At 48.2% G+C, this 144,179-nt stretch overlaps 1 protein-coding gene and 1 pseudogene across 3 annotated transcripts; both read left to right on the top strand.

Annotated features, from left to right (window-relative positions):
- The first annotated feature begins 33,713 nt into the window (after window positions 1–33,713).
- LOC147082005 (xin actin-binding repeat-containing protein 2-like) lies at window positions 33,714–103,323 on the top strand. Of its 3 annotated transcripts, none has more exons than XM_085980536.1 (6): window positions 33,714–33,860; window positions 34,966–35,041; window positions 42,090–42,205; window positions 44,340–52,818; window positions 102,587–102,720; window positions 103,202–103,323. In XM_085980536.1, exons 1-5 carry the CDS (start codon window positions 33,729–33,731, stop codon window positions 102,679–102,681), a joined length of 8,898 nt encoding a protein of 2,965 aa, XP_085836662.1. In that variant the 5' UTR covers window positions 33,714–33,728; the 3' UTR covers window positions 102,682–102,720; window positions 103,202–103,323. The 3 variants fall into 3 exon arrangements, with proteins under 3 accessions (XP_085836662.1, XP_085836661.1, XP_085836660.1); XM_085980535.1 differs by having other exon boundaries at window positions 42,861–52,818; window positions 102,596–102,720; XM_085980534.1 differs by having other exon boundaries at window positions 42,861–52,818.
- An 11,597-nt stretch (window positions 103,324–114,920) lies between these two features.
- LOC147082004 (uncharacterized) lies at window positions 114,921–140,709 on the top strand (annotated as a pseudogene).
- The last annotated feature ends 3,470 nt before the right edge of the window (window positions 140,710–144,179 follow it).

The raw sequence follows: 144,179 nt of genomic DNA, 5'->3' as shown, positions 1-144,179 counted from the left end.
TCCCGTGTCTTCTATTGCTTTAGCTAAGGATAATTTCAAAGTCTGGTTCATCCTTTCCACCATTCCTGAACTCTGAGGGTGGTATGGTGTGTGGAACCTTTGTCTGATATCTAATAATGCACATGTTTCCTTTATAACCTTCCCTGTAAAGTGTGTTCCCTGGTCTGAATCAATCTGCAGCGGGGCCCCCCATCGGGGTACAACCTCCTCTGCCATTATTCGTGCTACAGTTGTTGCCGTGCAATCTCTAGTGGCGAATGCTTCAACCCATCTAGTAAATTGATCTATTATTACCAAACAGTTCATTTTCCCCTTTGATTTCGGTAGAGGTCCAGTAAAGTCTATCTGCAACTTCTCCCATGGGCCTCGCAGTCTCGGCTGATGTCCCCACTTTGTCTTGACAGGTTTCCCTATGTTATACTGTGCACATATGGGGCAGTGTCTACAGAATCTGTCCACAGCTTGTTTCATTCCGGGCCACCACCAGCATCGCTGGAGGTTGTTTAACATATTGGATATACCTGTGTGTTGCCTACCATGGTACATTTTCATTAATTCCTGTTGTATACAGCCTGGTGCACATATCTGCTGCTCTTTCCTCCATATTCCCCCCGCTCTTTCTCCTGCTCCACCTCGTTCCCATAGCTGTTTCTCCTCCTGGGATACTTCCTTATGTAATTTGGATATATCTATATCTTCTGGCAATGCAGTTATAGCAGCTATGTCTATCTGTATTTCTGGTTCTGTGTTGCTCTTGTTTGCTGCTGCAATCTGTGGCTCCACCACTTTTTTGGCTGCACGATCTGCGGCTGTTTCCCCTTCCTGTGGGGGAGTTCCCCCTCTGGTGGGCTTTTACCTTCACTACAGCTGTTTCAGTGGGTAACCCCGAGGCAGCCACCAATTCCTTTACTAATTCCTCATGCTGTATGGGTTTGCCACCTGAGGCAATATACCCCCTTCTACTCCAAGCTGCCATATAAGCATGTACTATGCCAAAGGCATAGCGACTATCGGTATAGATATTCACCCGTTTCCCTGCTGCCAACTTTACATAGAAACATAGAAACATAGAAGATAGGAGCAGGAGTAGGCCATTCGGCCCCTCGAGCCTGCTCCGCCATTCAATGAAATCATGGCTGATCATCCAAATTCAGTACCCTGTCCCTGCCTTCTCCCCATATCCCTTCATCCCTTTAGCCTCAAGAAATATATCCAACTCTTTCTTGAATATATTTAATGAACTGGCCTCCACCGCCCTCTGTGGCAGAGAATTCCACAGGTTCACCACTCTCTGGGTGAAGAAATTCCTCCTCATTTCAGTCCTAAATGGCTTACCCCTTATCCTTGGACTATGACCCCTGGTTCTGGACTCCCCGACCATCAGAAACATCCTTCCTGCATCTAGTCTGTCCGGACCTGACAGAATTTTATAGGTTTCGATGAGATCCCCTCTCAATCTTCTAAACTCCAGTGAGTATAAGCCCAATCAACACAATCTCTCCTCATACGTCATTCCTGCCATCCCAGGTATCAGCCTTGTGAATCTTCGCTGCACTTCCTCCATGGCAAGAATGTCCTTCCTCAGGTAAGGTGACCAAAACTGCACACAATACTCAAGGTGCGGTCTCACCAAGGCCCTGTACAACTGTAGCAAGACATCCTTGTTCTTGTACTCGAGCCCTCTTGCTACGAAGGCCAACATACCATTTGCCTTCTTAACCACCTGCTGCACCTGCATGCTTACCTTCAGCGACTGGTGCACAAGAACACCCAGGTCTCTTTGCACTTCCCCTTCTCCCAATCTATTGCCATTCAAATAATAATCTGCCTTCCTGTTTTTGCCACCAAAGTGGATAACCTCACATTTATCCACATTATAGTGCATTTGCCATGTTTCTGCCCAATCACCCAACCTGTCCAAATCGTACTGGAGTTTCATGACATCCTCCTCACAGCATACCCTCCCACCCAGCTTTGTGTCGTCTGCAAATTTGGAGATATTACATCCAATTCCCTCGTCCAGATCATTAATATATATTGTGAACAGCTGGGGTCCTAGGACCGATCCTTGCGGTACCCTACTAGTCACTGCCTGCCACTCGGAAAACGACCCGTTTATTCCAACTCTTTGCTTTCCGTCCGCCAACCAGTTCTCTATCCAAGTCAATACCTTGCCCCCAATCCCATGTGCCTTAATTTTGCATGCTAATCTCTGATGTGGGACATTATCGAAAGCCTTCTGAAAGTCCAAATACACCACATCCACTGGTTCTCCCTTATCTATTTTACCGGTTACATCCTCAAAAAATTCCAGTAGATTAGTCAAGCATGATTTACCTTTTGTAAATCCATGTTGACTTTGTCCGATCCTGTCACTGCTTTCCAAGTGCTCTGCTATTACATCTTTTATAATAGACTCTAGCATTTTCCCCACTACCGATGTCAGGCTTAATGGTCTATAATTCCCCGCTTCTGTCAATGCTGTTAGCTCGGCAACCTGTGCTGAACTACCCCCTGGTAATCTTCCTTCCCTCTGGGCGGTGCCATCTCCGGTCACCACGGCCCAACCTGTTCGTGGTGTTCCGTTAACATATTTACGGGACCCGTCCACATATAGCTCTAGGTCTGCCTGTGTCAAAGGCAATTCCCTGATCCTGTCTATATATTCTGATTCTTCCTCACTGGTGCAACAGTGTTCCTCTCCCTCCATTCCCATCATAGCTGCGGGGTTCTGGCTCATATCTCTAACTATCTGTACGGATTTATCTTTAGGTAACAGGACAGCCTCCCAAGCAGCCTTCCGGCCGTTTGAGACGGTTTTTAATGGTCCGTTGTTTAACAATTCCACTAGGGTGTGTTGTGTATGTAACACAATATCCTCTGCCATTACTACAGGTTCACTCACTTTGACTGCCCACCGTGACCAATCAATCGTGGCAACGCATCTTGGCATACCGGCTACTATCGGGGATCTTCATGTCGAATAGTAGGCTACAGGTCTCATGTAATCCCCATGCTTTTGTGCTACCACTGCACTGTAATGTCCCCCGAGTTTGTGGCAGAAGATATGATGTGGCCTCCCCATATCGGGTAATCCTAAGGCTGGTACGGCAGTCAGTGCCTGTTTTAATTTAGTGAAGGCTTCTGCCTGTAACTCTGTCCATTCAATGGGTTCGTCTGCAGCTTTTCCCCCTTTGGTCAGTTCATACAGAGGTGCAGCTAGTTGTGAGAATCCTTCAATAAAATTTCTGCTATAATTAAATAGTCCCATCACTTGTTGCTCTCCCCTTATATTCACAGGTTTGGGCATATCGTTTATAGCCCACTTTAGATCCTCTGGCATGGCTCTCTTGCCCATGCTGATGTTATATCCCAGATAGGTTACCTCTGATTTCCCTACTTGAGCTTTGGTGGGGTTTACTTTAAAGCCTGCATCCCGAAGAGCTTTCAGAATTTTAGACAAGGCTTTAACGTGCCCCTGAGTGCTTGTGGAAGCTATCAGTAAATCGTCGACATACTGCAACACAGTACTGCCGTCCTCCTCTAATTCTACTTCCTCCAGGGCCTTGGCCATGTGTCGGTGGAATATAGCTGGACTATTATGGAACCCTTGAGAGACCCTCGTCCAAGTATATTGTTTCCCATCTAGTGTGAAAGCAAATTTCTCTTGCGATTCCTTGTCCAATGGTATGGACCAGAATCCGTTCGCAATGTCTAATACTGTAAAAATTTTGTGTTCAGGCTTTAGTCCATTAAAAATTGTAGCAGGGCTTGCTACTATCAGGTATTCCTTTGGGGTCACCTTATTTAGTTCCGTATAATCTATTGTCAGTCGAAATGATGCATCTGGTTTCCTTACTGGCCATACCGGGGAATTAGTTTCAGATATAGTTTCTCGTAAGATTCCCTGTTTGGTTAATTCCAACACTATGTCCCGTACTGCTGCTTTGACTTCCTCCTTTAAAGGATATTGTTTATGCGGGCGATGCATTGGTCCTGGTATTTTCACAGGGGGGGGGTTTGGACTAATCCACAATCTTGTTTATGTGTTGCCCAAACCCCAATATACTCTTTGCATGGGATTGCCCACGGTCCCTTCTTATCCCATTCTGGGTCTATAACCTTAATTGCCCCTACCTGATCTGCTTTGTTTCCCGGGGCTGCCTGTTTGCTTGACTTATAATCTGGTGGCCAGTACACTTCATTCGCTTTAGGGTCGACTAAAGCTCCTACTTCTCGCAGTATGTTTATCCCTAGGATTGTTCCTTCGGTGTTCTCGCATACCCACAACTGTGTAGGTATTATTATACATCCTATTTCTAGTAAAACTGTTTCGCTCTTGTAAGCCCTGATTTTTCGTCCACTGATTCCTGCTATATTAATTGAAAGGTTCGTTCGGGGCAAAGGTAAGTCTGTCAAGGAGATTGTGGCTCCTGTGTCTATTAACATTTTGCACTGCTGGCCCCCTAACAATGCGTCAACAAACATCCTTGGATCCCCTCCCCTCTCTGGCACCGTCCCTTCCTGCTGACATCTGTAGCTGCTTGTAAGTAATCAAAGCACTCAGCCAGTCCTAATGCCCCTCCCATCTGTTTTGGGGCATTTGTCTCTTCCCTTGTGTTATTAGGTATCCTAGGTAGATTTCTTCGTCCTTCCCTACCTGTACCTTTCTAGGGTTTAACTTTAGTCCCGCATTCTGTAGGGCTCCCAGTACCGTAGTCAATTAAATATTGTAGAGGGACCTGCCACTATCGGACGTTCTTGCAGAGTGGAGTTATCTTATTCAATTCGGACTACACCAATTTACACCAACCAGAATTTCACTGTGGCCACAATGAAAGTCTGGTTTTAATAGGTTAATTTACCTCAAAACTCCAAGGTTAAATCTTAGACTGAAATTTAATCTTTTGTTAAACAAACTTTTTGTTGCTCTTCTCAGTTTTTACACTCCAGCTTAACTTAAATTGTAGTAGGTTATTTTTATTCTGGGGGCACAATCTTATTCGCACATTCTTAAAACTTCCAAAATCCAAGACAAGACAAAAGGGTTAAATGCTTTTTTTTTAACACAGAGAAGTGGGTTAGCACCTTAAGAGGGTGCGAAGTGGGGTGCAAAGCAACTAGCGCCCGGGCGCAGCGATATCTGCACCTCTCGCAAAATTAACTAGACATTTTGCGGCGGCGCTAAACACTACCGCCACGATCTCCTGCGCCGGCAGATCATGACGTCAGTGACCGGATATTGAGTGACGCCCCCTGCCTTACCGCCTGCTGCTCACAACGACAGGTTGAGGGGAGCGTTTTGCAGTCAGGAAGGGACTGGGGGAGCGCTATTTAAAGGCGACCACTTCCTGCCTTTTTTTGTTGGTGACATTTTTGCACCACGCATTCTGAGAGAGAGAGAGAGACTTCTGGAGAGATTCAATGCTGTGTGAAGGAGTTTAGGGTACTGAGCAGCACTTTGCAGGTTCATTTTGATTTGCCCTTCCTTGTATCGATTTAGAAGAGACTATGGGAGCTGCACTCTGAGCTCCTTCCCTGGGTCTCTCCATTGTTCTTTCCAGCAGATTTGATGTACAGGTCTCTCCAGGTCGAGATTCAAGGCTGCAATGAGCAGGATGTGGATGGAGAGCAAGATCAACCCTCCCCTTTAAGAACTGGCCGGTGTAGTGTCCGAGTATAAATAATACACAGACTGCAGGAGAACAATGATAACAGGTATTTACTGAACAGAGGGTACTCTTTTATTTGGACCCAAAAAAAACCAATTCAACTGTAAATAAACAAAAGTTCAACTAAAGCTTAACAAATCAAATTAAAATTTGGTTTTCCGTGTTGATGATGCAATCCAGTCCCCGCGGCGCCCACCGGTCATGGAAATACTCAAGCACACCGGCGGACACCGCGTGCTCCATCTCCAGGGCCACCCGGGCGCAAACATGGCCGCGGAAGAGAGGCAGGCAATCCGGCTGGACGACACCCTCGACCGCCCGCTGCCTGGACCAATTGATGGCTCTTTTAGCCAGGCCCAGGAGCAGGCCCACAAGGAGGTCCTCCAACCTGTCCGCTCCCCTCCGCACCGGGTGACCGTAGCTCAAGAGCGTGGGACTGAAGTGCAACCAAAAATCGAGGAGCAGCCCCTTCAAGTAGTGAAAGAGGGGCTGCAACCTCTCACAATCCATATAAACGTGAAACATGGACTCCTCCAGGCCGCAAAAAATGCAGGCGTCCTGGGAGTCCGTGAACCTACTTAAAACCTTATTGCACGGGACCGCTCCGTGCAACACCCTCCAGGCCAAGTCCCCGATGGAACAAGGGAGGACTCCCGCATAGAGAGCCCTCCATTGGGGACCTCCGCCACCGCCGGTCGGCAAGACGCCATGCCAAGGCGTGTCCGGACGGTAGACGAAGATGGCAAAGTGGAGAGTGTGCAGGAGCAGCCTGTACAGGAAACCCCTCCGCGCGGAATGAAAAGGCATGGAGGGTATTTCCTCGAGATGGCTCAAGTTGTGAGGCGCCGGTTCCCGAGGGGAGTTTCGGGGCTGGGCGCCAATGAGGAATTCCGTCCGAACGGGGGTAAGCTCGGACGGGATCGCCCCACGTGCTTGAGTCGCCTCGATACACCTAGTGGAGTCGGGGCCCAGTGCCGCTTTTGCCGATTCGATGGTTTCGACCGCGAGCCGGACGTTGGCCCAGGACAGGCGCCGCGCCAGCTCCTCCGGCGCCATCCAGCCCGTTCCTCCACCATCGAGCAGGTCCCCGACTCTGGTCACCTTGCCAGCCACAGCCCTACCCTCCGCCAGCCGCCCGAACCCGTGTTCGTGGAGGTGCGGATTCCTGAGCAGCGGCTCCCGAAGGAGAGCCGCCGCTCTTGACGGGGGAGAGCTCTGCCTGGAAGCGACGTAGTTCCAAACCCATAGCAGTTCCTGGTAGAAGACAGGCAGCTCCCGCAGGCCGGCGCGCCTGCTGCCCACTTTCGCAAACAGGAGCTGCGTGTCGTAATTGAGGCCGTGCAGCTGGCGGAAGAAAAACGTCGCCAGCGCACACCATCTCGGAGGATTCTCGACGTACAGGTATCTCTGCAGCATCTGAAGACGGAAAGTCGCAGCCTGGGTGCGAAGGCACACCAGTGCCTGACCGCCCTCCCTAAGCGGGAGACACAGAACCGCGGCAGAGACCCAGTGCTTCCTTTTGTCCCAGAAGAAGTCGATGAGCTTCTTCTGAATCTTGGCGACAAACGCAGGGGGAGGGATCAAAGTGACCAACCGGTACCACAACATGGCGGCCACCAGCTGGTTTATGACCAGCGCTCGACCCCTGTAGGACAACACTCGGAGCAGTCCTGTCCAGCGTCCTAGGCGAGCGGTGACTTTGGCCTCCAGCTCTTGCCAGTTCGCGGCCAGGCGTCCTCGGCAGGGCTAAGGTAGACTCCCAAATAGAGGAGGTGCGTGGTGCTCCAGGCAAAAGGCCTGAACTCCTCCGGCAGGGAGTCCACCCGCCACTGACCCACCAGGAGTCCGGAAAATTTCTCCCAGTTGATCTTGGCGGAGGATGCATCCGAGTAAATCTGCTGGCATTCCCGCATCCTCCGCAAGTCAGCAGGATCCATGACCGTGAGGAGCACGTCATCGGCGTAAGCCGAGAGGACCACCTCCACGCCCGGCCCTTGCAGAGCCAGTCCCGTCAACCTCTTCCGCAAGAGGCGCAGGAAAGGCTCCACGCAAATGGCATATAACTGACCGGACATGGGGCATCCCTGACGCACCCCCCTCCCGAAGCGAAGGGGCGCCGTCAAGGACCCGTTAACTTTAATCAGACACTCTGCGGCGGCGTACAGAAGTCGGATCCGGGCGACGAAATGCGTCCCGAACCCGAATGCGCGCAGAGTCCCGAAGAGATACTCGTGATCCACCCTGTCGAACACCTTCTCCTGATCCAGGGAAAGGAAGGCGACCGACAGACCAGCCCTCTGGGAGTGGTGGACCAGGTCCCGGACCAGATGGATGTTATCGTGGATGGTCCGGCCCGGGACCGTGTAGGACTGGTCGGGGTGGATCATGTGGGCCAGCACGGTGCCAAGGCGAGCAGACATGGCCCTGGCAAAGATTTTATAGTCCGTGCTGAGGAGGGAGATCGGGCGCCAGTTCTTAAGGAGGCGGAGATCACCCTTTTTAGGCAGCAGGACAATGACCGCCCTGCGCCAAGAGAGGGGCATCTCCCCGGTCGCCAAACTTTCCCCCAGGACCCGCGCGTAGTCGCCCCCCAAGACATCCCAGAACGCCCTGTGGAACTCCACGGTCAGCCCGTCCAGCCCCGGGGACTTTCCCCTAGAGAGCTGGCGGAGGGCGCCGGTCAGCTCTGCCAGGCTTAGCGGAGCGTCCAATTTTTCGGCGCCCTCCGGGTCGACCTTCGGCAGGTCCTCCCACAAAACTCTGCGCGCATCCTCGCTGGACGGATCCGGAGAGAACAGAGCCCCGTAATAGGCGCGGGTCTCCGCGCTGATTCCCTCCGGGTCCGAGACCAGAGATCCGTCGTCGGCCAGCAGCCCCAAGAGCTGCTTACAGACCCCCCGTCTTTTTTCCAGCGAGTAGAAGAAGGGGGAGCCGCGGTCCAGGTCCCACAGGAGCTGGATCCGCGACCTCACGTACGCGCCTCTGGACCCGACGAGCTGCAGGTCCTTCAGCGCGCCCTTCTTCTCTTCATACACCTTCCGCAGGGCTGGGTCCTCGACGACCTGACCGAGACGGGACTCCAGGTCGAGCACCTCCTTCTCCAACCGCCCGACCCGGGCCTCCCGCCTCTTGGTCGACCCCTTCGCGTACTCCTGACAGAAGAGACGGATGTGAGCCTTGCCCACATCCCACCATAGCCTCAAGGAGGGGAAGCCCCCCTGCTTCCTTCTCCAGTCGGCCCAGAATCGACGAAATGAATCCCGGAACCGTGCGTCCTCCAGCAGCAGGTTGTTAAAATGCCAGTACACGGACCCCCCCCGCGCGCGCAGCGGAGCGAGCTCCGCCCACACCAGGTGGTGGTCCGTGCACGGCACCGGCCGCATGGAAGCTGCTGGAACGCAGGAGACGTATGCTCGGGAAATGTAAAGGTTGTCGATTCTGGACCTTCCTCCCCCAGACCTCACGCTAGTGAAGGCGCTGGAGTCGGGGTGGAGATTTCGCCAGACGTCCACCAAGTCGAAGGACCCAACCAGGTCCCTCAACTTCTCCATCGCCGCCGGGCTTCGCGGGGGACCCGAACGGTCCCTCGCCTCGAGGGTGCAGTTAAAATCCCCCCCGAGGATGACGCACTCGCCCACGTCGATGGAGCCCAAGAGAGCGGACACTTCTTCGAAGAAGCGCACTTGCTGCGCACTGGTCTGAGGGGCGTACACGTTCACTAGATGGAGCGGCACGCCCCCCAGGCGAACAGTGACCTGGAGCAAGCGGCCCGGCACGTGCTCCTTGACCCCCAAGATCTCCGGCTGAAAATGGGGGGCCAGCAAGATAGCCACCCCGCTGGAATTGTTGGAGAGGTGACTCATGCTGACCCCTCCTTGCCACTCCAGGAGCCACGTGGCTTCGTCTCCCGGAACGGTGTGGGTTTCTTGCAGGAAGCACACCGCATACTTCCCGTCCCGAAGGACCGAGAAGTTATTGAATCTGCGGCGCGCCTCCCTGCTGCCATTGATGTTGAGGCTGGCTATGGTTATCTTCATGTCAGAAGCATAGTGCAACCTCTACCTACACCTAAAGGGGGGGAGGAAGCGCAGCCGCTGGTCAGCCGCCACTTCCTCAGCAGCCCAGTGAGAAACGTTGTGAGCCGACGCAGCTCGAGCGGGTTCACACCCTTGTCCGCGCCCATGATCTTAATGGCGGCGCGGACGGAATCGATGAGCAGCGCCAGCTCCGACCACCTGTCGAGGGCCAGCCGGACCTTATTGCGCTGACCCAGGCATGTGGCCATAAAATCCCGGAGTTCCCTTACGGGAATGAGGGGAGACTCGGCAAGGGGCACGAGGTCATCCATCGCCTCGTCGGCGCTGGAGTCCGAATCGTCCTCCGTGCCCATCACCGAGTCCCCATCCTCCTCCAGGGGGTCGTCACCAGCGGCCGACCCGTCCGCCGCGCAATGCGAAGCGAACGGCTCGGCCGCGCCAGCCAGCCCTGCCTCCGCCCGGATCCCACCCCCAGGATCGGCGGCAGAGGATTTCTCCCTGGGCTCCTCTAGGGGTGCTGGGCCAGAAGACGGCGGCGGTTCAGAGCCCCCCTCCGCCTCAGACGCCGGAACGACCGGAGAAACCGGGGAGAGAACAATTCCCAGCTCCTCCAGTACGTCCGGCACCAGAGACGCAGCCAGGGGGCCATCCTCCTCCCAGCCACCAACCTCCGACCCAGCGGATGGGGGGTTTTGAATTAAAAGCTCTACCAGGACGAGCATCCCCTGGGAGATGTCCGGGTCGCAATGGGTGAGCTCAATAACCTCGAGCTCGCCCGACCCAGACCCCAGGCCGCCCGACCCGGCGAGGGGTAATGGCACCGATAGGTCAATTTCAATTACCGCCGCGGGTGGTTCCGCGACCCCCCCCACGGGCAGGGTCTCGTCCCCATCCCCGGGAGGCACGCGCCGGACAGACACATCTGCCGCAGCCTCCCGAGGGACAGGCAACCCCTGCCGATCGCTGGTGATGACGACAGCAGGGGGGGGGGGGGGCGCAGCACCCGCGGCGGACGACGACTCCCCCTGCTCGGAGGGACCTTCCTCCTCCCGGTCCTCCTCCTCTTCCAGGGGGTCGCGCCTTCTTTTTAGCATGGAGGGAGCGAGGGAGACCTCCATGTCTGTAAAGGCCTCCTCCTCAGCTCCCTCCGGCGGAGCAGGTTTGTCGGGTTCCTCGGGCCCAAGCCCGGCCGCAGGTATCGGCGTTACCGCTGCGGCGGTTGCGGCCACAGGCTCGGGCACGAGGCCCCTCCCGCTCGCGTCTGCCCCGATTAACTCCGCGAGGAGCGCGGGTGTAAGGGGCTCAAGGGGCAAGGGCTGGCCATCCACGGGGGGACCCGCCCTAAGGTGTTTATTTTTCCGCCGCGCCTTCTTTCCGGCCGGACACGCTCCCTCCACCCCGCCGGAGGCCTTGGTGGCATCGGCCCCCGACGTCGCCCGCGCATCAGACGTTCCCGACGCGCGGGCAGATCCGGTGGGAGGAGCGTCGGCGGCGCCAGCCTCGGCCGCACGAGATGATCCGGCGGCATTGGAGGCGGGGCAGTTTTTCCGGATGTGCCCCACCTCCTTGCAGGCGTGGCACCGCACACCGTCCGACGTCCAGAAGACGCGATAGGCGGTCCCCTCGTGGTGGACGACGAATGCCCCGTCAGTGTCCTCCTCCCGCGCCAGCTGGATGAACAGCTGGCGCCGGAAGGAGAAGACGTGGTGAAGGCTGGCCTCCCGGAAGCCGAGCGGGATGGGTGTGATCCCCGACCTCACCTCCCCAAGTTGACGTAGATGGGGAAGGAGGAGCTCACCAGGAACATAGGGCGGGACGTTCGAAATAACCACCCTCTGCGCGGTGGCCTCGAGGGGGTCCACCGGCAGGAAGGTCCCGCCCACGGTGAGCCCCTTGGTGACAGCCAGGGACACTGCCCGCTCCGACCCCAGGAAGAACACAGCCTTCCCATACATTTTTGAGGCCGTTACAATGGCTGAGGGGCCGACAACCCCAGCCATGACTTTAACGCAGGCCTCAATTGTTAAGTCTGTGTGTTATAGTGAGAATTACTACACAGACCACAAGAGTAAATTCAACAGGTCTTTACTGGTTGGAGGTCGGACTATACTGAATACAATATTATTACACTGTGCTTATATACCGGTGTGGTCACCACCGGTATTACGTATACAGCAGCCGAAGAAAGTAGTACCTTTCTTAAGGTGGACCAGGCTTAAGTTCTCTTAAGGTGGAACAGGTTACATACACCACAATCCTCCCTTTTTAGCTTAACAGTCATATCCCCAAATAAACATAACATATATACATATATAACTTCAGGTATAACAGTTCAAAGGTTCAGTCTCTCAGGAGGCTTTCTGATTCGGCTTGGATAACGCCTTTCAGTGGTCTCTGATTCTTGTTGTTGAGGTGCCTCCTCTAGTTGGTTGCCAATGTATTGGGTGTCATCATCATCAAATACATTCTCGGCCGAGGTAGATGCTTTAGGTTCATGAACGTCTTCCACAGCTGTCTCTGTCACAACCATGGGTTCGACCCTTGCTCTCGACTCTACCAGTTGATCCGCATGACGCCTTATCACATTATGACCAATATCTACGATGTACATCAGAGGTCCTTGTCTGGCCCGGATTGTTCCGGACTGCCATTTGTCATTTCCATAGCCCCTTGCCATCACTGGTTGTCCTATGTCGAAAGTTCGAGTGGTCTTGCTGTTAATATGCTGAGACTGTTTGTTTTCCACTTCCCTCCGCACATTTGGTTTTAACAAGTCCAACTTGGACCGCAACCTCCTGTTATAAAACATCATAGCAGGACTTTGGTTAGTCACGGCATGATCGGCGTTTCTATATGACATCAGGAACTTATCGACCTTGTGTTGCAGCGGAATCTGATCATGATTCATGGCCTTAATAGCCTTTTTGAATGTCTGGACAAATCTTTCAGCCAACCCGTTTGTCGCCGGATGATATGGGGCAGAGGTATAATGTTTAACTCCATTCTTCTTTAAGAATTGTTGGAATTCTTCCGATACAAACTGTGGTCCGTTGTCCGAACAGATCTGTTCTGGCAATCCGTTCCTTGCGAATATTGTTCTCAACACCGCAATTGTCTTTTCTGAAGTAGTGGTATTCATCTTGATGACTTCTGGCCATTTGGAATGTGCGTCCACCGCAATTAGGAACATGGAGTCCATGAATGGACCAGCAAGGTCAATGTGTACGCGTTGCCATGGGGCTGAAGGCCATTCCCATGGGTGTAGCGGTGCTATCGGAGGTGCATTTTGCACTTTTTGACACCCAGCGCAGCTTTTCGTTAACTCCTCAATCTGTTGGTCAATACCCGGCCACCATACGTAAGCCCTAGCAAGACTTTTCATTTTAACTCCCCCCAGATGACCTTCATGTAGTTCTTTTAAAACTCTTTCCCTTAACTTGGGAGGAATAATCACTCTTGTCCCGTACATCAAAGTACCATGGCAGATGGACAGCTGGTCTCGCCTTGCCGAGAATGCCGGTAACAGAGGATCACCCCGTGTTGGCCATCCTTTCACTGTCACCTCGTAGACTCTGGACAGTGTCGGGTCGTTCCTGGTTTCTCTTTCAATACTTGCGTTGGTGACAGGTAAACACTCGATAATGGTCGAATGAAATAACTCAACAGGGTCAACTTCCGTCGTGTCTTCATCTTCAGGTAGTGGCAGGCGCGACAGGCCATCAGCATTGCCATGCTGTTTCGTACCTTTGAATTCTATCTGATATTGATGTGCCCCTAAGAAAAGAGACCATCTCTGGAGACGCTGTGCTGTCATCGCCGAAACACCCTTCTTAGGGTTAAAAATGGACACCAACGGTTGATGGTCCGTCAGAAGTGTGAATTTTTGGCCCTGTAGGTAATGATTAAACTTCTTCACTCCCCATATAAGGCTAAGGGCCTCCCTATCGATCTGCGCATAGTTGCGCTCAGCGGAGGTCAATGATCTGGATGCAAACGCGACTGGCCTTTCCGTGCCATTTGGCAATTTATGTGAGAGTACTGCCCCAATACCATATGGAGAAGCATCACAAGCCAACCGAATAGGCAGTGTCGGGTTGAAGTGAGCCAACACTTCCTCTGAGGTGATCAATTCTTTGCTTTTGCGAAATGCCTTCTTACAGTTTTCGCCCCAGTCCCATGGTACCCCTTTCTGTAAAAGAGCGTTCAACGGATGCAGCACCGTGGATAGATTTGGCAGAAATTTATGGTAATAGTTAATTAATCCTAGAAACGACCTCAACTGAGAGACATTCTCCGGAGCGGGAGCCTTTACAACTGCCGTTATCTTGTCAGGAGACTTATGAAGCCCCTCCCGGTCAATGACATGACCACAGTACGAGATCCGCTTCTGGAAGAACTCACATTTCTGCCGATTTACCCGAAGTCCATACTCTTTCAGTCTGTTGAGCACCAGTTCCAAGTTAGCGAGATGCTGTTCATCACCATCACCTGTGATCAGAATGTCGTCCAGGTAACATTGTGTGCCTGGAATTCCCTGTAATACCTGCTCCATGGCCCTCTGCCAAATTGCTGGAGCCGATGCCACACCAAAAACCAGCCTATTGTACCGGTACAACCCTCAATGCGTGTCGATCGTGAGGTATTGGCGTGACTCTTCTTCAACCTCCATCTGCAAGTACGCCTGCGCCAGGTCTATCTTGGTGAAGTGTTTCCCGCCAGACAGTGAAGCGAAAATATCCTCCATCCGTGGAAGCGGATACTGCACCATGTGAAGCACCGGATTAACGGTGATCTTGAAATCTCCACAGATGCGAACCTTCCCTGGATCTCCTGGCTTATTGTTCGCAGGACGTTTCATAATGGGAACAATGGGCGTAGCCCACTCACTCCAATCTACTTTAGACAGTACCCCTGAACGTTCTAGTGCTTCCAGCTCCGCTTCAACCGCAGGTCGTATTGCATAGGGTACCGGTCTGGCTTTAAAAAATTTTGGTTGTGCATGTTCATCAATCTTGATGTTTGCCGTAATTCCTCTCAGTGTTCCCAGTCCTGGCTGGAACACCTCTTTAGCCTCATCCAATATTCTGGACAATCGTTTAGGTTTGACAGCTGTTTCCCCGGAATCTACCGTTAGTGCTTTCAAGGAGTGCCAGTCCATATTCATTTTCCTAATCCACTCCCGTCCTAGTAGTGGTGGACCTCCTTCAGGTAGCACATATAAGTCCATTACTTGGCTTCCTTCGCCCTTGTGGACCACTTCTACCTCTATTTTTCTGATGGGGTACACTCTTTGCCCCGTGTACGTTTTCAATATAATCTCCGTATCCTGTAAGGGAATATGTTGGAATAACCTTCTGTAATCTTTCTTATTCATGACCGTCAATGCCGATCCAGTGTCCAATTCCATTTTAACTTGGACTCCTGCTATCTTAAGAGTGACCCAAATTGTCTGGAGGTCTGTATCCTTACCAACGTTGTGTATTCTTAAGCTATCCAGTTCATTACTGCTAGCGTCTGAATCTGACTTCTGTTCAGTCAAACTGTTCTTTGTCACCTTGTGTACCTTTGCATATTTTCCTTGCGGTGACTTTTTATTGCTGGTCTTCTTTCCTGACCGGCATACTTTAGCTATGTGGCCAAACCTGCCACACGTTCTGCATTCTTGGTTTTTAAACCAACACTGGTTCTGATCGTGCGTTGTCTTTCCACAACGATAACATTTGACAGAACTCAAACCCAATTTGTTTGTACTGAGTTCCGGTGGTTGTAGCTGCATTACTGCCGTGCCTCTCGCTGCGGCCTCGTGTGCTGCTGCCATAGTGACCGCCTTCTCGAGAGACAGCTCATTCTCCTCGAGCAGTCGCCTTTGTGTATCCTGTTTAAATAAACCACACACAAATCTATCTCGAAGTGCCTGTCAGTCCCGTTCCAAACTGACAATATTTTGCTAGCTTACGTAATTCCATCAAATATTCAGCATTGCTTTCATTTTGCAGCTGTCTTCTATCGTAAAATTTTAATTGTTCCGCTAGCATCAGCGACGTGGGGCTAAGATGATTTTTTAGGACAGTAACAATCTGTTCGAACGTCTTATCCGCCGGTTCATCTGGTGATAACAGGTGTTTCAATTGCTCGTATGTCTTCGCACCCATTAAGTTTAGTAATGTTAGTGCCTTATCTGTCTCAGGAATTTTATTTGCCTTACAATAGTTTTGTATGCGTTCTACATACATAGCCCAGTCTTCTATATCACTGTCGAAGGCATTAATGTTCCCATGTTTAGGCATCGTAGCAATTTATCGTATTTTTAATGTTATCTAAGATGGCAGCTTCCCGCTCTTGCCGTCGTCCTCCACCCACAAAATGGCGGTTTTCCCGCGCTTGGCGGTCTTCACCCGTCCCCCGGCACTGTCTCCGCTTCACCGCGGCTCTCGCGCCTTCAGTTTCCCCAGGCGCTGCGCCTTTAGCCCGAATGCGGCCCTTATCTCCGGTCGCGATCGATGTCCCGCGCTGTGCCTCTCGCTCGAAAGCGGCCCGGCCCTTATTTCTGGTCGCGATCGACCTCACCGCCCTTATTCCTCCATCTTCCCAGCCCTGTCTGTACAGCCAACGTGGTTGACTTTCTGTCGCGTCGCTGCCCGGCTTACCCACCACGAGGTAGTAGAAGAAGCTGACAGTCGCTGATGGAGGCTTCGAGGTCAGGATGTCTTCTGCACTCCGGTTGCTCAATGCCTGCCGCTTGACGTGTCTTCCCGTAGGTGATGAGGGTGGAAACCTCTCTTCGACGTCCTGTCTGTGGACGAAGTTGCCGTGGAAATTACTGCAGCAGGGTAAGAATCGGACTCGTCGCCACTGTTAAGTCTGTGTGTTATAGTGAGAATTACTACACAGACCACAAGAGTAAATTCAACAGGTCTTTACTGGTTGGAGGTCGGACTATACTGAATACAATATTATTACACTGTGCTTATATACCGGTGTGGTCACCACCGGTATTACGTATACAGCAGCCAAAGAAAGTAGTACCTTTAAGGTGGACCAGGCTTAAGTTCTCTTAAGGTGGAACAGGTTACATACACCACATCAATAGTCATAGTGGGGTGAGTGTAGCTCTTCACCCCAAGCTTTTTTGTCATCAGCCTAAAAGATGACGGGGCAGCAGAAGCAGCGGGAGCAGCTGTGGCTGTGGCTGCCACTCCCGCATACGTCTTGGCTGGCCCCGTCACCGGCGAAGATGCAGTCGCCATTCTGGGGCGGTATTATAAAGGGCTACACTCACCCCAAGTCACAGGCCTGAAGATGGAAATGGCCTCAGGTATTTTTTTTTTGGTTCTCTACCGAGCAGAGGGAGCTGTTTAAAATGAAGGCACACCTCTCCCCTTATTGCCTGAGATTGGGAGAGGGGCCTTCTCCCCTCTGTTCAATAGGCAATTAATTAATAAAGTAAACAGAGGTGCCTTAGAAAAAGAGGCAGAGAGAGACAAAGAGAGAGAGAGAGGGGGGGTGGGAAGGAGGGAAGCCGCAAAGGCAGGGTCGCCACTCAGGATGGCGGGTGGGTGGGTGTTGGCAGGGGTGCACTCTCCTGATGGAAATTTAAAGTCTCTGACAGTGGTGTTCTTCTGGCAGGGGGAGAAGATGTCTTCACCTGGGAAAGCTGGAGTTGCCCAGGCTCAGTCCTGCACCAGGTCTTAATGATGTAATTAATGGAATTAACCACTTAACCAAGGCAGCTCCAGCTGGCCCAGGTCAGGCACTGGAAGGGATGCTTAATTAGTGGTGTGTGTGGCCTAGTTTTTAACAAGAACCACACACACACACACACACAGCCACCCCTTGATGTTCCGGCCTTGTTCTTTTCTCCCCCCACCTAAAATACAAAGTCTTTGGGAGAGTGCCCCAAATAACACCCACCTGTAGATATTTTGAAGATGATATTCCTCCCTCCTTCCAAACAGTTGGTGTTGGTTGATGGTGGTTTCTCTCCCCTCTCTCCTTCTCCTGAAGTGGAGGCCAATTTGGGGGGGCAGTGATAGGAAAGGCCTCTCCCCTGGTTGATGTTATTGCAGGCCTCCTTTCTCCTTCTCCTCCTCTGTCCTCTCTCTCCGGGCACCCCAGCTGCTTTGATGATGGTGGAGGTGGAGGTGGTGGTGGTGGTCCAGCGTTCTCCTCCTCTGCCTGGCCAGGGGACCACCACTTTAGTCCACTCTCCAAAGTCTGGCTGCTCCCTCTGCTCGTGCTTGCAGCTGCACAGCCAGCAATGCTGTGCAAACTGAACAGAGGGTACTCTTTTATTTGGACCCAAAAAAAAAAACCAATTCGACTGTAAATAAACAAAAGTTCAACTAAAGCTTAACAAATCAAATTAAAATTTGGTTTTCCGTGTTGATGATGCACTCCAGTCCCCGCGGCGCCCACCGGTCGCGGAAATACTCAAGCGCACCGGCGGACACCGCGTGCTCCATCTCCAGGGCCACCCGGGCGCGAACATGGCCGCGGAAGAGATGCAGGCAATCCGGCTGGACGACCCCCTCGACCGCCCGCTGCCTGGACCAATTGATGGCTCTTTTAGCCAGGCCCAGGAGCAGGCCCACAAGGAGGTCCTCCAACCTGTCCGCTCCCCTCCGCACCGGGTGACCGTAGATCAAGAGCGTGGGACTGAAGTGCAACCAAAAATCGAGGAGCAGCCCCTTCAAGTAGTGAAAGAGGGGCTGCAACCTCTCACAATCCATATAAACGTGAAACACGGACTCCTCCAGGCCGCAAAAAATGCAGGCGGCCTGGGAGTCCGTGAACCTACTTAAAACCTTATTGCACGGGACCGCTCCGTGCAACACCCTCCAGGCCAAGTCCCCGATGGAACAAGGGAGGACTCCCGCATAGAGAGCCCTCCATTGGGGACCTCCGCTACCGCCGGTCGGCAAAACGCCACGCCAAGGCGTGTCCGGACGGTAGACGAAGATGGCAAAGTGGAGAGTGTGCAGGAGCAGCCCGTACAGGAAACCCCTCCGCGCGGAATGAAAAGGCACGGAGGGTATTTCCTCGAGACGGCTCAAGTTGTGAGGCGCCGGTTCCCGAGGGGAGTTTCGGGGCCGGGCGCCGATGAGGAATTCCGTCCGAACGGGGGTAAGCTCGGACGGGATCGCCCCACGTGCTTGAGCCGCCTCGATACACCTAGTGGAGTCGGGGCCCAGTGCCGCTTTTACCGATTCGATGGTTTCGACCGCGAGCTGGACGTTGGCCCAGGACAGGCGCCGCGCCAGCTCCTCTGGCGCCATCCAGCCCGCTCCTCCGCCATCGAGCAGGTCCCCGACTCTGGTCACCTTGCCAGCCACAGCCCTACCCTCCGCCAGCCGCCCGAACCCGTGTTCGTGGAGGTGCGGATTCCTGAGCAGCGGCTCCCGAAGGAGAGCCGCCGCTCCTGACGGGGGAGAGCTCCGCCTGGAAGCGACGTAGTTCCAAACCCATAGTAGTTCCTGGTAGAAGACAGGCAGCTCCCGCAGGCCGGCACGCCTGCTGCCCACTTTCGCAAACAGGAGCTGCGTGTCGTAATTGAGGCCATGCAGCTGGCGGAAGAAAAACGTCGCCAGCGCACACCATCTCGGAGGATTCTCGACGTACAGGTATCTCTGCAGCGTCTGAAGACGGAAAGTCGCAGCCTGGGTGCGAAGGCACACCAGCGCCTGACCGCCCTCCCTAAGCGGGAGACACAGAACCGCGGCAGAGACCCAGTGCTTCCTTTTGTCCCAGAAGAAGTCGATGAGCTTCTTCTGAATCTTGGCGACAAACGCAGGGGGAGGGATCAAAGTGACCAACCGGTACCACAACATGGCGGCCACCAGCTGGTTTATGACTAGCGCTCGACCCCTGTAGGACAACACTCGGAGCAGTCCTGTCCAGCGTCCTAGGCGAGCGGTGACTTTGGCCTCCAGCTCTTGCCAGTTCGCCGGCCAAGCGTCCTCGGCAGGGCTAAGGTAGACTCCCAAATAGAGGAGGTGCGTGGTGCTCCAGGCGAAAGGCCTGAACTCCTCCGGCAGGGAGTCCACCCGCCACTGACCCACCAGGAGTCCGGAACATTTCTCCCAGTTGATCTTGGCGGAGGATGCGTCCGAGTAAATCTGCTGGCATTCCCGCATCCTCCGCAAGTCAGCGGGATCCGTGACCGTGAGGAGCACGTCATCGGCGTAAGCCGAGAGGACCACCTCCACGCCCGGCCCTTGCAGAGCCAGTCCCGTCAACCTCTTCCGCAAGAGGCGCAGGAAAGGCTCCACGCAAATGGCATATAACTGACCGGACATGGGGCATCCCTGACGCACCCCCCTCCCGAAGCGAAGGGGCGCCGTCAAGGACCCGTTAACTTTAATCAGACACTCCGCGGCGGTGTACAGAAGTCGGATCCGGGCGACGAAATGCGTCCCGAACCCGAATGCGCGCAGAGTCCCGAAGAGATACTCGTGATCCACCCTGTCGAACGCCTTCTCCTGATCCAGGGAAAGGAAGGCGACCGACAGACCAGCCCTCTGGGAGTGGTGGACCAGGTCCCGGACCAGATGGATGTTATCGTGGATGGTCCGGCCCGGGACCGTGTAGGACTGGTCGGGGTGGATCATGTGGGCCAGCACGGTGCCAAGGCGAGCAGACATGGCCCTGGCAAAGATTTTATAGTCCGTGCTGAGGAGGGAGACCGGGCGCCAGTTCTTAAGGAGGCGGAGATCGCCCTTCTTAGGCAGCAGGACAATGACCGCCCTGCGCCAAGAGAGGGGCATCTCCCCGGTCGCCAAACTTTCCCCCAGGACCCGCGCGTAGTCGCCCCCCAAGACGTCCCAGAACGCCCTGTGGAACTCCACGGTCAGCCCGTCCAGCCCCGGGGACTTTCCCCTAGAGAGCTGGCGGAGGGCGCCGGTCAGCTCCGCCAGACTTAGCGGAGCGTCCAATTTTTCGGCGCCCTCCGGGCCAACCTTCGTCAGGTCCTCCCACAAAACTCTGCGCGCATCCTCGCTGGACGGATCCGGAGAGAACAGAGCCCCGTAATAGGCGCGGGTCTCCGCGTTGATTCCCTCCGGATCCGAGACCAGAGATCCGTCGTCGGCCAGCAGCCCCAAGAGCTGCTTACGGACCCCCCGTCTTTTTTCCAGCGAGTAGAAGAAGGGGGAGCCGCGGTCCAGGTCCCGCAGGAGCTGGATCCGCGACCTCACGTACGCGCCTCGGGACCCGACGAGCTGCAGGTCCTTCAGCGCGCCCTTCTTCTCTTCGTACACCTTCCGCAGGGCCGGGTCCTCGACGACCTGACCGAGACGGGACTCCAGGTCGAGCACCTCCTTCTCCAACCGCCCGACCCGGGCCTCCCGCCTCTTGGTCGACCCCTTCGCGTACTCCTGACAGAAGAGACGGATGTGAGCCTTGCCCACATCCCACCATAGCCTCAAGGAGGGGAAGCCCCCCTGCTTCCTTCTCCAGTCGGCCCAGAATCGACGAAACGAATCCCGGAACCGTGCGTCCTCCAGCAGCAGGTTGTTAAAATGCCAGTACACGGACCCCCCCCGCGTGCGCAGCGGAGCGAGCTCCGCCCACACCAGGTGGTGGTCCGTGCACGGCACCGGCCGCATGGAAGCTGCCGGAACGCAGGAGACGAACGCCCGGGAAATGTAGAGGCGGTCGATTCTGGACCTTCCTCCCCCAGACCTCACGCTAGTGAAGGCGCTGGAGTCGGGGTGGAGATTTCGCCAGACGTCCACCAAGTCGAAGGACCCAACCAGGTCCCTCAACTTCTCCATCGCCGCCGGGCTTCGCGGGGGACCCGAACGGTCCCTCGCCTCGAGGGTGCAGTTAAAATCCCCCCCGAGGATGACGCACTCGCCCACGTCGATGGAGCCCAAGAGAGCGGACACTTCTTCGAAGAAGCGCACTTGCTGCGCACTGGTCTGAGGGGCGTACACGTTCACTAGATGGAGCGGCACGCCCCCCAGGCGAACAGTGACATGGAGCAAGCGGCCCGGCACGTGCTCCTTGACCCCCAGGATCGCCGGCTGAAAATGCGGGGCCAGCAAGATAGCCACCCCGCTGGAATTGTTGGAGAGGTGACTCATGCTGACCCCTCCTTGCCACTCCAGGAGCCACGTGGCTTCGTCTCCCGGAACGGTGTGGGTTTCTTGCAGGAAGCACACCGCATACTTCCCGTCCCGAAGGACCGAGAAGTTATTGAATCTGCGGCGCGCCTCCCTGCTGCCGTTGATGTTGAGGCTGGCTATGGTTATCTTCATGTCAGAAGCATAGTGCAACCTCTACCTACACCTAACGGGGCGAGGAAGCGCAGCCGCTGGTCAGCCGCCACTTCCTCAGCAGCCCAGTGAGAAACGTTGTGAGCCGACGCAGCTCGAGCGGGTTCACACCCTCATCCGCGCCCAAGATCTTAACGGCGGCGCGGACGGAATCGATGAGCAGCGCCAGCTCCGACCACCTGTCGAGGGCCAGCCGGACCTTATTGCGCTGACCCAGGCACGTGGCCATAAAATCCCGGAGTTCCCTTACGGAAATGAGGGGAGACTCGGCAAGGGGCACGAGGTCATCCATCGCCACGTCGGCGCTGGAGTCCGAATCATCCTCCGTGCCCATCACCGAGTCCCCATCCTCCTCCAGGGGGTCGTCACCAGCGGCCGACCCGTCCGCCGCGCAGTGCGAAGCGAACGACTCGGCCGCGCCAGCCAGCCCCGCCTCCGCCCGGATCCCACCCCCAGGATCGGCGGCAGAGGATTTCTCCCTGGGCTCCTCTAGGGGTGCCGGGCCAGAAGACGGCGGCGGTTCAGAGCTCCCCTCCGCCTCAGACGCCGGAACGACCGGAGAAACCGGGGAGAGAACAATTTCCAGCTCCTCCAGTACGTCCGGCACCAGAGACGCAGCCAGGGGGCCATCCTCCTCCCCGCCACCAACCTCCGACCCAGCGGACGGGGGGTTTTGAATTAAAAGCTCCACCAGGACGAGCATCCCCTGGGAGACGTCCGGGTCGCATTGGGCGAGCTCATTATCCTCGAGCTCGCCCGACCCAGCCCCCAGGCTGCCCGACCCGGCGAGGGGTAACGACACCGATAAAAGGTCAACTTCAATTACTGCCGCGGGTTGTTCCGCAACCCCCCCCACGGGCAGGGTCTCATCCCCATCCCCGGGAGGCACGTGCTGGACAGACACATCTGCCTCAGCCTCCCGAGGGACAGGCGACCCCTGCCGATCGCTGGTGATGACGACAGCGCTGGGGGGGCGGGGGGGCGCAGTACCCGCGGCGGGCGACGACTCCCCCTGCTCGGAGGGACCTTCCTCCTCCCGGTCCTCCTCCTCATCCAGGGGGTCGCGCCTTCTTTTTAGCACGGAGGGAGCGAGGGAGACCTCCATGTCTGCAAAGGCCTCCTCCTCGACTCCCTCCGGCGGAGCAGGTTTGTCGGGTTCCTCGGGCCCGAGCCCGGCCGCAGGTATTGGCATTACCGCTGCGGCGGTTGCGGCCACAGGCTCGGGCACGGGGCCCCTCCCGCTCACATCTGCCCTGATCAACTCCGCGAGGAGCGCGGGTGTAAGGGGCTCAAGGGGCAAGGGCTCACCATCCACGGGCGGACCTGCCCTAAGGTGCTTCTTTTTTCCCCGCGCCTTCTTTCCGGCTAGACACGCTCCCTCCCCCCCGCCGGAGGCCTTGGTGGCATCGGCCCCCGACGTCAACCGCGCATCAGACGTACTTGACGCGCGGGCAGATCCGGGGGGAAGGGCGGCGGCGGCGGCGCCAGCCTCGGCCGCACGAGACGGTCCGGCGGCCTTGGAGGCAGGGCAGTTCCTCCTGATGTGCCCCACCTCCCTGCAGGCATGGCACCTCACACCGTCCGACGTCCAAAAGGCGCGGTAGGCGGTCCCCTCGTGGAGGACGACGAACGCCCCTTCAGTGTCCTCCTCCCGCGCCAGCTGGATAAACAGCTGGCGCCGGAAGGAGAAGACGTGGCGAAGGCTGGCCTCCCGGAAGCCGAGCGGGATGGGCGTGATCCCCGACCTCACCTCCCCAAGTTGTCGCAAATGGGGAAGGAGGAGCTCACCAGGAACATAGGGCGGGACGTTGGAAATAATGATCCTCTGCGCGGTGGCCTCGAGAGGATCCACCGGCAGGAAAGTCCCGCCCACGGTGAGCCCCTTGGCGACAGCCAGGGACACCGCCCGCTCCGACCCCAGGAAGAACACAGCCTTCCCATACATTTTCGAGGCCGCGACGATGGCTGAGGGGCCGACAACCCCAGCCATGGCCTTGACGCAGGCCTCGATGGTCATAGTGGGGTGAGTGTAGCTCTTCACCCCAAGCTTTTTTGTTATTAATCGAAAAGGTGACGGGGCAGCAGGAACAGCGGGAGCAGCTGTGGCTGTGGCTACCACTCTCGCATAGGTCCCGGCTGGCCCCGCCACCGGCGAAGATGCAGTCGCCATTCTGGGGTGCTTTTTTTAAGGGCTACACTCACCCCAAGTCACAGGCCTGAAGGTGTTAATGGCCTCGGTGTATATATATATTTTTTTGTCCTCTATTGAGCAGAGGGAGCTGATTAAAATGAGGACACACCTCTCTCCTTATTGATTTAAATTGGGAGAGGAGCCCTCGCCCCTCTGCTTCAATTGGCAATTAATAAAATAGATGAAACTAAGGTGCCTTAGAAAGACAGGCAGAGAGAGACAAAGAGAGAGAGAGAGAGAGGTGGGGGGGGTGGGAAGGAGGGAGGCCGCAAAGGGCAGTGTTGCCACTCAGGATGGTGGGTGGGTGTAGGCAGGGTTGCACTCTCCGATGGAAAAAGTCTTTGGTGATGGTGGTCTTCTGGCAGGGGGAGAAGACGTCTTCACCTGGAAAAGCTGGAGAAGCCCAAGCTTAGTCCTGCAACAGGTCTTAACGAGGTAATTAAATTAAATTAAGGACTTCACCTTGGGCAGCTCCAAGCTCTCCCAGGGCAGGCAATAGAAGGGATGCTAATTAGTGGTGTGTGTGGCCTAGCTTTTAACAAGAGCACACACACTACACCCCTTGATGATCCGGCCTTGCTTCTTCTTTTCTCCCCCCACCTAAAATACAAAGTCTTGGGAGAGTGCCCCAAATAACACCCACCTGTAGATGTTCCGGATGAAGTTTTCTTCCCTCCTTTCAAGCAGTTGGTTTCTCTCCCCTCTCTCCCTCTCCTGAAGTGGAGGCCAAATTGGGGAGGCAGTGATAGAAAGGCCTCTCCCCTGGTTGATGTTGATGTAGGCCTCCTTTCTCCTTCTCCTCCTCTGTCCTCTCTCTCCAGGCACCTCAGTTGATGTAATGATGGTGGAGTTGGTGGTGGTGGTCCAACGTTCTCCTCCTCTTCCTGGTCAGGGGACCACCACTTTAATCCACTCTCCAAAGTCTGGCTGCTCCCTCTACTCGTGCTTGCAGCTGAACAGAGGGTACTCTTTTATTTGGACCCAAAAAAAAACCAATTCGACTGTAAATAAACAAAAGTTCAACTAAAGCTTAACAAATCAAATTAAAATTTGGTTATCCGTGTTGATGATGCACTCCAGTCCCCGCGGCGCCCACCGGTCGCGGAAATACTCAAGCGCACCGGCGGACACCGCGTGCTCCATCTCCAGGGCCACCCGGGCGCGAACATGGCCGCGGAAGAGATGCAGGCAATCCGGCTGGACGACCCCCTCGACCGCCCGCTGCCTGGACCAATTGATGGCTCTTTTAGCCAGGCCCAGGAGCAGGCCCACAAGGAGGTCCTCCAACCTGTCCGCTCCCCTCCGCACCGGGTGACCGTAGATCAAGAGCGTGGGACTGAAGTGCAACCAAAAATCGAGGAGCAGCCCCTTCAAGTAGTGAAAGAGGGGCTGCAACCTCTCACAATCCATATAAACGTGAAACACGGACTCCTCCAGGCCGCAAAAAATGCAGGCGGCCTGGGAGTCCGTGAACCTACTTAAAACCTTATTGCACGGGACCGCTCCATGCAACACCCTCCAGGCCAAGTCCCCGATGGAACAAGGGAGGACTCCCGCATAGAGAGCCCTCCATTGGGGACCTCCGCTACCGCCGGTCGGCAAAACGCCACGCCAAGGCGTGTCCGGACGGTAGACGAAGATGGCAAAGTGGAGAGTGTGCAGGAGCAGCCCGTACAGGAAACCCCTCCGCGCGGAATGAAAAGGCACGGAGGGTATTTCCTCGAGACGGCTCAAGTTGTGAGGCGCCGGTTCCCGAGGGGAGTTTCGGGGCCGGGCGCCGATGAGGAATTCCGTCCGAACGGGGGTAAGCTCGGACGGGATCGCCCCACGTGCTTGAGCCGCCTCGATACACCTAGTGGAGTCGGGGCCCAGCGCCGCTTTTACCGATTCGATGGTTTCGACCGCGAGCTGGACGTTGGCCCAGGACAGGCGCCGCGCCAGCTCCTCCGGCGCCATCCAGCCCGCTCCTCCGCCATCGAGCAGGTCCCCGACTCTGGTCACCTTGCCAGCCACAGCCCTACCCTCCGCCAGCCGCCCGAACCCGTGTTCGTGGAGGTGCGGATTCCTGAGCAGCGGCTCCCGAAGGAGAGCCGCCGCTCCTGACGGGGGAGAGCTCCGCCTGGAAGCGACGTAGTTCCAAACCCATAGTAGTTCCTGGTAGAAGACAGGCAGCTCCCGCAGGCCGGCACGCCTGCTGCCCACTTTCGCAAACAGGAGCTGCGTGTCGTAATTGAGGCCATGCAGCTGGCGGAAGAAAAACGTCGCCAGCGCACACCATCTCGGAGGATTCTCGACGTACAGGTATCTCTGCAGCGTCTGAAGACGGAAAGTCGCAGCCTGGGTGCGAAGGCACACCAGCGCCTGACCGCCCTCCCTAAGCGGGAGACACAGAACCGCGGCAGAGACCCAGTGCTTCCTTTTGTCCCAGAAGAAGTCGATGAGCTTCTTCTGAATCTTGGCGACAAACGCAGGGGGAGGGATCAAAGTGACCAACCGGTACCACAACATGGCGGCCACCAGCTGGTTTATGACCAGCGCTCGACCCCTGTAGGACAACACTCGGAGCAGTCCTGTCCAGCGTCCTAGGCGAGCGGTGACTTTGGCCTCCAGCTCTTGCCAGTTCGCCGGCCAAGCGTCCTCGGCAGGGCTAAGGTAGACTCCCAAATAGAGGAGGTGCGTGGTGCTCCAGGCGAAAGGCCTGAACTCCTCCGGCAGGGAGTCCACCCGCCACTGACCCACCAGGAGTCCGGAACATTTCTCCCAGTTGATCTTGGCGGAGGATGCGTCCGAGTAAATCTGCTGGCATTCCCGCATCCTCCGCAAGTCAGCGGGATCCGTGACCGTGAGGAGCACGTCATCGGCGTAAGCCGAGAGGACCACCTCCACGCCCGGCCCTTGCAGAGCCAGTCCCGTCAACCTCTTCCGCAAGAGGCGCAGGAAAGGCTCCACGCAAATGGCATATAACTGACCGGACATGGGGCATCCCTGACGCACCCCCCTCCCGAAGCGAAGGGGCGCCGTCAAGGACCCGTTAACTTTAATCAGACACTCCGCGGCGGCGTACAGAAGTCGGATCCGGGCGACGAAATGCGTCCCGAACCCGAATGCGCGCAGAGTCCCGAAGAGATACTCGTGATCCACCCTGTCGAACGCCTTCTCCTGATCCAGGGAAAGGAAGGCGACCGACAGACCAGCCCTCTGGGAGTGGTGGACCAGGTCCCGGACCAGATGGATGTTATCGTGGATGGTCCGGCCCGGGACCGTGTAGGACTGGTCGGGGTGGATCATGTGGGCCAGCACGGTGCCAAGGCGAGCAGACATGGCCCTGGCAAAGATTTTATAGTCCGTGCTGAGGAGGGAGACCGGGCGCCAGTTCTTAAGGAGGCGGAGATCGCCCTTCTTAGGCAGCAGGACAATGACCGCCCTGCGCCAAGAGAGGGGCATCTCCCCGGTCGCCAAACTTTCCCCCAGGACCCGCGCGTAGTCGCCCCCCAAGACGTCCCAGAACGCCCTGTGGAACTCCACGGTCAGCCCGTCCAGCCCCGGGGACTTTCCCCTAGAGAGCTGGCGGAGGGCGCCGGTCAGCTCCGCCAGACTTAGCGGAGCGTCCAATTTTTCGGCGCCCTCCGGGCCAACCTTCGGCAGGTCCTCCCACAAAACTCTGCGCGCATCCTCGCTGGACGGATCCGGAGAGAACAGAGCCCCGTAATAGGCGCGGGTCTCCGCGCTGATTCCCTCCGGATCCGAGACCAGAGATCCGTCGTCGGCCAGCAGCCCCAAGAGCTGCTTACGGACCCCCCGTCTTTTTTCCAGCGAGTAGAAGAAGGGGGAGCCGCGGTCCAGGTCCCGCAGGAGCTGGATCCGCGACCTCACGTACGCGCCTCGGGACCCGACGAGCTGCAGGTCCTTCAGCGCGCCCTTCTTCTCTTCGTACACCTTCCGCAGGGCCGGGTCCTCGACGACCTGACCGAGACGGGACTCCAGGTCGAGCACCTCCTTCTCCAACCGCCCGACCCGGGCCTCCCGCCTCTTGGTCGACCCCTTCGCGTACTCCTGACAGAAGAGACGGATGTGAGCCTTGCCCACATCCCACCATAGCCTCAAGGAGGGGAAGCCCCCCTGCTTCCTTCTCCAGTCGGCCCAGAATCGACGAAACGAATCCCGGAACCGTGCGTCCTCCAGCAGCAGGTTGTTAAAATGCCAGTACACGGACCCCCTCCGCGCGCGCAGCGGAGCGAGCTCCGCCCACACCAGGTGGTGGTCCGTGCACGGCACCGGCCGCATGGAAGCTGCCGGAACGCAGGAGACGAACGCCCGGGAAATGTAGAGGCGGTCGATTCTGGACCTTCCTCCCCCAGACCTCACGCTAGTGAAGGCGCTGGAGTCGGGGTGGAGATTTCGCCAGACGTCCACCAAGTCGAAGGACCCAACCAGGTCCCTCAACTTCTCCATCGCCGCCGGGCTTCGCGGGGGACCCGAACGGTCCCTCGCCTCGAGGGTGCAGTTAAAATCCCCCCCGAGGATGACGCACTCGCCCACGTCGATGGAGCCCAAGAGAGCGGACACTTCTTCGAAGAAGCGCACTTGCTGCGCACTGGTCTGAGGGGCGTACACGTTCACTAGATGGAGCGGCACGCCCCCCAGGCGAACAGTGACATGGAGCAAGCGGCCCGGCACGTGCTCCTTGACCCCCAAGATCTCCGGCTGAAAATGCGGGGCCAGCAAGATAGCCACCCCGCTGGAATTGTTGGAGAGGTGACTCATGCTGACCCCTCCTTGCCACTCCAGGAGCCACGTGGCTTCGTCTCCCGGAACGGTGTGGGTTTCTTGCAGGAAGCACACCGCATACTTCCCGTCCCGAAGGACCGAGAAGTTATTGAATCTGCGGCGCGCCTCCCTGCTGCCGTTGATGTTGAGGCTGGCTATGGTTATCTTCATGTCAGAAGCATAGTGCAACCTCTACCTACACCTAACGGGGCGAGGAAGCGCAGCCGCTGGTCCGCCGCCACTTCCTCAGCAGCCCAGTGAGAAACGTTGTGAGCCGACGCAGCTCGAGCGGGTTCACACCCTCGTCCGCGCCCAAGATCTTAACAGCGGCGCGGACGGAATCGATGAGCAGCGCCAGCTCCGACCACCTGTCGAGGGCCAGCCGGACCTTATTGCGCTGACCCAGGCACGTGGCCATAAAATCCCGGAGTTCCCTTACGGAAATGAGGGGAGACTTGGCAAGGGGCACGAGGTCATCCATCGCCACGTCGGCGCTGGAGTCCGAATCGTCCTCCGTGCCCATCACCGAGTCCCCATCCTCCTCCAGGGGGTCGTCACCAGCGGCCAACCCGTCCGCCGCGCAGTGCGAAGCGAACGACTCGGCCGCGCCAGCCAGCCCCGCCTCCGCCCGGATCCCACCCCCAGGATCGGCGGCAGAGGATTTCTCCCTGGGCTCCTCTAGGGGTGCCGGGCCAGAAGACGGCGGCGGTTCAGAGCTCCCCTCCGCCTCAGACGCCGGAACGACCGGAGAAACCGGGGAGAGAACAATTTCCAGCTCCTCCAGTACGTCCGGCACCAGAGACGCAGCCAGGGGGCCATCCTCCTCCCCGCCACCAACCTCCGACCCAGCGGACGGGGGGTTTTGAATTAAAAGCTCTACCAGGACGAGCATCCCCTGGGAGACGTCCGGGTCGCATTGGGCGAGCTCATTATCCTCGAGCTCGCCCGACCCAACCCCCAGGCTGCCCGACCCGGCGAGGGGTAACGACACCGATAAAAGGTCAACTTCAATTACTGCCGCGGGTTGTTCCGCAACCCCCCCCACGGGCAGGGTCTCATCCCCATCCCCGGGAGGCACGTGCTGGACAGACACATCTGCCTCAGCCTCCCGAGGGACAGGCGACCCCTGCCGATCGCTGGTGATGACGACAGCGCTGGGGGGGCGGGGGGGCGCAGTACCCGCGGCGGGCGACGACTCCCCCTGCTCGGAGGGACCTTCCTCCTCCCGGTCCTCCTCCTCATCCAGGGGGTCGCGCCTTCTTTTTAGCACGGAGGGAGCGAGGGAGACCTCCATGTCTGCAAAGGCCTCCTCCTCGACTCCCTCCGGCGGAGCAGGTTTGTCGGGTTCCTCGGGCCCGAGCCCGGCCGCAGGTATTGGCATTACCGCTGCGGCGGTTGCGGCCACAGGCTCGGGCACGGGGCCCCTCCCACTCACATCTGCCCTGATCAACTCCGCGAGGAGCGCGGGTGTAAGGGGCTCAAGGGGCAAGGGCTCACCATCCACGGGGGGACCTGCCCTAAGGTGCTTCTTTTTTCCCCGCGCCTTCTTTCCGGCCGGACACGCTCCCTCCCCCCCGCCGGAGGCCTTGGTGGCATCGGCCCCCGACGTCAACCGCGCATCAGACGTACTTGACGCGTGGGCAGATCCGGGGGGAAGGGCGGCGGCGGCGGCGCCAGCCTCGGCCGCACGAGACGGTCCGGCGGCCTTGGAGGCAGGGCAGTTCCTCCTGATGTGCCCCACCTCCCTGCAGGCATGGCACCTCACACCGTCCGACGTCCAAAAGGCGCGGTAGGCGGTCCCCTCGTGGAGGACGACGAACGCCCCTTCAGTGTCCTCCTCCCGCGCCAGCTGGATAAACAGCTGGCGCCGGAAGGAGAAGACGTGGCGAAGGCTGGCCTCCCGGAAGCCGAGCGGGATGGGCGTGATCCCCGACCTCACCTCCCCAAGTTGTCGCAAATGGGGAAGGAGGAGCTCACCAGGAACATAGGGCGGGACGTTGGAAATAATGATCCTCTGCGCGGTGGCCTCGAGAGGATCCACCGGCAGGAAAGTCCCGCCCACGGTGAGCCCCTTGGCGACAGCCAGGGACACCGCCCGCTCCGACCCCAGGAAGAACACAGCCTTCCCATACATTTTCGAGGCCGCGACGATGGCTGAGGGGCCGACAACCCCAGCCATGGCCTTGACGCAGGCCTCGATGGTCATAGTGGGGTGAGTGTAGCTCTTCACCCCAAGCTTTTTTGTTATTAATCGAAAAGGTGACGGGGCAGCAGGAACAGCGGGAGCAGCTGTGGCTGTGGCTACCACTCTCGCATAGGTCCCGGCTGGCCCCGCCACCGGCGAAGATGCAGTCGCCATTCTGGGGTGCTTTTTTTAAGGGCTACACTCACCCCAAGTCACAGGCCTGAAGGTGTTAATGGCCTCGGTGTATATATATATTTTTTTGTCCTCTATTGAGCAGAGGGAGCTGATTAAAATGAGGACACACCTCTCTCCTTATTGATTTAAATTGGGAGAGGAGCCCTCGCCCCTCTGCTTCAATTGGCAATTAATAAAATAGATGAAACTAAGGTGCCTTAGAAAGACAGGCAGAGAGAGACAAAGAGAGAGAGAGAGAGAGGTGGGGGGGGTGGGAAGGAGGGAGGCCGCAAAGGGCAGTGTTGCCACTCAGGATGGTGGGTGGGTGTAGGCAGGGTTGCACTCTCCGATGGAAAAAGTCTTTGGTGATGGTGGTCTTCTGGCAGGGGGAGAAGACGTCTTCACCTGGAAAAGCTGGAGAAGCCCAAGCTTAGTCCTGCAACAGGTCTTAACGAGGTAATTAAATTAAATTAAGGACTTCACCTTGGGCAGCTCCAAGCTCTCCCAGGGCAGGCAATAGAAGGGATGCTAATTAGTGGTGTGTGTGGCCTAGCTTTTAACAAGAGCACACACACTACACCCCTTGATGATCCGGCCTTGCTTCTTCTTTTCTCCCCCCACCTAAAATACAAAGTCTTGGGAGAGTGCCCCAAATAACACCCACCTGTAGATGTTCCGGATGAAGTTTTCTTCCCTCCTTTCAAGCAGTTGGTTTCTCTCCCCTCTCTCCCTCTCCTGAAGTGGAGGCCAAATTGGGGAGGCAGTGATAGAAAGGCCTCTCCCCTGGTTGATGTTGATGTAGGCCTCCTTTCTCCTTCTCCTCCTCTGTCCTCTCTCTCCAGGCACCTCAGTTGATGTAATGATGGTGGAGTTGGTGGTGGTGGTCCAACGTTCTCCTCCTCTTCCTGGTCAGGGGACCACCACTTTAATCCACTCTCCAAAGTCTGGCTGCTCCCTCTACTCGTGCTTGCAGCTGAACAGAGGGTAACTTAAGACTGAAGTACAGAAGCCTGCTATGGCTTTATATACAGGGGTGGTCACTGCCGGTACTGCAGTATAGAATCAGTTCTTCTCTTAAAGGTACATACACAACAGAACCTACCTGTAATTACACCTTGTACATATCCATACCTCAGCAGGGCACACAGGCAGCACGTAATGTACAACTGAAGGCCCTGACATCCTCCAAGAGCTTTAGATTGGATGTGTGGGAGCTATTCGTGACCCCCTGCATTTGGTAACATTGGGAATATGTACCATGGTATTCAGTGGTAAAGTAAATCAAAGTGCGGACCAATTAATTAATAACCTTTTTGATCCATACACTAGGGTGACATACGTCCCCGTTCTCCGGGACAGTCCCCGGATGAGGTACTGTGTCCCTGGGTAAACAATGTCCCCGGAAAAATCCCCAATTCACAAAATCCGTCCCCGAAGTGCACCCCTGCACAGTGAGTGTAACCCCCTGAGCTGTCCGTTTGTGGCTCTAAGGCTAAATTAAACAACAAGGCATAACAGTTGAGTGGTAATCTTGCTAACCACTGGTAGTGCCACACATGTGTTACAAGTTTGTTGCAGATGCTCTTGCAGCAAATGACAAAACCCTGTCATACTGACTGTAGCAAGCTGATGCATTTGCCTTGAGTTGCTAGCAGGTAGGTGTGCCAAGATCTGCAGAATGGTCTGCTGATCACCATGAAATGTTTTCTTGTACCATATCAACCAAAAAGTACTGTATTTGAGGTATTTTAAAAGCAAACTTACGTTAAGAAGTTGGGAAAAAAACTGCAATTTTTCAAAAAAAAATACAAAATGTCAATATGGAATCAAACACTCCACTATAAAGGTACTGTAAACATTACAAAAAATCATGAAAGACAATTTAAGAGCCCCTGTGTCTCTTGAGATTTCCTTGTTTCAATTCCAAATGGGCCCACAGGGAAGATTGTACTGTGCTAAGTGTGCATTTAAATAGGTTTGCATTAAATCTGGGGCCTTGTGCAGGAAATAGGCACAAGCAGCTCAGCTCACTAAAATGCACACTGCATAATTGCAGGCCAAAAAAAGAATTGGTGCAAGGCCTTCGCTCTCAATTCAGTATTCCCTCGGAGCCAGTTATTCACCAGCTACTGCTGAATCAGCCCAGTCATCTCTACAGCCATATAAATGCAAAGGTTTACTTGTATAAAAGGTAATTGAAATACAATAACCCTTTACTTATATTGAATAAGCTGTTTGTGCGTGTGTGCACATTTTATACATATATGCCCTGTAGTTGCGTATAAAATAAGTTATTTAGCTTTCTGTTATTTTAGCCATAGTTAATGCCACTGATTGTAATGCTAAGCAAATCCTTTGGACTGATGTCATGAATAAAAACCTTTTTTAGGTGCCAAGCTTTACCTCTGTGAAGGATTTTTATGTTGCATGTTACGCTACTTATTTCAGGATGTGACGAGCGCCAGCGAGGTTAAAGTGAACAGCAGTGCCAGAAAAACTGATCAGGGAAATGGTCCACTTCCAGCAAATGAACAGCTTTTAGCCTACCAAATGGAAACGGTAATAAGTGCCATACAACACTTGGATAAAGTTTTATTTAAATTTAATTTCTATTCTACAAGATTCTATCTTTAAAATTTAATGGCCCAGAAATTCGGGTCGGGGGCTTCCCACGGGTGTAAGCCCCCGACCTGCACTTACCTTGCACGCCGGCCGTTGAGCTGTGGGCCCCCGTGGAATTGCAATCCTGGGCCTCCTCCAACTGTCAGCATGCAGTGCTTGCGTATCCCAGGGGCGCAGTTAGTTCGATGCGTCCCCTGGGATCACGTGGGCCATGGAGAGCCAATGGTAGCAGGGAATGCTTCATTCATAAGTTTGACAGGAAGACCTGTCAAACTTATAAATACTATAAGCCCCAAAACATCACTAAATCTTCAACTAAATTTTTAAAAAAAAATCACATTTTTAAAATAAACTATAAATTACATGAAATAACTATTTTAAACAATAATTTAAATTTTTGAAAATTTTTTTTTATTTTCTAACGGGGCTAAAAATAAACTTATTTTACTTGAAAGCATTTAAAAATAATAAACCTGTGGGAAAAATGTTTTAATTTTAATTAATTCACCACTTACCTTGTAAAAAGCAGGCCTTGCAACTGCTTTTTACATGTCTAACTTCTGGAGACTTACCCTCCCGGGAAAACCTGCAAAATAAACGTAAGTTCGCTGCGCACGCGTTCGACCTCTGAACCCCTTCTTTCAGGGGAACGGAAGTGCCGGTTTCCCGCGCATGCGCAGTGCATGCAGGAAACCGGCACTTCCAATGGGCTTATGGGTGAGTACCCCGTGTGTACTCACCCGTGGAGACCCGAATTTTTGGGCCAAATTAATGTTTTGAATTAGCTAAAATGTTTTGCTGTTTTCCAATGGTTTGCCTTTGTATTTGAGTAAAACTATATCACAAATAGTTTGTGTGGGTTTGAGAGCTAAAGCCCAAGAAATTCAGTGATTTCACTTTGCAAAATACAATACTGCTTTAAAAATGAGAATTGTCTTTAGCTAGTGCCTGTGATACCTCGACTATATGATTGTTACATATTTTATGTATTTTACTAAATTTTAATAGATACAGTACCAGTAAACTTGATATGTTTCTGCAGGTCTCTGTTATTGAACAGAATACTCATCAGTCAAGTATGGTGAGCAACTTTGAAAATCACTTCAATGATTTCAGTGGTAAGCGCACATAATTCTATTATACGTGTGAGTACCACAGCAATAGCTTATTTATGCCAAATGCTTCAGCTTAAATTACTTTGAGCTTCAAGCTGTCATAAACTACTAATGACTCAACTTCATACTTAATTCAATAGAAATTGACAACCAGAGCTTGGTGCTAATTAGCACAGCCCTTCCCTCTCAAAATGGCAGTATGCACACACAAAATTCCTTGAGCCTAGAACTTCCGCCCTTTCTTGGAATGGAAGTGTGGTGTAGCAGTGGCGGAGGGACTGGATGTTGGAGCTGAGCCCAACTCTGCTGGGTTTCTAGTACTTCAGAGCAGGAATGGAAAATTCTGATGAAGGGATGGTACATCTTCTGCCTGCCCCCACCCCGACATCCCAACTTCAGTTTGGGAGCATGTCTGTAGGCGTTTCCAGGCTCCCAGGATTCCTGCCAGATGTGTTGCTATAAGGCCTAGAAATATTTATGCCTGTAGAAAAGTGGTGTTGATGCCATTCCGGGCTACAAGTATGCCCCACCAGGAAGAAACTGAGGGATCAATTACTCTTTGATTTGGGAGCCTAGCAGTGTGGAAGCTTCTCTGAAGAGTCTGACACAACTTTATTTCTTCAGCCTGACTGGCCTGTGGCACTCCCTCTTAGAGAATTTGAACATTCAGCATTTCAAGCACCCAGTGCTATCATCAAGCACGCACATTATTCGGTGTAACATGGTAAAGCTTTCTCTACTCTGCCTAATGACGTACCTCAGCCCCAACCTTAGATGAGCCTCCATTATTGCACTTGTGTGACCTTTTCCCATTTCCTGCACTAGCTTTCTTCTGAATGGGAATGACTATTAGTTGCTGTTTTGTGCTTTGCAACTGTGACCACTAGGAACTGGATTAAGACTACCTAAGCTCATAGGAGCCCTAGATCCAGCAGACTTTCATCCCATTAGTCTGAGATGGATTTGAACATAGGCCCCAGAGGTGAAAGGCCAATGTCTAATGCTATCAATTATTTCTGATTGTATATGAAAGATATTGAATACTACTTCTAATTTCTCCACTTTTCTCCTATGCTCACTTGAATGCACTATTGCTTGGGTAAGATTCCATAGCTCTCCTGTACCTGGACAGGGTACTTGGCTGTAGAGGCCATCAAAATCAAGCTTGATCTTGTTCTCACCCAATATCTATAAATGTTCACATTCAAATAAGGGGTATTGGCCAGAAATCTGGGGCAAGAACTGTTAGATCCGTGGTTCAGTGGATAAATAATCACACGGATGCTGTACATAAACAAATAGAGGAGGGTAAACTCTAGACTGGGGTACAGAGGCATGCGCACAGCTTATATACCGGTGTGGTCACTGCCGGTACTACAGTATACAGGAGCTGTAAAAAGTAGTTCTGACTTAAAGGCACATGCACTACAATTCCTCCCTTTTTAGATTAATAATACCCCCTTAATATTCAAATAACAATTACATTTTTACATGTACATTCAATAACAAAAGTCAATTTATAGATTCAGTCTTTGGGGCGGCTTCCTGACCCTTTCGGGATAGCGCCTTTCCGGAGGTTCTTGTTCTTGGTGCAGAGGCGATTCTGACCCCCTTTCGTCGGGTAGTTCATCGGGTTCCACTGCTACTGGGTCTGAAGTAGATGCTACCGGTATGTCGGGTTCATCCCCAGGTACTCGAGACATGGGGTTGACGCATTCCTGTGATGCTAAGATCTGATCGACGTGGCGTCTCACAATGTTCTCCCCGACATCCACTGTGTACATTAATGGCCCCTGCCTTGTACATATCGTTCCGGGTTGCCACTTCTCTGTTCGATAGTCCCGGGCCAAGACTGGTTGCCCCACATTGAAGCTTCTTGTCGGCTTCTCGTTGATGTGCTGGAATTGTTTGTCCTCAACATTTCTTCGCACATTTGGCCTGAGCAAGTCCAGACGAGATCTCAACCTTCGGTTAAAGAACATCATGGCCGGGGTCTGGTTGGTAACTGCATGTGTCGCGTTTCGGTAGGCTAATAAAAAATTGTCCATCTTATGCTGTAGTGGAATTTCCTCGTCGCACATGGCCTTTATCGCCTTCTTAAAGGTTTGTACGAATCTCTCAGCCAATCCATTGGTGGCTGGATGATACGGGGCGGATGTGTAATGCCTTACCCCATTCCTTTTCATGAATTTTTGGAACTCGTCGGACACAAACTGTGGTCCATTATCAGAGCAGATCTGCTCTGGCAAACCGTTTCTGGCAAATATGGTCCGTAGGACTGCAATCGTTTTCTCTGTAGTGGTTGAAGACATCTTAATCACCTCAGGCCACTTTGAATGAGCATCCACTGCTATTAGGAACATTGAGTCCATGAATGGACCAGCGAAATCAATGTGCACCCGTTGCCATGGAGAGGAGGGCCACTCCCATGGGTGTAGAGGGGCATGTGGTGGTGCATTTTGGACCTTCTGGCATCCTAAGCAGCTCTTAGGTAGGTCTTCAATTTGTTGATCGACTCCCGGCCTCCACAGATAAGCCCTAGCTAGGCTTTTCATTTTCACTCCCCCAGGTGACCTTCATGTAGCTCATTTAGCACTCTCTCCCTTAACTTGGGTGGAATCACCACTCTGGATCCACACATCACTGTCCCCTGGCATACTGACAGCTGTCCTCTTCTGGATGAGAATGCTGGCAACAGTGAGTCGCCATGTGTTGGCCATCCCCTCACCGTCAATTCATATACCCGTGACAGCGTCGGATCATTGCGGGTCTCCTTCTCTATATTCGCGTTTGTTACTGGCAATCGTTCAATTATCGACGAATAAAATATCTCGATAGGGTCCACTGCTGGTGCTTCCTCCACAGTAGGCAGTGGCAGGCGCGATAGCCCATCAGCGTTCCCATGCTGTCTCGTGCCTTTATATTCTATTTCATATTGATTCGCCCCTAGAAACAGGGACCATCTTTGTAACCGCTGTGCAGTCATTACTGGCACGCCCTTCTTAGGATTAAAGATGGAGACAAGTGGTTGGTGGTCAGTCAGCAAGGTGAACTTCTGTCCATGCAGATAGTGGTTGAATTTTTTTACTCCCCATACTAGGCTGAGGGCCTCCCTGTCAATCTGGGCGTAGTTGCGCTCGGCTGAGGTTAGTGACCGAGACGCAAAGGCTACTGGCCTCTCCAACCCGTCTGGGAATTTGTGCGACAGCACCGCTCCAATGCCGTAGGGTGATGCATCACATGCCAAATGAATTGATAGTGCTGGGTTGAAATGGGCCAACACCTCTTTTGATGTGATCAATTCTTTACACTTCTGGAAAGCTCGTCTACGTTCGTCATCCCACTTCCATGGTACCCCTGTTTGCAGTAGGGTGTTCAGCGGGTGTAATACTGTCGACAAATTTGGTAAGAACTTGTGGTAATAGTTTACCAGCCCAAGGAACGACCTCAGTTGTGACACATTTTCCGGTGCTGGAGCCTTGACTACTGCCTCAATCTTGTCAGGGGACTTATGTAACCCCTTTTCATCGATGACGTGGCCGCAATACGAGATCTGTTTCTGGAAAAACTCGCACTTGTGGCGATTAGCTCGTAGCCCATATTCCTTTAATCTGGCGAGCACCGTCTCCAAGTTAGCGAGGTGATCACCGTCATTTTCGCCCGTGACCAAGATGCCGTCCAAATAACACTGGGTCCCTGGAATCCCTTGCAGGACCTGATCCATCGCCCTTTGCCAGATAGCCGGAGCTGAGGCTACTCCAAAAACCAGCCGGTTGTATTGATAGAGACCTTTATGGGTGTTGATCGGAAGGTAATGTTTCGAAGGTTCTTCTACCTCCATTTGCAAGTATGCCTGGGCTGGATCAATTTTGGGGAAGCGTTTACCACCAGATAGCGAGGTGAAAATATCCTCAATTCGTGGAATCGGATGTTGCACCGTGTGAAGGACTGGGTTCACTGTCACCTTAAAATCCCCACAGATGCGGACCTTCTTTGGTTCCCCAGGCGTATTACTCAATGACCTCTTCATTACAGGAATGATGGGTGTAGCCCACTCGCTCCAGTCCACTTTGGACAGTACTCCTGAACGTTCCAACCCTTCCAGCTCTGCTTCAACTGCTGGTCTGATCGCATAAGGCACTGGTCTGGCCTTCAGAAACTTTGGGCTTGCATTATCCTCTATTTTAATTGTTGCTGTTATTCCTTTTAGTGTTCCTGGTCCCTCCTGGAACACTTCTTTTGCGTCAGTTAGCATTTTTGACAGTCGTCCAGGTGTGACGTCGTCATCCTTTTTGGCCTCCACCTTCAGTGCCTGTATGGAATGCCAATCTAAATGTATCTTCCAGATCCATTCACGTCCTAGCAGTGGTGGTCCTCCATTTGGCAATACATATATATCCATTTTAGGTATTTCCTGACCTTTATATGTCACTTTCACCCTTATTTTTCCTTTGGGGTAGACTTTTTGCCCCGTATACGTCTTCAAGACATCTCTGTAGCTTTCAAGGGTATGTGTGAAAATAGCCGCTTGTAGTCTCTTTGATTTATGACTGTTAGAGCTGACCCTGTGTCCAATTCCATTTCCACTTGGACTCCGTCTATCTTGAGTGTAACCCAGATAGTCTGGTGATCCTCCATTTTGGTTACATTATGTAGTTTCAGACAACCCAGCTCCTTGCTTCCGGAGTCTGTGTCACTTTTCTGTTCGTCTGAACCACTGTCCATCACCTGGTGTACCTATTTGTACTTCTCCTGTGGAGATTTCTTACTGTTGGTTTTCTTCCCAGACCTGCAGACTCTTGCTATGTGTCCTGCTTTCCCACACTGTCTGCACACTTGGTACTTGAACCAACAATCTTTCTGGTCATGTGTTGTTCTGCCGCAGCGATAGCACTTCCCTGTTCCATAGCTCATTTCGTTGGTGCCATATTCTTGCGGTCTCCGTTGTATCTCTGCAGCGCCCCTTGCGGCTGCTTCATGTGATACTGCCATACTGAAAGCTTTGTCCAGCGTAAGGTCCTTTTCTGATAGAAGCCATTTCTGGGTTCCTTCACTTTGTAGCCCACACACAAACTTGTCCCTTAACGTGTCTGCTAGTCCCGCTCCAAACTGGCAGTATTTCGATAGCTTGCGCAGTTCCGTTAGGTACTCAGCATTGCTTTTGTCTTTGTGTTGGTTCCTTTTATGGAACTTAAATCGTTCTGCTATCAGCAGCGGTGTGGGGTTTAAGTGGTCCTGTCGGATTTCTACTATGCTTTCAAAATTCTTGTTTACCGGCTTCTCTGGGGTTATTAGATTTTGCAGTAACCCATAAGTTTTTGCACCCACGGAATTTAACAGAACCAGTGCTTTATTAGCATCTGGCACTTCATTCGCCCTGCAGTACACCTCAATATGATCCACATATGTCGCCCAATCTTCGACTTCATTGTCGAACGTAGAGATACTGCCACTCTTCGGCATCCTTGGTTGTGCGTTAACTATCACCAATGGCGCCTCCCGCGCTTCCCTTCCTTCCCACGCTCGCCCGTCTTCTCCGCTGCAGCTTCGCAAAATGGCGTCTCCCGCGCTCTTCCTTCTTCTCCGCGGCTCAATGACGCCTCCCGCGCTCTCCCTGCTTCTCCGCGGCTCAATGGCGTCTCCCGCGCTCTCCCTGCTTCTCCGCGGCTCAATGGCATCTCCCCTTGCTTCGCCCTGCGGACCCTGATCAGCCCGTGATCCCTGGCTGTGCTCTGCGCGTTCTTCTCTTGATATTTGTCGACGCCGCCCAGTCTATACCCGGCTGTTTCTTACCCTCTCTCTCTCCGGTTTGCAGTATTTTTCCTCGACGCCGCTCGGTGATCAACCCCCGGCTGCGCCCTGCTCTCTTCACCCTCTTTCTTACCCCGTCGACGCTGCTCGGCTCTCTCTGCCGTCGGTCGGCTCCAGCCGCCGCTGCTCGGGAAGAGTCTGCTCTAGACCTGTCGTCGGTCTCTTACTGCTCGTTGTGGCTGAGGAACCAAGCCCGGCTCTCCACAGCCTCCCCAGCGAAGTTGGGTCTCTGCCTGACTGCTGGGCGGTTGCTCGCGGTCGATGCCCGTGTTCCTGGACTCGACTATTTTTTATTGTTTTTTGTTTTATGTTGCAGGTAGATTCACATCGACACTCGTCGCCACTGTTAGATCCGTGGTTCAGTGGATAAATAATCACACGGATGCTGTATATAAACAAATAACAAGTCTTTACTGGAGGAGGGTAAACTCTAGATTGGGGTACAGAGGCATGCGCACAGCTTATATACCGGTGTGGTCACTGCTGGTACTACAGTATACAGGAGCTGTAAAAAGTAGTTCTGACTTAAAGGCACATGCACTACAAGAACCATGGCTGATTTTCCTCCATTTAATCCAGGGTACTGAGACTAATTTTATCGTTCAACTGTCTTCTCAATTGGGGTCAGATATCATGGCACACCCTAGAAGTTGAACATGTACATTTAATCTGTATCACTGAGAATTTCCTTGGGGACTCTCCTGCTCCACCGCCATAATCTTGGCAGAAACTCATTTACGTGTGCAAATGGGGTTTTGTCCAAAGTTACAGCAAGGAATAGGAGAAGCTTTGAGGAAATTCACGGAGCATATTCTTATGCCACACCAGTCAGTATCTTTATTTACTTGGGAGCAGCTTCTATATTGTTAAAGGAAAGTTCACTCTTGAGTTAATATTGATGCTATGTATACAGGCGTGTGTTCAGAGGCCATGTTAATTAAGTGAAAGGATTACAAGTTTGACTTCTGATGTTTGACTTAAAGATATACAGCATCATGCAACTGGGAGTGTAGTATTGGTTGTTGGATAAAACTTTTTAAAAAGAAAACATTTTCTTCCATTCAAACTTGACTTCTGGCAGGTTAGTCTGGAAGGGACATGGATAGTACCTGTGAAGGAATTTTGTTATAAAGGATAGAATAAATCTGGTGTGTCAATTGGGAGTTTGGGGGAGATTGTATTTTGCTTTCTCCTTCTATTCCAAGAATGTTTTTCATATATTTGTTTTATATTTGAATAGTGGATGTAGTGACTGAAGATGAGAAGCCTAAAATCTCCACTCAGATGTTAAAACAGCAGTTCGAAAAATCAGCCCAGCCCACCCAAATGGCGACTAACACCAGCAAACAGATTAAGGTATATATTAGTGTGTTCTTGAATGTGTGCATGTTGACAACAATGACCATTAACATTGTTTGACTACTGGTAAAACTTATAAATGCAAGAAATGCACATTTGAAATGCAGTGGCTTCATTTGGAAAGTGTACTTTTCTAACTTTATGCCTTGCTTTTTTCTAATTCTTTAACATTTCTTTTCTCTGCTGCACATCATTTATCTTTTCAACTTCCTATCATCTTGTAAATATTGTATCCCCTTTCATCATTTTCCCCTATGTAAAGTATTTTTTGTTTCACTAAGTCATACAGTTAGGTATGAAAAGGAACCATTGTGGAGAAATTAAGGATATTTAGAAGAAAACAGAAAGGTAAGAAATCACTTCCACACCAGGCAGCTTCCTTAATTATGACGGCCATCAAATAATGGGATCAATCTTTAAAATCTGCAGCAGGGAAGCAACTTGAAGAATCAAAATAATATTACAAAAGTTTTCTTTTTTTCAAAATTGCACTGTGACACTAAAATAGAATGTTTGGTGGAATTTTTTGAAGATGGTGTGTTGACATTGCATTGCATGGAGGCTGATTTGAAGCAGAATTCTAAACTGCATGTTGAGAAACAGCAACAAAAACTATGCGTGGTTCAACATGATTATTGACTTTTCCATTAAGACAGAACATAACTTCCAAGAGATGCAGTGGCCTCCTGTTGTTTCTACTTCCAACATTTCCACAACAGCAGGCAAGATTTCTGAAGCTACATCATTAAGAAAAATAGACAGTACAGCTGCTTCAGTTTCTCTCAGCTCCAGTAACCGTGGAAGCATGGAAGAATTCCCTCCTCCCCCACCAGATTTACTAAATACACCATCAGAAATAACATATTTTTCACAATCTCCCGAACCCTCTCTTTCTTCAACAAAACAAGTCATTCCTAAGGAACTATATTCAAAGCAAAGAAATCTTTACGAGCTAAAACGTTTGTATAAACATATCAATCCAGAGGTGAGAAAGAACCTGGAAAAGGAATTTATACAAGAGATCAGTGAGATTGTGACAAATGAAACAAAAGATAATGATGTAATGGGAGATGTGCAGCAGGCCAAGTATGTTTTTGAACACACTGGTCATAGCCCCCAGAAATGTCTGAGCCCAGAAAGAGAGTATTTAGAATGGGATGAGATCCTTAAAGGAGAGGTACAGTCCATGCGCTGGATGTTTGAGACTCAACCATTAGATTCTATCAAGGATGAATCCCCTGACCAAAGCAATGCGAAATGCATTTCACAACAAGAAATGATAGCAGGAGGTGATGTGAAGTACACAGCATGGATGTTTGAGACACAAGCCATTGATACGCTTGGTGTAAGTTCTCCTGAATCTATAGAAGCCACTGGGAAGATTCCTGAATTAGCAAGAGGAGATGTCCGCACTGCCACTTGGTTGTTTGAAACACAGCCACTTGATTCAATGAATAAGATTTACCAAGAATGTGACCAGGCCATAGAGACTTCTGCCACAAAAGACATTACTGCTGGTGATGTCAAAACTGCAAGATATTTATTTGAAACTCAGTCCCTTGATACACTTGGGCACTTGGATTCAGTGGATGAACTGAACTTCATGCATCTGAAAACTGAATTTGAAGAAATTAAAGGAAATGTGAAGAAAACAACAAAGTTGTTTGAAACTCAACCCCTCTATGTTATTAGGGACCAGTCTGGTCAAGTGCTAGAAATCAAAACTGTCAAAAGAGAGGAGATTGAAAGAGGAGATGTAAGAACTGCACGCTGGCTGTTTGAGACAAAACCTTTAGACATGATTAATGAGGATGTTTCAAGTATAAAGGTTGTATGTGGTATCTCTAGGGAGGAAGTTAATCAAGGTGGTGTGAACAGAGCTAAATGGTTATTTGAAACACATCCCCTGGACAGCATCAAAGAACAGTTAGAAACAGACACTTCTGTCAACTATAAAGAAGAAATACAAGGTGCTGATGTTAGCAGACAATGCTGGATGTTTGAAACCCAACCATTTGACTTGCTAAAAGACAATGATAATGCAAGACCTATAGAAACTGAAGTAATAATAGGAGGTGATGTGCGTTCAACAAAACACTTGTTTGAGACTGTTCCCATTGATGCTTTAAAGGACAGCCCAGATGTAGGAAAGCTGAAATATATGATCGCCTCTGAAGAGGAAAAAGGGGACGTGAGACACCAAACATGGATTTTTGAGACCCAACCACTTGAGATGATTGGGGAGGAGAAAGAAAAATATACAAAAACAATTCAGCTAGAAGAAATCAAAAAAGGTGATGTAAGCAATTACAAACAGGTGTTTGAAACTATGAATTTAAGTCACATTGATGAATCTAAAAAGATTCAAGTGGATGGTGTGACTAGTGGTGCTGTAATGTCAAATAGAACTTTATTTGAAACAACTCCTCTATATGCTGTTCAAGATAGTGCTGGACACTATCATGAGATTAAAACTGTGAGGAGAGAAGAAATTGTGAGGGGTGATGTACGAACATGCAGATGGATGTTTGAGACAACTCCTATTGATCAGTTTGATGAAAGTATTCAAAAGTTTCAAATCATCAAAGGGATATCAAAAGAAGAAATACAATCTGGTGATGTGAAAACAGCTAAGTGGCTGTTTGAAACACAACCACTTGATGCCATCAAATATTTTAGCAATGTAGAAGATGAAGAAATTGTATCAAAGCTGCGTGATGATGTTAAAGGAGATGTACAAACCTGCAGGTGGTTGTTTGAGACACAGCCAATGGATGCTCTCTATGAAAAAGTAGATATTAAAAATGAAGTAGATGAGATCCAGAAAGGGGATGTAAAAACTTGTACTTGGTTATTTGAAACTCAGCCTTTAGATGCAATAAAAGATCATTCAGAAACCATTATAACAATGCGTACAGTACAGCGGGAAGACATCCAGGGTAGTGATGTACGAATGGCCCGCTTTCTGTTTGAGACTGAACCTCTGGAAAATATACAAGGGGATAAGGAGGAAGAATTTAGGCGGCTAACTAAAATAGATATTCAATCAGGGGATGTATCTCGTAAGAAGTGGATCTTTGAAAATAAGTCTCTTGATTTGATAAACTCCAGTTCAGAAGAGGTGTTAAAAAAAATTAGATCTATGACAGCAGAAGATATTCAGAAAGGTAATGTTATTAATTGCACTTGGCTTTTTGAAAACCATCCAATAGATGCTATAAAAGAAAACTCTGAAGAACGAGAGATTCTCCACACAATCACAGATGTTCAGGGTGGGGATGTTGGTAAAGGACGTTTCATTTTTGAGACCTATTCACTGGATCAGATTAAGGAAGAATCTTCAGAAACTACAGACCTCAAAAAATTTAGTATGGAACAAATAGAAAAAGGAGATGTTAAAAACTACACTATGCTGTTTGAAACTCAGCCACTATATGCCATCAAAGATAAGGAAGGATATTACCATGAAGTAATGACTGTTCGGAAGGAGGAAGTGATTAGTGGAGATGTGCGGGGCACCAGGTGGCTATTTGAAACGAAGCCACTAGATTTAATTAAAGAAACTGATGAAGTATATGTCATCAAAGCTGTGACTCAAGAGGATATTCAAAAAGGAGATGTTACTTCTGCACGTTGGAGATTTGAAACACAGCCACTGGACAAAATAGCAGATCACGAGAAAGTAATCCTCAAGACAGTTTGTGATGTACAAGGTGGTGATGTGAGATCAAGTACTCAACTATTTGAATCAGATCTTGATCAGAAATACATTCGAACAGTAAGTGTCAGTGAAATTCAGCACGGTAATGTAAGGACTGTCACTTGGCTTTTTGAATCGCATACCATTGATGAGATAAAAGGGGAAGATTCAGAATATAAAAAGATTGAGACAGTTGGACGAGAAGATGTACAAAAAGGAGATGTAAAACAGGCCATTTGGCTTTTTGAAAAGCAACCATTGGACAGCATACAGGAAATTAATAATACAAATATAAAAATAGTTCAAGAAGATATTCCACAAGTGGATGTCAAAACGACGACCTGGCTTTTTGAAACTACACCTTTGCACCAATTCAATGAAAGTGCAGCAGAAAGGCCAGAAATAATAGGAAAAAATATTGAAGAAACCCTTAAGTCGCTTTATGACTGCAAAATTCTCCAATCCCAAGGAATCCTCATTGAAGCAAATGAGGTTGGAGATGTCAGAATGGCAAAATATCAACTATTGAACCAAACATCCCCAGAGATACAAAAAGAACAGATTGTCAGAGGAGATCTCCAAAACATCATGATGGAATTACTATCCAAAAAAGAGTCTACAGAAAAGGGAATCACTGTAGACCATAATGAAAAAGGCAATGTCCATTTGACAACAGCACAGCTTTTGAAGAGGACAACAGATATCGATGTCGAAAAAGAAGAAATAATTGGTTGTGATATTCAGCAAGTTATCAACAATCTTTTAAGTCATGACAACTCTGCAAAAAAGGGGATTCTGATTCAGGAGAGTGAGAAAGGGGATGTTAGGATGACAGTTTATTCTCTTCTCAACAGAACAGATGATACTGAAGTTAAACAGGGTGAAGTCATAAAAGGTGATATACAAGCTGCAATTGATAAGCTTATAGCTACTTCTCAGAGCAGTGAACTTTTACAGAAAGTTAAAGTAAATGACACTGAAAAAGGAAATGTTCAATTTTACACAACTTGTATTGAGTCTGGAGCACTCGACTATCTTAAACTACTCCAGCAGGAGACTGGGGAAACCGCTGTGGTTCAACCGGAGTCTGAGGAAATAATACATGGAGATGTTGAGGGTGCCAAAAAAATGCTTAAGCAGCAGCAAATGCAAATTGAACGTACAGTTGCAGAGTCTGAAATTTTATCTGGTGATGTCCAAAATGCAGTGCTGGCTTTTATGGCAGAAAGGCAAAACGTATCTGCCAATGTAGAAAAAGAAGAAATCATGCGAGGCGATTTAAGAGCAGCTTTGGATTCACTCAATCAGGCCATAAATCAGCCCACACTAGTAGAAAAGGAACAGATTGTACGAGGTAATTTATCTGCAACTCTAAAATTTCTTGAAGAAGCAAAATCTCAGAAAAAATATATTGAAAAGCTTGAAGTTATTCCAGGAGACATTAAAGGCACTCTAGATTCCCTAGAAAAGTCAGTAAATACCAGAAATGAAGTAGTTGAGGAAGATGTGGTGCCTGGTGATCTCCAGTGTACTTCAAAATGTTTGGAGGAAGCACAAAGCAAATTGAAGCAGTTTGAAAAGGAAGTCATAATGAGAGCTGACTTTCAAGCCTCAATGAGCAATTTATTGGAAGCAGCTTCTGAAAAAATAGCGGTGCCGTATCAGATGAGCAATAAAGAGGATGTAAAAGCTACTATCCAAAATCTATTGGAGCCAACACAACACCAGGTTCAACCCCAGGCCAGTGGAGCAGGAGTTGTTCAAAATACTATTAAAATCCATCAGGAAGGCCAGAAACAGATATCTACTGCAAAGGGTATTGGCTATAAAGAAGGTGCACATAGCTCCGTAAAATCTCTCTTAGCAGCTCAAGAACAAAGTAAGATGGATATTACAAAAAATGTTAACACAATAATACGGACAAAACTGAATGTCGAACAACATGAGGGTACTAAAAAGGTTAACATTAAAGCAGATGATTCAGTGAAAAGTGATATACAAGAGAAAGTTCAATCTCTCTTGCCACCTGATCAGCAACATCAATATAATGCATATGAAGTTGTTAAGGAAGATGTAAAGAAAATCTCAGATGTGCACACTACCAGGATCACATCTAAACATATTGGTGCTCAAAGTGTACAAGCAACCAGAATCAAGTCTACAGATGATAAATACAATGCACGTAAAGTAAAAGAAAACTTTGGTTCAGTTGACAGACAAACAGCTAAACAGATGGTTTCAGTCTCAACAGATGGCCAGAGTTCCTTCCAGTCACCAAGCACTTCTGAGGTTATTGAAATACCAAATATTGAGATTTGTACAGGAGCCGATACAGCAGTTGCACAAGTCATCAACTCTCAAACCATTCAGGGCACCAGTATTCTTCAGGAAATTGCACAGGTATCCAATCAAACACTTCAGACTTTTGCATCTCAGTCAATTATGGAACATGATGTAAAAAGCAAACAGGAAATTAAAAGTAACAAAGAGTTGCATAAAACTGTTGACGACCGTAGCCAGATAATGAATACAAGACTTGCACCTAAGATCAAATCTGGAACTACTTCGTTAGAAAAATTAAGAATGTCTACAAACAAGATGGACATTAAAACTCACAATACTAGAAAGAAAGAATTAAGCCATGTAAAAATGGACAAAAAGAGTATGCCAGAGGTTCAATTTTCAATTCCACCTCCACCTCCACCAGCTCCGCTGTCTTCTGATGCTGAACTCTCGCTTCCTCCTCCTCCTCCTTCACATATAGAAGAAGATGGTCAAATGTTTCCTCTCCCACCACCACCATTAGTCCAGATAAAACCAGAGATGTATGAAACTGAACTCCCTCCTTCTCCTCTTCCTCCTCCACCCCCTCCCCCTATTACTCCTACTATAACTCTTATCGAGGACAGGTTCACAGCAGGACATCTTCCTCCATCTCCTTTACAGCCTGAGTTAAATTTATTACCATTACCACCATCCCTTCCTCAATCACCTTCCCAACAAAGGAAACTCGTTAATAAGGCATCAAAGTTACAGTCTTTACAGAAAATGCCAAACCTTGAATCTATCAAACCAAAAGAGCAACCGAAGAAGAAAGTACCGCTCATTTCAAAACCAAATGTAATTAAAGCTGAGGATTCCACAGCATCAAAGCTAGATATTCAACAGCAGAAACATGAACCCACACAAGAGAAACAACATTCAACATGTCCACAAGCTATACAATCACCACCCCCTCAACCTGTTCAAAAGCTATCACAGAAAAAGGAAGCACAGGCTGCTTCTGCTGTTAACAACATTTTTGTGCCACTAGATCCTTCACCCAAAACTGAAACTGCAAAACCACAACCTAAACCTTATGCCAGGAAATTTAAAACTCCTTTAATGATAGCTGAAGAAAAATATAGGAAAGAGAGAGAAGAAATGGAAAAAAATAAAGCAGCTAAAATTGCTTGGCCTGTAAATATGGGGAAGCCAGTGACAGAAGAATCAAAAAGTCCAGATAAAGGAGAATCCAAAAATAGTTTCACAGTGAAGCCTTCAGTTTTACCGACTGTCACACCAGCTGCTGATTATCTGACTTCTCCAGCTAGTCAGGTAACGGAAACAGAAAGCATGCATACTATTGCAAAGCATCAAATTTATCCAAAACCAAGAATGCCCACTGCTGAAGAACATCCAGTTTATCCAAAACCAGGAGTGTCCAATATTGTGGAGCATCAGGATTATCCAAAACCAGCAGTGTCCAGTGCTGCAAAACATCAGGATTATCCAAAACCAGCAGTATCCAGTGCTGCAAAACATCAGGATTATCCAAAACCAGCAGTATCCAGTGCTGCAAAACATCAGGATTATCCAAAACCAGCAGTGTCCAGTGCCACAAAACATCAGGATTATCCAAAACCAAAAGTGTCCACTACTGAAGAACGTCCAGTTTATCCAAAACCAGGAGTGCCCACTATTGGGCATCAGGATTATCCAAAACCAACAGTGCCCACTGCCGCAAAACATCAGGATTATCCTAAATCAGCAGTGCCCACTGCCGCAAAACATCAGGATTATCCTAAATCAACAGTGCCCACTGCCGCAAAACATCAAGTTTATCCAAAACCAACAGTGCCCACTGCCGCAGAACATCAAGTTTATCCAAAACCAACAGTGCCCACAGCTTCAGAAGATCAGATGTCTACAAAAACAGTGTCTTCTGCTTCTTCCTCCCAGTCAGCAGTGGCATCTGCTTCAGAGCAACTGCACCATATCTTAAAATATTCTTCAGATGTAATGAGTAATAAGGAAGAGATATTTAATGCATTTAAAGATTCAGTGAAAGATATTGGCTTGGAAACTATTAAACAACACAATGAGGCACAAGAACAACCTAGTCATCTAAAACCTCAGTCAATTTCTCTGCCAAAATTTAAGGTTAAAACTATTCAGCTACCTAAAATGGATCAAATAATGCAAGAAAAGAAAGAAAGTGAACTGTCATACAAAAAGAAGCAAAAACATATTTCAATGCCAGAAGAAAATAAAAATCAAGAGAAAACTGCCATTAAACATTTTCAACTAAAACCAAATGACTATGTGGATGTGGCTAAACAAGAGCAGCATAGCATTATTGTTCAGCAACATAATCATTTGGGTGAATATTACCAATCAGCAACTGATGTTAAAGATCCGAACAATGAAAAGACATCTGTTTCACAAACACTTGCAATAAATGTGGCAGAAGATCAAGTGAAAAATAAGAAAGAGGTACAACAGCATAATCAACAATCTCATACAGCTCATTTCAAAGAAACTCAGAAAGTGCAACAAAAGAAGGAAAAGGAGGTCATACACAAAGAAGTGAAGAGTGAAAAAATGCAGAAGCATCATGTTAAGGTTCAGAAAGAAGCATTTCTAAAAATTCAAGGAGAACAAGATCAGCAGAAAGGTGACTTAGCAATGCAAGTAATTAATCAAAAGCCCTTGGGTGAACAGGCACATGTGCAAAAACACCTTGATTGGAAGGAAATTGTAACTTCAGAAAATCAGGTTGAATATAAAAGTGAACAGGATTCCTTTCAGGCAAAGGAAGAACAAGTTTGTTATGTAAGAAATGCAGGTAGTAAGCAAGGGCTGGTCCCTGCTCATGTGGAGGATATAAAACAGGAGAACAAAGAAAGTAGAAATACTGCTGTGCATGAAAAGGAATTTGATAAAAGTGTGGCAAGACATTATGTAGAAATTAGTGATAGTTACCGAAAGCGTGAAGAACTGCAAAACATTTTGATCAGACTGATTCAGTTTGAAAAAGAGAATGACAACATAGATTTAAATGCAATAACAGCCTTTTTGGGAAAGGTTCCTAAATGGCTTACAGATGGCCATGGATTCCCAATGAAGGTTACCAAAAGGACTGATTTGCAAAAGGTGAGGCGAGAACTAACACAGATTAAACAAAAAGCATTACTAAAGCTTGCATATTTTGATGAATCAATACAAAAAGCATTGATTTCTATGGCTGGTTTAAAACCTGAAAAAGAAACATTGGGTTGCACTACACCTTCGCAGAAGATATCTAAGATAAGCATTGGTTCTTGCAAATTAGATAAACAAGGAAAAAGCAATGTTGAAGAGCAAGCATGTGAAAGTAAAAAGGAACAGTTAAGTGAAATTAGACTTGCAGAGCAGAGAGCCCAGTCTCCAACAAAAAGAATGCCGTCACCATCCCCTTCTTACATCACTATCGAGTCTACAGCAAGGCGCACAGAATCACCTCTTAGAACTGTTCCCTCTCCACCACTTTCTCAGAAAGCATACAGTACACCATCCCCAGTCCAACGGGAAACTACACCGACACCTCCACTACCGATGCGCAGCTCAGAGATGCCAACATCCAGAATTCGCACATCTTCAACATCACCCTCTCCACCAAGAGGTAAACGTTATGATCAGCTTGCCAAACTTAAAGATACTACAGCAAAACTGTCACAGGGAATTTCACAATCTACACAGTCTACACATGTTGCAATAGCAGAAAAGAGGTCGGAAATTATTCCATCACCAGCAACTCTTCGACGTCAGTTAAAGATTGACACGCCGGTTACAGATACATTACCTAAATCTGAATCGCCTGTCACGATTATTACGGTTAAGGATATAGCAGAAATGTTTGAAGAGGCTAGAAGGTCAGAAGAAAACAAAGTGTACATGCGTAAGGATCCCATAGACATTCCAGAACGTTTGGGCTCTGACACAGAAGAGTCTGAATCTGCTGTCAGCAAGCAGAAAGTTCAGATGCCGAAAGTAGATCTTTCAGAACTTGTTAATAAATTTGAAATACCTGATACAACAATTTATTTTCAAAAGGAGCCAGTCATAATCACTGATAGAATAGGAAGTGATAGTGAAGATGACCTTCTTGGGGAAAAAACTGTGTTTGACGTAATCCCAACTTTTGATATAAAATCTGTCAAGCCTGCGTTTGAAAGTTCTGGACAAGCTACTAGTCCTGAAAATCCCCAGGGAGATGGAAAACCTCTGAAAAAATCTCAACGTTCTCATAAAGTCAAGGAAGGAATTAAGACGTCAACACAATCCATGCTATATCCTGAAGCAAATAATAAGCAGTTTGCACGTGTGGATGAGTTTGAAACTGAAGCAACTGGCTCAAGAACTAGCATTCAGCACTCTGAAATGTTTTCAGGCACTGATTCCAGGCATGCACCACCAACCTATGAAGATGTAATTTCAGGACAGATATTAGATATATCAGCTGATAACACACCAGAAGAATTGCTGAAGAATTTTCAAAAGACATGGCAGGAAAGTGAACGTGTCTTCAGGAGTCTTGGTTACAAAATCTCAGACACCAGTGAAGCTATGTGGCAAGAAGATGTACTTCAGGAACATACGGCTTTGACTGGTAATCTGCATGAATAGCGTGAAGATTAAACATAAAAAGCAATGAAATTAATAACCCCATTGTACAGATCAAAACTAAAATGGAATTAATACTAATCTATTTTTTTCTTCACTGATTTGCTGTACTATTTTACACTCATCACACTTTTCTTGTGATGAATGTGAACATTGATAGTAATACTGAACTAAAACAAATGAGATTTCTTAGGACATTAAGGTAATGATGCAATAGGATAAATATTTCCACTTGTAAGGTTAACTGGATCACTTCTGAGTGGCAAATTCAACAACTTACATTTCCATAGTACAGGAAACTTTGGTTTATCCGGAGGTTAAAAGTCCGGAAAGCTCTATCTACCGGCAAAATTCAGGAGCCGTTTCCTATAAGTATTTTTACTTCTCGTTGCTTTTTTCCCCCCAGTCAGGCTCTGCAAGGTCTGTAGCTAAGCAACAGCTTCAGCTAGAGATGCTTTTAAGCTGCAGCCGACTGTTTTGAAGCTGTTGCTAAGCAACAGGGTTTGTTGATTCACACGGAGCTGAAAATCTCCGTATGTTTCAACATGTCCGGCAGTTTTGATCTAACGGCAACAGCTCGGTCCCGTCGGTGCCGGATATCACAAAGTTTCCTGTATTCCTAACTTACAGAGAGATGTCTTATAGTGTGCTTTCAGAGTATAGAAACATAGAAACATAGAAGATAGCAGCAGGAGTAGGCCATTCGGCCCCTCGAGCCTGCTCCGCCATTCAATGAGATCATGGCTGATCATCCAAATTCAGTACCCTGTTCCTGCCTTCTCTCCATATCCCTTGATCCCTTTAGCCTTAAGAAATATATCCAACTCCTTCTTGAATATATTTCATGAATTGGCCTCTACTGCCTTCTTTGGCAGAGAATTCCACAGGTTCACCACTCTCTGGGTGAAGAAATTCCTCCTCATCTCTGTCCTAAATGGCTTACCCCTTATCCTTAGACTGTGACCCCTGGTTCTGGACTCCCCGACCATCGGGAACATCCTTCCAGCATCTAGTCTGTCTAGTCCTGTTAGAATTTTATAAGTTTCGATGAGATCCCCTCTCATTCTTCTAAACCCCAGCGAGTACAAGCCCAATCGACCCAATCTCTCCTCATACGTCATTCCTGCCATCCCAGGTATCAGCCTGGTGAATCTTCGCTGCACTCCTTCCATGGCAAGAACATCCTTCCTCAGATAAGGTGACCAAAACTGCACACAATACTCAAGATGTGGCCTCACCAAGGCCCTGTACAACTGCAGCAAGACATCCTTGTCCCTGTACTCAAACCCTCTCGCTACGAAGGCCAACATACCATTTGCCTTCTTAACCGCCTGCTGCAGCTGCATGCTTACTTTCAGCGACTGGTACACAAGGATGCCCAGGTCTCGTTGCACTTCCCCTTCTCCCAATCTATTGCCATTTAGATAATAATCTGCCTTCCTGTTTTTGACACCAAAGTGGATAACCTCGCATTTATCCACGTTATATTGCATCTGCCATGCTTCTGCCCAATCACCCAACCTGTCCTCCTCATAGCACACACGCCCACCCAGCTTTGTGTTGTCTGCAAAATTGGCCCAGAAATTCAGGTCAAGGGCTTCCCGCGGGTGTAAGCCCCCGACCTGCACTTACCTTGCGCGCCGGGAGTTGAGCTGTAGGGCCCCGTGGAATTCCGATCTGGGGCCTAGCCCAGCTGCCGGCGCGCAGTGCTTGCGTATCCCAGGGGCAGAGTTAGTTCGATGCGTCCCCTGGGATCACGTGGGCCATGGGCAGCCAATCGGAGGAGGAAAAAGCCTATTCATAAGTCTTGACAGTAAGACCTGTCAAGACTTATAAATACTACGGCCCCAAAATAGCAGTAAACCTTCAAATAATTTTTTTTTTTAAATCACACTTTTTAAATAAACTATAAATTACATTAAATAACTATTTTAAACAATACTTTAAATTTTTGAAAAAAATAACTTTATATTCTAACGGGACTAAAAATAAACTTACCTTGCTTTAAAGTATTTAAAAATAATAAACCTGTGGAAAAAATGTTTTAATTTTAATTAATTGACCACTTACCTTGTAAAAAGCAGGCCTTACGCCTGCTTTTTACATTTCTAAATTCGGCAGGCTTACGTTCCCGGAGAAACCTGTAAAAAAAACGTAAGTTCAAAGCGCACGCGCAGATTCCCCCACACACGCGTTCGACCTCTGAACCCCTTCATTCAGAGGAACGGAAGTGCCGGTTTCCCGCGCATGCGCAGTGCATGCAGGAAACCGGCACTTCCATCGGGCCCACGCGTGAGTACCCCGTGCGTACTCACCCGTGGAGACCCGAATTTCTGGGCCATTACATCTAGTTCCCTCGTCCAGATCCAGTGGACAATAAGTGGGAACTGAACAGATACAAGAAAGGGATGATACAAATTAGGAGGGGTGAAAGTGCAGTTGGAGAAGGGTTTTTAGGAGGCTTTTGAAAGCAGGATGGAGGTGACGAGGCAGAGGTGCTGAGGGTGGGAGTGAAGTAGCTGCTGATAGTAGAGCAGTGGGAGTAAGGTACAAGAAGTAAGTCAGTATTAGAAGAATGGTAAATGTGCGAAAGGACATTCCTGGAGGAGATCATGGTGGCAGAGAGGGAGAAGGCCATGGAGACATTTGATGGTGAGGAAAAGGATCTTAAAATCAATTCTCTGGGGTATCAGTGGAGCTTCGTACAGAATGGGGTAATCAGGATAGGAACTCTTCTTCTTCTTAGGCAGCCCCTTGGAACCGAGGATGACTTGATTCCACATTAAAAATGAGTTCTCAGGTGACTGATGAGTCCAATGCAAGACCTACAGTCTCTGTCACAGGTGGGGCAGACGGTGGTTGAAGGGGCAGGTGGGTGGGGTGCTTGGGTTGATGTGTGCTCCTTGTGCTACTTGCACTTGGCTTCCGCTTGCTCCCGGCGAAGAGACTCGAGGTGTTCGGCGCCTTCCTGGATGCTTCTCCTCCACTTTGTGCGGTCTTGGGCCAGGGATTCCCAGGTGTCGGTGGGGATATTGCACTTTTTCAAGGAGGCTTTGAGGGTGTCCTTGAAGCATTTCCTCTGCCCACCTGGGGCTCTCTTGCTGTGTCGGAGCTCCGAGTAGAGTGCTTGTTTTGGGAGTCTCGTATCGGGCATGTGGACGATGTGACCCATCCATCGGAGCTGATCGAGCGTGGTCAAAGCTTCGATGCTGGGGATGTTGGCCTGAGCGAGAACACTGACGTTGGTGCACCTATCCTGCCAATGGATTTGCAGGATCTTGCGGAGGCAGCGTTGGTGGTACCTCTCCAGTGCTTTGAGGTGCCTGCTGTAAATGGTCCATGTCTCTCAGGCATACAGGAGGGCGGGTATCACTACTGCTCTGTAGACCATGATCTTGGTGCCAGATTTGAGGTCCTGGTCTTCAACACTCTCTTCCTCAGGCGACCGAAGGCTGCACTGGCACACTGAAGGCGGTGTTGGACTTCGTCATCAACATCTGCCCTTGTTGACAGTAGGCTCCCGAGGTATGGAAAGTGGTCCACATTGTCCAAGGCCTTGTCATGGATTTTGATTATCGGTGGGCAGTACTGTTTGGCGGGGGCAGGTTGGTAGAGGACCTTTGTCTTACGGATGTTTAGTGTAAGGCCCATGCTCTCGTATGCTTCGGTGAAGGTGTTGACGATGGTTTGGAGTTCGACATCCGAGTGTGCACAGAAGCAAGCGTCGTCTGCATACTGTAATTCGATAACAGATGGGACGACCTTAGATCTGGACTGGAGGCGACGGAGGTTGAACAGATTCCTGTTAGTTCTGTAAATTAGCTCCACTCCAGCGGGGAGCTTACTGAGGGTGAGATGGAGCATTGCAGCAAGGAAGATCGAGAAGAGCGTTGGTGCGATGACACAACTTTGCTTGACCCCGGTCCGTACGTGAATTGGGTCTGTGGTGGAACCGTTGGCCAGGATCACGGCTTGCATGCTGTCATGAAGCAGGCGGAGGATGGTGACAAACTTTTGAGGGCAGCCGAATTTGAGGAGGACACTCCATAATCCCTCACGGTTGACAGTGTCAAAGGCCTTTGTGAGGTCAAAGAAGGCCATGTACAATGGTTGGTGCTGTTCCCTGCATTTCTCTTGTAATTGACACGTGGTGAAAATCATGTCCATTGTGCCCCTTAGTGGGCGGAATCCGCATTGCGACTCTGGGAGGAGCTCTTCAGCCACTGGGAGAAGGCGATTGTGGAGGATTCTTGCAATGACTTTCCCTGTGGCAGACAGCAGGGAAACTCCTCTGTAATTACCATAATCGGACTCATCACCTTTCTTGAAGATGGTCACAATTATAGCATCTCTGAGATCCCCTGGTATGCTCTCCTCCTTCAAGATAAGAGAAATTATTTCATGAATTCATACCAGTAGTGCTTCTCCGCCATGCTTTAATGCCTCGGCAGGGATTCTCTGCTCCTGAGGCCTTGTTGTTCTTCAGTTGTCAGATGGCCTTTTCAACCTCTTGCCAGGCTGGGCTTGTGCTGAGGTGGTAGCGGGTAGCATGCAGTGGATGGAGTTGAGGACACTCATGTCGAAGACAGAGTCTTGGTTAAGGAAATCTTCGAATTGCTCCTTCCAGCGGGCACTGACTTGATGAGTACCTCTCCATTCTTGGTCCGCAGTGGGGTAGGGCCTTGGGTGATTGGGCCGTAGCAGGTCTTGACTGCGCTAAAGAATCCACGCACATCATGGTTGTCGGCTAGCTGCTGGATCTCCTGCGCTTTCTCCACCCACCATCTGTTCTTTAGGTCGCGAGTTTTTTGTTGGACCTCGGCCTTCAGGCTTCTGTAGAGCTGCTTTCTTGCTCTCGAGTTGTGTTGCTGTTTCCAGTTCAGGAATGCCTTACACTTGCAGCTTATTATCTCCTGGATCTCCTGGTCATTTTCGTCAAACCAGCCTTGGTGTTTCCTGGTTGAGTGACCGAGCATCTCTTCACAGGTGCTGGTTTGGAGGCCTTGAGTGCAGACCAGGCGCTGTGGACACTCTGTGTCTCTGCATCACTGGGAGTCGTCGGGTTGGTTGTGAGGCGTAGGCTGAATAGGGCTTTCTTAGCGGGGTCTTTGAGTGCTCCAGCGTTGATTTTCTGTTGTCGCTGCTGTTTTGGGGCTACTTTGATGGAGATGACAGAGCGGATTAGGCGATGGTCTGTCCAGCAGTCGTCAGCTCTTGCCATGGCGCGGATGATGTGGACATCCTTGCTGTCCCTCGCTCAGACGATGACGTAGTCCAGCAGATGCCAGTGCTTGGAGCGAGGGTGCTGCCCTGAAGCCTTGTACTTGTCTCTCTGATGGAACAGGGTGTTGGTTATGACCAGGCCATGTTCTAAGCATTTCATCAGGAGGAGGGTACCATTGGAGTTGGCTTTCCCTACCCCCTCTCTGTCGATCACACCTCTCCAGAAGGCAATGGAGACATTTGATGGTGAGGAAAAGAATCTTAAAATCAATCCTCTGGGGTATCAGTGGAGCTTCGTACAGAATGGAGTAATCAGGATAGGAACAGGAGTAGTGCATCAAGCATGCTCCTTTTGTTAGCTATGGCAGCTCTATCTTTTTAATCTCAATTCCCTGTGCATTCTCCCTTAATAATTTAAATGTCTTTTTTAAACACGATTTTAAACTCTTGGGGGGTAAAATTCATTTGGTAGCACCACCTGCTAGCGCCTTAAGAGGGCGTTAAGTGGGGCGCAAACCAACTAGTGCCTGGGCGTGACACTGCCCACGCCTCCCGCAAAATTCAGCGGGAGGTTAGTGGTGGTGCTAACCGGTAGCGCCCTGCGGCGCTGGGCCGCTGGCGATGACGTCATTGGTGTGCTCAGCGCCCAGCTCACGCCCCGGCCATGATCTTCGGGAGCGCCCCCTGATTTACCGCCGGACGCTATGTCCGACGGGGTCAGGGAGGCGTACCTGCGGCCAGGGAGGCGCAATTTAAAGGCAAGGTGCGGGGCGGCCATTTTTGTTGCTGGCCGCCTGCCAGCACCTGCTTGCACTCCCGTCCCTGGCCTCCTGAACCCCCACCCCCCCCACGCTGAGTGCCGGCTGTGCTCCAAGAACCTGGCACTTCTCTTGGGTTCCGGGCTCTTTTGCCTGCACTCCCGATCCCCGGGAGCCCAGCTGGGCCCCAGGTCGCGCTACACAAGGCCCCGCCACTTTAAGAAGGGGAGGAAAACCTGCAATACTGTGGCACGTAGCACCACGATATTCACTCGCAGCGCCCCAAGAGGGAGGCGGGGCGCTTCCCGTAGCGCCCCGCTTCCCTCTTGGGGTGCAACCACTCAATTTCCGGCGCGGGGTGCTCATTTTTCCGGGGCGCTACTTTTAGTGCCCCGGCGAAGTTAGCGCCTCAATTGGGGCGCTACTGAATTTTTAGCCCTTGGTCTTCTGGGGCATATTCACACAGCACTTTGTAAGAAGCTGTTTTCCCGAATTTGTTTTTAACTGGTATAGCTCAAATTCTGATTATGCCCCTTTGTTCTGGATTCCTGACTCGAGGAAAGTCATTGGGCTGTATATTCCGGTCCCTACGGGTGTGTACGCGCTGTGTACACACCCATAGGGACATGGGGAATGCTGGTTTCAGGCGCTGAAAACCGACATTTCCGATCTGTCAAGAATGCTCTTGACAGATCAGACGTCTGTTCTAGGCGAAGGGCCTCTGTGAGCAGATCCTTCGACTTTCTGGAGAATCTCCGCCTGCAGAAAACCCTTAGAAATCTTACGCCTGGTGAAAGCAGGCGTAGCATAAGATTTGAAAAAAAGATTTTTAAAAATTTTCACTCATTTATCATTTAAAAATAAAAGTTTATTTTTAGCCTCGTAAAAAACTTTAATTATTTTTTTCAAAAAATTAAAGTTTTGTTTAAAATATTTAATTTATTGTAATTTCAATTCATTTTAAAAATTAGATTAAAAAAAAATTATTTAATGTTTTGCAGTGTTTTTGGGGTGATCTCCATTCATATATTTGAGAGGTCTATTTGTCAAGTGTATGAAGGGAGATTCCCTTCTTTGATTGGCTCCCCATGGCCCACGTGATCCCAGGGACGCCAGGGAACTGCTTGGGCCCTGCACATTTCCAGTTGGAGAGGCCCAGGAGCGGAAGTGTCCGGACCTCGGGAGCCCTTGGGTAAGTCCGTAGATTTTTTTCCAGATCGGAGGCCTCCGCACGCAGGAAGCTTCCGATCGTAAAATACGGCCCATTAGTTTTTTATTCTTTAAGGTGAGGGATTTTGGTGCTGAGAATGGAGGATTTTCCATTTCAGGTGCCCAGGGTCAACATCAAGCATTTCCAGATGAGATATAGCTATACACAGAATAAAGCTCTCTCTACTCGACCGGAACAATGTGTAAGGGGGTTTCTCCGATACTGGTCCCCCATTAAACACAGTTCTTGGACGTCAGGATTTATAAGAACAAAATACACACGGCACAGGATTTTGGCTCAACCTTTGATTCATTCGTTTATTGAACACACACACTTACTTCCCTAATATAAATCCCTACGATTTATATCAAGCTAACAACCCCAAAATACAAACCCCTACGCAAGGGTCATTTGCATCGACACAATATGACACAGTTAAACCCGTCCGCGATTTGACTGTTACATATAAAGTTACCCAGACTCAATCACAAAATCCTTATTGTGATCTGACTGAAACTCACAAACTTATTCAGACTCAATCTTAAAAGCCCCCTCTATGATATGGCTGAAACATACAATCACCACTCCCGATCGACTGTCTCTTGGAGTTGATTGTAGGCTCTGAAACATACAATCACTGTGATGAAATATGCCATTCATCAGGCACTCTGTATTCTCTGTGTTTGATTGTGCCTGTGACTGTGCCAAGCAGGGGAGTTTAGTTTCAGTTTCATTTCCTTACCTGTATTGTATTGTGTGTAGGGCTCCGCCCATACCTGGCCCCTACTTAAGCAGGCCCCAGCGTGTCTCACAGGCAGTACAGCAGATCTCTGGATGAGAGACACTTCTCCACTGTGTATTACTTTCTGAGTTAATAAAAGCCTTGCTTTGCTCCGTTAACGTTGAGTCTCGGATTCATTGAGGCACATCAATTTTATTAACTCAATTTTCAATGCAATGGATCAACTCTTGAAACCCGAACGTTTGGATTTGGACCCGCATGCTTCGGATGCATCGGCACGATTCGGACACTGGTTTAAGTGTATGGAATTCTTCCTGGACAATTCCGCAGCCATCACAGACGCTACGGACGCTGAAAGTATGAAACTCGGAATCCTGCGGAATTGGGTAAGCCACCGGGTTTACCCCCTCATCCAAGACGCCGACACGTACCCGGCCGCCTGCGACATCCTAAAGGCGCATTACCAGCAGCCTACGAATGAGGTGTACGCTAGGCATCTGCTCGCTACTCGCACACAGCGACCTGGGGAATCGCTGGATGAGTTCCTAGTCACCCTGAAAACGCTTGGCAAAGACTGCAAGTGCCAAGATGTAAAAGCCGCAGTGTACACTGACGAGCTTGTTCGTGATGCCTTTATCACAGGCCTCAGCTCCACTTACATCCGGCAGAGACTACTGGAAAAAATGGGATTGGACCTGAAACAGGCTGTGGACACAACGCGATCCCTGGATGTGGCCCAGAGAAACTCGGACGCCTATTCTTCAGCCCGCGCCGCCCACGCCGCCACGTTTGCACCAAAGGCGCCACCACCTTGGAAGGCATCTTCCCCGCCCGGCAGCCCGACACCGTCGGGGCCCCGCTCTCCCCCCAGAAGCCCTACGACAGCCGCGACGCGTCGGGGCCCCAACTGCTACTTCTGCGGGCAGCCGAAGCACACCAGAAACCTGTGCCCGGCGAAAGGCACCACCTGCTTTGAGTGCGGTAAGAAGGGGCACTTCGGGAAGGTGTGCAGAGGGAACCCCGCTGGAAAACCCGCCACCGCCGCGTGTGCGCCGTGGGAGCGGCCATCTTGGACGCCATCTTGCCCGACCTCGTGGGGTCCGCCATCTTGTGAGCAGACAGCGTGGACACCATCTTGTCTCGATCAGGGCCCTACAGTGGCATCGGTCACAGTGGACCAGACCAGACCGCACCCGCTATCCAAATCAATGGTGGACATCGAGGTAAACGGGTGCGGGGTTAAATGTTTAATTGACAGTGGAAGCACGGAGAGTTTTATCCACCCTGAACTAGCACAACAACTCTCTCTAACGGTGGTCCCTGCTCGGGGCACCATCTCTATGGCTGATAAAACCCAGACATCGACCATTATGGGTTACTGCGCGGTACAATTGTCCGTTAACGGAACTGTATACGATAATTTTAAATTACTAATCATGAAGAGTCTATGTGCGAGCGTGATCTTGGGCCTGGATTTCCAGTGCCACCACCAAAGCATCACGCTCAATTACGGTGGGTCCCAGCCGCCCCTCACAGTGTGCGGTCTGGCTACCCTGAAGGTAAAGCCGCCTTCGCTATTCACGAACCTTACTCCCAACTGTCGGCCAATAGCGACCAAAAGCAGGACGTACAGCTGGGAGGACAGGCAGTTTATCACGACCGAGGTGGACAGGCTGCTGAGGGAGCGCGTTATTGAACGCAGCAACAGCCCGTGGCGCGCCCAAGTGGTGGTGGTGAGGGGTAGCGAGAAGAAACGGATGGTGATCGACTATAGCCAAACGATCAACATGTACACCCAACTAGACGCCTACCCGCTACCCCGCATATCAGAAATGGTGAACCAAATTGCCCAATACCGGGTGTTCTCCACCATCGACCTCAAGTCAGCGTACCACCAGCTCCCTTTCAGACCAGAGGACCGCCCGTACACCGCCTTCGAGGTGAACGGACGCCTCTACCAATTCCTCAGAGTCCCCTTTGGGGTGACGAATGGGGTCTCGGTCTTCCAGAGGGAGATGGACCGCATGGTCGATGACCACCACTTGCAGGCAACCTTCCCCTACCTCGACAACGTCACCATCTGCGGTCACAACCAGCAGGATCACGACTCGAACCTCGAGAGGTTCCTGAAAACCGCACAAAAACTCAACCTCACTTACAACGAGGACAAGTGCGTTTTCAACACCACGCGCCTCTGTATATTAGGCAGCGTGGTGGAGAATGGGGAAATTGGACCAGACCCTGACCGATTGCGCCCCCTATGGGAGCTGCCCCTGCCCAACACTCCCAAAGCCCTGAAAAGGTGCCTGGGGTTATTTTCTTATTATGCCCAATGGGTCCCCAACTACTCCGACAAAGCCCGCCCCCTCTTGAAAGCATCCTCTTTTCCGCTCTCTGCTGAGGCCCACGCCGCCTTCAAAAGCATTAAGCGGGATATTGAATGGGCCACGCTACAGGCAGCGGACGAGAACACTCCCTTTCAAGTGGAAAGTGATGCGTCTGACTTTGCCTTGGCGGCCACCCACAACCAGGCGGGGCGGCCCGTAGCTTTCTTCTCGAGGACCCTCCAAGGGCCCGAGATCAGACACTCCTCCGTGGAAAAGGAGGCCCAAGCCATCGTGGAGGCAGTGCGCCACTGGCACCACTACCTAGCCGGCAAACGCTTCACCCTACTTACCGACCAGCGGTCGGTAGCGTTTATGTTTAATAATAAACAGAAGGGGAAGATTAAAAATGGTAAGATTCTCAGGTGGCGGATCGAGCTCTCCACCTTCGAGTATGACATCATTTACCGGCCAGGGGCCCTTAACGAATCCCCCGACGCCCTCTCACGAGGGATGTGTGCCAGCGCCACCGGGGATCGGCTACAGACCCTCCACAACGACCTCTGCCACCCAGGGGTCACACGGCTGTTCCACTTCATAAAGTCCCGCAACTTACCCTACTCGATTGAGGAAGTTCGGTCTCTGACCAGGAACTGCCGCACTTGCGCTGAGTGCAAGCCTCGGTTCTACCGCCCAGATAGAGCCCACTTAATCAAAACTACACGGCCCTTTGAGCGGCTCAGCTTAGATTTCAAGGGCCCCCTCCCGTCAGTCGACCGCAATGTTTACTTCCTGAACATTGTGGACGAATACTCCCGTTTCCCATTCGCCTTCCCCAGCGCCATGGTCATTAAATGCCTCAACAGCCTGTTCTGCCTGTTCGGTATGCCGAGCTACATCCATACGGATAGGGGGGCGTCCTTCATGAGTGAAGAGCTACGCCAGTACATGCTGTCCAGGGGGATCGCCACGAGCCGTACCACCAGCTACAACCCCCAGGGTAACGGCCAGGTGGAGCGAGAGAATGGGACAGTATGGAAAGCAGTCACTCTAGCTCTAAGGACCAAGGGCCTCCCTATCTCCCGCTGGCAGGAAGTCCTCCCAGATGTGCTCCATTCGATACGGTTGCTATTGTGTACTGCCACTAATGCCACGCCTCATGAACGAATGTTTGTCTTTCCCCGGAAATCCACCTCAGGTGTATCCATGCCGTCATGGCTCTCCACCCCAGGTCCGGTATTTGTACGAAGGCATGTGAAGGGCCACAAGACGGACCCTCTCGTGGAGTCAGTGCACCTACTCCACGCCAACCCCCAATACGCGTATGTCCGGCACGCCGACTGAAGGGAGGACACCGTGTCCATAAAAGACGTCGCCCCAGCCGGTAACGACAACAACCATGACAACAACAGCAACAACAATCACAGCAACTCTTACCCACCCAATATCCTTTCATCACCCCCGGAAGAACATCGACCAACGGTGCCCCCACCAACTACCCCTTCAACAACCCTGGCGGCGCCCCCGGCAGAGACCCAGGAGGCCACCGGGGACACCCAGCCGACACCCGCGGCACCACAACAGCTACGTCGGTCACAGAGGACTATCAAACCCCCGAACAGACTAAATCTGTAGAAAGGGTGAATGTGATGAAATATGCCATTCATCAGGCACTCTGTATTCTCTGTGTTTGATTGTGCCTGTGACTGTGACAAGCAGGGGAGTTTAGTTTCAGTTTCATTTCCTTACCTGTATTGTATTGTGTGTAGGGCTCCGCCCATACCTGGCCCCTACTTAAGCAGGCCCCAGCGTGTCTCACAGGCAGTACAGCAGATCTCTGGATGAGAGACACTTCTCCACTGTGTATTACTTTCTGAGTTAATAAAAGCCTTGCTTTGCTCCGTTAACGTTGAGTCTCGGATTCATTGAGGCACATCAATCACCACTCCCGATCGGCTGTCTCTTGGAGATGATTGTAGGCTCGAATTTTTCTGTTTGCTGTTCTGCCGTCGGCTTCCACACACTGTCTTCGAAGTGATCTTACTTTAAACCAAAACCAACCTTCAGTATTTCCTGGCCCCCTCTGAGCATGCGATGGCCATTTCAAAATGTGTGAATTGTTCCTGGTATTGTCCATTGATTAGAGATTCCTTTCTGACAAAGCAACCTTCCCAAAGTGACTGCATATGCGAGGTTGTTGGTTTCTGTTAGCATTCGTATTCAAAAGGTTCAAGGCCCGGCCCATTGTCTAGGCCTGCACTGAAACGCGCTATTCGGGGGCCATGGTCTAAGGTGGACAATGTAACCCCTTAAGGTAGATGAATATGCAGATTTCTTGTTCAGACTTTAGATTCGTATATTAGATTGTCTGTGATCCAGTCTCTTGACGGTTCGTAGTTTCGGCTGCAATGTTTGAATTAACCCTTTATTGCCGAGCTCTTTTTGCGAGCTGTGCACTTCTGGGTTTTTATATTTCATAGTTCAATATTTTTACCGTTGTGGGGGAGGAATCGATCCTACACTTCCCCCTTTTAATATCTCTTACATTAGAGATATTACTTCCATCCATTCTTCTGCCGTGGAGGGTGCATTGTCAGTCCCAGCCAAATCTCACATTTTTTACACAGTCGATACATTTGATTCTATAATCCCAAATCCCCTTTATACAGTCTTTGCTGCTTTTCCCTTTTTACCCTTCATTTCGTTTTACAAGATAACCTGAACAGATAGAACACCATAATTAATTGCGCAATTATCAATACATGTGAAGCAATTCGGATCCAGGAAGGAATTTCAATATTAAACCCAACGTCCCACCAAGGTGGGGTGGTCATTTCCCTGATATCCTCTCGTGTTTCTCTGTTTTCCTGCTGGAGGGTGCAGTAATGTTTCTGGGCAAGCTTCACTTCCTTTACCAGTTTTGCCAAGTGCTCAGGTAATGGCGGGATATCATACCCAAAATATGGTATGTAATCTTCTCGTAATTCCTGTCCCTCAATCTCATTACCCTCCCCCAGTATCCTCGTTAGCTGATCCCGGAAGGTATTGACCTGCGTTTGTAGCTGGACATCATCTATATTATTGACCAGTGACGTCCCTGTATTAAACACCATGGCCGCGTCATTGATCAATCCCCTCTTCCGTCTCCCCAAACCGGTGTGAATGTTGTCAGCTCGCTTATACAAATCCTCCCGACTTTCTTCCCCATAGTTCAACTCGTAGAATTGCCAGAACATTTCTTGTAATAGTTTCTCGTACAATTTTTCCATTTCAGCTGGTCACCACCGGGGTAGCCGTACCTTTGTCAAATTAAGGATAACAGACGCTACCTTGTAATGCACGTCATGGTACAACACCTTCCCTGTTGGAATCAGTACTAACCCATTCCTAGGTCTGGGTGTCATTATGGGGCACTTAACCTCTTTATCCTGTGTCTTTGGGGCTGATGGTAGGGGCTTCTTATCGTGCGCTACTAGTTCGGTAGCATTGACTGCGTTTGGAGGATCTGGGACCACACACGAATCGAAACTGAGTCCAGCCTCCAGACCCGAAATCTAGCCATTGCCATTTAAAAGCGATGGACACCCCCTTCTGGCATTTACGTTCCAATTCTCCCACACACCTGACCATACTCCCTCATGGAAGTATGTAGCTATCCTATCAGTGCCCCGTGCTCTACCTCCCTGTGTTACGGTGAGCCCGGCTCCTCCCATACACCCGTAAGTAAATGTCATCTCGATGTCGCCTCACTCCATCTGTCCTGATCTGATCAGGATTACCAACAGGCCCAGCCACAGAGTGCATTCCATTCTGCGTCCTCCGTTCAACTCGCCTCTGCAAATAAAAGAAAAGAAAAATAGCACTGCTCTGTGAGAGGTCTTCCCTCCACAGGTCAAACTTAGGTTATATACATATTATACATGCTGTGATTGCTGCAATCACCGCGTCCCTTTTTCCTTACTGTCTGGTTGGGACCTCTTGCAGCTCGGGGTCGGTGTGCGAGGAGGCGTCCAAGGCACCCTAGGTCGGGAGTGTTCGACTACTCCTTCTCACCACTCCGCTCTCTGGGTTTTCATCATCATCCCACAACATGGGAGAAAAACTTACATTGGTCAAACTCATGATCGTTCCCTGGGCTCTGGTTCATTTTATTCCCCTCTTCCCGGGGTCATAGCATTTACATTGATTAATATGGAACCACTTTGTCCGTTTTGGCAGCTGCACTGCATAAACCATAGGGCTGGCCTTGTCCACTATACTGTATGGCCCCATGTACAGTGGCTCAAAAGCCCCTACCTGTAATGATCAGTAACATGTCATTCTAGAATGGTAGAACTCCAAATCCTTTGAACACATCCTGGAAATTACTCACTACAGAATCCACTGATTCATCTGGTCTGCTTATGGCACAGTTTATACGGTAGACTCTCTTGACCAGTTCTAAGTCCTCACAAGCTTTGTCACCTAGTAGTGAATCAAGTCCTTCAGCCACAACAGAAAACATGAGACGATGCACTTTGTCTTTGACTGTCACTTTAAGTCTGCATACACCTAAGCTATCTATTTTCTGCCCATTATAGTCCTTCAGTAGTTCTGACTTTTTCTGTATTTTGGGCTTTTCTTTCATATTTTTAATGTCACTCATACTGATTAAGTTTGCTTTTGCCCCAGTGTCTAGTTTCAATGTAACTAATGCTCCATTTACCTGCAGTGGGATCATCCATTTGTCCTCTTTTACTGCATTAACTTTATGTTCAGCATTGTCCATTCCTGAGGGCTGCACATTTTCTGTATCTTTTTCTATATTGTCACATGACACCATTCCTACAGAAAATGTCTCACTTAAATCAGTGTCCTCAATCACATTGACTTGTTGCCCTTTGTTTTTACTTTTGAAAAGCATTGTTTGGCAAAGTGATTCTTTCCATTACATTTTGTGCACATTTTCCCAAACGCTGGGCATTTTCGTGACTGGTGTTTGTAACCACAGCGTTTACAATTAAAAATTCCTTCCTCCGATTGCTTTTCATTTCTGTTCTGCCCATGTTTCTTCCCCTTGTAGGACACAGCACCGACAGCAGCACAGTTACTTACTACAATCGCATTATTATTAATTTCACTGAAAGTCTTCGTGTGCTGTTGAGCTAGCTCACTGGCTTGGCATATTTTCACAGCATTCTCCAATGTTAGTTCGGTTTCTCTCAACAAACGTTCCCTGACTTTTTTTTATCATGAATACCAAACACAATCTGGTCACGAATCATGGATGATTTCAGTTCAGAGAAATTACATGTCTGTGCTTTCAGTTTCAGGTCGGTTATAAAGCTATCAAAAGTCTCATTTCGCTGCTGTGTCCGTGAACGGAACACATACCTCTCATAGGTTTTGTTCTTTTTGGGAGAACAATGTGTATCAAATTTCTTTAGCACATCTTCCATCTTTTCTCTGTCCTCCTCTTGATCAAATACAAACGTATTAAATACCTCTATCGCCTGTGGGCCTGCAACCATGAGCAGCAATGCTATTTTCCTTGCGCCTGGCTTCGTGCCGAACCCGATGGCAGCAATGTAGAGTTCGAATTGTTGTTTGAAAGTCCACCAATTGCAGTCGACATTCCCCGTGAGTTTCAAACCCTCCGGTGGCTTCAAAGTCTCCATGTCGCGTTTCACAATATTCAGCAGATTTTACCAATCCTGGTACCATGTTATGTTCATAAATAAATAGACATTTTCATTATGAACAGCTAGCTTGAGCTAGTCACTTTATTCAGCCATGTGGACTTCGTGTGCAGGCATCCATCTTGACTACTGCCTTGTGGGTAACCTCATGCATCGTGGGTAGCCCACTCTTATATACATACAGCTCCACCTAGTGTACCATTCTAGAATGACATGTTACTGATCATTACACTACCCGGGCATAATTTCTCACCATGACCTGGTCCCCTACCTTCCACTCCTGTACTTTCTGTGGCTCTAACAGCATTCTATTCTTCTGGTTCTGGCTTCCCATGTTATTTGCAGCTTCCCATTGTACTTTCCTCAAGGTCTTATACAGGTCTTTTACGAACCTCCCTCATTTGAGCTTCGGTCAGGACTGGTACCAACACATGAGTTGGGATCCTCATCAGCTCATACGGAGAGTGTCCTGTGCTTTTGGAGAGGCTGGCCCTGATATTCATGAGAACTAGAGGCAGGACCTTGTCCCATTTCTTTGGGTACCCCCCATCTCCTTCCTAAGCCTTTCCTTTAAGGTCCGGTTCATCATTTCCACTATACCCGATGATTGGGGGTTGTGGGCCACATGCCATTTTCCCTGTATCCTTAAAAGTTTCAGGGTGGTCTGCAGGACTTGTCCTGTGAAATGGCTCCCCTGATCTGATTCCACTACCTGGGGCAATCCCCATTGGGAGAACACATCCCTTACTAGGATCTTAGCCGTGTTTAACGCTGTGGCTGTTCGACAAGGGAAGGCCTCAACCCATTAGAGAAAACGTCCACCAACACCAGACAATGCTTGTTGCCTGCTTTTGTGGTGGGCAGGGGCCCAATGAAGTCTATTTGTACAGAACGCCATGGTCCCTCTACCCTCCTAACGTATCCCAATGGTGCCTTTCTACAGTAGGGGGTCTGGATTATTCGCAGCGCACACTAGGCACTCACTGCAATATTCCTTCACCTCTTCCCTGAGCTGAGGCCAGCAACCCACCTCTTCCACTTTCTTCCAGGTAGTTTCCAGCCCTGGATGTCCAGCTCCCGGATCCCCGTGAGCTAGCTGCATAAATTCCTCCCGGTACTGTGTGGGCACAATCCACCTTTCCCCTTTAAACAGCATCCCCTCTTTGACCACTATATCTGCTGCTCCAAAAGGACCCTCAATTGGTTCCCCTTCTACCCTTTTCTTAATCACAGTTTTTAAAACCGTATCTTGTGCTTGAACCTGGGTCAGGTCTGGGGGCAACTTCAGCTCCTGTGGGCCCTCCATATCCCTTATGGCCGCGATCTGTCCAGATCGGTACGGGTCCCAAAGTACTCCCTCCCTGACCCTCTTTTTTGCCAACTCGTCGGCCTTCTGGTTACCTTTCCATTTAGGCACGGTTTTAGAGTACGCCTTTACTTTTTGAATGTAATACTCCCCTTTATTGCCCGTATGGGGTATGGGGAGAAAGCAGGGACAGGGTACTGAATTTGGATGATCAGCCATGATCTCATTGAATGGCGGAGCAGGCTCAAGGGGCAGAATGGCCTACTCCTGCTCCTATCTTCTATGTTTCTATGTAATACCCAGGATTGTGTTCAGCAGTAGGGCGATTACTAACGGTTTCCCGTCGGCGGACTTAAATCCTCGTCTAGCCCATATTGCCAGATATTCAGTACAAGAATTGCACGTGAACATCGAGTCTAAGCATATTGTGTAGGCGGTTGGGAATTCCTCGGGACGCGTGACCACATAAGCTACAGCCACCAGCTCGGCCTGCTGTGCACTCAGTGTGCTGGGGAGTTTAATGGCTTTCTCTATCCCAGCCCCTGGGTCATAAATTTCACACCCTGTTCTACGCTCTCCGTTTGTCACCGAGCTCGACCCATCCACATATATATCTCTCCCTGTCGGATGTTGCCCGGCCCGGAATCCCGCGTCTACATCCCATACCCCTTCTACCGTGCACACGTGTTTCGTCCCTGATGTAAAAAGACAACTGAGCGCTTGGTTTGAGTATAAAACAAGGCTTTAATACAGGAAACTTCGCGATATCCGGCACCGACGGGACCGGCATGATGCCGATCTATGAAAACTTCCGGACAGACCAGCGCTAATGTTGAAGGATACGGAGGTTTTCATCTCAATATCTGACAACAAACACTGTTGCTTAGCAACAGCTTGTAAACAGTCGGCCCGTACCTTGGAAGCGTCTCTGTAGCTTAGCAACAGCTTCAGAGAGGCTTTCCAGAGACTGACTGTTTAAAAAAATGCTAGGAGAAGAAAAAAAAAGAAAAAAAACCTAACAAAACGGCTGCTGATTTCTGTCGTTAGATCGAGGTTTCCGGACATACAGCCTCCGGATAAACCAAAGTTTCCTGTAAACTGTATCAAAACCATGAGATTTCTAGTTACATCACTAGTTCCTGGTTACAGAAACAGCCTGAGCAAGCTGGGCCCACGCCCAAGTATTTATACTCCTTGGACGGCGCCACCAGCTGGCCGCCCAGTGTTACTTCATGAGTCATGATAAGATTCATGACAGTCCCTGAATAAATCATGTTCAAGGCCAGCTTAGGTTCCGCCAATCTTTCCACCCTCAGGTTCATCTGGGAGAGTAACAATGTCCAACAGGCAATACAACTGCTACTCACTGTCCCAACTTTTATCCTCCCATCCAATAGCATCTGTGTCAGGGTATGACATGTCAGTAAGATTATTAAAGATGACCCCGTAAATAATTGGAAACGTTTGACGGCCCAATAGCTCGCTGTTGAGTCTGAGTGTCCCAGATATGCTTATTATAAATCACTGGACACAGACAACAAGAATAACTTAAACAGGTCTTTACTAATCGAAGGTCAGGGCTGAACTGCTTAGCAAATTACTACACAGAGTATATATACCGGTGTGGTCACCACCGGTACTACAATATACAGTAGCCAAGAGAAAGTAGTCCATCTCTTAAGGTAGTCTCTTAAGGTGGTACAGGTTACATACACCACAATTCCTCCCTTTTTAGCTTAACAGTGCACATCCCAATTTAAACATAACATGGATAACATATATACAACTTCATGCAAAACTGTTCAAAGATTCAGTCTCTGAGGAGGCCTCCTGATCCGAGTTGGATAACGCCTTTCAGGGGTCTCTGATTCTCGTTGCTGGGGTGACTCATCTAGTTGATCTCTTATGGGTTGGACATCATCAGATACATTGGCGTCTGAGGTAGATGCTTCAGGTTCACTAACTTCTTCCACTGGTGTCTCTGTCGTAGTCATGGGTTCGACCCTTGTTCTCGATTCTACAAGTTGGTCAGCATGACGTCGTATTACGTTTTCACCAATATCTACCGTGTACATCAGGGGTCCTTGTCTGGCACGAATTGTCCCAGATTGCCATTTCTCATTCTTATAGTCCCGGGCTAACACTGGTTGTCCTATTTCGAAACTCCGAGTGGTCTTGTTATTTATATGCTGGAACTGTTTGTTTTCGACTTCCCTCCGCACATTTGGTTTTAACAAGTCCAACCTGGACCGCAACCTCCTGTTATAGAACATCATGGCAGGGCTTTGATTTGTCACTGTATGAGTGGCGTTTCGATATGCCATTAGGAAATTGTCCACCTTGTGTTGTAGTGGAATCTGGTCTTCGCTCATGGCCTTTATCGCCTTTTTGAACGTTTGTACAAATCTCTCGGCCAACCCATTTGTAGCCGGATGATATGGGGCAGAGGTATAATGTTTCACCCCATTCTTCTTCATGAATTTCTGGAATTCTTCTGACACGAACTGCGGTCCGTTGTCTGAACATATTTGTTCTGGCAATCCATTTCTTGCGAATATCGTTCTTAGAACTGCGATCGTCTTTTCTGAGGTAGTGGTCGCCATCTTAATCACTTCTGGCCATTTAGAATGTGCGTCTACCGCAATTAAAAACATGGAGTCCATGAATGGACCTGCGAAGTTAATATGTACACGTTGCCATGGGGTTGAAGGCCATTCGCATGGATGCAGCGGTGCAATTGGAAGTGCATTTTGAACTTTTTGGCACCCTGAGCAGCTTTTAGTCAGATCCTCTATTTGTTGGTCGATACCTGGCCACCACACATAAGCCCTAGCAAGGCTTTTCATCTTGACTCCCCCCAGATGACCTTCATGCAGTTCCTTTAGAACTCTCTCCCTTCATTTAGGAGGAATAATCACCCTTGTTCCATACATCAATGTTCCTTGACAGACGGACAGCTGTTCTCGTCTGGCTGAGAATGCCGGTAACAGTGGTTCACCATGAGCTGGCCATCCCTTCACTGTCAATTCGTACACCCGAGACAGTGTCGGGTCGTTCCTGGTTTCTCTCTCAATACTTGCATTGGTGACTGGTAAACATTCGATGATGGTCGAGTGAAATAACTCAACAGGGTCAACTGTCGGTGCCTCTTCCGCTGTAGGTAATGGCAGGCGCGACAGCCCATCAGCATTACCATGTTGCTTTGTACCTTTGAATTCAATCTGATATTGATGTGCCCCTAGGAAAAGGGACCATCTCTGGAGCCTCTGCACTGTCATCACCGAAACACCCTTCTTAGGGTTAAAAATGGAAACCAACGGCTGGTGGTCTGTCAGCAGCGTAAACTTTTGCCCTTGCAGGTAATGATTAAATTTTTTTACTCCTCACACAAGGCTGAGAGCCTCCCTATCTATCTGAGCATAGTTGCGCTCAGCGGAGGTCAATAATCTGGATGCGAATGCGACTGGTCTTTCCAAGCCATTTGGCAACTTATGTGAGAGCACTGCCCCAATACCATATGGAGAAGCATCACAAGCTAAACGAATAGGCAGCGTTGGGTTAAAGTGAGCCAACACTTCCTCTGAGGTGATCAATGCCTTGCTTTTGTGAAAGGCCCGCTTACAGTCCTCGCTCCACTTCCATGGCACTCCCTTCTGCAAAAGAGCGTTCAGCGGGTGTAGCACCGTGGATAAATTTGGCAGAAACTTATGGTAATAGTTAATCAACCCTAGGAACGGCCTCAACTGGGATACATTTTCCGGAGCGGGAGCCTTCACAACAGCTTCGATCTTGTCAGGTGACTTGTGAAGCCCCTCCTGGTCAATGACGTGACCACAGTACGAGATTTGCTTCTGAAAGAACTCACATTTCTGGCGATTAACTTGAAGTCCATATTCTTTCAATCTGGTGAGCACCTGTTCCAAATTTGCAAGGTGTTCCTCATCATCATCTCCTGTAATCAGAATGTCGTCCAGGTAGCATTGTGTGCCTGGAATTCCCTGTAATACCTGCTCCATGGCCCTTTGCCAAATCGCTGGAGCCGATGCCACTCCAAAAACTAGTCTATTATACCGATATAAGCCCTTATGCGTGTTGATCGTGAGATACTGGCGTGACGCTTCATCAACTTCCATCTGTAAGTACGCCTGCGCCAGGTCTATCTTGGTGAAGTGTTTCCCGCCAGACAACGAAGCGAAGATATCCTCAATCCGTGGAAGCGGATATTGCACCGTGTGAAGCACCGGATTAACAGTGATCTTGAAATCGCCACAGATGCGAACCTTCCCCGGTTCCCCCGGCTTGTTACTCAATGAACGCTTCATGACGGGAACAATGGGCGTGGCCCATTCACTCCAGTCCACCTTTGACAGTACTCCGGAACATTCTAGTCCTTCCAGCTCAGCTTCCACAGCAGGCCGTATCGCATAAGGTACCGGTCTAGCTTTGAAAAATTTCGGGTTTGCATGTTCTTCAACCTTGATGTTTGCCGTAATTCCTTTCAGTGTTCCCAGTCCCTGCTGGAACACCTCTTTAGCATCGTCCAATATTCTGGACAATCGTTTAGGTTTGACATCATCCTTTTTACCGGAATCTACAGTTAGTGCTTTTAAGGAATGCCAGTCCATATTTATTCTCCTGATCCATTCCCGTCCCAGTTGTGGTGGACCTCCCTCAGGTAACACATATAAGTCCATTCCTCGGCTTTCTTTACCCTTGTGGACCACCTTTACCTTTATCTTTCCAATGGGGTATACTCTTTGCCCCGTGTATGTTTTCAATACAGTCTCCGTATCCCTTCGGGGAATGTGTGGAAATAACCTTTTGTAATCTTGCTTATTCATGACCGTCAATGCCGATCCAGTGTCCAATTCCATCTTCACTTGGACTCCTGCTTTCTGAAGTGTGACCCAGATAGTTTGGTGGTCTGCTGTGTTACCCACATTATGTATTCTTAGACAACCCAGTTCCTTACTGCTGGAGTCTGAATCTGTCTTCTGTTCATCCGAACTGTTCTCTGTCACCTTGTATACCTTTTTGCACTTTTCCTGCGGTGACTTTTTGTTGCTGGTCTTCTTTCCTGACCGGCATACTTTAGCTATGTGACCGAGCTTGCCACATTTTCTGCATTCCTGATTTTTGAACCAGCACTGGTTCTGATCGTGCGTTGTCCTTCCGCAACGATAATACTTTACTGCACCCAATGCCATTTGATTGTTGCTGAGTTCCGATGACCTTAGCTGCATTTCCGCGGTGCCTCTTGCCGCGGCCTCGTGCGATGCTGCAATGGTGACAGCTTTATCAAGCGTAAGGTCCTTTTCCTCTAGCAGTCGCTTTTGTGTTCCTTCTTTTAATAATCCACACACGAATTTATCTCTCAGAGCATCTGCTAGTCCTGTACCAAACTGACAGTACTTTGATAGCTTGCGCAGTTCAATTAAGAATTCAGCGTTGCTTTCCTCTTTCAGCTGCGTTCTTCTGTAAAATTTAAATCGTTCCGCTATCAGCAGCGGCGTGGGGTTTAAATGTTCTTGCAGGATATTAACAATATTCGCGAAAGTCTGATCCGCCGGTTTATCTGGTGTTAAAAGGTGCCTCAATAACCCGTACGTCTTTGCACCCATTGAGTTTAATAAGGTTAGTGCTTTCTTATCATCTGGTACCTCATTTGCTGTACAATAAACTTCAATGCGTTCTACATACGTGGCCCAATCTTCAACATCGCTATCAAAAGCAGTGATGTTACCGTGTTTAGGCATCCTTGAGAGTTTCTTTAAATATTTTATTTTTCCAAAATGGCGGCTTCCCGCGCTTGTCTTCTTCCCCCGCCTACTAAAATGGCGGCTTCCTGCGCTTGGCGGCTTTTCCCGTGCTTGTCTTCTTCCCCCGCCGACTACAATGGCGGCTTCCCGCGCTTGTCTTCTTCCCCCACTGGCTACAATGGCGATGACCGCGCTGTTGCCGTTCTCGCCTCCCAGCGGTTCTTAATTTCCCCGACGCTGCTTTTGCTCCCCCGCGGTTCTCGTGGGCATTAACGCTTCCCTCGTTGCTGCGCCTCTCAGCCCCGATTGCAGCCCGGCCCTTTACACCAGCTGCGGTCGAGTTCTCCGCGGTTCTCGTGGCATTAACGCTGCCCTTGTCGCTGCGCCTCTCGGCCCCGATTGCAGCCCGGCCCTTTTCACCGGCTGCGGTCGAGTTCTCCGCCCTTTTTCCTCCGGTTTCCCTCCCCTTCTCCACTGACAACGCGGCCAACTTTCTGCCCGTGTCGCTAGATCGGCTTACCCACCACCGTGGTAGAAGGATGATCACTGCCTGTCGCTGATGGAGGACTTCGTGGTCAGTAATTTCAACCCGGGTTCTCGATGCCTCCCGTGCGATGCGGTGCTCAGCAGGATGATGAGGGCGGATGCCTCTTCTCGACGCCCGTTCTGAGGACGAAGCTGCCTTGGATGCAAAACTGCCGCAGGGTAAGATCGGACTCGTCGCCACTGTTGAGTCTGAGTGTCCCAGATATGCTTATTCTAAATCACTGGACACAGACAACAAGAATAACTTAAACAGGCCTTTACTAATCGAAGGTCAGGGCTGAACTGCTTAGCAAATTACTACACAGAGTTTATATACCGGTGTGGTCACCACCGGTACTACAATATACAGTAGCCAAGAGAAAGTAGTTCATCTCTTAAGGTAGTCTCTTAAGGTGGTACAGGTTACATACACCACACTCGCCAAAAGGTGTCTTTCTCAGTTCGAGTAACCTCTTTCTACATCTGTCAGGACTCGGGAGGCATAAGCCACTGGCCTCAACTTGTCATGCCGTTCTTGGAGCAACTGTGCCCTCAAACTATCCCCAGTAGCTGCTACCTCCAGATAAAAATCTTCATTCCCGTTTATAGCTCCTAGTGCGGGTGCAGTTTGTAAATTTTCCTTTAGGCGAGTAAATGCCTCCTTACAACTCTCATCCCATTCCCATCCTACTCCTTCCCTAAGGAGTCTAAGCAAAGGGGCTGCCGTGGCTGCATAGCCTTCAATAAAATCCCTGCAATACCCTGTCATACCAAGAAAAGATCTCACCCTAGTTACACTCTTTGGAGTGGGTAATTCCTGTACTGCCCTCTCCTTTGCCTCGTCTATAGCCCTTTCCCCCACCCTAATTGTCAATCCTAAGAATTTCACCTCCTCCGGTCCTATTTGGGCTTTCTTGGGGTTTGCCTTAAACCCTGCCTCCCCCAACAGCTTTAGTAGCTTGTCCAGTGGTCCTCTGCACTTTCTGAGAATAATAATAGGTCATGCATGTACTGGATCAACTGGCTAGGCTGACTGAAATTCTTTAAAGCATTAGCCATACACTGATGGAAATTTGAGGGACTGTTATGAAACCCTTGCGGGAGGCATGTCCATGTATACTGTTGCCCTTTGAATGTAAAGGCAAATTTATACTGATCCTCCTGCCTTACTGGGATAGACCAGAACCCATTAGCTATGTCCAATACAATGAACGTCGTTGCCTCCGCAGGGATATTCCCTATTAGATCGGCTACTGCTGCTACTGTGGTGCGCATGCTGGAATACCTTTATTGAGAACCCGGTAGCCTACTGTGGCTCTCCATGACTGATCGGGCTTCTTAACTGGCCATAGGGGTGAATTTACATGGGTCGCTATCGGCCTCAGTACCCCTTGTTACACGAGGGAGCTCAGTGCAGTGTCCATGCCCTTCTCTGCCTCCCGGGGAGAACTATACTGTTTCTGAGGTCGCGACATTGGGTCCCCGTGTACCTCCACCTCTACCCCCGTTACCCTACCATAGTCATGTCGGTGAGTGGCGAACACTGCGAGATTATTTTTCATATACCCCGATACCTTTCCGAGGTGTTACGGAGCAATTGTTCCAAGTCATAGCTACCCTTCAGTTTCATAGTACAGGCGCTACCTTTCACTTTCTCCGCCTTGGGGATAACTAGAACTTCCTCAGGTTTATCTGAAGCAACCGCCCCCCATAGACAATGGTTTCAAATATCCACAATCACATAGTGGGCCAGCATAAAATCAGCTCCGAGGAACCCCGCGCCAGGCTGATCCCATTGCATCAGTATGCATTCCCACTTAGTGACAAGGGGTCCTAACCCTATAGACAAAGGTTTCGATACCGCCTCAGCCTGCTCGTTCCCTGTGAAACCCACTAACTTAAACGGGAATACAAAAAGAAAATACTGCAGATGCTGGAAATCTGAAATAAAAACAGAAAATGCTGGAGAAACTCAGCATGTCAGGCAACATCTGTGCTGAGAAACAGAGTTAACGTTTCAGGTCGATGACCTTTCGTCAGAACTGGAAAAAAGCAGGAAATGGGACAGATTTTTAAGCAAGTGTAGTGGCTGGGAAATGGGGAGGGGATGAAAGAACAAAAGGGAAGGCCTGTGATAGGATAGAAGGCAGGAGAGATTAAGAGACATTGAGAGATATTAAGAGATATTCAAGGCAAAAGGAGATGGTAATGGGACAGGTTAAGAAACAAAGGATGGCTCTAGATGAAGTGTAAATTGCGCTGGCAGAATGGAAGACAGCTGCCAACTTAAACGGGACCCTGCTCGATCATGGAGAAGTGGTCGGGTTTGGCAAGTGATCCACCATACTGGAAGCTCCGGTGTCCACGAGATACTTTCCCCGAACGACCTCTACCCTGATCTCTACACAAGGTCTGCCCCACTCATCGTAGGTGAGCGGGCACAGGTACTCGGGCTGGGTGCGTCCTAGTCATGGGAGAAGTGGGGGCGTGCTGGGCTTTTCTCTACATACGGCAGCGACCAGCTTTCCCTGGTCTTTGCCCATAACCTGCCGTAACGCGGTCACTAGAAGTTCCACCGGGTCTTCTACCCTCTCCTTCTCTGCCTCTACTATCCGTGGTTTTGACCCTGAGGAAACCCCCCATATCCTGGTTTTTCCCTTTTTGGGAACTTGCACTCCCTGTTCCAGTGTCCCATTCTTCCACAGTTAAAGCACACCTGGGATCTTTCCACCTTACCCCCCTCCTGCTTCCATTCTTTTCTACCATTCACGCTTCCCTTCATCTCGTGTACTTTTCCCTTTTGTTTATTCTCCTCCCCTCGGTCGGATTTAAAAGCCAGAGTCAGTTTCCTTAACATGCCTGGCTCTGTATTATTAACATCCTCGGAATCGAATCATGATTCCGCCCTAGCCCTGATCCATGGCAGGCTGTTAGCCACTAGGGTCCTCAACCAATGATTCCTGGGAGCCCCTAACAACTGCACTCGGGCTAGATCTCCCCCTGTTGCTTTCAGATACACGGGCTACAACCTGTCGGCGCCCAGCCAGCTGTCTGGTCTGCTCGACCTGCAAGAACGGGCTGCCCTGGCTATGTCCCAGTGCCATTAAAATTTCGTCCTTTACCCCGTCCAGGGTACCCCCTCCTAACTTAGTGGCTGCCGACAAACTCTGGTACAGCTTCCTATCTAGAGAGAACATGATCAGCTTTTTCCGTTCATCGTCGTCACAACTATTGATCCCTCCTATCTGCTCTACATTGGCAAAATGAACAGAGGCATCCCCTCCGTGCTTCAGTTTCGGCACTCTGGCCAGCATTTCCTGCCACTGAAGGGACATATAGAGAAGCACATAATTGTAGTGTATGTACTTTGCAGAAGGAACTATATTCTGCAGCCCCTGTATACTGCAGTACCAGTAGTGACCACCCCTGTATATAAGCCTGTGTAGTAACCTTGCATAGTTAGTTCCAGTTTGTCTCCACTCAGTAAAGACCTGTTATAACCAACTCCTGCAGTCCGTGTCTCAATTACACACGGACATAATACTGGCGACGAGCAGATCCGAACTTACCTACAGTCTGCACCACCTCATGAGGATCCACCCCTGAAGCGAAGTTGTCAGAAGTCGAGGCTAGAAGGAAGAAAGAAAAAATAAATAAAACAAACAGAAGAAACGGGCGTCGACCGTGGGCAACCGCCTCTGATTCATCGGAGTTGAAGATTTGCAGGAGAGGCTGTCAAGAGCGGGGCTTGGTTATCCTGTTGATGGTGTTCCAGCTAATCGGGCTGGTGGCAGGTAGTACACTGATCCTTCCTGGGCTGCGGCGGGCTAGAGCTCGATCGGGTGGATTTTCAACGGGGCCGAGCAGCGTTGTCGGGAAGAGGAGAGAGAGAGAGAGGGTGGAGCACACAGGGCGCGGCTGGTGCTACGAAGCCGGGCAGCGTACAGACCCGAGAAGAGGGAGGAAAGTGTCCCGTCGGGTTGCTCCAACGAAGGGGAAATAAAAGAAATTAGAAGCGCAGAAAGCCGCGAGGAGCTGCAGTTTGCCATGGGAACCGCGGAGAGCGGCGTTAGCAGCAGCGCGGGGGGAAGTGCGCGAAGACCATAGGGCATCGCCATCAAGGCATAAAACGCCAGCAACAGCGCTAGCAGCAGCGGAGAAGACGGAAAGCGCGGGAGGCGCCATTTTGTTAAATCGGGGAAGAAGGGAAAGCGTGGGAGGCGCCATCTTAGATTTCCAAGATGCCGAAGACTGGCAATATCACTGCCTTCGATAATGCAATAGAAGACTGGACCACATATGTGGAAAGAATCGAAGTATCTTGCGAGGCAAACGAAGTAGCCGATGAGAAAAAGGCATCGGTACTACTAAACTTAATGGGCGCAAGAACGTACGGCCTATTGCGGAACCTGATTACTCCAGCCAAACCGATGGCGAAGAGTTTTAACGAAATTGCTGATATCCTACAGGAACACCTAAACCCTACACCGCTGCTGATAGCAGAAAGATTTAAATTCCACAGGAGAAATCAGCATAAAGATGAGAGCAATGCTGATTATCTTACGGAACTACGCAAGCTATCAAAGCACTGCCAGTTCGGAGCAGGACTGACAGATACTCTACGGGACAAATTTGTCTGTGGACTCCTGAGTGAAGGAACCCAGAAGAGGTTACTCTCAGAGAAAGAGCTGACGCTAGATAAGGCTTTCAGCATGGCAGTATCGTACGAAGCAGCAGCAAGGGGAGCTGCAGAAATACAGCAAAAGCCACAGGAATACGGCACCCACAAAATGACACGGGGATTTGAAAAATGTTATCGCTGCGGCAGAACAACCCATGACCAGAAGGACTGCTGGTCCAAGGACAAAATATGCAGGCAATGCGGAAAGATGGGACACATTGCACGAGTTTGCAGGTCTGGGAAGAAGACTAACGACAACAAAAAGGCTACTAAGGAACAGTACAGGAAAGTACAAAAGATGACGGACAGTAGTTCCGAAGACCAGAAGAGTGATAGTGAATCCGGGAACAAGAGACTAAGCTGTCTCAAACTTCACAATGTAATCGCAAAAGAGGATCACCGAACCATTTGGGTCACCCTCACGATAGCAGGGTCCCAAGTCAAAATGGAATTGGATACAGGATCAGCTCTAACCGTCATGAATCGACGAGACTACGAGCAGCTATTCTCACACATACCCTTGAAAGAGACATCCATTGTCTTGAAGACGTATACGGGGCAAAAAGTATACCCCAGAGGGAAAATAAGGGTGCTTGTCGAATACAACGGCAAGGAAATATAGAAATTGTATCTGTACACACTGCAAGATGGTGGACCACCGTTATTGGGACGTGAATGGATCAGAAAGATAAGTTTAGACTGGCACTCCATTCAGGCACTGACGGTGGCTGGTAAAAAGGATGACGACGTCACACCTGGATGATTGTCAAAAATCTTAGCTAACGCCAAAGAGGTATTTCAACAAGAACTGGGAACTCTTAAAGGCGTAACCGCCTCGATAAAAATAGAAGAGAATACAATTCCCAAGTTTTTCAAAGCAAGACTGGTACCATATGCAATTCGCCCAGCCGTCGAGGCAGAGCTGGAGAATCTGGAGAATGCAGGCATGTTATCTAAGGTAGACTGGAGCAAGTGGGCGACACCCATCGTTCCTGTCATGAAGAAAACGTTAAACAATAAGTCTGATGAGCCAAGGAAGGTTCGCATCTGTGGGGACTTGAAAGTGACGGTGAACCCAGTCCTTCACACAGTACAATATCCTCTCCCGAGGATAGAAGATATTTTCGCCTCACTATCTGGAGGGAAGCGTTTTACAAAAATTGACCTAGCACCAGCATATTTGCAGATGGAGGTTGAAGAATCATCTAGGAAGTATCTCACGATAAACACTCACAAAGGTCTTTACCAGTATAATCGACTGGTATTCGGAGTAGCATGAGCTCCGGCGATATGGCAAAGAGCGATGGAACAAGCCCTGCAAGGGATTCCGGGGACTCAGTGTTACTTGGACGACATCCTAGTGACAGGTGAAAATGACAGTGAACACCTTGCCAACCTAGAGCAGGTGCTCACTAGACTAAGAGAACATGGGCTACGAGCCAATCGCCCCAAGTGCGAGTTTTTTAAGAAACAGATATCGTATTGTGGCCACGTGATTGCTGAAGAGGGGTTACATAAGTCCCCTGACAAAATTGAAGTGGTAGTTAAGGCTCCAGCGCCTGAAAATGTGTCGCAACTGAGGTCATTCCTCGGATTGGTGAATTACTACCATAAGTTTTTGCCGAATTTGTCCACAATTCTGCACCCACTGAACACCCTACTACAAACTGGAGTAGCATGGAAATGGAGCAATGAATGTAAGCGGGCCTTTCAGAAGAGTAAAGACCTAATCACTTCAAGAGAAGTATTGGCTCACTACAACTCATCACTACCGATAAGACTGGCGTGTGATGCGTCTCCCTACGGCATTGGAGCGGTACTGTCACATAAATTCCTTGATGGTTCAGAGAGGCCGATAGCTTTTGCATCACGCTCGTTAACTTCAGCCAAGCGTAACTACGCCCAGATTGACAGAGAGGCCCTCAGCCTGGTGTGGGGGGTGAAGAAGTTCAATCACTACCTGCACGGTCAGAAATTTACTCTACTAACTGATCATCAACCTCTTGTCTCCATTTTCAACCCTCAGAAGGGCGTCCTGATAATGACAGCACAACAGCTACAGAGGTGGTCCCTTTTGCTAGGGGCACACCAATATGACATTGAATACAAAGGATCTAAACAGCATGGGAATGCTGATGGATTGTCGCGCCTACCGTTGCCGACGATGGAAGAAGCACCTGCAGTGGATCCAGTTGAGATATTCCACTCGACCATAGTCGAATGTCTACCTGTGACGAATGCAAACATAGAAAACGAAACACGAAATGACCCGACACTCTCCTGGGTCTATGATTTAACGGTGAAGGGATGGCCAGCACATGGCGAACCACTGTTGCCAGCATTCTCGCCGAGAAGAGAACAGCTGTCAGTGTGCAGAGGAACCTTGATGTGTGGATCCAGAGTAGTAATTCCACCCAAATTGAGGGATAGAGTGCTCAACGAGCTTCATGACGGTCATCTGGGAGGGGTAAAAATGAAGAACTTAGCCAGAGCGTTTGTGTGGTGGCCGGGAATCGATAGAGAAATCGAAGAGATGACCAAGAGCTGTACAGGATGCCAGAAGGTCCAAAACGCCCCACCACAAGCCCCTCTACATCCATGGGAGTGGCCCTCATCTCCAATGCAAAGGGTGCACATTGATTTTGCTGGTCCATTTATGGACTCGATGTTTTTAATTGCGGTGGATGCACATTCAAAGTGGCCAGAGGTAATAAAAATGTCCTCAACCACCACAGAAAAAACTATCACAATCTTACGAACCATATTCGCCATAAATGGGCTCCCTGAACAGATTTGCTCCGACAATGGACCACAGTTTGTGTCTGAAGAGTTCCGGAGGTTCTTAAAGAACAATGGTGTTAAGCATTACACATCCGCCCCATATCATCCAGCCACCAATGGAATAGCTGAGAGGTTCGTTCAAACATTCAAGAAGGCTATCAAGGCAATGTGTAATGAAGACATACCCCTACAACACAAGGTGGATAACTTCTTGTTTGCCTACCGGAATGCGACACATGCGGTTACCAACCAAACTTCAGCCATGATGTTCTTCAATCGAAGACTACGATGCCGCTTGGATTTGGTTAAGCCAAACATCAGAAGAGATGTGGAGAACAGGCAGTTTCAGAATATGAATGAAAGGCCGACCAGGAGTTTTAAGATAGGTCAACCAGTTTTGGCCCGGGACTACCGCACAGAGAAATGGCAGCCAGGAACGATCTGTACACGGCAAGGACTTCTAATGTATACCGTGGACGTTGGAGAGAGCATTGTAAGACGCCATGCTGACCAGATTCTAGAGTCACTGGAAAACGTCAATTCCACACCACGATCCGATACACCTGGTGGTGAAACCGAAGTACCAATTGCATCTACCTCAGAATCGGGAATATTGGAAGCAGACGAACCCAACAACGACGTTGATTCCGAATCAACTCTGCCAGAAGAACCTGATACCCCAAAGAGGCGTTATCCAGGCAGAATCAGGAAGCCTCCTCAAAGACTGAACTTATAATTGCTTAACTTCAGCTAATGTATATGACAACTGTAATTGTAAATATGTTATTCAATTATTAATTGAATGTTATGTACTGTTTAGCTAAAAGGGGAGGAATTGTAGTGTATGTACTTTGCAGAAGGAACTATATTCTGCAGCCCCTGTATACTGCAGTACCAGTAGTGACCACCCCTGTATATAAGCCTGTGTAGTAACTTTGCATAGTTAGTTCCAGTTTGTCTCCACTCAGTAAAGACCTGTTATAACCAACTCCTGCAGTCCGTGTCTCAATTACACACGGACATAATAATTATCACTCTGCAATGGCCCCTGACCGCCACCTTGTGGGAGTGGACAGAACTTTTGCTGTCGCAGGGGACACATCGGTCTCAGTGGTCCCTGTGCTTCGGGAGCCGGTCGAATCTCTCTGTACTGGATCCCATCATCGGGCTCCTCATTCCAATCTACCCCAACTTCCCCTGGTGCCATGAGACAAACCATACCCCTGGCCCTGGATAATGCTCGGGTCAACTTACGGATTTTTTCATTAGAGGGCCCGTGATCAGCCTCTTCATGTACCCGGTTTTTGGCTACCCTGTATGCCACCTTTATATCTTTTAACTGCTCCTCAGCCTTGTCAGCTCTCTCTGAGTTCCTATTACCTTCCTCACGCTGAGCCTGACACTGCCTTCAACTTTCGGTGACCTGACATTGCAGGTACTCTAACGTATTTCTAGCTGTTTCTTCCTGCGCTTTTCTCTTCTGCCTTTCAAAGCTCAAATCTTCTGTCAGTTGGTTCACTACGGCTCTCTCTCTCCTGCCCTACTTTCAGATTCCTGTTTCTCTATTCCTAAATGCTCAACTTTCTCCATGAGCATCTGAATTTGTTTCTGCATACATATTAGCCAAATCGCCTTTACCTTCGATTTCTTATGTATACTACTGCAGGTCCACGCTACCGCTTTCTCATACGGACTGTCAGAGTGTAACATTTCACGCACCCAGTGCTCGGAAATGTTTACTTTCCCAAACACATACGTGGATATCCTATCCTCCATCGTGGGTTTCTTGCACTTAACCCTGTCCATAATTTTGTTCTAAACCTTGATGTCCTGCCACGGTTGCCAGATTCTGTAAGGGGTTTTCCCCGATACTGGTCCCCCCGTTGCACACAGTTCTTGGACGTCAGGATTTATAAGAACAAAATACACACGGCACAGGGTTTTGGATCAACCTTTGATTCATTTGTTTATTGAACACACACACTTACTTCCATAATATAAATCTCTACGATTTATATCAAGCTAACAACCCCAAAATACAAACGCCTACGCAAGGGTCATTTGCATCAACACAATATGACACAGTTAAACCCGTCCGCGATTTGACTGTTACATATAAAGTTACCCAGACTCAATAACAAAACCCTTATTGTGATCTGACTGAAACTCACAAAATTACTCAGACTCAATCATAAAAGCCCCCTCGATGATTTGGCTGAATCATACAATCACCACTCCCGATCAGCTGTCTCTTGGAGTTGATTGTAGGCTCGAATCTTTCTGTTTGCTATTCTGCCCTTGGCTTCCACTCACTGTCATCCACACCTTTGTTTTGGTTTCACCTCCCCCCCCTTTCCTTTTTTTTTCTCTCTCCCACATGGCAGCTGTCTCCCATTCTGCCAGCGCATTTCATAGAAACATAGACATAGAAGATAGGAGCAGGAGTAGGCCATTCGGCCCCTCGAGCCTGCTCCGCCATTCAATGTGATCATAGCTGACCATCCAAATTCAGTACCCGGTCCCTGCTTTCTCCCCATATCCCTTGATCCCTTTAGTCTTAAGAAATATATCCAACTCCTTCTTGAATATATTTAATGAATTGGCCTCTACTGCCTTCTGTGGTAGAGAATTCCACAGGTTCACCACTCTCTGGGTGAAGAAATTCCTCCTAATTTCTGTCCTAAATGGCAAACCCTTTATCCTTAGACTGTGACCCCTGGTTCTGGACTCCCCGACCATCGGGAACATCCTTCCTGCATCTAGTCTGTCCAGTCCTGTTAGAATGTTATAAGTTTCAATGAGATCCCCTCTCATTCTTCTAAACTCCAGCGAGTATAAGCCCAATCAACCCAATCTCTCCTCATACGTCATACCTGCCATCCCAGGTATCAGCCTGGTGAATCTTCGCTGAACTCCTTCCATGGCAAGAACATCCTTCCTCAGATAAGGCGACCAAAACTGCACACAATACTCAAGATGTGGTCTCACCAAGGCCCTGGACAACTGCAGCAAGACATCCTTGTTCCTGTACTCAAACCCTCTCGCTACGAAGGCCAACATACCATTTGCCTTCTTAACCGCCTGCTGCACCTGCATGCTTACCTTCAGCGACTGGTGCACAAGGACACCCAGGTCTCGTTGCACTTCCCCTTCTCCCAATCTATTGCCATTCAGATAATAACCTGCCTTCCTGTTTTTGCCACCAAAGTGGATAACCTCACATTTATCCACGTTATATTGCATCTGCCATGCTTCTGCCCAATCACCCAACCTGTCCAAATCATCCTGGAGTTTCTCGGCATCCTCCTCACAGCACACACGCCCACCCAGCTTTGTGTCGTCTGCAAATTTGGAGATTTCACACCTAATCTAGAGCTGTCTTTTGTCTCCACTAGTCCTATCACCATCTCGTCTCGTTTTGAATACCTCTTAATGTCTCTTCTTCTCTTTTGTTTTCTCCCAACCCAATCCTCCTTAGGCTTGTCTAAGTAACATTGCCAATCAGTGCTGTAGGCTCATGCCCATTAGGAACTCGATTGAGGCTGTCCACATTAATTTCACGTAGAACCCTTATGAGCAGCAGACAGAAGAGACTTTCATCCCATCCATGGATTTGAACCAAAGTCCCAGAGGTGAAAGGCCAGGGTCTAACCCACTCTACCACCTAGTTTCCCTGGAAGAGTCATTCCCTATCTACCCTGCCAATTTTCTTCATTATTTGAAACACCTAAATCAGATCACCCCTTAATCTCTTTATTTCCATAGAATGCAACCCAAGTCTACCCAGTTTCTTATCGTAACTCAGTCCCTTCTTCCCAGGTGCCATCCTGGTGAATAATCACTGGACTTTCTCCAAGACCAGTTTCTCCTTCCTAAGGTAGCGTACCCAAAGCTGAATACAATATTTCAACTGAGGTCTGACCAGTGTTCTGTATAAATGTAGTACTTTTTCCTTGATATTCTAAACTTCTTGCTCCCTTGACCCTATTCCCACCAAACTGCTGACCACTCAACTTCCTTTTCTGGCTCCCATGTTAGCTGACATTGTTAACGGTTCGCTCTCCTCAGGTACTGTCCCCCTTTCCTTCAAATCTGCCGTCATCACCCCTCTCCTCAAAAAAACATCCCTTGACCCCTCCGTCCTTGCAAACTACCACCCCATCTTCAACCTCCCTTTCCTCTCCAAAGTCCTTGAACTTGTTGTCGCCTCCCAAATCCATGTCCATCTTTCCCACAATTCCATGTTTGAATCCCTCCAATCAGGTTTTCGCCCTTGCCACAGTACCAAAACGGTTCTCATCAAAGTCACAAATGACATCCTTCGTGATTGTGACAAAGGTTAACAATCGCTCCTTGTCCTTCTTAACTTGTCTGCAGTCTTTGACATGGTTGACCACGCCATCCTTCTCCAAAGCCTCTCCACCGTTGTCCAGCTGGGTGGGACTGCACTCGCCTGGTTCCATTCTTATCTATCTAATCGTATCCAGAGAATCACCTGCAACGGCTTCTCTTGCCACTCCTGCATTGTTACCTCTGGGGTCCCCCAAGGAGCTATCCTTGGCCCACTCCTATTTCTCATCTACATGTTGCCCCTTGGCGACATCATCCAAAAACACAGCTCCAGTTTCCACATGTACGCTGACAACACCTACCTCTACCTCACTACCATTTCTCTCAACCCCTCCACGGTCTCTAAATTGTCTGACTGCTTGTCTGACATTCAGTTCTGGATGAGCAGAAATTTTCTCCAATTAAATATTGGGAAGACCGAAGCCATTGTTTTTGGTCCGTGCCACAAACTTCGTTCCCTAGCCACTGATTCCACCCTTTCCCTAACATCTGTCTGAGGCTGAACCACACTGTTTGCAGCCTTGGTGTCATATTTGATCCTGAAATGAGCTTCCGACCACATATCCGAAGCATAACTAAGAACGCCTATTTCCACCTCCGTAACATCACCCGTCTCCGCCCTTACCTCAGCTCATCCGCTGCTGAAATCCTCATCCATGCCTTTGTTACCTCTAGACTTGACTATTCCAATGCACTCCTGGCTGGTCTCCCACATTCTACCCTACGTAAACCTGAGGTTATCCAAAACTCGACTGCCCACATCCTAGTTCGCACCAAGTCTTGTTCACCCATCAACCCTGTGCTCGCTGACCTACATTGGCTCCCAGTTAAGCAATGCCTCAATTTCAAAATTCTCATCCTTGTTTTCAAATCCCTCCATGGCCTTGCCCCTCCCTATCTCTGTAATCTCCTTCAGCCCCACAACCCCTCGAGATATCTGCGCTCCTCTATTTCTGCCCTCTTGAGCATCCCTGATTATAATTGCTCAACCATTGGTGGCCGTGCCTTCTGTTGCCTAGACCCTAAGCTCTGAAATTCCCTGCCTAAATCTCTCTGCCTCGCTACCTCTCGTTCCTCCTTTAAGACACTCCTTAAAACCTACCTCTTTGAACAAGCTTTTGGTCACCTGCTCTAATTTTTCATTATGTGGCTCGATGTCAAATTGTTTGTCTTTTAATACTCCTGTGCAGCGCCTTGGGACGTTTTACTATGTTAAAAGCGCTATATAAATACAAGTTGTTGTTGATGTTGTTGTAGACCTCTTCTGGCAAAGCCCAGCATTCCATTATCCTTTATTGATCCTGCTTTATTTCTCAGAACTAGCTTTAATGATTTACATACCTGCACTCTTAAATCCCTTTGCTAATCGTTTTCTCCCTAGTGCTTCCTATTCAGATTATACTCCCATATCCCATTCTTGCATCTAAAGTACATTACGTCAAACTTTGTTATGTTAAGTGGCATTTGCCATTGTTTTACGAACGTGTTCATTTGAAGTCAGAGTACACTATACCTCGTAGTTTAGTATCATTTGAAACCTTGGACATACTTTCCTCTATCCCCAAATCCATGTCATAAGTATCTTTTACTAAAAATCTTACAAAGCTAACACGAGATCAGATTGGATGGAATTATTTTTCTCTCAGAATAGTGTATATGTGAGGAATAATTTTGTGAATTTGCTGGGCAGAAAATCATGAACCTTGGTCAGACCCCATCTGGAGTACTGCATTCAATTTTGAACACTGCAACTCAGGAAAGGTATATTGGCCTTGAGATTTGTAGAGCACAGATTCATCAGAATGATAGCAGGACTTAAAGTGTTAAATTTTGAGGACATTGTTTGCATTGCCTTGAATTTAGAAAATTAAGGGGTGATCAAATTGAGGTGTTTAAAATTATAAAGAGATTCAATAGTGTAAATATAGAGAAACTATTTCCTATGTTGGGAGAATCCAGAACAAGACAGCATAATCTTAAAATTAGAGGTGGGCCAGTTAGGACTTGAAATCAGGAAATACTTTTCCCCCCACAAAGGGTCATGGAAATCTGGAACTCTGTCCCCCAGAAAGCTATGGATGCTAGATCAATTGAAATTTTCAAGACTGAGATTGCGAGATTTTTGTTTGGTAATGGCATCGGGGCTATGGAGCAAAGGTGGATAAATGGAGTTGAGGTACAGATCAGCCATGGTCTAACTGGACGGCGGAACAGGCTCAATGGACTGAATGACCTCCTCTTGTTCCTATGTTCCAATGTTAGGCTTTTTCTCACATCTAGCACACAGAGCCAGTTTCAACTAGTGTTAGTTCCATTGGGAGCTAAAACTAACCACAGCTAAAATTGACTGTGTGCATTTCTTATGAGAAAATGCGAGGCTAAGTGAATGACTCCGCTAGATGACTAGAATAGGCTGTCCCCTGACTGGTGGATTTAGACTGATCAGGAAGCAGACTTTTTACACCAAACTGTCCTGTAGCCCAAGAAGTTTAAAGAGCTCAGACTGAAGCTTCCCATTTTTCATGCTTCTCAGGAGGGAAAAGATGGGCAGAGAAGAATGAGAGTGAAAATATGGGAGGTGGGGAGGGTGAGAATGAGGACGGAGGGAAAGATGGGGCTAAGTATGGTGGGAAGAGGGAAGATGGCTTGAATTTATGTGTCTCGGGACTTGGATTTTTGTGTAAAAGGGTTTTACTTTTTTGTGATGAGGGGTTCTCACATTTTGAGTGTGGAGGATATGGATTTGTATTTGAGCATAAGCATAAGAGCATAAGAAATAGGAGCAGGAGTAGGCCAATCGGCCCCTCGAGCCTGCTCCACCATTCAATAAGATCATGGCTGATCTGATCCTAACCTCAAATCTTCTATCACCCTCCATCCCACCCGAACCCATGTGATCTCCTGAGAGAGGCGAAAAACCAGATAAAAAAACCAATGGCCAACTTGGGAGAAAAAAATCTGGGAAATTCCTCTCCGACCCATCTAGGCGATCGAAACTCGTCCAGGAGATCACTCTGTCCCTATATTTTCTACAGTACTTACCTTCTGTAAAGGCGATCGCCACCCCAGCCAGGAACAGGAATAAAACCATCTCCTGAAATCTAACACAGAATTAGAACACAAGAAGTAGGAGCAGAACCAGGCTACACGGCCCCTGGGCCCGCTCCACTACCCACAGGGCCATGACCATTCCGAACCTAGACTCGTCCAATTTCCTGCCTGCTCCCCGTAACCCTTAATTCCCTTTACTTCTAGGGAACTATCTATTTCTGTTTTAAATTTATTTAATGATGTAGCTTCCACAGCTTTCTGGGGCAGCAAATTCCACAAACCTACCACCCTCTGAGTGAAGAAGTTTCTCCTCATCTCAGTTTTGAAAGAGCAGCCCCTTATTCTAAGATTATGCCCCCTAGTTCTAGTTACACCCATCATTGGTAACATCCTCACCGCATCCACCCAATCAAGCCCCTGCACAATCTTATATGTTTCAATAAGATCGCCTCTCATTCTTCTGAACTCCAATGAGTAGAGTCCCAATCTACTCAATCTCTCCTCATATGACCACCCCCTCATCCCCGGGATTAACCGAGTGAACCTTCTTTGTACTGACTCGAGAGCAAGTATGTCTTTTCTTAAGTATGGACACCAAAACTGTATGCAGTATTCCAGGTGCGGTCTCACCAATACCTTGTACAACTGCAGCAATACCTCCCTGTTTTTATATTCTATCCCCCTAGCAATAAAAGGCAACATTCCATTGGCCTTCTTGATCACCTGCTGCACTTGCATACTAACTTTTTGAGTTTCGTGCACCAGGACCCCCAGATCCCTTTGTACTACAGTACTTTCCAGTTTCTTGCCATTAAGATAATAACTTGCTCTATGATTTTTCCTGCCAAAGTGCATAACCTCACACTTTCCAGTATTGTATTCCATCTGCCAAATCTCTGCCCACTTACTTAGCCTGTCTATGTCCCTTTGCAGGTTTTTTATGTCCTCCTCACTCACTACTTTCCCTCCCATCTTTGTATCATCTGCAAACTTTGATATGTTACACTCGGTCCCCTCCTCCAAATCGTTAATATAGATTGTAAAGAGTTGGGGACCCAGCACTGACCCCTGCGGAACACCACTAGTTACTAATTGCCAGTCTGAGAACGAACCATTTATCCCAACTCTCTGCTTTCTGTTAGAGAGCCAATCCTCCACCCACACCAGAATATTACCCCGAATCCCGTGATTTTTTATCTTGAGCAATAATCTTTTGTGTGGCACCTTATCAAATGCCTTTTGGAAGTCTAAATACACTACGTCCACTGGTTCCCCTTTATCCACCCTGTATGTTGCTTCCTCAAAGAACTCAAGCAAATTTGTCAAACATGACTTCCCCTTCATGAAACCATGCTGAGTTTGTCCTATTAAATTATGTTTATCCAAATGTCCCGTTACTGTCTCCTTAATAATGGACTCTAACATTTTACCAACCACAGATGTTAGGTTAACAGGTCTATAGTTTCCAGCCTTCTGCCTACTACCCTTTTTAAATAAGGGTGTTACATTAGCAGTTTTCCAATCTGCCGGGACCTTTGCTGAGTCCAGGGAGTTTTGGAAAATTATTACCAATGCATCCACAATCCCTACCGCCACTTCCCTCAAGACCCTAGGATGTAAGCCATCAGGTCCAGGGGATTTATCCGCCTTGAGTCCCATTATTTTACCAAGTACCACTTCCTTAGTGATTTTAATTGTATTTAGCTCCTCCCCCCCTAGAGCCCCCTGTTTGTCCAGTGTTGGGATATTCTTCGTGTCCTCTACCGTAAAGACTGATACAAAATATTTGTTCAGCGTTTTTGCCATCTCCATGTTTCCCACCATTAATTTCCCGGTCTCATCCTCTAAGGGACCAACATTTACTTTAGCCACCCTGTTTCTTTTTATATAACTATCGAAACCTTTGCTATCTGTTTTTATATTTTTTGCTAATTTACTTTCATAATCTATCTTCCCTTTCTTAATCAATCATTTAGTTATTTTTTGCTGTCTTTTAAAGACTTCCCAATCTTCTATCCTCCCACTAGATTTGGCTACCTTATATGCCCTTGTTTTTAGTCAGATACTATCCTTAATTACTTAACTTAGCCACGGATGGCACTCTTTTCTTTTCACCCTTTTTTCCTCAGTGGAATATATATTTTTTGGAAGTTGTAAAATAACTCCTTGAATGTACACCACTGATCATGTACCGTCTTATCCTTTAATCTATTTTCCCAGTCCACTCTAATCAATTCCGCTCTCATGCCTTCATAGTCTCCTTTATTCAAGCTCAGCATGCTTGTTTGAGATCCAACCTTCTCACCCTCTAATTGAATATGGAATTCAACAATGTTATGGTCACTCATTCCAAGGGGATCCTTTACTAGGACATTTTAAATTAATCCTGTCTCATTACACAGGACGAAATCTAAGGTTGCTTGCCCCCTGGTCGGTTCAGTTACATACTGCTAAAGAAACCCATCCCTAATACACTCAATGAACTCATCCTCAAGGCTGCTCTGCCCAATTTGATTTGTCCAGTTAATATGATAGTTAAAATCCCCCATAATTATAGCTGTTCCCTTATTACAAGCCTCAACTATTTCCTGATTAATACTCCATCCAACAGAGTTGCAACTGTTCGGAGGCCTATAGACTACGCCCACTAGTGTTTTTTTCCCCTTATTATTCCTTATCTTCACCCAAACTGTTTCACCATCCTGCTCCTTTGACCCAATATCATTTCTCTGAATTACAGTGATTCCTTCCTTTATTAACATAGCCACCCCACCTCCCCTTCCTTCCTGCCTGTCCTTCCTGATTGTTAAATACCCTGGTATGTTTAATTCCCAGTCATGGTCACCCTGCAGCCATGTTTCTGTAATGGCCACACAAGATCATACCCATATGTAGTTATTTGTGCCATTAACTCATTCATTTTGTTACGAATGCTACGTGCATTCAGATAAAGAACTTTCAAATATGTTTTGTGACACTTAGTTCCTGTTTTTTCCCCTTTTACTACTGTACCTTTTACTCCATACTTTCTGTCCCTTCCTGACACATTCTGTTTTTTAATTCCCCCACTGCTACCTAAGTCTATGACCTTCTCCGTTGTCATTTCTATTATTTGCTCTCTCGAAACCTCCCCCCACTAATTAGTTTAATAGGCAGTCTCGCTTCTTTTGTGTCTATGTGAGTATCACAAGTTTTATGTATGGGGGTTTGAATCTTTGTGTACGAGAGTATTTGAATCTTCTGCCTATTGGCATTCACAGATCTATGTAATCATCTAGCCCACTCACTGATTTTGACACAAGTATTGGCCCCCAGATCAAAAACATTGGACGTTCCTGTCCTATCTTGTATGAAAATAGAATGTTTGATGGTTACTGTCAGTGCTGCAGTGTATACAAGGTTGTAGCTTACGTTGTAAGTGTATGATCTACTCTTCATATTGGGGAGGTTTGTAAAATAAAGCCAGAGTGGAGAGCAAAAATAGCCAACAAGGATGGAGAGGAAAGAAAGTGTGAGGAGTTAGGCCTGAATGAAAACTGCACTGAGGAGAAGAACACGGTTATTTTAATTAGAGGTGCATAGTTTAAGAGGGGTCATAGAATCATAGAACCATTTGGCCCATTGTGCCTGTGCTGGCTTTTTGAAAGAGCAGTCATGCTTAGTCTATTCCCTTTTACCTCATCAAAGAATTCAATCGTTAGTCAGACACGATTTATCTTTAACAAATCATTGTGGGCTCTCCTTGATTAACCCATGCCTTTCCAAATGAAAGATTATTTTGTTCCTGATGATGGTTTCCAATAACTTCCCCACCACTGATGATAGGCTGACTGGCCTGTAGTTTCCTGGTTTATCCATCTCCCTTTCTTGAATAGTGGTATAACATTAGCAACCCTCCAGTCCTCCGGCATTACTCCTGTATCCGATGAGGATTGAAAGATTGTGACCAATACCTCTGCTATTTCTACCTTTTCTTCTTTCAGCAACCTAGGATGCATTTCATCTGGACCAGGTGACTAACCAACTTTCAGTAATGTTAATATTTTTAGTAGGTCTTCTCTATCTATTACTATCCTGTCCATAACTCCCCTCTCCTCTTTTAGTGTAATCTTCACATCATCCGCTTCCTTTGTGGAGACAGATGCAAAGTACTCATTTAATACTTTTGCCATGTCCTGTGCCTCTACATGAAGATATCCCTTTGGGACATGGCAACATTAAAATGTTGATAAGAATGGATAATAAAACAAGCAGGTTATTTAACTAGACCGTAAGTGCTAGATGGCATGAACAACCCAAAACAAGAACAGATTCAAATTATTTTTCTCACAGAATAGTGGATGTGTCAGGGATAATTTTGTAAATTTGTTGGACAGAAAATCATGGGGAATGCATGCTTGAATTCCCAATATGTCCTTCTAGTGGGCAAAGCACCACATGAGGAGTGGAAATTGTATTTAAAATACCCCTTTAGGTATAGACTCTGAAGCTAATGTAGTAAATGCAGTATCAATTAACACCTTTGAAAAAATTGGATAAGCATCCAGTCAAGAGCTGGTTTGAGGGTTAATATAGATAGAGGTGACCAAATGCTCTATGGAACATGATGGCTTATAAACTGCTGGAACCAGATGAATTTGGTGCTGAGAAAGGCCAAGAGAAAATAACATACAATCTAAATTTAGAAAGAGTTTTGTTCAGTTTTTGAGGGGTAGATAGTTGTTTAGAATCCAAGAATGGGCTTAGACTGAATGGCCTCTTGTTCCCTAAATGCTTATGTACTATGCTGACAGGAGAGAAAAAATACTGAACAAGTTGGAAGAAACAGATTATCAGCTGACAAATTTAGCAATTATAGGTTGTGGCACAATTTGAATTCCAAAATAATTCCTGTTGAGGCACATAAAGCCTGTAAACCTATTGATGTAAACATATTTTCTAGGAATTTCCTCAGAGGTTCGCCACCAAAGTTATGGCAACCTATTGGGAGAACACCGGAGGAACTTTCCAGTGAATGGCCCCAAAATTCTGAGCTGGGGGAAGGCGTGTCGGCAATTACGCCTTTGTGAAGCCAGGAATTTCTGATGGGGCTAACCTATGCTGAGGCTCTGCAGGATAAATGTATAGTGTTAATTAGCTGTTGCAGTCTCTAGATCCAGCAGTCACAATCAATCAGGATTTGTGGAATGGATGGTAGTAATGGCAGGTGTAAGAGAGCAAGGACTTGGGTTTGAGACTTCAGTGTGCTAGCATGTTTTAGAAGATGTGAGTTGGTTAATGTGAGTACTGCTTCTGGGATAAGAGCTGTGGTGCCATGTGATACTCTAAAGGGCAATGCTTGACTATTCATAGGAACATAGGAACAAGAGTAGGCCATTCAGCCCCTTGAGCCTGTTCTGCCATTCAATGAGATCATGGCTGATCTGCAACCTAACTCCATATACCCGCCTTTGGCCCATATCCCTTAATACCTTTGGTTAACAAAAAGCTATCAATCTCTGATTTAAAATTAACAATTGATCTAGCGTCAGAGAGTTCCAAACTTCTACCACCCTTTGTGTGTAGAAGTGTTTCCTAATTTTGCTTCTGAAAGGTCTGGCTCTAATTTTTAGATTATGCCCCTAGTCCTTGAATCCCGAACCAGTGGAAATAGTTTCTCTCTATCCCCTTAATATCTTGAAAACTTCAATCAGGTCACCCCTTAACCTCCTAACCCCTTATTCTTCTCAGGAATATCCATGGGCTTCTCTGTGTATCAGTTATCTGGCTTGTTAAGAACATAAGAAATAGGAGCAGGAGTAGCCCATTTGGCCTTTTGAGCCTGCTCCGTCATTCAATAAGATCATGGCTGATCTTCTACCTCATCTCCACTTTCCTGCACTATCCCCATATCCTTGGTTCCCTTAATATTCAAAAATCTATCAATCTCTGTCTTGAATATACTCAACGACTGAGCCTCCACAACCCTCTGGGGTAGAGAATTCCAAAGATTCACCACCCTCTGAGTGAAGAAATTTCTCCTCATCTCAGTCGTAAATGGCCAACCCCTTATTCTGAGACTGACACCCCTGGTTCTAGACTCCCCATAAGAACATAAGAAATAGGAGCAGGAGTGGGCCAATCGGCCCCTCAAGCCTGCTCCGCCACTCAAAAAGATCATGGCTGATCCAATCTTGGCCTCAACACCACTTTCCCGCTCTCTCCCCATACCCCTTGACTCCCTTGTAGTTCAAATGTCTGTCAATCTCTGCCTTGAGTATATTCAATGACTCCGCCTCCACATCTCTCTGGGGTAGAGAATTCCAAAGATACACGACCATCTGAGAGAAGAAATTCCTCCTCATCTCCGTCTTAAATGGATGACCCCTTATTCTGAAATGATGCCCCCCTAGTTCTAGATACCCCCACTAGGGGAAACATCCTCTCAGCATCCACCCTGTCAAGCCCTATAAGAATTTTGTATGTTTCAATGAGATCACCTCTCATTCTTCTAAACTCCAGAGAATATAGGCCTAGTCTACTCAATCTCTCCTCACAGGACAATCCCCCCATCCCAGGAACCAGTCTGGTGAACCTTCGTTGCCCTCCCTCTATGGCAAGTATATCCTTCCTTAGGTAAGACCAAAACTGTACACAATATCCAGGTATGGTCTCACCAGGGCCCTATATAATTGCTGTAAGACCTCTTTATTCTTATACTCAAATCCTCTTGTAATTAAGGCCAACATACCATTTGCTTTCCTAATTGCTTGCTGTACATGCATGTTAACTTTCAGTGATTCTTGTACAAGGACACCCAGGTCCCTCTGAACACCAACATTTCCCAATCTCTGCTTTTCTATTTTTTCTACGAAAGTGGATAACTTCACATTTCTCCACATTACATTCCATTTGCCATGTTCTTGCCCACTCACATAGCCTGTCTATATCCCCTTGAAGCCTCTTTGCATCCTCCTCACAACTTACATTTCACCCAGCTATGTATCATTAGCAAACTTGGATATATTACATTTGGTCCCCTCGTCCAAATCATTGATGTAGATTGTGAATAGCTGAGGCCCAAGCACTGATCATTGCGGTACCCCACTACTTACAGCCTGCCAACCCGAAAATGACCCGTCTATTCCTACTCTCTGTTTTCTGTCCGTTAACCAATCCTCAATCCAGGCTAGTATATTACCCCCAATCCCACGAGTCCCAATTTTGTTTAATAACCTCTTGTTATTCATCTGAAAACACTCATACACTTGCTGACCTAGTGAGGTCATTAAACTTCTTCCAACACTGCAAGGAGGTGCTTGGGCTTGTGGAGGACACACTTACAGCCAACAGTTGCAACCTTCCACATGGCAGGTGCTGCTACATGTGATTGTTTCTTTCCTGGTGCTCCAACAATGACATCCCCCTGTTCTCTGATGTGGGCCAGCAGCTTCAGAAAAGTTACATGCTCATCTTTTTTCTTCTTTAGTTGTCAGTTTTTGGCTCAGTGGTAACACTCTCGCCTCTGAGTCAGAAGGTCATAGGTTCAAACCCCACTTCAGGATTTGAGCATATAATCTAGGCTGACAGATCAGTGTGGTACTGAAAGAGTGCTGCACTGTCGGAGTTGCTGTCTTTCAGATGAGAATTGAAAGACTGTGACCAATAATGCCTTTCCACCCGCCCCGACCCCCGCCACCGCCCTCCCCCAAGTGTCCTGGCCAATATTTATCGTTAAACCAACATCACTTTTTTAAAAATGATCTGGTCATATATTGCATTGCTGTTGTAAGCAAGTTGGCTGCCACATTGCCTTACATTGCAACAGTGACTACACTTCAAAAGTACTTAATCGGCTGTAAAGTGCTTTGGGACATCCTGCGGTCATGAAAGGTGCTATATAAATGGAAGTTCTTTATTTCTTTAGCTCCAGCCATTTTACTCCCTCTTCCAAGAGCCTGCTCAATCCTTGAAATATAGAAGTTGCATCCTTGCTCTGCCTTTCCGAAATTTTTTCAGTTCCCTCATTGATTGGACAATGGCCTTCCTCCTGACAACATTATTTCAGTTTGCTTATTCCAGTATTTCTGACTGGGTTAGCCTCCTCCGATATTCCCACCTCACTGCACTTACACCACTGCATTGGGGACCCAGGAATTTCCAGGTCTATGTGCATATGAAACACATTTCCATGTTGTACTTTACTCATAGTATGTAAGATTGATCTGTATTAGCCCAATTGTAGACAGTACAGTACATTGATTTATTTCATAACTTTAAGACATATTTTAGAAGGTGTTGATGTTAGATTTTAGGAGAATAATCAATAAAATTATCTGTGTGATCCTGAAAGCTTCTGCCTACATCTTGCAATCTAATGCCTTCTGTTGCCTAGACCCTAAGCTCTGAAATTCCCTGCTTAAACCTCTCCGCCTCGCTACCTCACTTTCCTCCATTAAGACACTCCTTAAAACCTACCTCTTTGACCAAGCTTTTGGTCACCTGTTCTAATTTCTCCTTATGTGGCTTGGTGTCAAAATTATTTTTGTCTTATAAAACTGCTGTGCAGCGCCTTGGGACGTTTTACTACGTTAAAGGCGCTATATAAATACAAGTTGCTGTTGTTGTTGTAATGTTGGGATTGAGTTAGAAATATTCACTAAATTTTCTGTCCACTGACTATGAATGGGTGGAATCATAACCATAATTCATTTTTGCTTTACATTTATTTGCTGTACAGATTTACTTTTATTGACAGCATTTATAAATTCCAGATGACTGACCAACTGTTCAGAACTAATTTTAGATCCCAAATCGCATGTCAGTTCACAATTCTTACACAACCATATATGAACGTAGGAATGTTCAGAACGGGAAATGACCACTGTAATCCATCATAGAATCATAGAAAGTTACAGCACAGAAGAAGGCCATTTCGGCCCATTGTGTCCGCGCCGGCCAACAAAGAGCTATCCAGCCTAATCCCACTTCCAGCTCTTGGTCCGTAGCTCTGCAGGTTACAGCATCCCAAGTGCACATCCAAGTACTTTTTAAATGTGGTTAGGGTTCCTGCCTCTACCACCCCTTCAGGCAGTGAGTTCCAGACCCCCACAACTATCTGGGTGAAGAAATTTCCCCTCAAATCCCCTCTAAACCTTCCCCCAATTACTTTAAATTTGTTCCCCCTGGTTTTTGACCCCTCTGCTAAGGGAAATAGGTCCTTTCTATCTACTTTATCTATGCCCCTCATGATTTTATACACCTCCCCTCAGCCTCCTCTGTTCCAAGGAAAACAGACCCAGCCTATCCAGTCTTTCCTCATAGCTAAGATTCTCTACTCCCAGCAACATCCTTGTAAATTTCCTCTGTACCCTCTCTAGTGCAATCACATCTTTCCTGTAATGTGGTGACTAGAACTGCACGCAGTACTCTAGCTGAGGCCTAACTAGTATTTTATACAGTTGTAGCATACCCCCCTGCTCTTGTATTCTATGCCACGGCTAATATTTCAATTTCAATTTTATTTGTCACATAACCAAATACAACAAGTGAAATCCAGTCAGTGAAATGCTTTTTTCTTAACGAGCCGAGCGCACCAAGCAGCAAAGGACACTTAGCTGCCTGGTACGCACGGAGCCCGCAAGGACGGCAGCCATCTTCATCGGCGCCATCACAATAGGGTCCGCTCTCGCCTCGCTCCGCCTTTCCCGCACTCCTGCCCGACAATCTTCAGCCGCCGTGGTACCGACGTCCCGGGGCCTGCTTCTCCCTGGCTCTCCTTCCACCCGGTCTGACCGCCGAGCCTCCCGCGGTGTCCGACCTTCCAGGGCCTGCTTTTCCCACCCTCGGTCCGCTGGCCGCCTCCCCTCCTACCAGTTCGACCTCCGAGCCTCCCGCCGAGGAGCTGCCGGCCGCCGTGCTACAGCGGGTCGTCATGGCCTCCATCGCTGCTTCTGCTGCCTCCCCACCGACAATAAAGGCAAGCATTCTGTATGCCTTCTTAACCACCTTATCTACTTGGCCTGCTATCTTCAGGGATCTGTGGACATGCACTCCAAGGTCCCTTTGTTCCTCTACACTACTCCGTGTCCTACCATTTAATGTGTATTCCATTTCCTTGTTAGCCCTCCCCAAATGCATTACCTCACACTTCTCCGGATTGAATTCAATTTGCCACTGTTCTGCCCACCTGACCAATTTATTGATATCTTCCTGCAGTCTACAGCTTCCTTTTTCAGTATCAACCACACAGCCGATTTTAGTATCATCTGCAAACTTCTTAATCATACCCCCTATATTTAAGTCTAGATCATTGATATATACCACAAAAAGCAAGGGACCTAGTACTGAGCCCTGCGGAACCCCACTGGAAACAGCCTTCCAGTCACAAAAACACCCGTCAACCATTACCCTCTGCTTCCTGTCTCCGAGCCAGTTTTGAATCCTACTTGACACTTTGCCCTGAATCCCATGGGCTTTTAACTTCATGACCAGTCTGCCATGTGGAACCTTATCAAAAGCCTTGCCAATCCCAAACTTCAAAACACATGGGACTGAATTTTCCATCCCCTTGTTTCCTCCTCTTGCCCACCAGCCCCCCCCCCACTCCACCCCAGGACACAGCTTTGACCCAACCTTCCTCCAAGTGTTGGCGGGGGTCTGCACCTAGAATTGGGGGTGACAGGCTTAAGAGGTCTGTAGAAGTGCTAATGGCTGACGGATGCGGGGTCTTCTGACTGCTATCCAAAATTGGCATCAAAGGCTCCATACCTTTTCACTGTCTCCTTTGCACCTGGGAACTGAGCATTTACCAGGTACATAGAAGAAGAAAATATGCTCTATGATGTTCACATGACTTTTGTAAGAACAGAACAAGATTCTTGTTTGCAATTCAATATTATGATTTTCACTAACATGTGTGCAATGACATTTAGCTGGCAACATTATATGTAACTGAATTTTTATTCAGATTTAAATATTTTTGACTGTGTTAACATTGAAATGATAATTTTTGTGAAAATCACAAAAGCTGCTGGATATTTTTGAAGTAATAGTTACTAAATAATTCCACTTAATAATAAAATATGAGAAAATCAATGTTGAAATCTCACTTTTGACCTTAATAAAATTTGGTATTTTTTTGTAAAATTTTAACAAATTCTTATATTACTAAATATATGGCATCAGATTTAAAATAAATTAATCAAAGGAACAAAATCCAAATTTTACAGTTTTCCTATTTTAGGTGTTCACTGGAAAAGTTTCTATAGATTTTTGTATGCAACAATATTTTACTATTGGACATATAAACTAACCCGTCCCAGAAAAAATACAGAATTAGAAAGAAAAGGAGTAAGAACTATTGTAACATTTTTTTGTTGTCTTAGAAAATACAGGTTCTTACCAAGGAGACCTGCACAGTTTGTCGAAAGATAGTATATCCCATGGAAAGTCTGACAGCAGACAAGCAAATCTTTCATAAGTCCTGTTTCCGCTGTCACCACTGTAACAGTAAATTAAGGTAGGAGATATTCCTTATCTACAAGTAAGTTCTTAAAAATTATAGTATCTATTTCATCGTTCTCATCTGCAATGTGTTCAATATAATATTTTTATGTATTAGTGCTTCAAAGTAGGCATAATATTAATGTCTTTATAGTATTTGTTGATAGATATAGTTTGTGATTAGTATTTGACAATTCCCTTTTTGAGAAGACAAGATGTGCTAAAATAGTCAGGTAGGTTTCATTCATCTTCATAAATAAAAACTGCAAGAACACACTAACTATTGTTGGTTTACATTATTTAACTGAAATCTGAGACAATTAAAATAAACTAGGATTTTTGAATTGTGTTATGTACATCAGGTTAATACAGCAGTCATATACAAGCAGAATAGAACAACTATTTGATTTTAACTTAAGATTATTTAATGACAGTCTATGTGCCAATGAAATGTCTTTTGGATGATGATGTTAAATTGTATGTTTCATTTTCACCAGTCTTGGAAATTATGCATCGCTCCATGGACAAATGTACTGCAAACCTCATTTTAAGCAGCTTTTCAAATCCAAAGGCAACTATGATGAAGGTTTTGGACACACACCATACAAAGGAGGCTGGATAAATAACAGTCAAAGTAACCCCTCTGTTAATAAAAATTCTCCATGCAATAAAACCACCACAGATTGCAGCACGATGGAGATGCTGGGAGAAAAGAAAACCATTAGCAACAAAGTTGATCAGTTGGATGATGCAAATGATATAGAGCAACTGAGGACAGATACGGAGGAACAATTGAAAGATTCGCCTGATCAGATCAAGAAGGCTGCAGAGAGAAATAAATTAAATATCAATTGGCCTCCTTCCATCGATGCAAATAAGAAAGCTTTCAGTATTGAAGAGGAAGTGAAAGTGACAAAACCAAAATGGCCTCCAGAAGGTTCCAGTCAACAAATGTTGAATTCTAAAGTAATTGAGTGTGAGGAACCTACAGAATCATTAGTCAGCACTCTGCAACCACAAATCAAAACTGTGGAAAAAGCAGAAAGCATCTTGTACAATGATCATTCTAACGCTGAAAATATTGAGAAAGAAGACAATGAGGCACAGTTTGAAGTGAATGGTAAAGAGAATGTGAAAGTGGAACTGAATGATGGAAAAAATGCAAATGAAGTATGTGTAAATGGAACAAGTGATGTGTTTAATGAAGGTGGAGAAAAGGATCCAAAAGACTTTGAAGGAAAACCGGTTGAGCCTGAAGAGACAATGAAATCATTGGCTGTCCATGATAAAGGAAGTGAAAATTATCTTAAAGACTTAAATTCCAATAACAACAATAATGGGGACGTGCAACAAATAGATTTTCTGCAATTTGATGGATCTGAAGGATCTTCAACAATCGATTTCCTCCCAGATCAGGCTATGGTGAATCAATTCGCACAACCACATAACAAAATCTTAACAGAAGAATTAGGTGATAACATCTCAACAGATCTAGTCAGTCAAATTGATGTAACTTTTTCAGACTTCTTTGATGATAAACAGTTGGTAACTGGTTCTAAACAAGATGCTAATACTGCTAATGTATCCAATAACTCATTTGGAGAAAGCTGTTTGACCCCATTAAAACAATCTGAAGAGAAAGGTGCAAGTTTTCTTGATGAAATTCTTTATGAAATAAACAGTAAGCCAAATGATGCTGAATATAATTTCTCGTCCGCTGATCAGAATTCAGGAGAAGCTGACGTCCTTGGCCTCAGTCTGACAGAGTCTTCAGCGATGCAGTGCATTAGCAACCAAAAGGATTATACATTTTTGTGTGACCTTTTGGATACTGAAATTGAACCAAATGCATTGGGGGGTAATAAACTGCCTCATGACATTCTTGGCTCAGGACATGTAATGGAACCATTATCCAATACCAGCCTTTCAAAAAACGAGCCTCTTCTACTTACAGTTGAAGAACAAATCAAGAGAAACAGATGTTATGATGAAGATGAATAAAAAAAATTAAGGTTTTAAGTAACACTGTGGATTGATTTTTGAAGACGTACTCATGTCTGATACATTAATTTTGATTTTGGTTATTTCTCACTTTAAGTCTTGAATATCATTTTCAAGTATATACAAAACCTTTTTAGTTCTATATTTCATTATCAGTTTTCAGTATACAAATTCATGAAGTGATGCATCATGTTACATTTTTAATACAACAATGGGAATAGACAGGCCTTATGCTACATTTTATATTCTACCATACTATTGTTTTTAAGGCTGGTTGATGAGCTTATCTCTATTGCTGTACAAACCATTTTAAATTTGAGTAAAGCACCTGGAGTGCAGAGTAGGAATGTTCTTGTTTTACAACATAATGGTCAGTTTATTGATAGAGCTGTTGCTCATAGTTGGTACAATTTTATTTTAATTTCCTTGAAATTACACAGAAATTTCTTTTTAATGGCTACACGTACAGCAAAAATACTCAATGTAAAGAAGCCACAAATCATTTAGCTGCTTCTAGAATATACACTTTCAACTTTAACTCTATTTGATAACAGTTCACTCATATGTTGCTTGTTTCTGCTTCAATATATTTCTTTTAGCTTTTCATTAGTAAATTGTAACCATGCTTTTGTGGCTGTTTTTTTATGCATAATAAAAAGCTATATTCATAAAATGTCCTTGATTTTTCTAGTTATTTGAAATAGCACAAAAATGACACCACTTATTTAATTTTTCAGAAAAATAATACAGATCAGCGCATATTTTCTGGCCCCAGCTAAATGAAGCTAGGATTGGCTATCAGCTATAGCAATGATAGCGAAATGTGCATTAAGCTGACTTACCAAAATTTTCCAAGTCATGTCATAACATAATTATAACAAGCTCCTTCCATAGTTTTTGGTTTGAGCTAGCTTAATGAGAAGAGCACAAACTAGAACTGCAGCTGAAATTTAAAGGGATGCTATCATTTAAAGGCATTGAGTGGGAGAATCGTTTACAACATTTGAAAGGCTGTAAATGCACTGAACCTATTGACAATCTTTGCCGAGGCTGAATTGAGGGAGAAGAGAAAGAAATGCCAGAGAATAATGAAGTGAAAGGAAACCCAAATGTGAAGCCACAAAACAGAAGCAAGTAATGGAGCAGGGCAGCACCTGCTTCTCCAGTTCCATGGCTGCAAAGTGAGTGTTCTACTACACAGATTCTACTACCCTGTTTGGCATTTCAGAGCAACTTCCCCAGAAAAGAGCAGTGCACGATGCCTGGTGGCCAAGTTCAATAGTCCTTACAGTACCCACAGGACAAGGGAACAGAAGCAAAACAAAATAGCCTTCTCCCACCAACCCTGCTCACATTACACCCCTCGATAGAATGAGCTACATTGATTCCCCAACGCATGGCCTTGTCTATCCAATTTTTCAATTTTCTCCAGCTCTAAGTCCTCCACCTTTCCAGGAACACTGCATTCTTCTGGTCTCTTGTGCATATCGCTTTCTTTTTGCCCCACCATTGGTGACAGTCCCATCAGCCACCTGTGTCCTACTGTCTGGAATTCACTTTTTAAATCCCTTCACCTCTCCACCTCTCTCTTTAAAAACTCCCTCAAAACCCATGTCTTAATAAGCTTTTGGCCAACTCCCCTACATTCTCCTTCCTTGGTTTGACATAGATTTTCCATATGCCTTCCTGTTGTTGTCGTCATCTGCTGCTACTACAGCTAGCGATGCAGAATCTAAATAGCAATCTAACACAAAAAAATGCTTCCTTTTTGTCACAGGGCAATTTGCATTTTTTAACATTATTTTCTAAATTTCAATGATTCTCTCATTATCAAGTAGCAACAGCTTCCATCGCTGGCAATACAGCCCATCTGGGAAATTATGGACATATAGTAGGCATAAGTGTGATTTTCTGCTCCCCACCCCCAATGCAATGTGATAGGGCGGTCTATCTTCCATGATTTTGCAATGTCAGCTGTTTATAATAATATATACATTCACTCTGCGCACCAGGTGAAAGAATAGTTATTGAGTGGCAGAAATAAAACTGATAGCACTCAATTTTAAAGAGAGCTCATTCAATGCATGGGTGGATATCTGGTGAGCCAGAAGCTTTTAATGAGCTCTTATTCACATATAAAGGGCAGCTATCCTCAAGAACTTCCGGATAGTCTTTGCATTGTGGCAGAATGGAGGCCAGAAGATATAGCAAAAGAAGCAAGACTGCTCTATTTAAGGATGTTGGTCTCAAGGTGTTGCTTGAGATACATCAAAGGAAGGTTGGCCTCTTCAAAACAGAAAGGCACCTTCATATCAGGGTTAATGTCTGAAATAAAAGAAAACACTGGAAATACTCAGCAGATTAGGCAGCATCTGTGGAGAGAGAAACAGAGTTAATGGCCAGAATTTTCTGGGGTCCGTGTGGGCGCGATTGGAGGCATGTCAGGGTGGAAATTTGAAAAAAGTTGGAGCGGGTCAGAAACCCGCTGTCATCCCACCTCCACGTGCCTTTCCCTCCGGAGTGTTTGCTGGTGTGGCAGCGACCCAAACGGCAGAGGCGGGCAACCCGAACGGCAGAGGCGGGTGACCTAATTCAAATCATTATCAGCTTGTTGTCAGACACTTAAGAGCCTTTTTCAGCCTACCTTTCAAATTTCCCTGCATGGCCACGGGATTCACACAGCTCTGTCAACCTGAGGTGGGAGTTGAGTGGACATTGATCCAGCTGATTACTTGACAGCATCAAATGTACTATAAAAGCTCCAACCTCACAGCTGATCACTTTCCTCAGGCAGAAGCTGTTGCTGACTGCATTGCCAGCACAGATTTAACTTTCTGCAGGCTGCAAGTGTTTCCAGCAAAGTCTCCATCCAGTGTCACCTCATTGGAAGATCACTAGCACACGGTTGACAGATTGCTTCTGTCAACTCTACTTGACCTGCCATCTGTTCCATCAACATGGGTGCCATTTATACTGTCTCACCTTGGTCCTCAGAATCTGACTACAACGAGACCCAACACCAGCAGCACCAGGCATACCAGCAGCACCACCAACAAAATCATCAACCTTTTCTGCAACCACCTGATGCTGCACAGGACAGAGGATATCAGCACCCGAGCACATTGCTGCCCGGTAGGCCATGGATGTCCTCATCATGGCCAGATTTACTTAACTTTACGCAGTACACCCATATGGCTGCCACATGTTTTGCCAGGTTGGCACTGTTACGTCCGTGTATAATCAGACACAGACTGCGGAGAACGGTGCAACGGTGTTTACTCAACGTGGCTCACACTGCAACTGAACTGCACAGATTACTACTCAGTGTTATATACAGGTGTGGTCACTGCCGGTACTGCAGTATATATGAGCTGTAAAACATAGTTCCCCCCTTAAAGCTACATACATTACAATTCCTCCCCTTTTAGATTAACAGTACCTTAACACTCCTTGTTGGCTTCTCATGGATGTGCTGGAATTGCTTACTCTCAACATCTCTTCGCACGTTTGGTCTGAGCAAGTCCAGGCGAGATCTTAACCTTCGGTTAAAGAACATCATGGCTGGGGCCTGGTTGGTGACTGCATGTGTCGCATTCCGGTAGGCGAACAGGAAATTGTCCACCTTGTGCTGCAGCGGAATGTTGTCATTGTACATAGCCTTTATTGCCTTCTTAAAGGTTTGTACAAACCTCTCAGCCAATCCATTTGTGGCTGGATGATACGGGGCAGATGTGTAATGCCTTACCCCATTCTTTTTCAAGAACCTCCGGAACTCTTCGGACACAAACTGTGGTCCGTTGTCGGAGCAAATCTGTTCTGGCAAGCCATTCCTGGCAAAAATGGTCCGTAGGACTGCAATAGTTTTCTCCGTGGTGGTGGAGGACATTTTGATTACCTCAGGCCATTTCAAGTGCGCATCCACGGCTATTAAAAACATTGAGTCCATGAATGGACCAGCAAAATCAATATGCACCCGTTGCCATGGAGATGAGGGCCACTCCCATGGGTGTAGAGGGGCCTGTGGTGGTGCATTTTGGACTTTCTGGCATCCTGAGCAGCTCTCAGTCAGGTCCTCGAATTGTTTATTGATTCCCGGCCACCACACAAGCCCTGGCTAGGCTTTTCATTTTTACCCCTCCCAGATGACCCTCATGAAGCTCATTGAGCACTCTATCCCTTAACTTGGGTGGAATTACCACTCGGGATCCACACATCAAGGTCCCCCGGCACACTGACAGCTGTTCTCTCCTTGTCGAGAATGCTGGCAACAGTGAGTCGCCATGTGCTGGCCATCCCTTCACCGTCAAATCATATACCCGAGACAGTGTCGGGTCATTTCGGGTTTCCTTTTCGATACAAGCGTTAATTACCGGTAGGTATTCAACTATAGTCAAATGGAATATTTCGACAGGATCCACTGCTGGTGCTTCCTCCACAGTAGGCAATGGCAGGTGTGATAGCCCATCAGCATTTCCATGCTGTTTCGTGCCCTTATATTCAATCTCATAGTGGTGCGCCCCTAGAAAAAGTGACCATCTTTGTAGTCGTTGCGCAGTCATTACCGGAACGCCCTTCTTCGGATTAAAAATGGAGACAAGAGGCTGGTGATCAGTCAGCAAGGTGAATTTCTGCCCGTGCAGATAGTGATTGAACTTTTTCACTCCCCACACTAGGCTGAGGGCCTCCCTGTCAATCTGGGCGTAGTTACGCTCGGCTGAGGTTAGTGATCGTGACGCAAAGGCTATTGGCCTCTCTGAGCCGTCCGAGAATTTGTGTGACAGCACCGCTCCAATGCCGTAGGGTGACGCATCACATGCCAACCGAATTGGTAATGCTGGGTTGTAATGGGCCAATACCTCTTTCGATGTGATTAGTGTTTTGCTCTTCTGGAAAGCTCGTCTACATTCGTCACTCCACTTCCATGGCACCCCAGTTTGCAGTAGGGTGTTCAGTGGGTGCAGTATTGTAGACAGATTTGGCAAGAACTTATGGTAGTAGTTTACCAGCCCGAGGAACGACCTCAGTTGTGACACATTTTCCGGTGCTGGAGCCTTGACTACTGCCTCAATCTTTTCTGGGGACTTATGTAACCCCTCTTTATCGATAACGTGGCCACAATACGAGATCTGTTTTCTAAAAAACTCGCATTTGGGGCGGTTAGCTCGGAGCCCATATTCCTGCAATCTAGTGAGCACCTGCTCCAGGTTGGCAAGGTGATCACTGTCATTTTCGCCCGTGACCAGGATGTCGTCCAAATAACACTGGGTCCCTGGGATCCCTTGCAGGACTTGTTCCATTGCCCTCTGCCAAATAGCCGGAGCTGATGCTACCCCGAATACCAGCTGGTTGTGTTGGTAGAGACCTTTATGGGTGTTGATTGTGAGGTATTTTTTTGATGCTTCTTCTACCTCCATTTGCAGATACGCCTGGGCCAGATCAATCTTAGTGAAGCGTTTCCCTCCAGATAGCGAGGCGAAAATATCTTCAATCCACGGAAGTGGATATTGTACGGTGTGAATGACCGGGTTCACTTTTACCTTAAAGTCCCCACAGATGCAAACCTTCCTTGGTTCCCCAGGCGTGCTGCTCAACGACTTTTTCATCACAGGGACGATGGGTGTAGCCCACTCGCTCCAGTCTACCTTGGACAGTACACCTGAACGTTCCAGACCCTCCAGCTCTGCTTCGACGGCTGGGCGGATCGCATAAGGTACAGGTCTGGCCTTAAAAAATTTGGGGCTTGCGTTTTCTTCAATTTTAATCATCGCTGTCATGCCTTTTAGTGTTTCGAGTCCTTCCTGGAACACTTCTTTCGCGTCAGTTAGGATCTTTGACAGTCGCCCAGGTGTGACGTCGTCATCCTTTTTGTCAGCCACAGTCAGTGCCTGTATGGAATGCCAATCCAGTTGTATTTTCCGGATCCATTCACGTCCCAGTAATGGTGGTCCTCCATCTTGCAATACATCCAGGTCTAGTTTTGGTGTTTCCTTACCGTTATATATAACGGTCACCCTTATTTTTCCTTTGGGGTAGACTTTTTGCCCCATGTACGTCTTCAAAATAATTTTTATGTCTCTCAAGGGTATGTGTGAGAATAGCCGCTCGTAGTCCCATCGGTTTATGACTGTTAGGGCTGATCCTGTGTCCAATTCCATCTTTACCTGGACTCCTGCTATCTTGAGAGTGACCCAAATGGTTCGGTGGTCCTCCGTTGTGATCACATTATGTAGTTTCAGACAACTCAGTTCCCTGCTTTCGGAGTCGTTATCACTCTTTTGTTCGTCTGAACTATTCTCCATTATCTTATGTACCTTCTTGTACTTTCCTTTGGTCGGTTTCTTATTGCTGGTTTTCTTTCCCGACCTGCAGACTCGTGCTATGTGTCCTACTTTTCCACACTGTCTGCACACTTTGTCTTTGAACCAGCAATCATTCTGGTCGTGTGTTGTTCTGCCGCAGCGATAGCACTTCTCTGTTCCATATGACATTTCGTTTGTGCCATATTCTTGCGGTCTCTGTTGTATCTCTGCAGCGTCCCGTGCTGCTGCTTCATATGATACCGCAATGCTGAAAGCCTTTTCCAGTGTAAGGTCCTTTTGAGATAAAAGCCATTTCTTCGTTCCTTCACTTTGAAGCCCACACACAAACTTGTCCCTTAAGGTATCTGCCAGTCCCGCTCCAAGCTGGCAGTGTTTCGATAGTTTGCGCAGTTCTGTTAAATAATCAGCATTGCTTTCACCCTTATGCTGGTTCCGTTTGTGAAACTTGAATCTTTTTGCTATCAGCAGCGGTGTGGGGTTTAAATGTTCCTTTAGTATCGTTACTATGTCTTCAAATCTTTTCCATTGGCTTCGTTGGGGTTACTAGATTTTGTAATAAACCATACGTCTTTGCACCCATTAAATTTAACAATACCGACGCTTTCTTGTCATCTGACACCTCATTTGCCTCGCAGTACACCTCTATTCGTTCGACATGTGTAGTCCAATTTTTGACTTCATTGTCAAATGCGGTGATACTGGCACTCTTCGGCATTTTGGGTGTGGTTTAAAATGGCGTCTCCCAATGGCTTAAAATGGCATCTCCCGCGCTTTCCTTCCTCCCCTGCTGCTGCCGACGCCGCTCCTGGCGGTTCTCGTGGCAATGGCGGCGCCCTGTAGGTTTCGCGCGCTTCTCCTGCACTGCTGCCAATGCCACTCTCGGTAGTCCTTGTGGCAATGGCGGTGCCTCGCGGGTTTCTGCACGTCTCTCTCTCCCTCTCTCCGACGCTGCTCGGCCCCTGAACATCGGCTGCACCCTGTGCGCTCTGCCCTCGCTCTCTCTCCCCCGTCGATGCTGCTCGGCCCTTTGCTGTGCTGCTCGGTCGGGCTCTAGCCCGCCGCTGTCCGGGAATGGTCTGCGCACTACCTGTTGCCAGCCCGTTTCGCTGGACCACCTCGACTGGAAAGCCAAGCCTGGCTCTCGACAGCCTCCCCCGCAATTCTCGAGTCTCTGCTGGATGACTGGGCGGTTGCCCGTGGTCGACGCCTGAGTCTCTGGCCTTGACCTCCAATCCACTGATCTCCAGGAACGAATCCCCGGGAGGTGATGCAGAGTTGCAGGTAGGTTCGAACCTGCCTCGTCGCCAATGTTACGTCCGTGTATAATCAGACACAGACTGCGGAGAACGGTACAACGGTGTTTACTCAACGTGGCTCACACTGCAACTGATCTGTACAGATTACTACTCAGTGTTATATACAGGTGTGGTCACTGCCGGTACTGCAGTACACATGAGCTGTAAAACATAGTTCCCCCTCTTAAAGGTACATACATTACAGGCACCACCCCACAGTAACACCATAAAGGATCCCTACAATAACCAAGCCATTCCTTTCACACTGGCCACCATTGCTGGAGGTACCGTTATGTCTCACCATTCACTGCAACTCACTAAGCCACTTCCAAAGGTTCACACAAATTTGTCCAAGACGGGAAAGTTGTGAAAATAAAGACTTTAATGGTTGACAATATATTAACGCAAACTTGCCATTAACAGTGACTAAAACACCCAGTGGCTATCCTTGTGAATCTGCTTGCCTGTTATCTTTCTCTTCTGCATGCTTCTATGAGGTGCTACCCCTGTGGCTTCAGCAGAGGTAGAGGCAGCCTGCTCACTTCCCTGCTGCGACGCTTAGACACTCTTGGTGGACGTCCTCTGGGTTTTGGAGCCTAGGATGACCCCGCCAAAGTTTGCTCCTCCAGTGACTGTGCAGGGGCAGACTTGGCCATCGCGATCCGAGAAGCCATCTGGGGCTCTGACTGAGGGGGTGGCAATGGGAGAGAAGTGTAAGCACTTTGACAGGAGCCCACACTTCCCTCTCCCCTCCCACCATCATCCCTCTCACGGGCCACCCGCAATTCCCTGCTAGCAAGGAGCTGGACAGTACCTTGCTGCACATCAGCGGAGCCATGAGAACCCATGTCTACGCTAACATCCCTCCTAGACAGGTGATCTATGAGCCTCTGCCATCTATTCTCTATAGATAGCCGTCTATTCTCCATAGAGACCATGTGCTCCTGTGAGTGGCACATTAGCTGCTCCATGGAGGTGGCCATCCTATCCATGGAAGAGCCTACAGTCACCATCGTCTGCGACATGGTGGTGCTCATGTTAGAGATGGACTTCGCCATTCTCTGAACATTTGCAGACATCATGCCCGCAAAACCTGTCAGAGCTTCCTGCACTTCTTGCTGCACCTCCAGGATCACCCTCTTTCTGGATGGCCCCCAAGGCTCAATGTCTGCATGCAGCTGAGCAGAGCTGGGAGTGCCCTGCGTCCTCCGGTGAGGAGTATCCACTGCTGTCCCTGTCTCCACTATCTCCTCTTGCTCACATGTGACTTGTGACAAACCCGGTGATAACATTACTCTATCTTGCGTTGGACCCACCGAGGTGTGCGTATCTGCGCTGCTGCTGGGTGCGCTCATGTCTGGTGATGCGCGCTCTGAGGCTGGAGGCTCCTCTGAGGAGTCATCTTGCTCTTCCTCCTGGACAGTTGGCGGTGGGGTGGTGGGGGTTGGGGGGGGCGTGGCTCTTGATGGACCTGTGGGAGAGTAAAGAGATGAGTTAGATATGTCATATGAAGAATGGGTACACATACCATTATGCACATGATGACCCTTCAGTGGCTGATGACATCAGTCCCCATATGAGTGACTGATGTATGCCATGTAGCTTTATGAGATGTAATTCTGTCACCAGGCTGCTGAGATGTCCCCCTGTCTCCATCTCCCACCTCCAGCTGCTCAGTCACTCTTGATACTTCCAATGCAGCCTCCTCTGCTGTTGTGAGGGTGGCAAATGATGGAGACCTAACTCAAGTTCTCTCCCTCTTATTGTGGGCTCTCTTCTCCTGCAAGGAGGGAAAAAAGAGAAGGTTGAGTGAGAGTGATGGAATGAGTGTAAGGAATGGATAGATTACATCTTTAGAGGGAGACTATGATGGATTGGGGCGGCAATGCCAAGTGGCCTCCTTGTGTGTTGTTAGTTGGTATGATTGCATTAGGATGAGGCCGAGCATGAGAGGTGGCTAGTGAGATGGTGATGTGAAAATGTAGATAGAGGGAGAGGGATGGGTGGATGTGCAAGGTATGTTGGTGTGAGTAAGGATGTGCAGGAGTAAGTTTGGGAATGCAGAATGATGGGGATATGATGAGAGGCACAGCAGGATGAAGTTGAGTGTGGCTTTGTATTCACCTTTCCAGATCTAATGAGATCATTGAAACGTTTGCGACACTACACCCAGGTCCTCCTGAACACATCCCTGCAGTTGACCTCCTCTGCAAATTGGAGCCAGGCTCTTTTTGTCTCCTGGGGAGGTCTCTTCCACCCATTGGAAGGGAAGAGGACCTCCCTGCGTGCAATGACTCCCTCCACAAGGATGTGGAGGGAGTCATCGAAGATCCTGAGTGCAACCCTCTGCCTCTGTGTAGCCATCTCTCCAACTGTTTGGAGCAATGAAAACCTCCAGTGTGCTACCTGGACACTCCTAGATGAACCTTCAAGTGCAATGTAGCCACGGCTCCTTTAAATATCCCAGCTGAAAACGCATCACAGATGACATCATCAGACCCACACCATTTAATTGGGCCAGGTAACTCGCAGGGCGGGCTTAATAGGTCCCATTATCGCAAAGTCGATTTCTGCAGCAGGATGGAAGCAACAACGGGGTCATGACCCGCCATGTCGACCACCCGCACCCGGCCCGCACAGGTAAAGAACATTCCGGCCAACGTTTCAGGTCGATGACCTTTCATCAGAACTGGAAAAAGTTAGAGATGTAACCGGTTTTAAGCAAGTACAGAGGCAAGGAAAAGGAGGAGGGGAGGAAAGAACAAAAGGGAAGGTCTGTGATAGGATAGAAGGCAGGAGAGATTAAATGACAAAAGGGGTGATAGTGTAAGGCAAAAGTAGATGGAAATGGGACAAGTAAAGAAACAAAAGATGGTCTAGAGGAGGTGTAAATGGGAATATCGGAATCATCAGCAACAGCTGCCGTCTGAAAAAAATGGGGCCAGAGGTTATGATCTGAAATTGTTGAACTCAACCAAGCAGTGTTCTTGTCCCTCATTGTGCTGCTGAATAGCACAGGTTGAACAGTTCATTTGAAAGGTTGCACAGAGGTTTCTTGCTGGTTCAACTGCTGCACCGGTTTTAAATTAATGCCTGCATGAATCAGTTGCAAATGAGCATACCTGGTATATCTCCCTCTAGATGACAGGGTATGATGTAACACTTCTTGTTAAAGAGTCATAGAATCATAGAAATTTACGGCACAGAAGGAGGCCATTCAGCGCATTGTGTTTGTGCCGGCCGAAAAAGAGCTATCCAGCCTAATCCCGCTTTCCAACTCCTGGTCCATAACCTTGTAGGTTACGACACTTCAAGTGCATAAAAGAGCTACAGTGGTGTAAATCATATATAGGAAATTTGGGCCTAGAAATTGAGTTTGCCTCCGCCAGGGCTGTAGCGCCCGAAATTTAGCGCCAGCGTTAATTGCCGCTGCGCCCGCCAAAAATTCAGCTGCGCCGCGCCCAGACGGCTGCGGGCGCTAATGGAGGGTGTCAGCGCCTCGCAATGGGCGCTGAATGCAGGATTGCGGCGCTAATCCCCCGCTGCGGCACCCGATGCGGTGCGGCAGGCTGGGGTACTGCAGGCCTCCTCCTTCTGTTAAGGAGGAGCTGCCTGCAGCCGACCGCTGGCCGGTGGAATCGCACGAAAAATGAGCCCGGCACCTCGGAGAAGTGCCGGGCTCGAGGCCCACACACATCTGTGCCGCGGGGGGGTGGTGGAGGAGTCCGGGGAGGGAGGTGCGGGCAGGCGGCCGCCGGGAAAGCGGCCGGCCGCCGCGCCGCCTTAATGCGCCGGCGCTAAGTCCAGCAAGAAACTTTTGAAAAATCGTTGGTTGCGGCTGCCACGGGCGAGGCGGCCGCAACTGAATTTCGGCGTCCGGCCGCGTTACCACGGCAACCGGGACGCTGCGCACACTGATGACGTCATCGGTGCCGGCGCAGTGCTACCGGCTAACGCCGATGGTAGGGCCCAAATCAATTTCTGAAGCGGCTATAATTCCGGTGCAAGGCCCTCTAGCGCCTCTAATTGGGCGCTAACCCCACTCAATTTCTAGGCCTTGATTTCCAGGCCGTTGAATCCCATATTCTTCTCTTCATTGCTGTCTGACTTGTAAAGATTAAAATAATAACTGGCAAACTGAAAATACTACCTTCTCATGGTTATGATTTGGGAAAATACCATCAATGGATTTGTAGCCATAGGGATTATGCCAATGATCTCCCAGGTTTGCCCATGTTCATTGTATCTGTCTACCTCAATCACCCTTCTATAATGACCAACAATAAATCACTGAGCCAAAATAACTTTTTTCATATTAAGATATGCTGTTCTAAGCATTCTGTGTAGTTATTGTTCATTTTTAATTACTTTCAACATTACACCTTCCCCATAAGAATTCTCGTACAGCAGAATTTTGCAGATCCATACAGAAAATGGATCACTTTCCATAACACAAGCTAACTTTGCAGCTCTCTGAAGAGTGAGAGGTTCAGGCACCCATGTGAAGAGTGTAGAGCTATCTTCCCTAATGTGATCTTGTTTAAGATTTTAATGCATTATTTTGGGAACAAAAAGGACCATTTTGCACAGTTCAGTATGAATCAATATTGTGTAGCTGTTTGGAAGATTTCTGAAAGTGTGCATGTACATCAACATGTCACTGGCAAAAAGGTTCTGTACCAATGAATTAGGTCAGTATGTGCAAAACAGAGTGGAGAGCTAAACAGCAAACTGAGCAGCTACAGCTACAGCTATTAAACACAAAAATTGTGCTTCTGTATATCATTTCCTTTTTTACTGGAATTGTCACAAGAGAGCTTATTTGTTTGTAATTCATTTTTCTTAAGGGTAAATCATTTGCACAGTGCTCAACCTCATGAAAGCCATTAACATAACAAACATAATGGGCTAGATTTTCAGTATAGACAGTTTTGGGGCGCTAACCTTAGCGCCCGCCCCAAAGTAGCGCCCCGTTGCCAAAAATTCAGTGGCTTCGCCCTAAGAGGTTGGTGGAGCGCTAAAAGAGGCGTTCCACTACTATCTTTAGGCGCTAAGCCGGCGGTGCAGAGCGCAACGCCCGAGCTCGGGCGCAGCGTACGGCAGACACTCTGGTGCCAATGAGCTCTTAAAGGGGAAGGGTGCATGTGTTCTTTTCAAAAGCAGAGTCTGGGGGGGAAATGATGACGACGAAGAGGAGGAGGAAGAACAGGAGGAGGAACAGGAGGAGGAAGAGGAACAGGAGGAGGAAGAGGAACAGGAGGAGGAAGAGGAGGAAGAGGAGGAGGAGGAGGAGGAGGAGGAGGAGGAGGAGGGAAACATAAATACACCGTTCACAACAACACACTGGATCCTTCCACACAACACATGCAGAGTGCCGTTTATAGTGCATGAGGAGTGCCCTTTAATTTGCGCTCCCCAGGGTCTGTTGCGTTCCATTTTACAAACGCTCTGGACGCCAGCCGCACAATGGGGCGGTCCGACTGAAGTTTGGATTCGGGGCGGCCAAAGGGCGTTGCACGAGGATGTGATGTCATTTTCTGCGCGCGCATCCGGGCGGCCGCTAAACTTTGCGCCGGCGCTAACGGGCAACTTAATTTGGGGCGGGGCGCAAACTGCGCTGCGCCCGGGCGCTACACGCATAGCGCCCGAAAATCACTTCTCTTAAGGCGCTAACTGCTGGCGCAAGCAACTGAAAATCTAGCCCATAGTTTCCAATAACTTTAATTTACTTATCAATCATTACTTTTTTCAATCAGGTAGGAATAGAGGAACAGGAGTAGGCCATTCAGCCACCCGAGCCTGTTCTGCCATTCAATTAGATCATGGCTAACCTGCATCTTAATTCCATCTATCCGCCTTGGTTCCATAAATCTCAATTCCCTTGCCTAACAAAAATCTATCAATCTCAGTTTTGAAATTTTCAATGGACCCAGCTTCAACAGCTTTTTGGGGGAGGAAGTTCCAGATTTCTACTACTCTTTGTGCAAAGAAGTGCTTCCTGACATCACTCCTGAATGGCCTAACTCCAATTTTAAGGTTCTGCCCACACCCTCCCCCCACCCTTGTTCTGGACTCCCCCACCAGAGGAAATAATTTCTCTCTAGTGCAACCTGTCTTCATAATTTAATTGTTTTAGCCCCGGTATCATTCTAGTGAATCTGCAATGCACCCCCACCAAAGCCAATATATCCCTCCTGAGGTGTGGTGCCCAGAACTGAATCCAGTACTCTAAATGAGGGCTAACCAGAGCTTTATACAACTGTAACATAACTTCTACCACTTTGTATTCCAGGCCCCTTGAGAGAAAGGCCAACATTCCTTTCAATTATATTTTGTACCTGTCCACTAGCTTTTAGTGATTTCTGTACTTGGACCCCTAGATCTCTCTACTCCACAATTCTCACCAGTTATGAACAAATTGAGGTATGTATATCTCAAAAACATTTGAAGCTAATATACTCAGAGGAAAATCAGCATGCCATTATGTATATTTTGCTGTCCAGAAATGTTGGCGATTTTCAGTCTCATTCAAACCCAGAATTTTTCAATAAAATAAAAGTTCAAGGTTAGCTTTTATGCCCTTGTAATCCACAAAAATAAATGTCAATAATTATTTTATTGCTAAATTATTAATAACTTATAATGTAGCCATTTGGATTGTCCTGAATTCATGGGTCACAACAGCAGTGAAACTGACAAAAATCTCAAACCTCAAAAAGGGACACTACAGCTTAAAATAATTGCAGATTTAAGTTTATTTAAGAAGTTACTCTTCCATACACTACTGTGGCTCTGGATGGTGAATGTGCCATCATTTCAGCTTAGATTAGAACCGAGTGCCTGATTTGCCACTATGCTTGCTGTGGTGCATTCTAATTAGAATATCAGTAATATTTGGAACACGTTACCAATGGCGACATTGGTATGCCAATACAAGAAGATTTACAGTGTACATCATTATTCTCACCATTGCGGGTAAATCTGGGTTTATGTGACAGGGCCACCTAAAATGAAAATTAGCAGCCCTCCAGGACCCCCACCCTCAAGAGACAAAAATTGCACTATAGCACCCCCAACCCTCCACCAAAGCCAAGTCGTATCTTGGAACCTGGAACCCAGAAACACTGCCCACCCCACTGAAACTAAATTCACACCCCAAACACCACTGCCACCCCCCCACCCCCGCTCAGGCCCAATCACCCATCCCTTAATGAAGAACCCCCACCAGATCTTGCTCTCCGCCCTTTCCTCTTACATATCCCCTACATTTGTCCCTTCTCTTCCCTTCCAAATCTCTTCATTCTCTCCTGTTCCTCCCCTCCTTTCCCACTCCCCTCCTCTCCACCTTCTCCTTCCCTCTAGTCTCCTCCCCTCCGTTCCCCTTTTCTCCCCTTCCCTGTTCTTCCCTTCCTCTCTCCATCCCCTATTTCCTCTAACCCTTTCCTCTCTTATCCTTTCTTCCTCTCTTCTCTATCCACCTCTCCCCATTCTACTTCCTCTGCTCTCGAGTAAAACATGGAACTGATAATTGATGAATTTTTACACAGAAAAATCTAGAAATGATCATCTAATGTAACTAAGTAAAATCTTAAAATTATCACTTTTAAAAGAAATTGTAAAATTAATTCAAATGACTATATATAAATATCATCTTAGTCTTTCTCAAAGTTTAGCTGAAGGAAATTGCAGCTTATCCAAGACTGGATGTCGGACAAGCAGCCTCACAGCACAAAGGCAATGGCGGGGTTGGGAGAGAGGATATGAGGTAAAGCTGATTATAATCAGAGTACATGTGGTAGCTGACCTTATGTGAGTGAATGACGTTACCAAGGAACAACAAGTGGATGAGGAATGGGAGGGGACCAAATAATGGGGTCTTATGAGGTGACAGTGTGAGGCTAGGAATGAAAGATATTGCTAGAAATGATCTGGCTATGGTTGGATAAATAATAGTGGAGTTTCACTCAATCCCATCGAGCTGGAAAACAGAGGAGAGGCATTGGAGGAGGATGGTGTGGTTGCTGCTGTAACAGGTTGCAGAGACATTGAAGAGAACATGGAAGGATAATGCATAGCAGTCACAGAGAATGTCATTCATGGTGTTGGTTCGGGCCATTTTGGTGCTGTAGGAAGAATGGAAACGAGATTGGAGGGATTTAGGTGTCAGCCTTGGCTCAGTGATAGCATTCTTGTCTCTGAGTCAGAAGGTTGTAGATTCAAGCCCCACTCCAAGAAATAAGCACATAATCAAGACTGACATTGCATTACAGTACTGAGGCATTATTGGAGGTGCTGCCTTTTGGATGAGATGTTAAACCGAGGCCCCATAGCACTATTCGAAGAGCAGGAAAATTCTTCCGGTGTCTGGGCCGACATTTATCCTTTAACTAACACCATTAAAACAATTTAATTTGTCATTTACCTCATTGCTGTTTGTGGGACCTTACTATTTGCAAAATGGTTCAGGGGTAAATATTGGCCAGGACATCCAAAGAACTGCTCTACTCTCCTTCGAAGAGTGCCTTGGAATCTTTTATGTCCACCTGAGAGAGCAGACAGTGCCTCAGTTTAATTATGTGCCAGCTTGGCCTGCAAGAGAAAGAGAAGTGTGTGTAGTGCAATGTGTTTGGGTGATGTGCCTGCCATAGTTAAATAACTGTCAGTGTGTGCAAGGAGTGAGATGTGGCTGTGAGTGTTGCAGCAGTGGTAAATGTTGTGAGGGTGACGTGAAGCTATGATTGTGAGGTGTGAGTGGTGAAAGGTAAAGGTTGTTGGTATGTAAGTGCTGGAGGTGTGGTGCATTGAGCAGTGAGTGAGGCTTGTGGTGCAGATGGTGGGATATGGCATTTGCTGAAGCCTTCACGCATCTTGACCACCCGTGTGAGGCCATTAAACTTCTTCCTGCACTGGATGGCGGACCGTGGAACCACAGTGCAGGCTGTCTCATGGTCCGCTATCTCATGCCACATGGTACAGGACGTATAGGGCAAGGGCTTCCTGCCACTTTGTGGGTAGAGGACAGCCCGCCTCCTCTCCACAGCCACTATGCGTGTCTCCAGAGCTTAATCGGAGAACCTCACAGCTCTCTCCCTTGCTTGTCCTTAAGCTTCTCCTTCTCCTTGTTGGGGTAGCTGCAAACCCAATTGTCCTGTCAATGAGGTGCTGAAGCATCAATGCACCTCCTCTTTAAGTAGCGGAAAGGCCTTTGGTGCACATGACTGTGAATTAGACTGGTCCTCATATTGGTCCACCTGTTGAGCGTTAAGCCAATGAGAAGCAATTTTAGCACTGAAATCATGACTAAAATTATATTAATGATGAGTGAGCATGAATTTTGCGTGCTACTTAGACCATTTTGAGGTGGCGCAGCTTAACATCTTTTGACCTTAACACTGCCAAGTTCGTGGCTATATCCAATTTCTAGGTCAAGGTGTTTCCATCCATTAGCCAAGTTTCAGTCAAAGGCAGGATGCTAATATAAACATCTGCAATAATGTTGTGGATGGCAAGGCCTTGTTTTTAAGTTAAAATTACATTCTGGGGGGAGATGTGGAGAGGGGTTGTAAGGGGTTTTCCTGAGAGAGATTTCCCTGAGGTTTCTCTCTCCAGAGGCCTCTCTCTCTTGCACAGTAAAACCTTGAGTGGTTCGACCCACTCGCCCCTTAGATTCTATACTCTGGACTTAGGTGCAGGAACTACAATGTAGAGAAAACTCTTGTAGACCAAATTTGATGAAACAAAATGAAATTTTATTGCATAAGGAAAAATATCAAATCAAATGCAAGCAGATAAGGGAGTACATGGGAGGGAAAAACACACAAACAAATCATAACGACACAGTACTAACTAAGGCAAATACCGGCATCTTATACTCTACAAAGGTCATCATGAAATAAGGAAACACACGGAACATCAAGGGACAACAACTCATGTTAATTGTACCCTTAAAATCAACCCCTTATTAAACCTATCTAGATCTGATTGTGAAGGGCCAGAAACATGCTCACCAATCCCACTAGGAAGTGCAAGGTTTTGAAATCGAGACTGTGTTTGGTTCTTTCAGGCGTTTCATCTCCACGTGAATCGTGGAGCCCCTGCGAGCTGCGCCACACCTCTCTCCCGAGGTGGGGGTTGGGGGCGGCCGGACACCGGCGGGCCTGGATGTCGGCGGGGTCGAGGATCGTCGGCTCAACCCTGGTTAGAGGAGCCTTGGGCTGGCTCCCATCGCTTCTTCAGTTTCCTTTTCTCTCTTCTCCCGAGCCAGGGTGGCTGGAAGGTTTCTTCTCTTGGGGTTTTTATTTTTTTTGTCTCTTCTCCCAAGTTGGGTCGATGGCCTCTTGTTCCGGCAACGGCCCGGGGATGGTCGATGATCTCCCGATGTGTTTCCCCGGGGTGGGACACCGGCTTTGAGACGGCCTTCTCGATGTTGGCTTGGTTCTTCTTCCTCCTCCGAGTGCCTGCTTCTTCTTCTGGCTGTGATTCAAAACTCTCATCTCTCCAGCTCTCCCCAACTGCCGAAAAGTCTTTCTGATATACCTTTCTCCCAGAAACTTCCGTCTCCCGCCCAAAATCAGGTTAGTCTTTGTTTTACTTTTGGCGGGCTGGGAGCACAGCGAGGTAGTTACTATATTTTAAAATGTCTTAAACGGCTGGTAAAGGCCCATCTCTGGTCTGGAATTACCTTCATTGTTTTTAATGTCCTGCTGATCTCGTTATCTAGTCCTGGGTGCTGTTCTCATGAATATGAAATTGTCCCCTTTTGTCTGGGTCAACATTTTGATGGCCTCTGTCTCCAGGCCGATCTTGACTGGATCTGCATCTAATCCATATGCATACGTGTGGGTCTGGTTTCGCTCTCTCAGAAACGGCTTCCAGAACTTACTGTGGGTTGAATCCACAAAGCTGTCTGAGGTTGCGCAGGAACCATTTTAAAGTGTCCCAATAAGCTGGTCACATGGTATGGTGGCCATTTTGTATGCCCCTTTTTCTGGGCTTCTTTTAAAACAGTCTTTAAAATCACGGCCTCTTCTGCCATTTGACCCTTATTAATACAAAGTCCAATTTTGCGAATCCTACAGGGTGGTGATTGTTTCTCCACTGGCAGTGTCCAAGGGGGCACTGGTAGGTAGGGTGAGTGAGATGGGAATAAGGTTGGTGATGTTAGCCCCAGTGGATCTGTTGGGTGGGAAGGTTAGCAAGAGAGGAGAATGGGCATTTGGGTTCGATACACATAAGAATGCAATGATGGGTGCCTCAGTGGACCACTTCGGAGAATGCAGAGAGAGGCATAGTTTATGTAGATGATGGAGGCTTTAGGGAATCAGGAGGTAAGCCAGTCATCACAGAAGGTTTAGGGAGTTAAATTGGATAACCCCCATAACAATGCGCTATTAACTCGTTGATTGCAATGCAGGCAGGACGACAACTTTGTCCTGCTTGCTCATTTCCATGATTGCTGCATGCAGCCAGCGCTCCTGGCACTGTTCATTGGATGCACGCATCAGCAGGGGCCCCAGTGTCGGGAGAAGCCGGTGAATACTTATACTCAGTTTTGCGGGCTTTTTTTCAGAGGCCCAGTGTCGGGAGAAGCCGGTGAGTACTTATACTCAGATTCGCGGGCTTTTTTTCAGAGGCCCAGTGCCGGGAGAAGCCGGTGAGTACTTATACTTAGTTTCACGGGCTTTTTTCAGAGGCCCAGTGTCGGGAGAAGCCGGTGAGTATTTAAACTCACTTTTGCGGGCTTTTTTCAGAGGCTTACCAATCTCACAGACCAGCGGCAGCGTTCTAGAGCCACATCACAATTCAAAAAGTGACGCGGACAAGAGGAAGCAGCTGATTGGGTGAGTGCAGCCAGGTGACTATTTATACTACTCTATAGTTTGATAGTTTAGGTTAATAGTTTATAAAGTTTAGAAGGTCTTAATTTTTGTGGTTATAATTTGTAGGGTCTCAGTTGTGTAGCTGGGTGTGCTAGTAAACAAGGGCTCTTGAGTATATCATTTAATTGTAGTGTAATTGGTGGTATTGATTTGATTTAATTTAATTTGAATTAATTAAAGGGTAAGTCATGACAGCACAGCTCGGCCCCGTGGCATGCTCCTCTTGCACTATGTGGGAAATCAGGGTCACTTCCTGTGTCTCTGATGACCATGTGTGCGGGAAGTGTATCCAGCTGCAGCTACTGGCAGACCGCATTGCGGCGCTGGAGCTGCGAATGGATACATACTGGAGCATTTGCGATGCTGAGGACATCGTGGATAGCACGTTTAATGAGTTGGTCACACCACAGTTAAAGGCTGCACAGGCAGGAAGGGAATGGGTGACCGCCAGGCAGCGTAGTAGGCGCAGGCAGGTAGTGCAGGGGTCCCCTGTGGCCATCCCCCTCTCAAACAGATATACCACTTTGGATATTGTTGAGGGAGATGGCTTGTCGGGGGAAGGCAGCAGCAGCCAACTTCCTGGCACCATGGGTGGTCCTGCTGCACAGGACGGGAGGAAAAAGAGCGGGAGAGCTATAGTGGTAGGGGATTCTATTGTAAGGGGAATAGATAGGCATTTCTGCGGCTGCAAACAAGACTCCAGGATGGTATATTGCCTCCCTGGTGCAAGGGTCAAGGATGTCTCAGGGCGGCTCCAGGGCATTCTGAAGGGGGAGGGTGAACAGCCAGTTGTCAGGGTGCATATAGGTACCAAAGATATAGGTAAAAAATGGGATGAGGTCCTAAAAGCTGAATATAGGGAGTTAGGAGGTAAATTAAAAAATAGGACCTCAAAGGTAGTAATCTCAGGATTGCTACCAGTGCCACATGCTAGTCAGAGTAGAAATAGAAGGATATTTTGGATGACTATGTGGCTAGTGGAATGGTGCAAGGGGGAGGGATTCAAATTCCTAGGACATTGGAACCGGTTCTGGGGGAGGTGGGACCAGTACAAACTGGACGGTTTGCACCTGGGTGGGACCGGGACCAATGTCCTCGGGGGAGTGTTTGCTAGTGCTGTTGGGGAGGGTTTAAACTAAAATGGCAGGGGTTTGGGAACCTGTGCAGGGAGACAGAGGAAAGGGAAGCAAGGATAGAAACAAAAGACAGGAAGGAGAAAAGCAAAAGTGGAAGGCAGAGAAATCAAGGGTGTAAATCAAACAGGGCTACAGTAAATAATAATTCTAAAAGGACTAAGAGTGTTAAAAAAATCAAGCCTGAAGGCTTTGGCCTAGAAATTCAGTTGTTAGCGCCAGCCGCTAGCGCCTTAGGAGGAGGAGAAGTGGGGCGCTAAGCGGCTAGTACCCGGGCGCGGCGCGATCTGCGCCTCTCGCGAACTTCACTCAAGATTTAGTGGCGGCACAAAACCGCAGCGCCCGCTCAGCTGCGCGTGCAGATCCTGACATCATTTCATGGTGCAACGCCCTTGGTGCGCCCCGAAACGGAACTTCAGTGGCGCTGCCCTTCTGTGCGCCTGGCGCCCCCAGTGGCTGGTAGAGGGGAATGGTTCCCAGTCGCTGCGGGGCGCAGGGGGCGCTATTGAAAGGGGACTCCTCCTGCATTATAAGTGGCAATCATTTTGTGGCAATCCTTCTGTGTGAGAGATGGATATTTGGAGAGAGACAAAGGGAGAGAGCTTTCTGCTTTGACTCAGCACTCGCACAGGTACTTCTGGCTTCAGGCCAGAGCTTTGCACTTGGATTTAACTTTCAGTGCCATAGCCTTGAGTTGCCACATATAATGGGGGCTGCAATGGGTGGAAACGTTGGCTTACTGCATTGCATTCAAAGGGCTCAGAGATGCCGTGAGAGAGTGCTAGTCATGGCCAGATGGAGAAGGGCCAACAGGCGTCAGCACAGGAGGCCTTACCCACCCAGGGTATACCGCCAGCAGTTCTCATATCTGAACATATCTGAGGAGCAGTGTGTTCGGAGGCTGCGATTCAGAAGGGAGGTGGTCACTGAGATCTGCCACCTGCTTTGCAGAGATCTGCAGCCACAGCTGAGGAGCAGGACGTCTCTGTCAGTGGCAGTGAAGGTGACAGTGGCTCTCAACTTCTATGCCACCGGCTCCTTCCAATCCGCTACTAGGGACATTGCCAACATCTCCCAGTTCGCGGTACATTGCTGCATCCGCCAGGTGGCCAATGCCCTTTTCAGAAGGAGATGTCAGTACATCTCCTTCCCCATGACCCTGGACAAGCAGCAAAAGCGTGCAATGGGATTTGGAGGAATAGCGGGCTTCCCCATGGTTCAGGGCGCCATTGACTGCACGCATGTGGCTTTGCGGGCACCTCTAGAGAATGCCGAGGATTACCGCAACGGGAAGGGCTACTATTCGCTCAACGTCCAGTTGGTGTGTGACCACAGGCAGCTCATACTAGCTGTCAATGCCCGCTTTCCAGGCAGCAGCCACGATGCCTTCATCCTGCGCCAGACTTCTGTGGCAAACATTTTCGAAGCCCAGGCTCACCCACGAGGATGGCTTCTCGGGGACAAAGGCTATCCTTTGTGCACCTGGCTGATGAGCCCGCTCCGTGCACCCAGCACCCCTGCTGAAGAGCGATACAATGACAGCCATCAAGCTACCAGGAACATCATTGAGCACACAATCGCCGTGCTCAAGCAATGGTTCCGCTGTCTGGATCGCTCTGGAGGAGCCCTACAGACTCGCCTGAGCGAGTCTCCCATTTTGTTGTAGTGTGCTGCATGCTGCACAACCTGGCTATCCTCAGGACTCAGCCACTGCCAGCAGATATTGGAGGACCACCAGAGGAGGAGGAGGAGGAGGAGGAGGAGCACCAAGACGGGAGGGAGGCACAAAGTGCAAGGGCCGTCCATCGGCGGCTTATTGCAACTCGGTTCTAGGCCCCCTCTCAGGGAATGGCTTGTGCCAATGAAAGAACATGAATGGAGCCGCTCCGCATGCCCTGAGCCGGTCAAGGCAACAAATAGTTCAAAGTGCAAACATGGACAATGTGATTAAAGAACATTTTTTACTGTGCAAACTCTGTGCCCTTCCCGCATGACAAACTAATTCAGATAAACCCCGCAAAAAACAGTCAGAGACAAAACTGACCCTCACAACCTTCAGAAAATGAAAAAAAGTTAAACAAAAATGACCATGATCCTCGGCCTTCATATAAAAAACAAACACAACAGTCTCGGCCTTCATATATAAAAAAAACATTCTCGGCCTTTGATGTAAGAAAAAGGAGACTTACCATCAAGTAACTTTAAAGTAAGCTTTAAGTAACTTATAAACACACTATATACACAAGAGAGGTCTTTACCATGCCTCTGGTAGAAGCCTCTTACAATACTGAACAGACCAGTATTTATACCAGTCCAACAGGAAGTGACATATGACAGGAAGTGAGGTATGTACACAGTTCATAGTTCATAGTTCATAGTTCATAGTTCACAGGAAGTGATGACATAACTTCCCGGATGTTATCATTTTTATCACATTCTTCCCTCCTGCAGGATTAGGAGGCTGTGGTCTACCTTTTGGTCCGCAGCCGCCGAACAAGGAAGAGTCGCACCCGTTTGGATTCCCGTCGTAGAGGGTCGCTGGTCCGCTTACATGCGGTTGGCCATTGGTCAGAGTCTGTGTGGCCTGGATTGCCCTGTGAAGGGTCGGGGAGATCATGGCTTCGAGTATGAGCCCCAATAGGTTCAAAGTCGGACTGCCTCTGTTCAGAGGGAGGTGCAGAGCTGGTCTGTGGCGGATCAGTACTTTCATGCGCGGTACTGGGAGGGTCGCAACCTTGAGCACGTGGTTCTACCGGCACCAAGCTAGTTGGTGTCCGATCAGGATCCTGGAGAGGGGTACCCGATAGGTCCCAAGAGTTTCCTGGTGAAATGCCATCACCCGATGTCCCACTAGGTCCTGGTGGGCAGGGAGCCAGATCCCGTAATGATACGGTAGATTCTCGGCCGTCGGAATATCGTATGTTTGCATAGGTGGGGTTGGCATCGGTTAGTTCGACCTCATCTACAAGAGGGTCATTTTTAGACGTCCGAACGTATCTTCGGAGTAATACAGGTCCAGGAGTAGTTAGCCATGACGGGAGTGATGTCCCATGAGATGAGCGACGCTGGAATCCAAAGAACCGCTCATGAGGTGTAGTATTTGTGGCTGTAGAAAGCAGGGACCGTATAGAGTGCAATGCATCCGGAAGCACTGTTTCCCATTGCTGGTCTGGTAGGCCCCGAGATCTTAAAGCGAGACGTACGGAATTCCAGATGATACCGTTATACCTCTCTACCTGCCCATTTCCGATGGGATGGTATGGTGTTGTTTTGCTTGTAGCAATTCCCCGTTCTGAGAGGTAGTCCTTGAGTTCCCTTGACATAAAGGATGGACCCCGATCTGAGTGAATATAAGCCGGCATGCCACAGAGAGAAAATACCTGCTCAAGGCAGCAGATTACTGTGGACGCCAGCATATTGGAGCAGGGGAAGGCAAACGGAAAACGTGAATATTCGTCGATCATGGTGAGCAAATATGTGTTCCGAGTTGAAGAGGGCACTGGGCCCTTAAAATCGATGCTAAGTCGTTGCATCGGTTGGGTTGCATGTATGAGTATACCATCTGAGGGGCGGAAGAACTGAGGTTTTAATTCCGCACAAAGCCGGCATTCTGAGCATATTTTCTTTACATCTCCAGTGGAAAAAGGGAGATTCCGTGATCGTACGAAATGTAGCATGCGCGTAACGCCAGGATGACACAAACCATTGTGGACATCCATGAGAGTGGAGGATGACATAGTGGAGCAGAATGCCCGTGTGAGGGTGTCCGGGGCCACATTCTCCTTGCCAGGCCGATAGAGAATGGTATAACCAAAAGAGGCCAGTTCCATCCTCCAAAGTTGTATTTTATTATTCTTAATTTTGGTTCGTTTTCGATTATCGAGCATGAAGGCGACTGATCGTTGGTCCGTGATCAATGTAAAGTGCTGGCGAGCTAGAAAATGGTTCCACTTCCGTACTGCCTCTATGATGGCTGTGGCTTCTTTCTCAACCGGAGGATAATGTAGCTCGGCACCTTGTAAGGTCCTGGACATAAATGCTACAGGACGACCTTCCTGATTCAGAGTAGCCGAGATCGCCACCTCCGAGGCATCACATTCAACCACGAAAGGGAGATTCTCATCAATGGAGTGAAGAGCCGCTTTCTCCAACTGTTTTTTGAGAAGGTTAAAGGCTGCAACAGCCGCTGTTCCCAGTGGAAATGATCTAGCATGCAGCAAGGGTTGGATTTCGTCCGAAAAATGAGGAATCCATTTAGCGTAGTATGCAAACAGACCGAGAGCCCGACGTAAAGAAGCCGGATTCTTAGGTGACGGGAGCTCTTGGAGCGGGCGAAGTCTTTCTGGGTCTGGCTTAATGATACCATTGCCTACGCAGTAGCCAAGGATGTTGATGGTCGGTTGCGACTCAACAGATTTGGATTCATTCAGGGTCAAATTACGGCGATGGAGGGCATCCCGAAATTTTTGGAGGTTGGAGTCGTGTTCCTGTTGATCGTGACCTGCAATGGTAATGTTATCAAGATAGGGAAAAGTGTCCCTTAGGTTTTCCTGCTTAACCAGGCCATCCATTGCCCGTTGAAAGACAGCCACTCCATTAGTAACCCCGAATGGGAGGCGACGAAATTGGTACAGCCGTCCATTAGCCTCAAAGGCTGTGTACTGCTTATCTGAGACCTTCAAGGGTAACTGATGATAGGCACTTTTTAAATCGTAAGTTGAGAACACTTTGTATTCGGCCAGTTTATTAACCATATCATCAATGCGTGGCAATGGGTAGGCGTCCAAGTCGGTATATTGATTGATGGTTTGCGAATAATCGATGCATAGTCGCTGTTTGTGAGGTTTTAGAGGGTTCTTGACAATGACGACTTGAGCCCGCCAGGGCGACGAACATGGTTCAATGATATCCTCTGCTAGAAGTCGAGAGATTTCAGCCGCAATAAAAGATTGGTCTTCCTGATTAAAGCGCCGCGATTTCGTTATTATCGGTTGGCATTGAGGCGGAATACTGGCAAATAATGAGGGTTCATTAAGTGAAGCTGCTGATAATGCACAAAATGGTAATTTAGATGGTATATTAGAAATAGTAAGTCCGGGTTTGGATCCACCAAACTCAATGGTGAGTTTCTTATGCTGTTTTTGGAAGTCCAGCCCTAAGAGGAGATCACTACATAAGTCTTTGAGCACCGAAAGTCGGGTGGAGGGATACATACGACCATGAAGTGTCATATCAACAACACAAAAGCCGGAGATTCTGGTATTAAGTGATGACTGGGCCATCGCAATTGCCTGGTCCGATGGGAAGACATGTAGTTTCAATTTCGCAACAATCTGTTCCTTAATGAAACTATCAGTACTTCCTGAGTCAATTAAGGCATCTAAGGTATGCCCTTTAATTGAAATTTTTGTGGCTGCCTGAGACAGGTTCTGTGGGCAAGCAGCTGTAATTGGTGTCGTTGCACAGAGAGTGGCTAAAACTCTCGGTGTGCTTCTTCGGGAGAGAGCTCGAGAGGAAGCTTGATAGGTCCTAGCTGGAGCATCTTGATAGGCCCTAATTGGGGCAGTTCGGTAGGCCTTAGCTGGATTGGCCCTCGTAGAGGCCCTTGATAGGCAAACTTTAGCAAAGTGTCCTTTTTTCCCGCAATAACTGCAGATTGCATTGCGAGCAGGGCAGGTTTTCCTAGGGTGAAAAGCATCTCCACAAAAGAAGCATTCCTTCCTAGATTGCCAAGAGGCTGCTAAAGTGGGGTCGTCCTCCTCTTCTTCATCAGAATTATCAGAATTAGATTCCCCCATGATAGGGTTCACCTGAGACCGCTTGAATTGTCTGGTTGCAGCTACAGCAGCAGATCGAGATCTGGGCAGCTGATAGAGGTCTGCATTTCTCTTTGCCAAATCCAGTGAACAAGCTAGGTCAAAAGCTTTTTGTAGCTCAAGTGTTTTACTTTCTAGTAGACGCTGGCGTATAAATGGAGAGGCAATCCCGCAGATGAAAGCATCACGAATCATTTCTTGGCGGTACAGCTCAGCTGAGGCTGCCTGAAAGTTACAATCTACGCTGAGCCTGCGAAGTTCTTGCAGGAATTCGTCAATTGATTCCCCTGGCCCTTGTCGGGCTGTGGCCAGTAGATGTCTAGCATAGACCTCATTTGGGGTCTTCGCATACAGTTTCTTAAGTGCCCGAATCACCTCTTCGTAACTATCCCAGTCATCAACATATTCGAACACTTTTGGGGTCACATAATTGACAAGTATCTTCAATTTAGCAGGAGCATCCACTTTACATTCATCCAGAAAATTCTCAAAAGTACGATACCAATGCTTCCATACCCTGCCAGCTGCTGGTGTATTCGGGTCCAAGTCCAGACGAATAGGTCTAAGGATTTTCTCCATGATGGGTGGTTCCCTGGATCCTTAACTTCCGAGTTTGTCTGAAGGTCTAGTATTTGTCAGTGTAAATACTAAGTTACTTAAATTGATGTAAGAAAAAGGAGACTTACCATCAAGTAACTTTAAAGTAAGCTTTAAGTAACTTATAAACACACTATATACACAAGAGAGGTCTTTACCATGCCTCTGGTAGAAGCCTCTTACAATACTGAACAGACCAGTATTTATACCAGTCCAACAGGAAGTGACATAGACAGGAAGTGAGGTATGTACACAGTTCATAGTTCATAGTTCACAGGAAGTGATGACATAACTTCCCGGATGTTATCATTTTTATCACAGCCTTCATATATAAACACAAGATTTGGCCACAACTTCTACTTTTTACCCTGTGAGGGTGATCTGTCTCGCTTCCACAAATGGCCCCTTCCCACCCTGCAGCTCCTCCTCAATGGGACCCCAGTGGCTGCAGCAAGGCTGGGGGAAGGCTGCTGAGGGTCAGATGGTGAGACGCCAGATGCCCTTGGGGGATGGCCTGGACCAGCTCTGGGCCTGGAGGGCCCGGCTGCTGACTGCTCCAACTCTGCTTGGGCGGCAGCAGTCTGTCCTACGGGTGGTGGCAGCTGCAGTGGAGAGTGACATTGTTGGCTGCAGGAATGCTGCCAACCTGACAGAGTACAGGCACACCCTGGTCAGCTGATACACTGGCACTCGCATGGGCCAGCACTGCAGCATGCGCAGCAATCTGCTGAAGCACAGACTGCTGGGCTGCTGCGGCGCGGCGAGGGCCCCGGCGATGCCTGGCTGATCCAGTGAGGGTGGCAGCAGTTAGTGCCCATGTGGCCCTGATCTGTGTCTGCATCAGACCAGCCAGTGAATGCATGGCATGACTGAGCACTTGGCTGGAAGCCGCCTGTGATGCAGCGAAGTCCTGCTGACTCCTAGCCTGTGCTGCCGCGAAGTCCTGCAGACTCCTTGCCTGTGCTGCACTGAATTCTTGCAGACTCCTGGCCTGTGCTGCCCCGAATTCCTGAGCACTCCTTGCCAGTGCCTCTATGGAGTCAGGCATCCTTGCCACTGCAGCCATGAGCTCAGTGTGCCTGCGCTCAGCCTGGGTGCCCATTTCACCAAGGAGCCGCACCTCCTCTGCGCTCACTGTAGCAGGACTGGAGGCCGCACTCACCCTCCGGGGAGAAGGCCGCCGAGCTTCCCCACCCCTCCCGCGTTGCTGCAGCCCACTGGGCCCCGGAGCTTCACTCTCCTCAGACCCTTCCCCGCTGCTCCCCTCCAGGGAAGACGTGTCCCCATCATGGCCATGGGCTGCCTCGGCTGAGGGTGGCACTGATGGGCCGGCTTCCTCCTCCTCCTCCTCGAATTCAGAATCACTGACAGTGGCAGCTTGAGGGCCCGCCTCCTCACCTGGCGAATCAGCATCTGAAAGCAGGGAGGCACAAGAGCTGCTTTAGAGTGAGGACAGGGCGGCAGCAAGGGAGACATGAGTGCTGCTATGCACTGCATTGGTTCGATAGTGGCAAAGAATGCTGGTGTGAGGCACAAGTGGAAAGAGAGAGGTCAAAAAGGTGATGACATTACCATTGCTGTCCAGAACAGGGTCGGCATCTCCACTGGCGACGGGGCCAATCAGCCGGCCTGCCATAATGCACTCCACACGCTGCTCCAGGTCGCTGAGATCTTTGAGGTCAGGACGCCTCACCCGGTCCGTCGCTGCTGCCTGCAATTGTGGGCCAGCTTGCCCTGCAAGAGAAAGGACGGCCTTTAAGTACAGTGTCAAGCCCTGATCTTGCATGCACTGCCTCCCATGGTGGAATAGCCCTGACAGTGTCAAGCCCTGATCTTGCCTGCACTGCCTCCCATGGTGGAATAGCCCTGACAGTGTCAAGCCCTCATCTTGCCTGCACTGCCTCCCATGGTGGAATAGCCCTGACAGTGTCAAGCCCTCATCTTGCCTGCACTGCCTCCCATGGTGGAATAGCCCTGACAGTGTGTAAAGTGCTGAATGTGCAAGTGGTTTTCATGAGAGTCCCATAGCTCTTGGATGAGGGCTGGGCATTGGGGCTTTCAGGTCCCTTTGGCCAGAAACTGAGGTGCACATGCAGGGATGAACAGGATAGTGGAAAGGGTACTCACCCTGACAACCTGAGTGAGGTCGTTGAACTTTTTCCTGCATTGAAGTGGAGTCCTGGCAACCATGCTGTTGGTGGTCACCCTGTTTGCCACCTCCCTCCAGGCTTTTCGGTATTCGCTGGGAAGCGGCCTCCTCCCACTGTCAGGGAAGAGGACAGGTCGCTTGCGCTCTACTGCACCAACCAGTAGCCTCAGGGCACCCTCGCTGAAGCGCTCCGATTGCTCCCTAGCCTTCTGCATGGTCCTGGGCATAGAAATGATGATCCAGCAATGGTCAGGCCTTGCTTCAGGGCTGCAGTGTGCAGGGCGTGGCAGCCAAACAAGTCCACCCTCCCCCTTTAAGAGCTGACCAGCGCCAGCGTGTCTGCCTTCAATCAGCAACTCGCCGCACCTGCGCTGCACCCGCCCTCGGTGTTAGCGCCTCGGATCGCCCGGCTGTAGCGCCCCAAACGTGGCGATACTGAATTTCTAGGCCTTTGTGTCTTAATGCGAGGAGCATTTGTAATAAGGTGGATGAATTAGCTGCGCAAATAGATGTAAACGGATATGATATAATTGGAATTACAGAGACATGGCTCCAGGGTGACTGTGAGTCAATCAGAGTTCTTGGACAAGACACAAATAGGCAGCAGCCAGTATGTTTGAGCAATAGATCAGATTTATTAAGCTTACAGCGTAATCAATACTTAACATTAGGTGATAGTAACGAATAGCTCACAGCCCTTCATCTCTGGAGCCCTTCGGACACAGGCAACGTCGTCGCAGGTCTGTTCCTTATCCTCGCAGCAAAACTCTGTGTGAAACTGTTGTTTGAATATCGAGGTTTTAACCCATTCCTTATCAACAGTTTGGTTGGCCAGTGTCCATATATGGTGTAATACATATATTATTCTCATCTACAAAATATATTTAAATATCAGCTTTTCATACAGTGACCAAGACTGGGAATTCAACATCCAGGGGTATTCAATATTCAAGAAGGACAGGATAAAAGGAAAAGGAGGTGGGGTAGCATTGCTGGTTAAAGAGATTAACACAATAGTAAGGATGGATATTAGCTCTGATGATGTGGAATCTGTATGGGCAGAGCTGAGAAATACCAAGGGGCAGAAAATGTTAGTGGGAGTTGTATACAGACCACCAAACAGTAATGCTGAGGTTGGGGATGGCATTAAATGGGAAATTAGAGATGCGTGCAATAAGGGCACTGCAGTTATCATGGGTGACTTTAATCTACATATAGATTGGGCTAACCAAATTATAACAATATACTGTGGAAGAGGAATTCCTAGAGTGTATACGGGATGGTTTCCTGGACCAATATGTCAAGTCAAGGAACCAACTAGAGATCAGGCCATCTTAGATTTGGTATTACGTAATGAGAAAGGATTAATTAGCAATTTTGTTATGTGAGACCCCTTGGGGAGGAGCGATCATAATATGATAGAATTCTTCATTAAGATGGAGAGTGAAGTATTTGACTCAGAGACTAGGGTCCTGAATTTAAATAAAGGAAACTACGATGGTATGAGGCACGAGTTGGCTAGGATGGATTGGGGAATGTTGACGGTGGATAGGCAATGGCAAACATTTAAAGATTGCATGGATGAACTACAGAATTTGTTCATACCTGTTTGGCATAAAAATAAAACAAAAATGGTGACTCAACCGTGGCTAACAAGGGAAATTAGGGATAGCATAAGATCCAAGGAGAGGACATATCATTTGGCCAGAAAAAGCAGTAAACTTGAGGATTGGGAGGGGGAAAATAGATTATGAGAGTAAGCTTGTAGGGAACATAAAAACTGACTGTACAAGCTTCTATAGATATGTGAAGAGAAAAAGATTGGTGAAGTCAAGCGTAGGTCCCTTGCAGTCAGAATCAGGGGAATTTATAATGGGGAACAAAGAAATGGCAGACCAACTAAATACATACTTTGGTTCTGTCTTCACAAAGGAGGACACAAATAACCTCCCAGAGATGTTGGGGAACATATGGTCCAATGAGAGGGAGGAATTGAATGAAATCAGTATTTGTAGGGAAATGGTGTTAGGGAAATTGATGGGATTGAAGGCCTGATAATCTACATCCTAGGGTACTTAAAGAAGTGGCCCTAGAAATAGTAGATGCATTGCTGGTCATCTTCCAAAATTCTATAGACTCTGGAACAGTTCCCATGGATTGGAGGATAGCTAATGTAACCCCACTATTTAAAAAGGATGGTAGTGAGAAAACGGGGAATTATAGACCGGTAATCCTGACATCAGTAGTGGGGAAAATGCTAGAGTCCATTATAAAAGATGTAATAGCAGTGTACTTGGAAAACAGTGACAGGATCGGACAAAGTCAACATGGATTTACAAAAGGTAAATCATGCTTGACTAATCTACTGGAATTTTTTGAGGATGTAACTGGTAGAATAGATAAGGGAGAACCGGTGGATGTGGTGTATTTGGACTTTCAGAAGGCTTTCGATAAGGACCCGCATAAGAGATTAGCATGCAAATTTAAAGCACATGGGATTGGGGGTAAGGTACTGACTTGAATAGAGAACTGGTTGGCAGACAGGAAGCAAAGAGTTGGAATAAACGGGTCTTTTTCCGAGTAGCAGGCAGTGACTAGTATGGTACCACAGGGATCGGTGCTAGGACTCCAGCTATTCACAATATATATTAATGATCTAAACAAGGGAACTAGATGTAATATCTCCAAGTTTGCAGATGACACAAAGCTGGGTGGGCGTGTGTGCTGTGAGGAGGATGCAGAGAAACTCCAGTATGATTTGGACAGGTTGCGTGATTGGGCAGGTGCATGGCAGATGCAGTATAATGCGGATAAATGTGAGGTTATCCACTTCGGTGGCAAAAACAGGAAGACAGATCATTATCTGAATGGCAATAGATTGGGAAAAGGGGAAGTGCAACGAGACCTGGGTGTCCTTGTGCACCAGTCACTGAAGGTAAGCATGCAGGTGCAGCAGGTTGTTAAGAAGTCAAATGGTATGTTGGCCTTCATAGCGTGAGGATTTGAGTACAGGAGTAAGGATGTCTTGCTGCAGTTGCACAGGGCCATGATGAGACCACACCTTGAGTATTGTGTGCACTTTTGGTCACCTTATCTGAGGAAGGATGTTCTTGCCATGGAGAGAGTGCAGCGAAGATTCACCAGACTGATTCCTGGGATGGCAGGAATGACGTATGAGGAGAGATTGGATCGATTAGGCTTATGTTCGCTAGAGTTTAGAAGAATGAGAGGGGATCTCATTGAAACGTATAAAATTCTAACAGGACTAGACAGACTAGATGCAGGAAGGATGTTCCCGATGGCGGGGGAGTCCAGAACCAGGGGTCACAGTCTAAGGATAAGGGGTAAGCCATTTAGGACTGAGATGAGGAGGAATTTCTTCACCCAGAGAGTGGTGAACCTGTGGAATTCTCTACCACACAAGGCAGTTGAGGCCAATTCATTAAATATATTCAAGAAGGAGTTAGATATATTTCTTAAGGCTAAAGGGATCAAGGGATATAGGGAGAAAGCAGGGACAGGGTACTGAATTTGGATGATCAGCCATGATCTCATTAAATGGCGGAACAGGCTCGAGTGGCTGAATGGCCTACTCCTGCTCCTATCTTCTATGCCTCGAAGTACTTAAAGCTAGTCTGCACCTCTTAAAGGCTACTGGTGGTGCTGAGATCATTCTGAATATTATGCTGTGGAAGAATCAACAACGGCTGGCCGTGGGAGAGAGCGTGCATCAAGGTTTTTGGACGCTGTACTGCAAGTTTTGGTGGAAGAGGTAGAAAGGAGAGATGTCCTGTATCCTCAGGGGGGCAGGAGGCCCTCCAGGCACATGCTCAGAAGGCAGTGGGAAGAGATAGTGGTAGAAGTCATTGCTGGGAGTGTTGCTCCAAGAACATGGATGCAGTGCAGGAAGAAGTTTAATGATCTCACACGATTTGTCAAGGTCAGTGAGTGCATCTTTAAATGCCATAGCCTACCACCTGCACCACTAGCCTCATCCACTGCTAAATTCACTACACCCTCATCACCCACCTACCAACAATCTCTATCAATCAGGACTCATACCTAACATTCATATGCTTTACCTCACCCTTGCACACTTAACACTGTTGTAAGCCTCGCACCCACATCTCACAACTTACACACACTGGCAGCTATTAAACCATGACAGCCACATCAGCCAAACACATTGCATGACACTCACTGACACACTGGCTGTGAATTTCCCAGCGGAGGCGGGATGGTGGCGGGCGAGCTGATTTCCGGGTTCCAGTCACGAACCTGTCTGTAACCGAGATTTTCCCTTGATTGGCCTTGTTAAGCCTGCCCTGCGGGCTTCCCGGCCAATTAAGAGGAAGCGGGTCTGATGATGTCATTTGATGACGTGTCATCAGCCAGTTTCCTTAAAGGGACCAAGTCCACATGGAGTTTGACAGTTGTTCTATCAATGTTTGACAGCATTGAGATGCTGCAAACACTGACAAGCACTGCACAAAGGTGGACGTTTGCACCCAGGTTCTCCAATGACTCCCACATATGCTTATGGAGGGAGTCACAGCATACAGGGAGGTTCTCTTCCTTTCTTACTGAGTTCCAGTGAATGTTCAGACATAACTTCCCCCCTCCCCCCGCCCCCCCACTATAGTGATGAGTGTGCATGGAATGGCTTGGACATTAAAGGGATGTTTCACGGTGCTGGTGTGGGATGGTATCAACCTGGTGCATCATCTGGCAGCCAGGGTTAACAGCGTCAAGTGAAGTAAATCTGTCCATGGTGATGCCATCGCTGACCTCCTGGGCAGCTATGTTGTCAGGGGCTGATGCCCTGTGTCCTGTGCAGCATCAGGTGATGGCGGAGAAGGCTGGTGATGTTGTTGGTGATATTGGTGTGCCTGGTGATGTTGGTGTTGGGGCTGATCGTGGAAGAATTCAGAGGACCAAGGTCTGATTTTTTCAAGGGCACCGATATTGCTGCAATAGATGGCAGCTGCAGGTGAGATGTCAGAAGGATCTGTCAATGGTGAGAGAGGTTGTTCCAATGAGGTAGCACTGGACATACAGTTGGATTAAAAAACTTGTAAGCTAAAGAAATCTCTATATGTATTAAAAATGCAGAAACCAACATTTTCTGCACTCTGAAACTGACCATCTGCAACATGGAATCCTTTACACCACTTCTGCAGCTGTCAGTTTATCAGATACATCAGAGCAGACTCAAATCACGCCAGGGTGAGCTGGCGTGTTCCCGAACAGCAGGTAACTCGTGGGGGAGAATGTAAAATTGGTAGGAAGCCACAAAATAGTATTAAATTAGCTCCTAACAAGTCATTTCACAAGCTCAATTGTATCCACCGCTGCTTGGTGTCGGGTCAGTTCTCTGCTGACAGACCCGACGCCTGGGAGACTCGCGTGGAGGCAGGTTGACAGTGGGTTTCCTACCCGCTGTCAATGTTGGCTATTTCGACAGCAGACCCGCCTCCAAACCCGCCCTCTGAACACTGGTAAATTCGTGGCCACTCTCTCTTGCAGGAAAAAGTGACACATAACAGCCAGCAGCAGCAAAGAAATGGAGGAGGACAGGCATGCCTGCATATTTTAACCCCCATGGAGGAAACAGTGCTGGCCATTACATGAAGGGGCTTCACTGAGGCCATGGCCACTGATTGGGCTGGAGGGATCAATGATCGGGGTATCTGCATACCTAATCCTCCTTCTCTTATCCCAATTCCTGCTCATCCCTAACTTTCTTCTGACTTACAAGCTGCAGATGGCGTAAGCGTGCACTTCTTACTTTCTCCTCTCCCCTCACCACAACCCAACCCTTGTCCCTTTATCATTTAAGATACTCAAGAACTGGAACCTGCCCAGGCAGTGGAGGAAGAGCAAGAAGAAAGTGAAGATGAAGGGACACCGTCACTCGATTTCACAGTTGCAGCCACCAGCTCAGATACTGAAACTGCACGTAATTTAGATAGGATAGGATAGAGGTGGGATCTGCATGTGGTGAGACACCAGGCACAAGAGTGCTGGAGCCAGGGCTGGGGGAATGGATAGTGCAGGTGCCAGCTCACCGGAGGGCAAGGTTGCACAGTAGTTCTGCTGCAGAGGACTCAGATGAGGACTTCGATGGGCCAGGCTACAGAAGAAGGCTGATGGGTGTATACATGGGTGTGCTGGGAAGCCTGCCGGAAAGCTTGCATTCAATGTCAAGGAGCATGGAGGAGTCCAGCACTAACTTGGCATAGGGCTTTGCGCAAAGCTTGGAGCCCATCCTTTCCAACATGGAATGGATGGTCACCTCCATCAACACACCTGTGGAACCAATCATGATGCAACTTCTGATGGTCAATGTCTCAGCTCCCATTGCAGCACAAGCAGCACCCAGCCAACGTCTGAGTGCTGCACTGGAAGCTCAGACTGTTGTCATGCAATCTCAGCTTACTGCCATGGAAGCTCAGACTGCTGCCAAGATGGCTCTGGATATTGGTATGCACAGGGCCTTCTAGGGTGTCACAGCACTCGAGCAATCTTATCTCCAAAAGAGTACTAGAAATGCTGAGGTACCGCCCCGAGAGTGTAGCAGTGGCTCCATGGAGTACAAACCTGCTTTCCTCTCTCAGGATGACAGCATTCATCCTCCCATCCCATCAATGCCCTTGCTATTGCCTGTCAGCCAGCCAGCCCAGACTACTGCAGCCCAGGCCGAGATGGTGCAGTCTGCAGCTGGGGCTTCTAGACCCAGACCTGCTTGAGGTCACCCTCCAAGTCCGTCTGCAGTCTTCTCCATTGAAAGTCAGCAGCCTTCCACCAGCTATGCTGTCGCCATTGGGGAAGCACATCGTAGGAGCACTTGGACAGGCAAAGTTACATGGAAGTGGCACTAAGGGAACGCACAAGGGTGATTTGTTTATTTTTGTTTGCACTATGGCATGATTTAATTTATAAATTTGGATTGGAATATGTATTTCTGGGCAGAAAGGGGCTGTCTAGGTTCCAGCCTCCCATCCTCTTGCTCCTCCTCTTCCACCTCCTCCTCCCCCTTCTAGCAGCTTGTGCTGCTCTCCGTGGCCTCTGCTCATTTTCTCATCATGCTCAATGCCAATTGGAACCCCAACTCGGCCACCCATGCCTGGACACAACTCGCTTGTGCACAAGGCTTTCAGTCACCAAAAAGCCCCACTTCAGCACCAGCCAGACCACTCCCTGTAAACTACTGAATCTTTAAGCAAGTATGAAAAACATCCAAAATGTGTAGAATTGCAGCAACAGCCAGAAGAAATAATCTAACAACTATTCTGCAAGTAGTGGATGATCCCTTTAAATAGCACTGGTGGGGGGTTCTTCATGCCGTTTAATGTCGTGTTCAGCTGCGCGAAGTTAAGAGAGGGCATAGGCTGGAGTGTGGAGCTTCAAAATGGCAGCGCTGGCATCAAATCAGTATTACACGCTGATTGATGTCATGATCTCAGGCTGCCGGCGATCGTTATGTGCGCGCACACTAACCTCTTTACGAAGATGGCATCCGCCGCATTTCCTGTTAGAAGTGTGCTTGCGCATCACGGACACCATTTTCACAGTTTAAGGGTTCTGCTAGCACCTGTTTTAATTTCGCCCACCCCAGCCTTTGACCAGCTCTAGTGGCCATGGTATTTATGTGGCTGGTCCAGTTGAGTTTCTGGTGACTCGCAGGATGTTTTTGGTGGGGTCTCGGCAACGGTAATGCCATTGAATGTCAAACAGAGGTGGTTAGGCTCTCTTTTTAGAAATTGTCTTTGCCTGGCACTTGTGTGGTGCGAATATTACTTGCCACTTATCAGCCCAAATCAGGATGTTGTCCGTTTTTTGCTGCATGCAGGCATGAACTGCTTCATTATGAGGAATTGCGAATGGAACTGAACACTGTGCATTTATCAGTTAACAGCCCCACTTCTGATCTTATGATGGAGGGAAGGTCATTGATCAAGCAGCTGAAGATAATTGGACCTAGGACACTGCACTGAGGAACATCTGCAGCGATGTCCTGAAGCGGAGATGTTTGGGCTCTACAACCACAACCATCTTCCAGCCACTGAAGAGTTTGCCCCTGGATCCCCATTGACTTCAGTTTTAATAGAATTATCCAATGGCTGTAAAACACTATGGGACATTCTGAGGTCGTGAAGGGTGCTATGTAAATGCAAGTCTTGTCTTTATCTAGGCTCAGGATCTTCAAGTGCCTTTTCTCCTTTCAGAGAATCATCACTTCATTTTCCCTTAGTAACTTATTGATTTCCAGTATCATTTATGGATTTTTATCATGCTGTCTTCATTTTGTTAACTTTCCACTGGTACAGGAATTCCACTGTTACAAGCATAAATTGAATTGGTATACGTCACAAATTCTTTAATTGCATGGTTAACTGCCGCTTGAAGAATTAGCAAGACTCCAGAAATCTCTGCATATTGACTGAAACTTGGTCCTACGTGGTACCTCTTGGAGCAGATGGATAATCTTCATCTCACTTTACTCTGACTCTTGCAGTTTTCCTTCATAATATATAAAAGTATCCATCTACATCTTTGTCAAACCTTCACATACATCCTCTTCATAACTATAATAAATGTTTTCCTCTCAGAATCAAACATGCATTTTAGCAAGATTTGGTACAACCTGCCATCTTTTGTCTTTAGCATATCTGACTTCCTGGGGACATCATTGATTACTAGAGTCCATTAAATGTTTGGCTGCTGGAAATGTTAACCACTGTTTGCTGTTCAAAAAGATAACATTTTGATGTTCCAATGACCTTTTGTCCACAGGTGTAATTCCAAAAATATATTGTATTGCCTAAACAACAGTGAACAATAGGGCTAATTTCCCAATCAGCTGCACCTGGTGCCAACAGGGTTTGCTAATCAGGAAGTTGCAGGCCAGCAATTGCTGATGTTTGGAGTGCCTGATTGGGGAATTAGTCCTAAGCATTTCCTCTCAATGTCATTAGGGCGCACCATCTTGTCGTCCGGAGAAGGCGGGGGTCCCCAATGGAGGGCTCTCTATGTGGGAGTCCTCCCTTTATCTATTGGGAAATTGGCCTGGAGGGTGTTGCACAGAGCAGTCCGTGCAATAAATTTTAAAGTCGGTTCATGGACTCCCAGGCCACCTGCCTTTTCTACAGCCTGGAGGAGTCCGTGTTCTATGTTTATATAGAATGTGAGAGGTTGCAGCCTCTCTTCCATTATTTGAAGGGGCTGCTCCTCGATTTTTGGCTGCACTTCAGTCCCACGCTCCTGATCTTTGGTCACCCAGTGCGGAGGGGAGTGGGCAGGTCGGGGGACATCCTCGTGGGACTGCTCCTGGGCCTGGCCAAAGTGGCCATTAATTGTTCCAGGCAGCAGGCGGTCGAGGGGGTCGTTCGGCCCAACTGCCTGCCTCTCTTCCGCGGCCATGTTCGCGCCCAGGTGGCCCTGGACATGGAGCACGCGGTGTTCGCTGGCAGGCTCGAGGCCTTCCGCAACCAGTGGGCACCGCAGGGACTGGGGTGCATCATCATCCCCGGAAACTAAATCTTAATTTAATTTGTTAAGTTTCATTTGATGTATTTTTGTTAAGTTACAGTTTTTGTTTATTGATTGCACCAAAAGAGCTCAACGTCATTAGGGTTTTGCTGGAATTTGCAATTTTTATGTTATCCTTGTAATGATACAACACAATGTTTTTCCCAATGCAACCAGTTTTGATATAGAACATTTTCTTGTCACAGTAAGCAGTGAGCCACTTATAACAGTTCTGTGGCATTTCCTTGTTCCTCCCCCCATTTCCATGGTTTATTTTTCTTCAATGTGAGTGGTTTCCATGTAGTCATCTATGAATTGTTTTACTCATTGTTGCCCCACTTCTCTCAGTAGGGTTGCATCCATGAATATACTGCTGAACTGAGTGTAAGAGATATGATGTCATTTCATCTGGCACAGGCCTCACATGGGTCAGATGTTCTGCAATGCTACCACTCGCAGTGTCAGAGTCTAATTTAGTTATTAGAGGAACACAATCTAATAATCTTTCTATAATTGCACAATACTGCGGATGCTGGAAATCTGAAATAACAACAGAAAATGCTGGAAATACTCAGCAGGCCAGGCAGCATCCGTGGAGAGAGAAACAGAGTTAACGTTTCAGGTCTGGGACCCTTCCATCAGAACTGGAAAAAGCTGGAGATGTAACAGATATTAAGCAGCTGAAGAGACGGGGGGGGGGGGAGCAGGGGTTAGGAGGGGAGGATGGAGTAGAAAGAACATCCTGTACTTTTGT

Source organism: Somniosus microcephalus, unplaced genomic scaffold (assembly GCF_052327205.1).
Source record: "Somniosus microcephalus isolate GS21.2 unplaced genomic scaffold, FLI_Smic_1.0 scaffold237, whole genome shotgun sequence".
NCBI lineage: Eukaryota > Metazoa > Chordata > Chondrichthyes > Squaliformes > Somniosidae > Somniosus > Somniosus microcephalus.
This window is presented reverse-complemented; position numbering and strand designations above follow the sequence as displayed.

Coding starts and splice junctions, on each gene's coding strand:
- LOC147082005 (XM_085980534.1), top strand. CDS start 33,729: ATGTTACGCTACTTATTTCAGGATGTGACGAGCGCCAGCGAGGTTAAA. Junction 33,861..34,965: donor TAGCCTACCAAATGGAAACG/GTAATAAGTGCC, acceptor ATGTTTCTGCAG/GTCTCTGTTATTGAACAGAA. Junction 35,042..42,089: donor TCACTTCAATGATTTCAGTG/GTAAGCGCACAT, acceptor ATATTTGAATAG/TGGATGTAGTGACTGAAGAT.